Source organism: Triplophysa rosa, linkage group LG11, assembly GCF_024868665.1.
Source record: "Triplophysa rosa linkage group LG11, Trosa_1v2, whole genome shotgun sequence".
In the NCBI taxonomy this organism is placed as follows: domain Eukaryota; kingdom Metazoa; phylum Chordata; class Actinopteri; order Cypriniformes; family Nemacheilidae; genus Triplophysa; species Triplophysa rosa.
Genome location: NC_079900.1, coordinates 7958310 through 8102488, shown reverse-complemented (window position 1 = coordinate 8102488; position 144179 = coordinate 7958310). Strand labels below are relative to the sequence as shown.

The window sequence follows — 144179 nt, the reverse complement described above, 5'->3', positions numbered from 1 at the left end:
GACGTTGTTTTGTCATTTACTAGGCTATCATCTGCACCCCACAATCATACTGTTACATTTTTTGCCATTTTTTTTAGAAAACCAAAAGCGTTTATCTACAAAGTCAAATGGAATGCAATAGTTAGAATCTCGTCATCTTAAAACTGCTCAGAATCCAGACTGAACCTCAGATGCCGCAAAGTTAACAATTTTAAACGGGTTAAGTTTTGTATTGTTTTCTATTAAAATTACAAATACTTTTTACAGAAAACTATAATAATAACAATAAACAAATCAAAGATCAGGGTGAAAAGATGAGCGGACAAACAAGCAAAGCAGAGATGGGGGTGAGAAGATGAGTTATGGAGGATGATGGCAGCAGGTTAAGGTATAGAGAGTGTTGGGGGAGGCCGAGCACGTTTTATGAAGCCCTTAACATTTAGCTGCTCGTGTCTCAATTCTGTCCAGAATGTCCTCCTACACACAGATCATCCATCAAATAATAAAGAGGGGGACAGACAGATGAAGAAGAGAAGAGAAAGAAAGAAAAGGAAAGGATGAAAAAAGTTAAAACATACACGATAAGAGAGAATGAATCATGTAAAAATAAAATTGAAAATGAGGACGAATACAAGAATAACAGGGACGAGAATGTATTAGCTTGTGTTTTTTTAGATTGTCACCCAGATAAATGTTGAGCATGCTTGTAGACAGAATTTTTTTAATATAATTGCAGTCTGGTTGCACACAGATTTCAAGGAAATTAACGTCCAGAAAGCAGTCAACACACAGTAAAAAGAGAAATATGAAATATTGCTTCTTCCACCAAGACAGACAATAGCTGGTAAAATGAGGCTGAAATGTCAAGGACAGATATCAGCAATTAGCCTTTCTGAGGAGAAAGAAGCAAACGAGAGGAGAAACGACTGTGTAGAATACAAATAACAGAAATATTACTGTTAATTGCCAATGTGGGCTCTGTAATGACATACACACTAATGTTCACAGGTATAATAACACAATAACATTTAGGCAAAACATAAATCATTTATACCGTTTAAACTAAGCAAGCTCCCATTAAAGAACAGGACCATAAGCAAACATCCAATTAAGGCCAAGATAAAGCATCACACAGTGTTGGGTGTAACTAGTTACTAAGTAATTAGTTACTGTAATTGAATTACTTTTCCCTTGAAAAAGTAAAGTAAGGCATTACTCTTATTTTTTCTGCAATTTAATTACAGTTACTTCTGATGTAATTCAACTAAATACTTATATGTGTGCAATAGTGGAACTGACATCAAAATTCAAAGTCTAACTTTAAAATCAGTGCTTTAATGTATAATTCTCACATTTGTAATACTTTGGTCAGTTAATAAGAGTACTTTATGTAGTTTAATATTATTTATTTGAATGAATTAAAAGAGCCCTTTCATGCCTATCCGTGAATCACTTAACTAATCAAGGTGGATATAGGATACAGAAAGTAATTAGTAATAAGTAACTAAATACTTTTTGGTGAGAGTAATTTGTACAGTAATCTAATTACACTATTGAATATGTAATTAGTAATTAGTAATTAATTACCTTTTCAGAGTAACTTACCCAACACTGGCATCACATGACCAAGAAATGCTATTCATCCAGCTTCAAGGTGAAGAAAAACTATCACTTTTAATGCAACAAACCCAGTGTCTGTTGCTCTTGAAATCATTTTAAGAAATCTAGTTATAAAGAAGAGAAGTGACTCGATCTATGTCACGTTTACTGGGTTGTCGGGCCGATGACAACAGCATGAAGATGACGATGGGGAAAGACAGACTGAACATTACCAGTGAGACATGTTGGACATATATAATTATATAATACACATAAATAAATCAATTTTGTGAAAAAACCTGCCTAGAAAGAGGCATGATTAATTTGGCAAAAACCCAGCAAATGTTACCGTACATGTGTAATAACTTTTGCAAAGTAAGATGAAGAGTGCAACTTTATCAGTTCATTTTCTTGTTGAGTTTATCATTCTTGTACACACTTCTCTTGTTAATTGCTTTGTGAATGCTGTTATGTCGACAACCCCACAAATAAATCTATAATGAAATGCATTGAAAAAGAGTCAATGAGAGTGTGAGAGAGAGAGAGAGAGAGAGAGAGAGAGAGAGAGAGAGAGAGAGAGGGAATAAGTAACCTTGCGTTCTCTTCTGCAGCGACTCCCTCTGCTCCATCCCTCTACCCCCAGCAATTAATCATCTGATAGTGAGCTTACTCAAGTGTGCCTCTGCCCCCTGTTCTAATTATCCAGAGAGAGAGAGAGAGAGAGAGAGAGAGGACAGATGGACAGATCATCACTGAAACAGTCAGAAGGACCCAACCTGCACTCTGCGATTCAAAGGAGATATACAAGGAAAGATGCAAATGATTGAGAGAGAGAGAGAGAGAGAGAGAGAGAGAGAGAGAGAGAGAGAGAGAGAGAGAGATGAGATGACAGCAGCAGCAGTAGATGGAAAGATTCGGAGGGGCTTCCACCCTTCGCTGGTCTCACAGGAACAAGGCACCATGCTGCCACCAATGGCTAACTATCAAGCATACTAAACAGTGTCTTTGCTGATATGTTGGTGGTGTGTGTCATATTTGAGTACTTTTAAATCTTGAATGGCAGGAACACTTTATTATGTATAATATCATTCACGTAGATATATTCAAGATTAAGGACAAAAAAAAACTATGCAGCATTTATCCTTTTAAAGAGTTTCAGCCTGTTAATGAGGCCTTTTTCTTTATTCCAATTTCTGGATAATTACACCACATAGACATGTTTATGCCCAATAAAAAGTAACAAAATAAAATGTCTTCCAAAAAATGCTAAACTTGGTCATTACAGAAGGGAATTAATCAAGCTAATTATTTGCTGTATGAATCAGAACTTCTGGCCAGAGTCAGTCCACATATGTGTGCATCTATCCACAGTCTGCCCTCAGACTTTAAAAAGCTCTTCTTTGATCCCAAACAAAGGTGGATTGATATCGTCTCCTCTCTCTCTTGCAGGACTATGGCCACCTACCAGCCAATTAGGCAGCAACAGCTGTACCGAGGCAGATGGATAGCACACACACACACACACACACACACACACACAGGCAAACACACGCACACACACATACACACACACGCACACACAGTAGACTGCCAGGACTGCATTGGCCACACACCATTACAGTTAATCCACCTGGACAAAAGTGTAAATATAGGCAGATAGTGTATAAGCACACACATACGGGTGGAGCAGGTAAACAATCAAAGGATAACATTTTCAGTCCCAAGATGCTGCAGGGGTGAACCAGTAACAAGACAATTACACAGACCTCCTCAAGTAACTTTTTAGTAGAACTTTGTCAACTAAATCCTAAAATTCTACGAATAGATTCTTCACAGCGATTCCATAGAAGAACCATTTTTGTTTTCCCAAAGAACCATTCAGTCAAATGTTCTTAAAAGAACCATTAAATGTAGGCCATTCACATTATGGACGATAAGTATAGAAATGAAGCTTTAACAATCTTAATCTTAATTTCAGAGAATAGCTGGATTCACATCAGAACTATTACGATAAAGATACAATGATATTGTTGGGATCACATTCAGAGAGATTTTTTCCCATTGATGAACGATAAAGCATACTGTTAAACAGTCTCTGACGGATCTCTAATGTTTGGCTATCGATGATCGCAAGGTGGGTTTAATGTCTGAATTTAATATAGTTAGAATATTAATATTTGCAAATATAGTTTACAGTTAATGTTATAATATGAACACCCGTTAAAAAACCTTTTTCCAATACAAACAACCTTTTAAGAAACCGACAAGCAAAGGACCGATGTTTATTTGATATGCAAAAAACCCTCAGCATTTCCTTCTTCACAATTTTGAAACACTGTTAAAATATCCAGATAAATCCAACTTAAATCTCACATTTTCAGTATGGTTTTACACTTTTGAACTGCACTGTACATCATCTGTACCTCTGGCCCTTGACCTTCCTGCACGCTGAACTGAAGTGTTTTAGGTCATTAAAACACAATTCTAGTTGTTCAAGGCAAAATATGCACAATTCCACTGAGCTGTGAATATATGACCCATACAACCCATTATTGCATACCATAGTTGCGTAAAATGTACGTAAAATCGACTCCAGGGTCACTACAGAACTCATATTAATGCAGCGCAATGCTACAACCTTCATCTATATGTTACCAACCCGACATTTTTGTCTGCTAGGCGTCAATGAAGAAATGAAAAGGACAGAAAGAAAAGAGTGATGGCTGTAAGGGTGCAAAACTGCCACATCGGCACCTCCTCCTTATAAAGCTCCATCTTCTGTGTCTCCTTCATTTATGAGAAGAGCGGTAATTTATGGCTTTATTTACAAGTAGGGGGTTGGGGGATGATGCTGGACAGATTTAATATTTTAATTCTGTTTCATTGCCTAAGCACGACAGGCAACCCTACGAAGTTTATCACCGCCCATCGCCACGGCGACACGCTGATAGACAGGCCAGGGTAAGACTGCCAAGAGTACGAATGAGGGCTGGAGTGAAGGATGAGAAAAAGCAGAGAGTACGTGTATGGAATCGTCCATTCCACCTCTAGACGACCTGCCAAAATATTCAACGCTTCATACTTTTCTTTCTCTCCCCGTCCTCTCTGTCATGTCCTATAATTCATGCCTCGGCTTGCTGGGAGAAGAAGGTTTTGGCCCTGAGGCGGGCAGCCGAACTCTTGCTCCAGGGAGATTCATGGTTCACACAATCGACTCCCCAACAAGCAGAGAGTTGATTCACGGCTTAAGACCATCGACTCAGGGCTAATATCAGGATCGATTCACGGCTCCCTACTGTTCAGGGTTGATACAAGAGTTGATTCATGGCTTTAGCCGATTGATTCAAAGTGATTTCCTGAAAGGAAATAGCACACATGGTTAAAATGGCTTGTAGACAGAGATGTAGTATCTGGAAGAGTTGTACACTGAAATTTAGCGTTGACAAATTTTTACTCACCCAGACTAACATTTATCAGTGTTTTAAGTTGTGCCAGGTCGAACAGATGAGTTTAAAACTGCTGACAGGTTGCTGACTCTCCTGTGTTCAGTGAAGACAACAAAGTTACAATGCATGAACATCACTTTATTTTAAATAAAACATCTACAGGTGAAAATGTCATTCGCAACCACAAATAATATATATAAGTTTCAGGCTGACATTAATCTTCATTTTCAGCTTCTTCTTTCTTTGTTTGAAAATATTGACAAATAACCTTTTTCAATCAGGTTTCCTGAATACTCGGCAGATGACTTTGGTCTAGAGAGTCCCGCCCAAAACTTACATCATCAGTCAAACCAATTTTGCTCTGTCAGGCATGTTGGGAGGTTTGACCAAAAAAAGCAATTTAGATACATTTATGTCCGCATTCATATTTACAGATTTTCCTTTCAAATACACTCTTAAAAATAAAGGAGCTTCACGATGCCATAGAATAACCTTTTTTTCTAAATGGTTTTATAAAGGACCTTTCACATCCGAAGAGGCTTTCTGTTTTTTTAATATTCAGATTATAAAAAGGTAAGAAAAAGATGGTTCTCCTCTTTTATAACTGCCCCTATTTTTGAACACTTTATTTGATATAAGTTCCGAACATAAATGTTGAGTGTTTTAGCTTTCAAATGATAGTTGATTGGATAATGATGTAAAACAAAGGTAGTAAAAATGCGGTAAAAACGCCTTTTCCATGGGCCATTGAATGAATCGTGAAACCAAAAATGGTTCGCTTTAAAGAACAAACAAAAAAATCACTTTAAAGAACCTTTTAAGCACCTTTCTTTTTAAGAGTGCTTCTTATTTATAGTTGTCTTTACATATTAGGTTTGGGTAAGACAAAGTATTTTAACACTGCAAAAAGGACATACTTCACCTTAAGATCTGGGCTGAATTATTGAAACAAGCCCATCACTCTCAGCTTTTCATACCTGAAAGCAACAAAACTCATCAGGTACAAAGGAAAAGACAGAAGTGCCAATAAGAGAAATTAAATAATTTTTCACCACGCAAAGGTTCCCTCGCTCTTGTATCAGACATCAAGGGATATTTGATTGCATTCTTAATGGAAATCAATAGAAGGTTTGCAGCATTCTGCAAGCGACTTTTCTTCCAATCTACAAAATGTCATTACTTTTTGAGGCCTACAATTTCAACAGGGCCAAAAAAAGATATCAAAAAAATGAACAATGATACGTGCTATCGTGAAGGCAGAGAAAGAAAGAAAGAAAGAATGAAAGCTGGAGAGAGAAGTAAATCAAGCCTACGTGAAAGAAAGCAGAGAGGTGCTGTGTGACCCCTGTAAAAGGACAGAAGTAAGATCAGGCACTCCTTTGACAGTCCCCATAGTGGCCCGACAAACACTCCTCTCCTCCTCGCACTGTTCAGTCGTACCACAGGGGATATATGCTGGCTTATCGATTAGTTTGCAGGCCCAACAGGGGGTTTTGTTCAATCCATGAGTTTCCAACAGCCACTCTCCCCTCCCAAGGGATTATGGGTAATGTTGAGAATGGCAGTTCTGTAAGAGATCCAGGTCCCCCACAGATCTGATAACCCCTACCCGCTCCTTCCGACGCATCCGCACAGACCAAACAATCCACCCAAACACTGATCTGAAAACGGCAACACCCCCCGGTGACGGTCGCGGACTGGTTATCATCACAGCTATACGCTGTGCGCCAAAGGGGGGTTCTTTCCAAAAAAAATCCCAGACATAGTCTGAGACACAAAAAGTTAGGGGGTCTAAACTTAACTTAGACATAGGGATGGTAAAATGTATTACTCTATAACAAGGACAAATACAATGTGCACAGAATTCAACAGAAAGCTCTGCAGAAATGAAATGTCTGTCATTCATAAAGCTCTTCACATCCCGACCTCTAAATGTAGTACCTTCAGCTCCATATAACACATTGTACCGTGCAAAATCAGTGCAGATGCCACAGGAGGCCCTTTATACCTTACTTCAATATTTTTCCATTATCCAGTATACTGTACTGTACATATACAGAGAGAGAGAACAAAGAGAGCGTGAGAAATAAAAATGGATGATGTCATCTAAGCTTGCCAAACCTTGACTTTTTGTAAACGGATGCCACAGACAAAGTCCAAGAAACTTCAAACAATCGAATGCAGAAAAATCAGCATAGAAGAACAGAAACATCAGAAAAAGGTGCTCTCTCTCTCTCTCTCTCTCTCGCTCTCTCTCGAATAATTAACCAACAATTAATTAAACCTGTTTTCGAAAATAGGACAGCGACAACAAGATGGAGTACGAGAGAGAATGAAAAAGAGACCACAAGTTATCACAAACAGAGGAACAGGGAACCGCAAGGGACACACTCATTTAAACTGACCTTTACTTCTGCCGTCCACACTCCGCCAGCGTGTGTGAGATTTACTTTGTTGGACTCTCTGATTAAGAAAAACTCTCTGTTTAAAAGTTAAAGAGGACATAATATCTGTAGAATTGCGGCAGAATTCAATAAGGGTAAAGAGTAACAAAAAGACACTGAATGTTTTGGGCTTGTTATAAAATGAGTCAGCAGAATCTGAACAACATTTACCACTGTTTCTGCTCTAAATGAAGCCTTTGGCCTTCGGGAAACACACATAAGCCTGTAGGGACTGCAGAGAAATGTAAACGCAATGGCTTTCATTGAAGCTATCTGTCACAAAACTGGGCAATATCACAGCAGGGTGCAAGAAAGGGTCAAGCTGGCCAAATTAACGATCTTTTAAAGCTTACATTTTCACCTCATGTGCAAGAATACTCTGGAAAACTCATACACCATGCTGTGAGCTCACATGCATTCATCAGAATTACATACAAGTAAATCTAAAACGGTTGTTTATTTAATTTATTTTTAATTGGCATTTGACGATAACACGAATGCAAAAGCTGCCATATTAAAATAAACACTAACTGCACTAACTGCTAATCTTTTTTCCCCTCTCTCTCTCTCTCTGTATGTTTTGTTCTATTAATGTAAATAATAGTTTTTTAATTTTATGGTGCAATGTGGAAGATTTAGTATCTCTTGACAGAAATGCACTATAATAAACATAACCATGTCTTCAGAGTTGTAGAAAGACCTTACATAATGAAGTGTTACGTTTTTATGTATCATACGTACTTTTGTGTAGCAAAACTTAGTACGGTAAAAGACATTTTGAACGAAATAAAGGTGAATGGTAGTATGGGACCAATTCTCACTATTAACTAGTTGCTTATTAGCATGCATATTATTAGCATATTGTCTGTTTATTAGTACTTATAAAGCACATATTCTGCATGATCATATTCTACATGCCTAATCCTACCCAATACCTAAACCTAACAAACCTACCTTACTAACTATTAATGAGCACCAGATTAGGGAGCCCAGTCTCATGAATTGCGTATAAATAACACGCGGGTTGCATTATCGTGAAATACGTACGCCAAAGTTCGATTTTGCGTGCATAAATACGCCTATTTTTGCGTGCATATGATACGGCAATTTAGCGCGTGTGCATATTAACCGGCAATTTGTCTTATTAACCTGTCCCCTAACCCAAACCCTAAACCTACTGTTAGCGTGCGTGCATATTATAACCTCTACCCTAACCCAAACCCCAAACCTAACAGTATTGTTTTAATTATTTCAGTGTTTCCTCTTCATGTACGTTTCAAAATGGCTGCTCTCCAGCGAGGTACACGCAAACATTGGCGTATCATATGCACGCAAAATCGAACTTTGGCGTACGTATTTCACGATAATGCAACAGCGTGTTATTTATACGCAATTCATGAGACCGGGTTGGATTAGGAGTTGAGGCAAAAGTCGTAGCTAATGGTTTGTTAATAGCGAGAATTAGACCTTAAAATAAAGTGTGACCAGGTGGATAAATTGTGGTATAAACAAACTTTCCATTTGGTATTAGTTACAGTTTATTTACTGAAATAGAAGTAGCTAATGATGCTGAAATAAAACCATTCACTAGTTATACCAGAGTTGGACGCCCACGTTTGACGTGCATTTGTCTGAAAAAGTTTTACTTAATTAATATTGCATATAGGAATTTATTTTCTGTTATATTTGACCTGTGCTTCTCTCTCCTTTATCCTAAATGTGTGCTCTCACTGAGCGTGTGTGTGTGTGTGTGTGTGTGTGTGTGTGTGTGTGTGTGTGTGTGTGTGTGTGTGTGTGTGTGTGCATACTTGTCTGTGTACGTACATGTGTGTGTGTGCGTGCGCATCCGTGTGTGTGTGTGTGTCTCTATGTGTATGTGTGTTAGTACATGTGCATATTGTGTGCGTGGAGTGTTTTGTATGTGGGTATGTCTGTCTTCTGTGTTTTCAACCTTTTCTTGTTTTGCAGGTACAACTTTAATTATTTTGCTTATAGTCAATATGTCTCATGTACAGCTGCTTTGTAACAATGAAAATTGTAAAAGCGCTATATAAATAAAGTTGAGTTGAGTTGAGTTGAGTTGAAAGTCCTATTAACCATGTGATGTCGCATTAGTGTGGCGTGCAGGGCTGCGAGCTGCCATTGGTTCACTAAACACGTGTGCCAACTCTTAAAAGCTTATAAGGAGGAAATTAATTCATTGGCACATCTGCAATAGCAGGATATTAATCTCTCACTTTCTCTAATCTCCCCTCAACAGCACAGAGATAGACTCTAATCAAGCCAATCACCACGCACACATACAGCCATTAAATGACTCGTACTAATGAAATGATATCCCTCTAATACTCTCTCTGTTTCTCTCCAAAACAGACATGTCTGTCTTTCATTTCATCTAGCTTCCTGTTCTGTCCATCAATATTTAAAATAAATAATTTTATCAGCCTTTTTGTTCTCCACTTATCTAGCCACCCGCGCCCCTCACTCGCTATCTTTTCCTTCATGTAGAGAATGTGAGAATTTGCATATGTTAAACCCCACCTGTCATCAAAAATACAATTAAAAACTTGACCTCTGACCTCAGCTCTACAGACACCAGAGATCTCGTGCATCACTCTGAAAAAGTGCGTTTTATCCACTGGCATTTTAAAAATGACATTTGTGATACTCATCTGTTTTGATTTTATGCAACCTTTTGTCTGCGGCAAATGACTGACTAAAGGAGAAGCCGAGCCTGTGGTTCAAAACACAAATTATGAAGTTTATGGTCTGACAGACTGGTGAACAACTGCTGTGATTGTCTCACTTGGCTGAACCTGCTCATTGTCTTGCTCGCAGACGGTTTCTGTGGGCTGAATGGAAGCTCAGACTCATTCATATAACAGCTGTGATATCTCCCTTTAAAAACTCAAAGCTCGGCTGTGTCTCTTTGAAACAGAGGTCGCCAATTAGCAGGCCGCGATCCAGATCGGTCTCATCCGGACAGTAAAGCACTTCTCATGGATTAAGATCATCATAAACATAACACCAAACACAGAACAGTTAAATGAACAGTTCAGCTAACACAGCAAATCCTTTCATGATTTACTCACCTTATGTAATAAAAAAAACTTGTATGAACACTTAATTTAAACCATAAAGCAGATGCTTTTATCAAATGCCACTTACAAGACAAAAGCCTTTTAAACATCATGTACGTGTCATTTAAGATGCAGTTTGGTCACTTAGTTTAGTTTTTAAACAACACACTGAAACTAGAATTTAATTGAATCTTTGTGTCAAGTATTTGCACACTTTTGTCAAGTAAATTTACTTTTAAAAATGTTGTGGCAAGCTTTTGCACACATGCAGTTTTAGCAAATTTACTTAAAATTTAGAAAAAAGTAAATCTATAGTTGTTTTTTCAGTGTAGCTTTGGGCAGGGATGGATTACTGCCCTTGAACACCATGAGCCCGAGGGGGCCCTGGGCTTTAAGGTTGCGCCATCCAGTTTGGTACAGAGAACCCAACAACAATGAAAGCATTTATGTTTATCTATGTTTAATATATGGGTCCCATAGCCTATAAGGCCTCTGCGGATACACTGTAAAAAAATGAAGTGATCAACAAATTATGGCAACATTTATTTTTATGTTACTTTAACTTATTACATTTAATGTAACTTATTAAAAATTTAATTATTTATTAAATTACAGCACATTTAAATTTAATTTTCTGAATCTTTTGCTTGTTTACAGACATGTGTCACAGGGGCATTTTATGGTGAGAAATCATTTGTTATTTATGTGATGCATTACATGCGTGTATATTTGACAGTTAATTAAAGACGTGTGTTTCATACGCCTTAATTTGGTCCATTGTTGATTTTTCGCTGTGTAGCTAGACTTCTATAAACCTTGTACAGATTATTTTTAGCGTAGCACAGGCATTTGACGCAGAGCGAGAAATATTCATTTTCATCTTAACTTTCACTTTCTATAACTGTGAATGCGCAGCTAAGGGAAAGAACGGAAAATTGTGGGAGGGAGTCTTTGGAGGTAACTGGCCCCGGGGGCCTTTGAAGTCATAATCCGTCTTTGGCTTCGGGTAAGATGTTTGAGTTGTTATACAAGTAAAGCATAAAGACATCAGCTACAGTATAGTTATTGCGTTGTCAATCTGTCAAATTGTGTAATGTTTGTACCTCCTTAAGAGCGTAATTTAAACTTCAAAACACATCTGATCTCCAGTAACTTCAAAATATTAATTAACAAAGTTAACTGAAAGAAAGCTGTTTTGTTCCAATCTTATTTTGACAAATATTCTTACAAACAACCACATTTTAGGAAGTGACATTACTATCATTAAATGACCCTATTGGAGCTCCGTTTTTAAAGTTTTAATAAACATTCAAAGATTGCACATTGTAGTTTTAAACACACATTTACAAAATTAACAACATATCTGCGTTTACAGAAACCGACAAAATATAACTACATTTGACCAACACCAAAACAAATCACAAGATTTATTGTTTTAAATTATTTGTTAAATTATCTGTAATTGCGTGTTTTCATAACAAAACCAGGTTAAGTAGCCCTTGCACTGTAATGGTTCAGTAATGGTTCACTGTAATGGTTCAGACCTTTGCTGGCAAAGAAAATTCAGAGCCTGGACCTCCTGGAACTTCATTTGAATAAATCCTGCTTTAAAACGCGATGGGCTGACGGATCGTGAGCTGAGGGAGTATATCTTCCCATAAACCCATCCACGCGCATTCTAGCTTATACAAACACAGTGCCCACATGCATTTCCCAAACTGAATTAAAACATGTTTAAGATTGCGGTCATCTATCATCACGCCCTCGTATCGCACAAAGACTCAAAAAAATTCCCAATCAAACCCAATTAACCCGGAATTAGTGTAGTGTTGGGAGCAGTGGTAACGAGCACGAGCTGCTAATTGGCTGTGATTGCAGCAGACTGGAGTGATTGCTGTCCCATTAAAAAGTCATAAAGTTCTACGAGCAGAGACATCCCCTTGGTACAGCTGACCTTCGTAGCACTGCACAGATCATCAGAGACCGATGGAGACACAGTGAGACGGATAAAGAACAGAAAATGAAAGGAACAAGTGTGACAAAAGCAAAACAACGAGAGGAACGCAATAGAAAATCGAAGGACTGACATAAGTGTCCATGAGCGTGCAAATGCTCTACGTCTGTATCGTTCAGAAGAGATGCATTTGATTAAGCTGTGTACAACCGAGTTAAAGGGATAATTCAGCCCAAAATAAAAATTCACAATTTACAATCAAGGTTAATGTCATTCCAAACCCAATATGTTTAGCTTAGCTAAGCTGTTTTATTTTACATACAATGATAGTGGATGGGGACCAGTGACCGCTGTGATCTCCATTCATTTTCATTGTGTTAAAAAATACATCTTGGTCATTCTGACTCCTTTTTGTTCCGTGTAAGACAGAAGGCAACATGATTTTATAAGGCTAAGTAAATGATGGCAGAGTTTTTGGGTGAGCTATCTCTTTAAATACCATTCAGGACAATGTGAAGCTATGGTGGATCAGAGTGTCATCGGATCTCAGAAGACATGGATTAGAGATGGACGAATCGTTTTTGATGTGTCCAAGGATCAAGATCTCTCTCAGAAAGGAAACGTGCAAGACGTATGCGGTGCAAATTTAAAAAAGGAGCTGCATGTGGTTGAAGGAAGTGTGTGCATGTATAGATATCATGTTCTTGGGCTGTGTGTGGCGGATGTAGCAGCGGCTGGTGTAAAGCTGTTTACAGAAGGTCGCAGATGAGAGCAAGGCAATTTGAGGCTGGAAATGAGCGATGTCCTTTATCATTTAGACAGCACAGCAACCAAAGCGTCTCCCTAGCCGGCCCTTCTTACACATCCCACGGGCGATTCAATGATTTGGAGATGAAATTTTAAGCAGCCGAATCAAGAACATATAACATTTAGGGACATGCACAGTAGTTACGTTTGGAATAGTGTATCATCATACAACTACAGCATGTATACTCCATACTACGTTTAATTTTTGGATGCACACAATACTACACAGGGAGTAGTAAACAATTGAGCTAAACACATGGAATACTGTACTCAATAATGCAGTGCGCTTGACTTTACCTTGGCATTGTTGTTTGGTCAATCTGACACGCCATGTTATAATGCAGAATACATCCAAAAAGGACTATTAACATTTTATAACCTTTTAAAAATATATATTCTCAATTATTCATTCCCATGGAGAGGATATAGTAGAATAAAAGATTATGGCTCTGTTATTTGTTGTAAATGTGCTGCTGGGTTTCTGTTTTTACTGTGGCTGGCAAACACATTAACACAGTGAGAAAGGTGCGAGTTTATTTACCCCAAGGTGCAGAAGAGAGAACAGGATAAAAGACCCGTGAAAGCAGCCTTGAATCTTATTAGCAATTAATTTACATTCCAGTGCGATATATATTAAAGGACGTATCATAGTTATAAATAGAGATAATAACTGAATATAAAATATAATTAGATGCATGCACAGAAAGACATTCTAAAAGAAAAAAAACTATTTTAGTTAATACAGTATTCATTTGAAAAGAAGATTTTTACAAAGTTTGTTTATGCAAAACTGACCATCACTATCCTCAGGTAATGAGTGGTTGTCAGGGCGTTTCTATGCTGTTGCTAAGGTGTTCAGAATGGTTGTTAGTGCCTTGCTATGTGGTTGCTACAGACGTCAGGGTGGTTGTTAGGGCATTGCTACTGTAAATGGATGCTATTTGGGCTTAAAGGGACAGTTCACCCCAAAAAATCTGTCATCATTTACCTACCCTTTGTTCCAAATCTGTATACATTTCTTTGTTCTGATGAATACAGAGAAAGATATTTGGAAGAATGCTTGTAACCATACAGGTGTCCAAAAGCGCCCCAGAACATCTTCAAACTATCTTCTTTTGTGTTCAACAGAACAAAAAAATACAAATATTTTTTTCTTACTATAGTAGTCAATGGTTTGGTTACAACAAGCATTCTTGCAAATATCTTTCTCTGTGTTCATCAGAACAAAGATATTTACACAGATTTGAAACAACTTGAGGGTGAGTAAATGAAAAAAAAATCATTTTGGGGTGAACTGTTCCTTTAAATCAAATGTGTCATCGGCAAAATCTTCTCTTTTAATGCAAGTCTACACAATTTTACCCCCTTAATCATCAGCCACACAGAACACTTATATTCTTAGGAAAAGTAATAGCACACCTCTTCTCAAGTCACACAATTTGAGGTCATCTTTCATTTAACATAGTACAGATGGTGCAGGATGAGTGACATGCCAAATTTTAATGCTCATCTGAAATCAATAGTAATAATGATTCTCGCTTTAGCCACTTAAAATCAAAGTAAGACATGATGATAGATTATTAACAAGCTCTCATGCCACCATTAACAAGAACAGCCTGCAGTCTTGCAATGACGCTCAAAAAGAAAGTGTGCGCGCGTGTGTGTTTGATGGTGTGTGAATGGCATGGCACCCATTTTGTCATCAAAAGCATCTACACACTCTCCTCTGTTTCTACGCCTCTTAACCACCTGCACAATGTGTGTGGAGAGAGAGAGAGAGAGAGAGAGAGAGAGAGAGAGAGAGAATAGCAGCCAGTTGGTGTGATATCTACGGTTAGAGTCCAGAACCGATGATCAATCCAACTTCATCATTCAGCAACAAAGCCCACCTGTCTCTCAATATGACACACACACGCCGCACCTGAACACATTGTTTCCAACCTCTGAGTCATTCTAATATTCCAGTACACACAAAACCATCTCAAGACATCCACCCCTGCCACTTGGACTCGCAAAGATATACACACTCCCTCCCTCGCATGCTTTATATTAGCTGTGCGCTCTCTCTAATCTCATCCTCTCTCTAATCTCATCGTCTCGTTGTGTAAAGACGGGCTTGATTCCTGTGGCCTCATTTGAAATGCTCTTTTTATTAAACACACACACACACACACACATACAAACACTGCCTCATACAGTATGTCTTATGCAAACACAATCTGGCTCCCTTTTATTTATTCCTTTATTTAAACCGACCAGTTGCAACAGGGATTTTGGAGAGTGTTGATAAAGATTCAGAGACAGACAGAAAGATAGATAGATAAGGGAGTTCATAAGTTTTGGTTTCTATGAGTGCTGAGTGTATGTGTGAAAGTGTGATCTTGTCTCCTGCTGCTAGTGTCTCATGAAGAGTGACTCATAAATGTCTTTAAACAGTCATTAAGGGCAAAGCAGTGATCAAATCAGCCCAAAGGGACACACACACACACACACACACACACACACACACAAGTGTGTGCTGCTGAACTTTTCAAGGAAAACTTTGACAACGCGACTGTTAAATAAACAAAAAAGTCAACTAAAGGATTTCCAAAGATCATATTTTGATTAGTTTTAATTGCACGTTAAAAGAATACATCGTCACAAAATATAAAGCTTAATAAGACAGAATCAAGCAGGACTAATAAAAAAATGAAGGCTGAGATTGTAATCCATTAAATCCATGGCTTTTAATACATTTAGGAAACACTGGATCATAAAACTGGTGCCCTAAACCAGAATGGCGCATGTTGGAGGGGAGGGGTTAAAAAACGATGGGGCTTGATGATGTCATCCAAAAAGTAAAGTCGTTTCAGAGATGGAGCAAGGTGTTATATTTTCACAAAACGCTACAAAAGCAAACATTTTTCGTTTCTGCTTTTTAGGGTCAACAGGGTCAATTCTGGGAAATCTGTAAAATGTCAGTCTTTTAAATAAAAAATCCCACAAAAACAACTTGCAACTTAAAGGGACAGTTCATCCATAAACAAGAATTCTGTCATCATTTACTCACCCTCGAGTTAATATGTATAAATTTCTCGGTTCTGATGAACACAGAGAAGATATTTGGAAGAATGCTTGTAACCAAACAGTTCTTGGCCAACACTAACTACCAGTTTAGGAAAAATTACAATGGTCCTCAAAGGTGCATCAAAACTGTGTGCTTTCCTACATTCTTCAAAATATCTTCTTTCTCATTTACATTTATGCATTTGGCAGACTCTTTTATCCAAAGCGACCTACATGCATTTAGACTATACATAAATCATCTTCTTTTGTGTTCAACATAGTCGATGGTGGCCAAGAACTGTTTGGTTACCAGCGTTCTTCCAAATATCTTTCTCTGTGTTCATCACAACAAAGAAATTTATACAGATTTGAAAAAACTTGAGCGTGAGTAAATGATGACAGAATTTTTATTTTTGGGTGAACTGTCCCTTTAATGTGCAATTCACAATTTCATTTGTTCATATTTAAAATTGTCAGATCAAAATCTCACCAAGACAATGGCAAATATTTGTGGCACGCTTTGTTATACGAGCTTAACCAAGTGTGTATCGACACACACATAAACACACAAATATTTTATTTAGGGCTCATAATAAGAAAACGATACCCGCCCGTGTAAGAGTAAACATTCATAATTACGGTATCCAATCGAGAAAATAAAACGGGGGAGGAGATGTCAAGAGAAATAAGCTTTGAGCAAACAAAGCAAAGATGAAAAAGAGCGAGAGAGAGATGAGATTTGAAAAACGAAGGAAAAACATATTTCTCATATATTGGGAACACGTGTGGACAGTCAAATCTCCCATTATCACTTTTAGCTTGAGAATGGTTGTCTCGGCAGGGGGGAGCGAGAGCAGGTGGGGGGCTGAACAGCCCAGCAGAGCTAACATCCTACACACAAACCCATTTTGTCTCAGCTGGTGGTCTCACACACACATCTTTACATTTATACACACATTCACGTCCATCTCGGAGTAAAACTCACGCACAAGCGTGTGCGCACACACACACACATACACACACACACGCGCACACACGTCTACCCCTTTAATATCATTTAGCGCTCTAATAGTTCTTATTAGAACACAGCAAGAGAGGAGAAATGAGGTAAGACATCCCACTAGGCCTGTGAATTAAAACTCTCCATCTCTGTTTCACCCTTCATCCATTGTTGCCTCCATCTGTCTATATCTTTCTCACTCATTTCGGTCCTCTCAAACGGGGCTGATATTCATTTTTGGAAAATTAAACAAAGTGAATTTGACATGCACCTTTAACACTCACAGAAAAAAGATAGAAAAAATCCACACAGGTGCGCAAAGAACAAAAGATGTCGGTACTGGTGGTTTGTGAGAGTGGATGGAGTTTTTGTGTTACTGTGACGGGCAAAGGAACATTGTGTGCGTTTGTGTACAAATACAGTAAGAATGAGGTTAAAACTTCCACAAAGCGAATGTCATTACAAGGCAAAAAAAATAGCAAGAGTCAGGGATTAAGTATAGAGAAAAAGAAAATTTTAAGGATTTTACTATAAAAAGTGCTAAATTGATCTGATAAATAGCTTTTGAAACTTCATCTGTGATACCGTTTATGACAATATAACCAGGAATTTGCTGTGCATTTAATGCTTCTAATACACTGTAATGGGCAATGGCGTATTCTGCAGGAAATAACATATTTCTTTATTCTATCCCTTGGGATTTTATTGGATCTTAAAAGGCAATTAAATTATTACAGAGTAAAATCGACCAGTGTAAAAAAGGTCAAATTAACACTCACAGTATACATATAATCCACAGGATTATACAGGTATGTACACTGTGAGTGTTAATTTGACTTTTTTTAACACTGGCGATTTTACAGTGTAGTTAATTCGCCATGTATTCTTCCTAAAACTACTTTCACTGCCATATTTTGTGATTTCTTCGCCATAAATCATTATTATTAGTCACCTTTTATATTTGTCACTGGGTTTTGCAAATATCTAACCAATAAAAAGTGTTTAAAAGTGCTATTCAACTTTGACAACACAGTATGTAATCATTCATAAAGTACAGGGATGTTCTCATTTCCTGAAAAACGGGGAATTTGGACATTCAAGGTTTTGCAAGGACAGCGACGATATGACACCTTGCTTTGCATTTTATCATTAAATATAAGTCTGAACATGACAAAGATCATGCATGTACTGTACTGTATATAGCCAACATATAAGACTTGGGGTGTTAATAAAACTTCCTGTTTAACATAATTACAAAGTAACCTTGAAAAAACAATTGAGAAATTCCTTAATGTCCACTGAAAAAAAAAGTATTTAAGGATTAAGCCTATTACTGACCTTTCAATTCACTGCCTTTGTGTGTGGATAAAATATTACATTACAATAAAAGAACATCATAGCAAACATTCATTGATTCAGATTTACATGCACTGGGAAATAAGAAATGAATTACACAAGTAAATAAGGGAATATTATTAATAAGTGAATCTTCATCTCATATTGCCTTACAACTTTATTTCACATTCTGTTAAATTATTCACAGATACATACACACAACTTACTGCTGGCTTCATACGTGCAAAATATTGAATGATGCCAAACAAATTACATCAGCCTAAAAAGCCTCATACTAGCAGTGATTAAAATAGAAACACACACACTGTGTGCTATGGTCCAGCTCCACTGGGCTGTAATGGTCTATGATCTCTGGACCCAATCCCGGGCTAGAGGACGTCTCCCCCTGATCCATTCCACCATCTGCTTCTGGCCAGACAGAGCACACCATCAGGAGAAAGAGTGATAGGGGAGAGATGGGAGAGAGTGAGAGAGGTCAAAAGGGTGGAGTCAGGGCGAGCAGGAGGGAGGACAGCGCAGGCCTGGGCAGGGCATGTGTGATCAGTGGGGACATGGGGTCGTCTGTTACCTGTCTACCTCCAACCTCATGCCATCTGCTCCTGGGAGCGTGGGAGCAAAGAACGAGGGAAGAAATAGGAAGAGAGGAAGGCTGAAGGGATGGATAAAAAGAAGTGAGTGATTGGAGAAAAGGCAGTGTGATCTCATTTGTTTTCAGGTGTTTGTGTATATAACATGCTGGAATAAAGATGATCAACACATGGACGGCATCAGAAACTTCTTTTGCATTACTGTATGCATAATTTTATCTTAATGCATCAAGTGCAGAATGTGTAAAGTGCTTTTGCAGAGTACCCAACCAGGTGTTACACATTGTGTGAGTGTATGCCATGATCACAAACATATTTTAGAAATCAAAGAGAATAGAATGAAACCATATTGTTATAGCATTAATATTAAAATGATTATAAATACTCATGATCAACAAAGTATATAAACAATATATATTTTTCTTTTTTCATATAAAAAAACAGTTATCAAGAAACGCACTTCCATACACACTAGTAAGAAATGCAAACAGGCAAAAAGCAAATATGTGGTGATGTGGGATATGCTCGTGTAATTGGAGAGGGTGCAATAGATTCAATGAAGTCTGCACAAATGCTGACGTGTGGAGTTTGGAAACAAGAGGGAAATAAGAAATGGAGTGATGTAGAGATAAATAGAGGAAAAAAGGGATATAGACGTTAACGCAGGAGGAAAAACCAAGCAACCACCTCACTGCAATATTATCTTTTTGTGTCTGCAAATCCATTCACAAATGAAAATCAGCAAAAGAGCCTTTGCAAGTCAATTCTCCATCACTGTCCTCAAACCCATCTCCTTAATCTCTCTCTCTCTCTCTCTCTCTCTCTCTCTGATACTGTAGAAGACGCAAAACAATAACAAATAACAACAGGCAAACATTTCACATCAACACAATCAAAAATAAATCTCATTACACAAGTGAAAAAAATATTTCAAGTGAAATGTTAAGATTTTTTCTTAATTATTCATTTTTAACCCTGACCTCAAACACTAAGCGTGTTCAGTTCAAGAACAGAGAGAAAATCTAATTTAGGATAGAAGGCATTTATTGACAGACAAAGAGATAAGAAAATAGATCAACAAAAGGCACAATTCATTTGTCAGAATATGAGAAGATAAATGAAGGAGCAGTGAAGTCACAATCCATACATCTCAGAAACAGCCCTGAGAGGAACTCACTGCAGCACCTGAACATATGCATCTATAAAATCAGTGTATATCTATTGTACACCATAATAAACCATTCATTTTCAAGAACCAAATTATTATTTAGGAAGAAAGTTTCACATATTGTTTTAAATGAAAACCAAAAACTAAATATATTGTGCAGCCAAATTATCTGAAAAGTTATTTATAATGCATATTAAAAGTAACTACTGGCTTCAAGAAAACTTTTAAAGAGTCAAAGAGACCAAGACGGATTAGAGGAAATCATGTACACTCATAAACGCTAAAATTACTCACACCAGATCTTTTAATATTCAAAATTACCCTAACAACCAATATGCACATGTTAAATCAGCGAATCTGTCTCTCACACCAGTATACCAGAAACCCCTGCCTCCCCCCTGCTGCTATTATATTGCAAGTTATTAACTACATGAGGAAAAAGTGTGTGTGGGTGTTGAATCATGAAGTGATGTTAATAAATCATGTTTTCATCTCTAGTCCTTTTTCTCCCCTCAATAACCCTTTTCCCCTTCCAAAAACAACCAGCTATGCCTAAACTGTTGGCAAGCAAAAACAATTAAATAAATAAATAAACACAAAACAGATGACAGCCAAACAGCCTAGAGCAGTCTGTGATTCAGCAACAGCCTTTCTTGTTTGCATTATATAATCGTCAAATAATATAAAGCGATTAAAGTGATTAAAATGTTGGCATTTGTGTAATATCAAAATCCATGTTTCTGTAATGTACTGTACTGTGGGATCCAAAAGTCTAAACCACCAGACAAATATAAATATTTCATATAAATTATTTTTATTGGTAAACGGAATTTCTTAATATTGGGATTTCTCCTCCTTTAGCTTTAATGACAACATGCACATCCACTCCACCTGATATATGTTATCCCGGTATGATCCCAATGTCCCACATGTCCCCTTGTCCTTCACTAACAGCAATGAAATCTAATGACGTTGAAAATTAAATACATTGTTTATTTCACATAATTAATTTTCAACTAATTCAATTCAACAAGTTCAACATCTTGAAAAAATCCATAATTTCCAATTTGGTCTTGGACTTGTGAACTCCACATATATCCGTGGTTCTCAACAGGGGGGCCACAAGGGGGTCCCAGGTGACTTAAGGGGGGCCTCAAGATGACCAATAATTTGAAATAGACTAAATGATCCCTGAAATACATTAAAAAAAACTACAAACCATTACATGTCTTATTATTTGGCCATTTTCATTATGAATAAACATTTTTTCCAGTTAATGTCAAGCTCCAAAATAGTTTATTTGGTAGAAATGTTGAGTTTGTGAGTGGGAGGGGGCCAACGGGACAGTATACTGCAGTAAAATTGTTATCATTTGACTACGTCTCCCACCAGTAAGTCAAAACTTTAACCATAGTCTGTGTTCCTCCCACTCATCTGTTATAAATGTTACTGCTTCCAAATGCATAGAGACCGTATCTGTCCCCCAAATAATGCTACAAAATAATGATTTAGGCAAAACCCAGAGAAAAAATCTGATCGTGATTAAACCTGAAGACAATGTAATAAACGACCAAAATCAACTCATAAAGTTCGGCCTACTTAATATTAGATCACTAAATTCAAAAGCAGTTATTGTAAATGAAATGATCACAGACAACAGATTTGATATACTTTGCCTTACCGAAACCTGGCTTAAACCAAATGATTATTACGGTCTAAATGAGTGTACCCCACCAACCTACTGTTATATGCATGAGCTACGTCCGGTTGGTCGAGGTGGTGGTGTCGCAACAATCTTTAGAGACTTTCTTACTATAACTCAGAGAACAGAGCATAAATTTAAATCATTTGAAGTGCTTGCGTTGAACATAATTGTTCCAAACGAAAGTAAAAAACCATTGCTTTCTTTTACGTTGGCTACTGTGTATAGACCCCCTGGTCCCTACACTGATTTTCTGAAAGAGTTCGCAGACTTCTTATCGGACCTATTGGTTAACGTTGATAAAGTGCTAATTGTCGGAGATTTTAATATCCACGTAGATAGTGCTAACGATGCATTAGCAGTGGCGTTTACAGAGCTACTACACTCTTTTGGAGTAACACAACACATCAATAGACCCACTCATCGATTTAATCATACACTAGACTTGATTATATCTCACGGAGCCGATCTAACCAATATAAATATTATACCTCAAAGCGACGATGTCACCGATCACTATCTTATAACATAGTACACTGCGCACTGCAGAAATCAGCCGTTTAACTCGTTATCGACAGGGTAGAACAATTACCTCGACTACTAAAAATAGTTTCGCAAAGAGTTTGCCAGATCTGACTCCTTTAATAACCATACCAATAAATACAGAATCGCTCGATGACATGACCAGCAAATTGTGCACTATTTTTTCTAATACATTAGAAGCTGTCACACCTATGAAGTCAAAAAAGATTAATGAGAAAAACGAAGCACCATGATACAATAGCACCACTCGCGCCCTTAAAAGAGAAACACGTAAACTGGAGCGCAAATGGAAACAAACCCAATTAGAGGTCTTTAAAATTGCGTGGAAAGAGAGTGCAAACTGTTATAAAAAGGCACTAAAAGCAGCAAAGGCTGCGCACCTCCGTAACCTCATAGAAACTAACAAAAACAATCCAAGGTTTTTATTTAGTACAGTTGCTAAACACCTGACCTGGTTATTCCGCCGCACCTTGGTAGCAATGAATTCATGAATTTTTTTACAGAGAAAATTGAAAACATACGAGACAAAATAGTAAAAACTCAACCTTCAAATCTGTCCTATGAATTAGTACCAACCATCGCCCCAAAACAAAGGCTACAGTATTTTTCACCTATAAAACAGGAAGATTTAATTAAACTTATTGCAACATCTAAACCTACAACTTGCTAATTAGACCCCATACCAACTAAATTATTAAAAGAGTTATTACCTGTTGCAATTGAGCTCATTTATAACATTATCAACTCGTCAAATAATCTAGGCCATGTCCCAGGACCCTTTAAGATGGCCGTCATTAAGCCTCTTATCAAGAAACTAAACTTAGACCCCAATGAACTAGGAAACTATAGACCGATTTCAAATCTCCCTTACCTGTCTAAAATACTAGAAAAAGTAATGTCCACTCAGTTGTGCTTTTTCTTACAAAATAATGACATACACGAAAAATTTCAGTCAGGCTTTAGACCACATCATAGTACTGAAACTGCGCTCATTAAAATTACAAACGACCTGCTTATAGCATCAGATAAAGGTAACATCTCACTCCTAGTCCTGCTCGACCTTAGTGCTGCGTTCGATACTGTAGACCATAAAATACTTCTAGATCGCTTACACAATTATACCGGTATTCAGGGACAGGCACTACAATGGTTCAGATATTACTTATCAGACAGACATCAATTTGTCCATTTCAATGGGGAATCATCAAATCTAACGCAAGTAAATTATGGATTGCCTCAGGGATCGGTTTTAGGACCCTTGCTATTCTCCATATACATGCTGCCCCTTGGAAACATTATTAGAAAACATGGCTTCCACTGTTATGCAGATGATACTCAGCTATATATCTCATCAAGACCAGATGATTCCTTCCAGCTATCCAAATTGGCAGAGTGCATCGAAGATATAAAACATTGGATGACTTGTAATTTCCTTCTTTTAAATTCTAATAAAACAGAAATATTACTTATCGGACCAAAGACACGTGAGCAGAATATTTCGGATTATGACCTGCAAATTGAAGGCTGCACTGTTACTCCAACAAATACAGTTAAAGACCTTGGCGTTATATTAGACAGCAACCTGTCATTTAAAAATCACATCTCAAATGTCACAAAAACAGCCTTCTTCCACCTTAGAAATGTTGCCAAATTGCGAAATATTTTATGTGTGGCTGATGCAGAGAAGCTTATTCATGCATTTGTGACCTCAAGACTTGACTACTGTAATGCACTGCTTAGTGGTTGTCCTGCAGCATCAATAAACAAACTACAGTTAGTTCAGAATGCAGCTGCCAGAGTTCTAACCAGGTCCAGAAAATACGATCACATAACCCCAATGTTATCAACCCTTCACTGGTTACCCATTAAGTATCGTATTGACTTTAAAGTTCTTTTAATTACTTATAAAGCCTTAAACGGTTTAGCCCCTACCTACATAACAGAGCTTCTACCACACTACAACCCATCACGCTCTCTAAGATCTCAAAACTCCAGACTTTTGATAACACCTAGAATAACTAAATCCACCAAAGGGGGTAGAGCTTTCTCATACGTAGCACCTAAACTCTGGAATAGCCTCCCCGATACTATTCGAGGGTCAGACACACTCTCCCAATTTAAATCTAGATTAAAGACACATCTTTTCAGCCAAGCATTCACTTAATGCAAAATATGCTAAATAAACCACCGGGAGACTGCATTTATTAGATATTATTTACTAGAATAATCTTGACTGTTCTATAAACACCATGCACTGTGCTGTGTTTTACCTTTTTTGTGTTTTTCAGTTTTTCTTATTTTCTCCTGTAAAGCTGCTTTGGAACAATGCACATTGTGAAAAGCGCTATATAAATAAAATTGAATTGAATTGAATCATGCATTCTTTTGCTCACAATAATCGTGGAGTGAAAATCGGATATTGTTACAGCCATATTGCGTACACTTTCTGTCTGACAATTGTCAAATTTGGTAACCACATGCCGTCAATTCATATTACTTACTACTCACGTATATACACAGTAACATGAATAATTTGAATATGAAGCATGACATCATACTCTCTACATGCATTACGGGAATTAAAGCAATAGGCTATTCAACGCTGGCGTGTCTGTGTTAGCCTAACTAAGAGATATTATATGGTTAGCGTTAGGTGATGTGTTATTAGTCTTTTCGTAAAGGCATTTTCCCTGATAAGCCAACAGCACAAGGTTAAGCAGTCGTGAGGGCACTGCTGTAATTCCCCGCTCGGCAGGAGAGATTGACAGCCCGTTTCACTCCGTGTCCTCGGCAGTGTTTTTGGGCTGAGCGTAGAGGCAGTCATACGTGGTGATTTATGTTCCCACTCATACGGCTAGTCCTGTTTACAACCACTGACTCCAGCTCGCTAAATAGCATTGCTATGTGCATGTGTGTTTAGCGGTGAAAGGAGGACATTAATTTGCTTTATCATCTCACCCCGCCTCGGTCTCCACTCTCAGCCTGCCCTCGCTTCTTAATAAACGGCTTGTGTTGAAGAATTGCATTTAAACCAGGGCCGTCCAGCAGATCTCGAAGAGGAGGAGAGGGAGGGAGGGAGAGAGAGGGAGGGAGGGAGGGAGAAAGAAAGACACATCAATAAAGTCGACAGCATTTAAGAGGCAGACAACCTTTACAAAAGAGCGCGCCCGCTTAACGGCCTGACATTGGCGCTCGTAAAACAGCGTGGCAACCGAGCACAGCCACGAAGCAACGGCCCATGAGACGCCGCCGTTTAAAGTCCTAACACACACCAGAAGCTGAAACGGGATGGCGGCACACAATTGGAGAGGTGTCGCATGACTGCTAAGCGTGTCTTAATACAAAAATCACCTGCTAGTGCTTCAATGTCACATGACCCAAGTGGAACATACTGAAATGCCAAACCTTTATTTCATTTGGATTTAGTTCGGGGCTGTGTCGAAAGTAGCCTCATATACCCTAATATATCCAATCTTATGATGCACTGCAGTGACTACAATCAATGTACGTTCACAGCTACCATAGGTACTAACCAACCTCTGTGAAGGTTGAGCCGAATGATGTCTCACATCTTGGCTGAAGATGGCGCACTTAGTGTCTGAATTTGCTCACACTCACATGCACTCCATTAAGTGGACTATTTTAGTAATGTTGGGAATGTCTTTAAGCATTATGGCGATCAGATATGCCCAAATGTAGTCTCTTCTTTCTCTCCTTACAAAATGGACTAGAACTATTGATCGTCTTGCACTACAAATAAAAGGTCTCTAAGGAGAACGTCCCTTGACTAAAGCTAACCAACACCTGCCCGACGTTTCAATAGGATGTCAATACAAAAAATGCTCTCTGCAAGCTATTTTGCTTTAAAGATAAAGCAAAAGGAAATGGAGAGGAGACCATCAGCAACACTCCTGCACAACCATCGGAAGCCCAGTTTATCTGCGAGCTCCCACAGACAGCAGATGGCAAATTAGAGAAAGTGTCTGTATTTACCTCTCAGCTTTGCTTTTATTTACACGCATTTGAACGCACAATTACATGTGTATCTACTCAGGAGGGGCTCCACACAGAACTCCCCCAGTGCTCTCTCTCTCTCACACACACCAGCTCTCATTCTTAAAAGGGACTAAATAAAGAGGGAATCCAATAGGAATCGTCTTGCGCATCTCCGCTCATTCCGCATGCAGATTTATGCAAATCCATGCGCAAACAGACACTGACCTCAGATCGCCAGACGCGAGTGCTGTAAATATCAGTTTTTTCCTCTCTCATTTCAAAAATCAGTCTTGTGCCTCAGCACCTGCCGAAGTTGAAAAGTGGATGGCAAAAAAAACATTCGCTAGATTTTCTCATTAATATGCAAATGCAAGCAATCAGATTCACGGGTTGGATTGAATTAATCTCTGCCACCTCCTTCGCTTGTGCTGTAATCACAAATTACAGACAGGCATCTGACAGACAGCTAAATCCTCGGATGCCGCCCGACGGGCCTTTTACCTTAAAGGGAATAGACGAATCAAATCGAACGGTCAACTGGAAAAAGCGCGGCTACACTCACACGATCCGTTCCGCCGGGACGCCTCCTCGCCTCACGGTGCCGCTTTTTTATTTTCGACTTCAATCTTATTCACCGCAGTCTAATCATGAAGTACCTGCAGTCAGACGGCAGCGTTTTAATACACTTAACAGCGCAAGAGACAGACGAAACCACAAACGTCACAGTAAATTGGATTAAAAAGTTAGCAGACAAACACGGCGAGTCCTTCAAACAAGGTCTTCATTTATTTTAAAAATGCGTTTCGCTTTTAACAAAGTGTAATATACTTACTTTTTACTTACCTGGAGTGTGTTACATGCTCCGTAACCATGTTGTCAGAGAGACAGAAACAGAGATAGCAGCGTTATGATTGCACATTCATACTAGTGATGCATGATATTGGATTTTTGCCGATATCCGATATGCCGATAAATTCCACCTCAATTAAGCCGATAGCCGATGCCGATACCGATATATGCTGTCTATCCACCGGATGTTTTTACGCAGCTAAAGGCGCCAGGCACTGGACAGCGTTTTTTCAACCAAGGTGCTTTGAGCGCAATTATAAGCTGCATGGGAAAAAAATAAGCGCCAGCACTGAGCCTGTGGAAAAAAACAAGGGGGCATAGCCCGGTCACTTCAGTGACTGTGCCTTTTCACATTTTAAAATTATGATAAACGAAATAATTTTAAAACATTTGGAAAATGAATTTGGTAAATATTAATTAAAGAAGCAACAAGAGCATAGGTGTCTTTGAAATGGAGACTACAAAACGGCAGTGTGCAGAGACGAATATCACAGGGCGGCGCGTTGCATATTATGCACGCTTGAGCTCAAGTTCAAAGTCTACTCCCGATGGACGATGGGCAGGATTCAACTGTATTTTTACTCTGTGTTTTAGTTAAAAACGTTAATCAATAAATAGACAGTGCGCGGCTGACAGGCGCAGAGATGGATTTCTTTGCGCACTCAGTTAATGTAAGAATGTGCTGCTTTTACAAGCATGATTTAATTACTATGTTGCATATAGATATTTTTTTCTTACTGTACACCTGTGAAACAGGTGCTCTTACTGACTTACTGTAAAATATTCCCACACCGCCGACATGCTCGCTGTAGCACTCACAAACACGCAAATTGATGCATGCACATATTAATCAACACCGCTTCCTATCGGCGAGGCATATCGGCGTTATTTTCTTTATCAGGCCGATGCCGATAATTAATTTATAAGCCATTATCTGCCGATAATATCGTGCATCCCTAGTTCATATGATCACAAACTTATGTCTTCATAAACAGAGAAAGCAAAGGTTCGTCTCATAACATTACTTTAAGAAGTTACATTACTTTAATATTTGTGTACAAATTGACAAAACGCAAGAATTCCCATGCAAAAAAAGTAACTAAAGAGAACAATGTGACTCAATATTATTTTATACTCTTCATATATTTCCCACCAAGTTTTGAAGGAGAACACGACACACGGTTCCAGCACAAAAAAGAGAAGTTTTTTCACAAAAAAAGCGGACGACCCCGCACACGCTGAGTCTAAAGAAAGATACGGGACCCGCAGCGAGTCGCAAGTCTTCAGTCACTGCCGGTGCGCACACCTGTCGAGCCAGCGTGAGCGGCGCATCGGCCCATCGGCCTGTGCTTCGTTAGGGTGACAGAGAGAGGCGGCATGCAGCCGTAATAGCATCATTTTCAACAAAACAACACGCGACACACAGCACTCTCATTTAATGAGGAACACTTCAGAACTCTCCACTCGGCCGCCGCAAGGTCATCTTACCTGAAACAAAGCATGCTGGGATGGGACACGAGCTAATACATAAAATGGGGAAATGAGGAAAATGAGAACCTGAGAGAGCAAACAAGAAAACCTGTTAACCCTCGGATGCCTGGTGTGACGACAGACGGACAGTTGAAAGACATCTGTAACTTTTGAGTTAAATGAATTCAATTCACATTTATAGTGCTTTTCACGAAACCGTTTCCTTAATTTACCCTTATTCGCAAACTTATAATAATAATAATATTTTATGACGCTACAAAATGTTGAGTTGTTTCAACCTATGGTTGGATCACATGGTCAAACTCAGCCATTGCTTTAAATTATAGTACTATGGTTGTGTTTAAACAATAAACCAATAGATTCCAACCATGGGTTGAAACAACCTAGCTATTTTTTCTGTGTATGGTGAACTGTTGGGTCTGACTTTGCAGAAAATGTTGGTTTGCCATCATTTGACTTAAACTCACATACTGTAAATATTAGCATGTAACTTAACCTGCAATTTTGTGTTTCAAACAGACTGACAATAGAGAGGAGAAAGTTACAGATTGCAACTATTTAAAGTAAAATAGTTGCTACTTTTATATGGATATATTTATGTGACATTATACATAAGTATAACGCTCAATGTAAACCTCGATGGCTATATTTTGTAGAGACAGGTCAGTACAAATGAACAATACTGTACATTGTACACATAATATGGATAGACACTACCACAATATTTTCTACACTTATGATTCTATTGACAAAATATAAATGTGATAGAGGGTTAAAAAAATATAAAAACGTTACAAGACCAGTTATGTTATCAGTTTCTGACTAGAGCAGCTAATTCCGTTTGCTTTGAATTCATAGAGTGCTATTTGTTATTTACCACTGTACCCAGCCAGACTGAATTAAACCGAGTCAGAAGTCTAAGAGCAGGAGAAATTGTTGTGGAGAAAAGGTCATCCATAAGTTCACGCTGGAGGTTTTATACATTATTTATTATATAAAACCCATGTTTGTGTGAAAGAGTAATTAATTGTTTGTGATCAAATGTCATATTTCCAGAAAGCATTAGTGTGCGCTACGTGACATTTCATTATGTAATGTATCTTACACACAGTAGTTATATTGGCCTTGCATAACATCTTTGTGATTGACATTGTGCAGAAAGCAATGGTGTTCTGCAATGGAGCATTATATTTAAAAGCAGATTAGCTGTGGAGATATTTGGTCAATGCAAGAAACATATATTATTATGCACCAACCCTGATGTCATTCAAACCCCTTATTATGCATCACATCCTTAAATGTGTCCAATGAAATGACCCTCAGAATGTCAGCTTGATGCAATAAAAAAATCGATTGTATGATTTCAAAAGGCTAAGGAATGTAATACATCAGCCATATTGACAATTAATGATACTACGTAGGCCTAGTGCTATACAGCTACACTGACTAAACAAAATCACTATTTAAACCAATATTTGTCTTTCAATCAAGAAAAATACTACAGTTTAAATAACATGATCGTGGGTAAAAAAAAATCAAAACGTTTTTTGGGGTTTCTTCAGTACCTTTCATGAACTCGGTCAATATGTTTGTATCAAACCCAGTGCCTTACCATTTGACCTACAGGAATAAAAACAATGTCAACATTTCTAGTGAAATTTCTAAAGAACCTGAACAACATACAGTAATATATTAAAACAATCACATTATTGACCTTTTTCATTGCACAAAATGTTCACCTCATGTCCATTTTTCTTTTCCTTATTCTTTTCTCAGTATCTCCTTTTTAAATGGTAGCAGCTCCGAGGCCCCTGATAAGTCATCGGCCGTTTGCTCTTGATATTATATCATAATTAGCAGGGGTCCAGGCTGGCACGCTGCTCACTACCAGATGGCACACTAATTCTATTAGCGTGCACAGGCCTGGCCGAGCAGCTTTTAGCCCTGGACTCTATAGCATCGACCTTCAACCACAGGGAACCACGGCGACAGGCCAGGACTGTCGCCATGGGCAACACAGTCTGAAAAACCCAGCAGTGATGCGTGTTTTTTTCACTCTTTCTTTCTTTATCTATCACACTAGTCTATCTGTATTTTCACTGTGCCAAACTTAAGTTTAATAGCCCTGCAGGATATCTTGCATTCATGCATAAGTGTTGTTTATCCGAATCTGGATACACAACGAAGTTTACACTTACGTGTTTGTTCCCCAGCCCAAGCATCACTTATCATGCCGAGCGATTTCACCCCTGTGGTATATTAGCACTCTCTCTTCAGGAGGTCGGCAAGTGGCGAGGAGTCGCCGCCACAATGATAAATACCTTATCACTTTTATTAATAGAAACAGTACAGAGAAGTGATTAAATGAATGGGGTCGGGAAATGTTGCGAGCCAGGTTTGAACTCAATGCATTGGAAGATTAGTGCTACAGTAAATGCTATGCAATGACTAAATGCTGATCGGTTAATGGCGTCATCAATTCGATTCACATAAATTTGTCAGTGTAGACGGTTTCATCGGACGCACGCGTCTGTTTTTTGATCAGTCTGGCTAATGGCTAATACTATAACAATTTATATTTAATTTAATTTATATTAATAATATTCATTTATATCATTATTTTATTGTATAATAGTTGTATTAAATAAACAATTAGTAGAATTTTATTGCATTCATTTTATGAAATAAACAATTTGTTGAATAGGTCATGTAACTTTGTCGCATTTAAGTTTAGCCAAGTAACGGTACTATTACTGGCAACCCAAACTAATACTGTCCTGACATACTTTTAACTTGCATGGCAAATGTAATTTACTTGTTATTTCTTTTGCTTGTTTTCAGAAATAATCTGCAGGGACTCCTCAGGCCAAAAAAACGTGCATGTGTGGACGTCTATAACAACATTTGTTTATGCTGTTGCTTTCAAACCGTCTATAACAACAGTATTAATATTCTTTAGCATTTTGCATAAATGCACATTCGTGTTATGGAAAAATTTCAATGGTACAAAGATCAAAACGAATTCACAGCATAATGGAATACTGTGAGTGAGTAAATCAAACTCTACTGCGTACAAATCTGGAGTGCAAGTACAATGTATAAAAACATATCATTTAACTTGAACAGTCAGGCACTATAAACTTTAGTTTAGAACATAAAAATAGCCCAATCATGCCAAAGGCTGACAGCAATGTTGTTATGTTGTACAAGGCAACATTACCTTAAAAAACAAGATAATCAGCTCCACACAGGCCTTGAGGACAAGGTCATAAACGAACTCTAGACATCACTAACAAAAAGGTGCTAAAAAGGAAAATGAAATCCAGCACCATGAGAAACCAAAGACGACCAGACCAAACAACAGCACCAGAGAGAATCATTCATTATAAGAGTAGGAATCGGATTTGAACTCTCCAGTTCTATGGCACTTTTGACTACCATTGTAATTTGTAATTAGGTACTTAAGAAAAAAGTAAGACTAAATTCAAGTTTATTTTTCTCACCCCATTAGCAGATTTTTTTGCATGTTTTAGAACATAAATGTCTCTAATTCTTATATTAAGAATTAAGACTAAATATCTTAGGTCACTTTTCTTGTTGAGAAAATGTATCTTGATTTAAGAAGTTTTAGATCTTTTTACTAGAAAACAAGACAAAAATGCTTAGTAAGAATATCATTTTTTGCAGTGAAGATGAATTTTATTTTTGGGTTAACTGTCTTTTTAAGCACAAGTTGCATATATAACAAGGATATACTTATAAGCCTTCATTTCTACTCTATATGCTTAAATGAAAATTTGCTAGACTGTTCTTTATGTATGTACCAGATCATTTCTGCTGGATTTACCTGACCGTAAAAAACAGACTGAACGGGGGTTTCTGACTCTTAATCAATATGTTAATCCTTATGGGCCACAAGCCATTACTCTGCAGGTGTCTGTGCACATTTCATGTACATTAGCTGTAACAAAAACACTAACAAAGATATCTGAAATCTTTCTTCTCTTAGGCAATCACATTTCAATATAAGGTACATGTAGACTCGACGTGCAGAAAGGAAGGCTGTAATAAAGAGAGTAAAATTACATTAATGAAAAAGAAATAGGTTTGAGTCTAGTGAAATATAATTGTGCCCTCTCAGTGGACTAGCTGAAGGTAAAGCTTGAACTTGATCTGGCAAACAGAAGGGAAATAAGTCACTGAAATGTAGCTAACAACATCCACAGCAAATGGCTTAACGTAGCCCAGAGCTGAACAAGCTGTACTCGCTGCTCAGTCCAGACAAGACAAATGACATGGTAAGTGTTGATAGTTTTACTGGAAATCGCATTTCTGTCATTGCTTAACCACAGTTCAGTTACTTCTGCTTCCATTCTGCTAAAGTGATACAGTGTAGAAATGCAACGAAGGGCAGACGGTAAGGGCCTGAGAGCCTCAGTCACCATTGCAAACTATTTCCAAACAATGAAAGTGAAGGGTGACGGCTGTGAGTACAAAATATTATGTCTATTGTAAGCAAGTTACATGAGATCATTTATTTTCACCTTCACCAGATCAAGATTCTCTCTATTCTCTGAACTTCATTTGTGATTGGGTCTCAATCCCTCAACCGTCTATCTGTCTATCACTATCTCTCTCTCTTTCCCATTTTCTCATTGAATAATTGTCCTATGTTCCACTGTGTTGACATAGTGGGGTGAACCCGCTAGCATGCGACAGAGGCTCTTACAAAACCCTCGCCTCTAATACCCTCTTTCTTTCCATTTTTACACCCGTCTCTTGCAGTCGGTAGCACAGAGCAAACACAGCCTGTTATTATAGCACGCTGGGTGGGCAAATATCATCTGCCCACTGCCATGCCTATTTTTACCCATCAATATTAACACCGGCCACAGAGAGTAGCAAAGCACTCTGGGAAAATTAGACCCCCAGCAGAGGCCTAGCCATGGGGGGAGTTGTAATTGTGGATACACGCATATAAAAATGAACAGACACATGGCTAACACCCATGTGGAAATATTTACCACACTTGAAGCGCATCACTATGCCAATCAGTGTGACAGCACTATATTTAGTGAAGCATTAGGCGTGTGGCTTTTATAAAAAATATGTGCAATTTCAGCACTTCTGACGCTTGTTATGCACAATGTTTTTGCCCTGGTTAGATACAGTATTTGTCCTAATGTGAAATCCTCACGTATTGCTACCAACTGGGCAGGGAAGTACAGGAGGACACCAGCTCGCCCATTGCTCACCCCGCCGTAAATAAGACCCAGCTGGCTTCATTTGTGGAGGTCTATGTAAATTTTTATGATCTTCTTTTAAGGAGTGATTCATTCCTACGTATCTGCCACCCGTAACACCCGTAAATCACAATAAACACACCCAAGCCGAACGGAACCAGAGGACACCGGCGAAACGAGAATAAATAACGTGGAAAAAGTTCACGGCACACCTGGAACTCTGCTGAGTTAGCGATCCGCATCTCTCAACGGCATTAAACCCCGGACCATTACAAGCTACTTTCCTTTCACATCGAAAACTCTTTCAGCCAGAACACATTGGCGGGATGCTTGGAATGTGAAAGAGCTACGTTATTACAGAGAGGCTAAACCTCAGCGCTGAAAAGCTCCACTGTATGTCATCCCCTATAGAGCCATTCGCTGTGATGCCTCAGGGTAAGAGTTGTTAAAGGATAACGGTTACCTGAAAATGAAAATTCAGTCATTATTTATTCACCCTCATGTCATTTCAATCTCATCTAACGTCTTTGGTCTGTGAACGTCTTCAGATTTTTTTAACAGACCAAAGTTGTTAAACTTTAGAAACAGATCAACCCTGTTTACTTAAAGGTCCAGTGTGTAATTCTTTGGAGGATCTATTGACAGAAATGCAATAAAATATACATGACTATGTCTTCATTGTATAGACTGATATCACTCCGCTGCCATGTTGAAATCGAAAGCGAGGCAGAGGTGGGAAGAAAACAGGAAGGACAGATAGACAATGGTTTGGACTACCATCGGGTATCTGTGACATGAATAAACAAATGATGCGTTAAAAACAATGTTAGATTGGCTGTGTGTGCGCGAATGAATCCAGTTTATGGCAGTTTAAACAGTCACTAATTTGTGATGGTACGGCTAAAGTGGTCTAGTAAAACAGCTTGTGTGACATGCATCCTATGCTTATATTGTCACATTTAAGATCATAAATCGTTTTAATAACTTCAGGTTGGTTGTCCAAACCATTGCAGTCTATCTGTCTCTCCGGTTTTCTTTCCACCTCTGCCTCGCTTTCGATTTCAACATGAAATCAGCGTGAAATCAGTCTATAAAGACCTGTCAGCCACCGTAGTGCTTCGAAAGGGAGGGGGAGGGGTGGAGTGATCCGTTGGATGCAATTCGCAAACTCACCGCTAGATGCCGCTAAAATTTACACAATGGTCATTTTTTCCAAAAAAGCCAATGACGCTTTTAAAACAGAATATTTGATCTATAACATAATATAGTATATACTTCCACTGCTGTACGACAAATATGGACAACTGACACAAATGCTAAAAAGGATTGTGTCCAAGGGAAGAGGTTTACATTTGTAACAGTAGATCACATGCACTAATATACACACAAACACACATGCTCATGTTCCACTGCCACTTGAACCCCTGTGGGCAAAGAGAACAGTAAATGAAGGACATTTTATAAACCTCACACCCTTTCTGCGTGTAAACTGTGTTCAGCATCCCAAAACGTAATGTCCCTTTTAAACCACACACAACCTGGTTCTTAAAGCAACCAAGAATCACAAATGTGTGTACAATACCACCATACAGTAAACACACAGAATCACATGTCAAAGGTCACAGAATAAAGTGAAAAGAGATGCCCCGCGTCCAAAATCGCCTTCTTCAAAATCGAGTACATGCAAAAACAGTAAGCGAGAAATAGTGTGCACTGGATGGACACTATACTATCCCATAATGCCACGGGTGCAGAACAACAGTCAAATTCGAGTTAATTAAACAAAAATAGAGGAAAACTTTAAGGCGGATGTCAGATTTTCGAACGTAAGTACTCATAAAAGAATTTCCCGGCCGGAACTAAATTATGTTTTTACCAACGTCTACTGTATGTACAGGTTGTTGTTAATACATCATAGGTCAAAGAGCATACGGGTCACATGACAATAAAACATGGTCTGAAATATATTCATACTACTCCCATTCATACTATAGATCTATTGTTTTATCGGAGATACTTATTTAAATTCAGTAACTATTCGCAGTAGCCCAAGTGATTTTGGCCGCAGCTTATAGTTTCTAGATGATAATATTGGAAGCGTATTAGGACAGATGTACAAAACAGCACTGAGCGATCAGTTTACTGCAGCACTTCATCTGCACTGACAAAGATCAGAGAGCACATTAGATCCATGTTTAGACCAATGTAACAATCCAATGGATTAACATACACATTCTCACAGTATTTACACTTAAACAATGACACCAGACGAGTAGTGTTATCTGTTATCTAACGCCTACTATATTAGTATTTTATCCCAGGATTAGGCTATCTACTGTTGTGTTTATTATGTGTTTACTGCATCCGCATGCATTACAGCGAACTGTAATTTTCTTGTGTTAATTTGATGCAAGTTAAGTGTTGTGTAGCTTTAATCAAGTGCTTTGATTAACATTGAGGGGAAATTAACTAAGAATGAGTTTTGCAGACTTTCACAGATTGAAAAGCAACACACAACCACTGTGATCCAGACATGTGAATGGGCTCGACTGCATGACATGTCTGGAAATGTGCCTGGTTCTAATGCCTTTCTCATTTGATGAATTACAGCTGTCAGGATCAATAAAAATGTACACAAACATCTCGTTTTAATACAATTATGTTTACCACTTTCCATGGCTGGTAACAGCACAATGTTAATGTTCCAAGCATAGAGTCACAAGTTTTTTTTTATTAAAGCACCATCTATAAAAATATACGTAAAACGATGTTGTGGTTGCGCTGAAAAGAATGACAGTGGCATTCGTAGTGCATTTAGATTGTGGGATGGTTAGTGAATTAGATGTGTATGTGAAGCACTTAACATCTTCAAAAGCTTGAAATAGCGAGTACAAAATCTTTGACATTAAAATGTGACCAATAAAAGGAACTTCAGGCACATATTGGCCGGTCAAGGAACAGTTTACCCCAAAAAATACAAATTATGTCATTAACTACTCACCCTCTAAAATCTGTATGAATGTCTTTGTTCTGATGAACACAGAGAAAGATATTTGAAAGAATGCTTCTTCTTGGCCACCACTGATTGCCTTCGTATGAAAAATGACAATGACCAAAGTGCCTCAGAACTGTTTGCTTTCCTACATTCTTCAAAATATCTTCTTTTGTGTTCAACTGAACAAAGATATTTCTAAAGCAAATTTTCAAACAATGGTGGCCAAGAACTGTTTGGTAACAAGCATTCTTCCAAATATCTTTCTCTGGGTTCATCAGAACAAAGAAATGTATACAGATTTGGAACAAGTCGAGGGTGAGTAAACGATGACAGATTTTTCATTTTTGGGTGAACTGTCCCTTTAATAAAAACAAAAGGTTATTTCTGACACTAGACCACACACATCTGCACGAAATGCCTACGCTACATACAGACGATTACGCCGTTCTAAACCTATTTCATTAAATCTGCTTTATTTTTGTGCAACATCAGGAGCGATTAAAGACGGCTGCGTCTCTGCAGCATGTTAAACAACGCTGGCTCTGCAGAACACGGCTCAAAATCAAAGCCAATCAACTCAACTGCTCTGCAGGGACGGCCAGCCTTTTCCACTTCCTGCAGTTCAGCAAACCCATGCAGAAACATCAGAACCCCCGTAGACTCCCCTGGTATCAGACTCGCACTTGATCTGGGCTGCACTAAATCAAAGCTAAATTAAAGCCGACTGTCCTCTGATACCACAGACTTTGTTCTAAAAAGAAAACCACTTTTAAAATAACCACACACACACACACACACACACACACACGCACGCACACACACACACACACGTTCGTGTGCTCTAGTAATGTGATTCTATTAGTACTGTCTAGCTATTCGTAAGTATAGTGTTATTCTAGCAAACCTTTATAATTGTATATAAAGTATATAATTGAGATCATGTATGATTAAAGGGACAGTTCACCCCAAACTTCACTTTTACTCACTCTCTAGCTGTTCCAAATCTGTAGAAATGTCTTTGTTCGGATGAACACAGAGGAAGATATTTGGAAGAATGAGAACCATAGTAGGAAGAATTACAATGGTAGCCAAAAGTGCTCCAGAACTGTTTGCTGTCCTACATTCTTTAAAATATCTTCTTCAGTGTTCAACAGAACAAAATACATTTATAAAGAAATTTTCCTACTATGGTAGTCAATGGTGGCCAAGAACTGTTTGGTTACAAGCATTCTTCCAAATATCTTCCTCTGTGTTCATCAGAACAAAGACATTTATACGGATTACAAATATATATAAAAAATATATTACAAACTAAAGACAACGTGTATAGTGCAATATGCAAATATTGTGATGACATCATTGCTGTCAGTAACTTTTTGAATGTTGAACATTCTAATAATCCTATTCACTTAGGATTCATTTAGGCCAAAAGGAAATTTTCAAACCGTGACTTTAAATCTCTTAAAAGCTTTTAAGTTAACCAAAAGAAAAAAGACTAAAAATTACTTACAGACCGAAGTTGGAATGGAGTCTTAAGGTCTCGCAGGAAATCAGCAACAGCAGGTCAAATTTTGTGTTTCCTGAAATTGGTCTTCAGTCCCCCAGTGGGTAAAACTGAAACTACAGCTGAACAGCATTAAGGCCAACAGTCAAAGGGGCAGTTTCCCGGACAGGGCTTAAGCCTGGTCTCAGACTGACCTAAATGTTAGATGCCTTGATCGAAAACAACTTGCACTGACATATCTTAAAATATATCACTGCGATTGTTTTGTCTCAAGATGCACACAGTGGGGTTTTTTTTGTAAAGCATGTTTTTAAAACAACTTAATTATCCTAATTTAACTAGACCTAGTCCTGGTTTAAACTAATCCTTGTCTGGGAAACCGCCCCTAAATGTGGTTTACAAACACAGCTGCTGTCTATTAAGCCAAACTATCAAAAAGGTTGTTTACATTTGTTTTGTTACACAAGGTAACGCTTAAAGGTATTTTATAAATGCTATTGTTTTAATTCAATTCCTAATTATTTATAGGTATAGAAAATGCATAAATAAATCAAGTATGTTGTTCAATCACAATTCATTTTTACTGCGTCTTTTTTAAATTGGCATTATACTGTATGGCCCAGACTAAAAAAATCTAAAAACTTACACAGTGTACTTCTAGGAACCAAGAGAAACAAAAAAGTGTGAACCAGGAGCAGAATGGGTTAAAAGAGAAAGATGTAATGCAGGGATAATAACTCAAGCGTAACAACAAACACATTCATTTCTTGGCCGTGACCTTTCAGATGAATGTGCAAGAGTGTGTGTGTGTGCGTGTGTGTGTGTGTGTGTGTGCGTGCGTGCGTGCGTGCGTGCGTGCGTGTGTGTGTAAGCCGGACCTCATGTATCTGGACTGTGTCTCGTCTCTGGTAAAAGCAATAGATGATCCCTGCACATCCAGCTTCTTGTTATCTCCCATTTATAACCTATTTTTCTCTCTTTCCCCATTTTTTCTCTATTCTTCCCCTTTCATCCATTTCTTTTTCCTTTCTTCCCTGACCATCTGAAGACACGTTGCCGTGAGCGATCGCAAGTTGCCATGACGGTGGCCGTCTGGAGATTCCTCGACTTGTGTGGGTTTCATCTGTCAATCAGTGACTAAACACACAAGAACTCACATACACACACCCAAACACGCTCATGCTGTGATATAATAAACAGATCATATTTGAAAACAGTAAACAAACACAGGAAAGCATCATTTAGATTTCTGCCATGTGTTAGGAGAATGTGCAAAGCAACATAATGAAGAACTATTATATATGTTATATATAATATAGACTATGTAGAGTAAATAAATTACTTATATATATATATATATATGAATAGTTTAAAATGAGATAACTCCATTTTTTAAAAAATTCAAAACTCATGTGTCAAAATCACTTTGATTGGTATTAATTGGTACGCACAATAAAAAAACATGATTTTTGAAAATGTTTAATAACGGAGTTATCTTGTTTTGGAACCAAACTCTTCATAATGTATTTATATATAATATTACTGTTATATATTGTTCCTTTACAATTGGCCTCTGTGGGTATCGATGAGTATTTATACTCCTGAATACTCATGAGAGGAATTACAAAACACTGTATAACAGAAATATGATGTTACCACAGCTTCTGTTTTAAAATCATTCAGCTATCAGCAGGTTATCGCATTGCTCAAGAGCAAATTACCCTCCTCCATCCCCAACTCCACCGGCAATTTACAATCAGGACTCGACTTTCTGATATTCCTCTTTATAAGTCTCAATTACACTGAATTGTGTTACACTTAAATGTCATCAAGAACTAATAACATCTGTTTGTTCTAAATTGTATGCAATAGCGAATCATTTTTAAACGATAGCGACTCCTGACAGAAATACCTTTAAATAATCTGCTACTGTATTTCTTACAGTAGATTGGTCTAAAACCTACTGAAATGTGACGTGGCTGCTGAACTATAGTTTCCTCAACACTGAAATACACAGAGCGTAGTTTGACTGCATGACATACAAACACACGCACACACCCCCCTTGTAGAGTTTGTTAGGAGTGTGCATTAAAATACACAGACTTTGTGCAGTTTGTTAGAGCAGAATGTGAGACAGGCGGGCACACACACACACACACACACACATGCACACAAACAAGCAGGCAAGTGAAATCCCTGACTGCCTCCAGCCTTCACTTTGCATTTTGAGTGAAACTAAAGATTAAAGCCCTTCTCAATACAAAACCCCAAAAGCAGCACAGCCAATTACACCTCCTAGACCCACCAGAGACAGAGAGAGAGAGAGGGGGAGAGAGCAGAGAACTGGACTGAGGTGAGGTGAGGAAAAAAGGTAGTACTAGGCAGACATGCAGAAAACAGTAGCAAAAGGGGGAGTATATGAGAGAGAGATTAAACAAGTGCACACTCTCTGTCTTTTAAGCTGCAGTTCAGATACAGGCTCATTATAGAAGGGAAGAAAGAGGTGAGGAAAAGCTTGTAAGTTAGAAACAGAGTAAGTACATTTCTGAAACGGTTGTGAGGTGTATATTAGCCTTAATAGAGCATTAAAAACTCATGAATGTGTCTCAAAATCTACCAAGAAGCCTACCTAGAGATTTGAGCATCACGGGTGCATCCGAATGATTTCAAACATTTGAAGTTGAATGCATCTCGAAACTAAGCTACTAGTGTGTGCTTATACACAGCCAAAATGGAACCTTGCAGTCCCTTTTCGAAGAAATTGTGAGACACTGGGGGGGCACATTTTATTCACTAAGCCCCTGTATCATTATTAACCACTAACCAGTCTCACACATACGGACAGCTGCAATCAAAGACACCAGGCACCATCTACCACATCCAGTGAGACTTTAACATAGTCCTACTAACAAGCACCCGGACCCCCCTTTACCCCAAAGCACATTCTAACATATGACTAAACCAAACGCATAAGCTTGTATTCGTTCCTTCCATTCATCAGTCCCTTTTCTCACCTCCTTCTGCCACCTCTGTCACTCTCCATCATTCTCATTTTTCTCCTTCCAAGATGATTAGAAATTTGGAGCTTGGCTTATTATGTTAGGAGAGGAGAGAGAAAACAGCGACTACATGATTTCTACAAAATTTCTGTAACACTGGTGGAACCAACGAAATGAAAATAATGTTTTAAAAACTGGTTTCACCAGTCCCCATTATTTATTGGTCAAACAGAAAGCAACTAATACCTTGACCTTTAATATGTAATAAGTGACTACATTTAGGAGAACAATGGCTATTTTTTTTCGTAAAGCTGTAGTTTTGATCTAACATGCAAGTTTGTTGTTTGTCGTATTGCATTCAATATTTGCGAATCTTAACATATATTCCTGTACTGTTATCATAGTGTATGAAGGGCTGGTTGAATGAATGTTTTGACAGCGCCACAGCTGAAGCGTGTTGACACTTTTCAGGCGAATGAAACTAGTGTACCAACTGCATATTAAACTGAAACTGGAGACCGACAGAGCACAACCTTGACAAGAATCACTAACAATACATGGCAAACAACTACAAAAACATGGATATACAAAAACAATGTCTGAAAGTTTACCTTTTTCGTTTTCACCACATACTGAAAGGTGGAGCTCAACCTTTAGAAAATGTTGATAAATCTCTGAGGAGGTTGAACATTTTTATTCTATTTGTTTTGTTATCCTGTATAGCGTCGAAAATTATTTTAGTTTTTAAGCAATAAACATGATAAATTATGATATAAATTAATAAATAAAAATTCTATAGTTAGAATAGATTTAGATCATGACCCACCTCTTCCCACCAAACTGTAAAAATGACTTTTGGGTGTCAATTTTATGGAAATATAAATGCTTTGCCATTGGGGAACAATGTTGTAACCATTTGCAATTATACAGCAGATTTAAGATGATATATTTTCACTAAATTATTTTTTTAAAGAAAGCCATGTATAGTCTATCATATTCACAGAATGGTGTAACCAGAATAAATCTGCCATAAACGTTCCTTGTGTCTTCTCCGAAGACACTATGGGATTCCTTTTGTGCCAATAAAAATGAACGCAAACTTTTAAAAACAGAACAAAAATATACAATGAGAAAGAAAAAAAACACTTTGATAATGAAAACAATAAACTCAATTGCAAGAATGTGACATGATTTTCAAATAAACTGCTATTTTTCTTAACAATTTTCTAAGTTTCGTTTTTGCAAATAATAGTTTTGAATTCGCTGCTAGATTTTTCATTTGCGCTTTCCGAGTTTTCGTTTACGCTTCTCAATTTTTCGTTCGCCTTTCTGGCACAAATCTCACGTGTGGGCGGGATTTATGGCCACTTTACACTCATTGGTTAGTGAGATTTGGATTGACAGCTCCCTGACCAGGAAGTCGATACTGAAGACAGTGCAGCAGATTAGAGAGCAATCTGTTTGCGGTTTTCTGTATTGTATTGTTTTAGTGTTTGTACTTAAATTACTTTCTTATTTTGTTAGTATATTAGCAGGGTTGCCAACTTTCACGCACTTAAAAGTAGGACACGCTTCCAGGCTCTATCACGCCGTAACAACAAGCCAACGTCGAGTAAAGACAGGATAGATAACCTTAGCCATATTCACATGCAACTTTACGTGGGTTTAGAGGCCGTCAAAACGAAAAGCGTAAACGAAAACTCGGAAAGCGCAAATGAAAAATCTAGCAGCGAATTCAAAACTATTATTTGCAAAAACGAAACTTAGAAAATTGTTAAGAAAAATAGCAGTTTATTTGACAATCATGTCACTTTCTTGCAATTGAGTTTATTGTTTTCATTATCAAAGTGAAAAATTATTTTCTTTCTCATTGTATATTTTTGTTCGGTTTTTAAAAGTTTGAGTTCATTCTTATTGGCACAAAAGGAATCCCATAAGACACCGCCTTCCTTTCTCCAATCTCTCCGTCCACATCAGCATTGTGTGTTTTGCTTCATTAGACTTCTCCTGACTGCATGCAGTGCAAAACAGTGGGCTTCCACTGGGAAAATACACATAAGGTTCAATGACAAGAGTTAATACACTTATCTGCATGTACAACCACACCAGCAGCCACACCATTCTCTTGAAGACAGCTATAATGCACCCCCTGCTTTAACAGTATATATACACACAAACAGTTTCAGCATACTGTTTATATAAACACTTCTGTGTGTGTGCGTGTGTGGGGGAAGGGTAAACCCTACGGTATGGGGACAAAATGTCCCCACAAAGATGGCAATATCCAAAACCCTTGTCCTTGTGGGGACATTTTTTTGTCCCCATGAGGAAACAAGCTTATAAATCATACAGAATTAACTTTTTTGAAAATCTAAAAGAGCAGACAGTTTTGTGTGATTGTAAGGGTTAGGGGGTGGGTTAGGGGTAGGGAATATGATATACAGTTTGTACAGTATAAAAACCATTGCGTCTATGGAATGTCCCCATAAAACATGGAAACCCAACATGTGTGTGTGTTCATGTTTGTATATCCCGGTGGGGACCTAAACCTGAAAGCACACCAACACATGGGGACTCGTGTCACCGTGGGGACCAAAATTGAGGTCCCCAGGGGCAAAAAAGCTAATAAATTGTACAGAACAATATTTAAAAAAAATCTAAAAATGCTAAAAGTGTTCTATGATCTTTAGGTTTAGGGATAGGGGATAGAATATACAGTTTGTACAGTATAAAAAACATTACGCCTATGGACTGTCCCCACGGGGATAGTAAACCAGACATGCGTGTGTGTGTGTGTGTGTGTGGGATGAAGTAAGGAAGTACTGTAAAGGTTAAACAAATTAATTTAAACGCTCATGTGTGAAAAGGTATGAAAATAAATAGTAACGTGTAAAGCGTGTGCGTGACAACAAAAGAATTAGGGAGAGTGTGGAAGAAACAGGCACGAGGCCCTTGAGACCAAGAACACGTCTGTTTTCATTACTTCTCAGAGCCTTTTACTTTAATTGTATTCTTATGCTGCGTCTCTGGTGAACGGAAGGTTTGCTGAAGGATAAAAGTCTGTTTGCTCTCCATCTCCCCACTGAGAGCAGCGTGGAAACCATTTTTTAAACCAAAACTAAGATAAGATGTTACAAAAACATAAATTGCACCTAAAATATCAACATCGTATTTATAAGCTAAACATAAAACGCTAACCAAAAAAGAAAAATTAATACATAGATTCTTTACAGAGCACAACAGAGACTGCTCGCTTTTTGCAATGCATCATGGGAGTGGACATCACCCCTTTTCCCACTTCCACAGTAACACGACTTCAGGATTTCGGGTAGAGCCGATCTTTACCTGAAATTCATCTTAAAAATGACATTATATACACTATAGTACATCATTTCCTCCATCTACTCCCAGTACGTCTGTCTAAAGGTTTAAAACATTATCGCTAAACATCAGTCTCTCTCTCTCTAGAGAAAAAAAATAGTTTTTTATCAAAAAAAGTGCACTACATGCATAATAAATAGAGTATCAACAAGTAGCATTAAAGTACCTACCTAGCATTTAAATGGAAGCACTAATAAAATGCAAACACAAAACTAACACTCTAAACGAGCTAACACTGAATATAAAGATTATATTGTGTTTTAGTGCGCTTGAAAAAGAACCCCGCTTCCCAAGGATGACATGGCAAGATTTTAGCAAAACCATTACCCACTTTCTATCAGCCATCTCGCTGCAGACAAAAGCTGTGAAGAGGTCAAAATCTTCTCACACATCTAGACTTTGACAATAGTCATTCACGGCTGACAGACAGCCCAGAAGCCACTAACAGCGCCAGTAGATATGATCCACTGTCGCATTTATTCAGCGCCATTGACCGCCCCGCTGCAGTCTATACGTCCGCTTAAGTAACATGCACACCGAGCGAGATAAACAACCGCTGCTCTCTCCACATCCCTCTCCATACATCTCTGTCTCTTCCTCTTTCCAGAGCTGTCTCATCTACCGCCTTCTCTCTCTTGCTTTGCGTCACTTTCTATCAGTTTATCGCTTCCCCTTTCCCTTAAATATCCATCCATCTCTTTTTCTATCAGAAGGCTGCGGTGTCCTCCATTCATCATAGAAACGGGACTGTCTGAAAGCATCTATCTGCAGCCTGTGGCAGGACAAGTGACAAATCAAATGGTCATGTATGATATTTTGGCAAAAAAAAATGCATTTACGAGACAGGAAATGCGTGTGGGCCGGTACGATGGGGAAATAAATGAAGAGTTTGGTTCCAAAACGCGTAAACGCCATTAAAAAAAATGTTTCCGCCAAAATCAGTATTGTAACAGGTCGGTATTGAAAAGTCACTTTTTAATTTTACGCAAAATGCGATATCCGCCGTGTTATTCTGTCATATTTTCTCCCTTTTTTTCCAAACCGCGATATACGCCAGTCTCACTTCTCTGCAGAATGCGATACATCCGCTCAACTAATCACAGCACACCATTCCACGCATTGTGAACAGTCATGGCGGCGCTCTGAATACGGCAGGTGTGGTGTTGTGCCGAGAAATGCACCCCTGCCAGATTATGCACCCCCCACACACAATGGTTAGGGTGGGGGTTAGGTTTAGGTGTGGGGAGGGGTTAGAATTAGGTGTGGGGAGGGGTTAGAATTAGCCAATCGGACAGCGTGTTATTGAAGGAGGCGCCTAATCGGCTCTCACCAAATCCTTGGTGTTTCGTCTGACGTCATCACGCAACAGTGTTTTTTTTTGGCGATTTTAACAATCATAGGTAATTTAGATGGTTAGAGTAAGGTTAGGGTTAGGGTAAAGGTTTCGTAAGACTTGAAACACCAAGGATTTAGTTAAAACCAACAAGCCACGCCCACGGATCTGACTCGAAACACCAAGGATTTAGTGATAGACTAATCTGGCAGGGGTGCATTTCTCGGCACAACACTCCCTGATCTACTTTGTACTTTGTGTTCAACAAACAAACACAACAAAGAATAATTTTGACGGCATTGATGAACCTGTGCTTGTTTCCGCGGTGGGTAAGAAACGTAAGCCATCGAAATCTAATCATTTACACGAGGAAATTAAGAAGATGAGGCACTAATTTATAGCATTAAAAAGATGACCTGTTGAATTCATTTTAGAAGCGATGACTGATTGAATGTATTTTTATCCAGTGCCTGTATGTAAGATAATGTATTGAGTTCAGAGGCTGTCATATGTGGATCAACTCACTTCGTTGTGTATTTTCAACAGTTTCAATATGAAAAATAACTTTTATATTGATTCAATGGATTTATTGCGTTTTGAAAAAAAATTGTTATGGATTTATTGCATTTTGGGGAAAAATGATCAGTTTTTATAATAAATCTTTTAAAATCAAAATCTGGATTTGAATTTTGTATGTTACTAGAACCAAAAGATGCTATGTGAAACTTTGAAACAGAAAATAGTGGTTTTCATCTTGCCACTTTCTTTGTAAAGAAAACACATTTTTACTCAAATTAATCAAAATGGATTTATAGCGGTTTGGAACCAAACTCTTCAAATATAGATACATACACAAACAAGTAATTTGTTCAGTCATTAACATGGCATGTGCTTAATTAACAGACTTATTACTAAATCCACTTATCCTGCATTTATTTCCATGCATTTATAACCAATACTCTGCTTGACAGGTATTATAGCTGATTCGTTTATGAGAATAAGCATTTCTTAAAAAGAACATTTGATGTGGCACATTGATTACATTTTGTTATAAAATAAATTACAACAGATGCACTTATATTGAATTCTGCAGAAGACAGTTTACTTCAAGAGGCTTTTTGCCCCAGGTCAGGGATCATCTTAACCCAACAGTGGGACAAGGCGACCCCTTGGCATGATTTTTAATTTGGTGCTGAAACGGCTCGATTAAAATGTTTCCGTTCATTTTGCCTGCTAAGAAATTGGTTGTTGCATCATGCTGTACATGGTAAACTCATAAGTAGGCCTAAGTTACATTTATCTGTAAATGCACAGAAGAGTTATTCTAAACGTTTTATTTTGAATTTGCTTTTAATTTTCACTTTAATGCTAGTTTTCGTTTAACATCAAAATTAATTAAACAAATTTTAATTTTTACCTATTTTGTTGCTTCTGTCATTTTATTACTATGATTTTTTGTTGCTATATAAGTTTAACTTATTTTTTATTTCGTTTTAGTTTGGTTATTTATTTTCAGTTAAATATTTTATTGACTTTTTCGGGCTGTCAAACGATTAATCGCGATTAATCGCAAACAGAACAAAAGTTAGTTTTTACATAATATGTCTGTGTATTGTGTACATTCATTTTTGTATTTAACATATCTATGTATCCATATTTAGGAAATATGTACATGTATTCATTTATATTCATAACATTCATAACATTACATATTTACATATACATTTTCTTAAATATATTTATGTACATCTGTTATAATAAATACCCAATTAATATGCCCAGTTCACAGACATATAAACAAACTTTTATTCTGGACGCGATTAATCGTTTGACAGCCCTACACTTTTCACAACAAAAATTGGAAATAAAAGTTAATAAACGGTTTTCAAACAGGCCCAATTTTAGAACGAGAAATTATATTTAATTTCAATTAACAGAAATATTTTAAAAGTTTTAGTTAACTATAATAACCTTGATGGGGAGCAGTCATAGGGACGCTTCACCCCATCTTTCCCCTATATTTATATGGCCCATTCAGCAGAAACAGAGCTAATGATGTACTTTCATTTGTCCTGCATCCTTCAACCTATTTAGTCTCTGCCCGTCTCTACAGCAAGTGCACAACAAAATCCATCCATCTCCTGCAGAACAAGAGGCACAGAGAGCCGCACATCCCGCTCGCAGCGTTGACCTGCTGCACCCCTCCATTCAATAAAAGAGACAGCGTGATTGAGGGAGAGACAGAAAGCTGGTGATTGGCCATTTGTGCTCCCGTATCTATTGATCTCACGGTGCAGCCGCATGAATCGCACGTTGGATTGTAAATTGGACACGTGCAGATACAGGTAAATAATGCGAGTATGGAGCCACAAGCCTGTGGAAAGAAAGAAAGGACCCTGTGGCATCTCTGCAAAGCGCTTTGTCGCCAAATGGGTTCAGAAACCTTGAACAAGATCCTCATAATACCAGAATTGAACCGTCAATACACAAACAAATGCTTCATTCCACGTGCTCAAGGACGGCATGCGCAGTCACTAGCGTGCAGATTTGATGAGCTTACCTGCGCACATGACGGCACATACATCTTTATGAGCTCGCTCATTCATTGCAATACAAACAGAAAAATAGTTAAGTAAAAACAATTGCAAAAAATAAAAAACACCTCGCGCGCACACTCCATGGGGCATGCGTATCTAATATTCGTAAGTGCTTTTTTCCCGATTCCTGTTAAACAGAGCAGAGAGAGTATTAGAATTTCAAAAGGCTTTGAGAAGAAAAAACTCAATTAGAAGCATCTCAGGATGTACTCGGGAGGAACGAGAAACAAAAAGATTTAACATAATAAAACCAGTTAGTACCTTCTTTTCACACCTAATCCACTGGTTTGCTCATCAGGCCTGTTATAAAACAGGCTACAGGCAAATCATAGAAAACTCAGGAGTAAAGAGCTAGAAGTGTAAATCATGACACCCATCATCAAAATGAATAATGGGAGCAAAAAAGGTCAAGCGTACCATTTAATGTTTTAAGGTAATTTGGGTGTAATTTTCCAAAACAGGGTTAACAGAATGAAGTACTAATAGAGTGCAAGTCACGAAACTAAATTGTGATGCTGGTGATATGAAATGTAGCGCTTAAATGGAAATTCTCTGAAAACTGAAAAATATGCTGCGGTTATTTTTAACAAGATTATTGTTGTATTTTATCTCTTGCATTAAACATGTTGAATATACTTACAATCACTGTTTGGCCCTCTGATGGCAAGATAATGCCTGCTATAAATATCAAGAAATGAATAAACAAATCATTCAAGAGCTGAAAAATATTGAATCCTAGTTTTTCAGTTATATATTGTGCCCTGTAATATGTATAACCTGCTATTAGCTTGTTTAAATTTCTCTCCACACCTATCCATCAAACATCTTGTTGTCTCTGACAGTCCTCAGTCCTTTCAGTTCCTCATCTGGTATTGTGTGCGATTTGCTACATTCTACATAACACAAAACTAAATTAACTCCAAGGATGGTGCAAAATCCTTCAATTAGATTTTACGAGAACAAAGAGTCTCCTCTATGTTATCTGATAGACAGGCTTTTATTTAAAAAAAGAAAAACCTTTATTCTCTGTTTTAGCAAGAGCTGCTGATTTGCGTAATCCATGACTGAGACCAAATATAAAGAAATTGAATCAGCAGAAAGCTGGAAATCCACTGAGAGATGACCGTAAGTAAACATTATGTTGCGTGCGTCTGTTAAAGAACAAAAAAATAAACACAGCCAAGTTAGTTTTTTTTTTGCATTTTTTTCATACAGAAAGCCTGGATTCAAATACACAAGTGCTACAAGGAGGAGAAAATCTCAAATAAACATCACAAGGAAAAATCAAAATAAAAAAGATCCATGAGCATTTCCACATTTTTATACTCCTCGCTGGATTTGTGTCCACTTTTTTGACCTGTAAAAGCCAACTAAACTTCATGTCCACTCATAAGCCAGGATAGCTCCAGAGTCATGGGTCAAAGTTCATTATGGTGGCAAGCTCACCATTCAGTTTTCTAAAGAATTCAGAGGATAGTTCAGGAAAAAACTGTTGTCACGCGGGATTCGTAAAGTCACACAGGAATCTACTAAATGCTGATGTCATTGAGGACACATGCTACCCATTAAAAAGTTCATTTGTAACGGAGTTCGTCCTCTATTCCCGTCACCAGTCTGTAAAAATCTCTCCTTCTGTGCATGTTAAGAGGAACGTCTATCGGCTGATAACCTTTGAAGAACGGATAAAGCAGGTATGAAGAGCCAGTTCACACAGTGAAGGAGGACAGCACACGTGAGTGGACTTAAAATTTCACTTTTCACTATCCAGCTCATATGTCCAAACCAAAGGCTTCGGTCCCGTTTCTCAACCTCGATTCGGCCACCCATTCTCATGACATCGGGTCCTTACTACACCCAAAGAAACAAAACAGACAGCTGGGTTGGCGCCGAGGTTTTGGAAAGGGTTCACCCAGCTACACCATCCACACTTCCCCAAGCCATCAGTGGGCCGGCAATTAGGGGGTCTCTGGTGCTCTAGAGGGGGTCTGTCTAGATTACATGAAGGGAGGGGCAGATCAACAGCTGGTTTAGGCATCTAAAGGGTTGGAGCTTGGGGGGTGTAAATCTAAAATAGCGCCCCCTTGTAGACAGTTGTGTGAGTGCGTGTGTGTGTAGGGTACGGGCAGGGGGCGGCACTATGACTGTTTGAGACGTTTGCGAGGGGGGCCCAGGAAAGGGCACTGGGCGGAGGCCAGCGAGCGGTATGCCTCGGCGACCAGGTGAGGATGAGACGCCACCATGGATTTCCATCCTGAAGTCTCCATCACGTCTGAGGCATGGCTGAACAGAAGGAGAGAGAGAGACATTGAGACATGTTTCAGTGCTTTATTTGGAGCAACAAATTGTTGCTTTATGGCAAACAAATAAATAATTTCATAATTTTATTCAACTGTCAGCTTGTGAATAAAATATAATGAGACAGAAAGAGTGGACAGACAGAACGTAAAAATAATAACAAAAATTGAGGTACATTGAGGAAGTCTGAGCCAAAAGCACCTGCGATCTCCGAAGATCCCGCCCCTTTTTGCTGAGATCAGCACCCCGAGGACGCCCTCGCTGCACTATCACGCACACCCAAAACTGGCCTTTAACGACATTTACCCGGAGTGTGTTTGTGTGTGAGAGACACTGACCTCTCTCTAACCCCTCTATGCTGTTGCCCCCAAACACTTGGCATTAATTGCAGCAATTGTCCCCTACGTCTACAGGAGCCTTGCAGGCAAAAGCCCGTACCACTTTCCCCAATGCTAAAGGTCACTGTACGGTCACAATGTACCCAGAACACAACAGGTTACAAACAAAAGACTTAAAGAGATTAAAAATGAGATTTTAAGTAAACAAAGCAAGAATAAAAACATTGTAATCTAGAACTACATGTGACCCGACACAAAACATGCCAATGTGCAAAAAGGTAATGAAACCCTACATCAAACAAATATTTAGTGTCGTTTAAAAAATGGCAACAGGTCTGAACGTTAACCGCTAGTCCACACCTCTGACCTCAATAGACTAACATTGTCTTTCAAACCCAGTCACAAACTGCAACTTAAAACGGCACATTTTTTTCTAAACGGTTGGGGTTCTCCTGCTGTCGGTTTCCTGTGTCCTGATGACTGGACACGGCCTGGCTCGGTGGGAAAACTGCTCTGCTCTGACACTAAACTTCTATGTGTGGCAATAAACCATTTGAGAGGAGAAGGATGGGCTCATAAACCAATAACATAAGCAGCGACAATGAATGCAGGAAAAGAAGGGCACAGAGGACGAAGGGTTTTGAGGGAGGCTGTGTGTTGTTGTGTGTGTTTATTTCTTTCTGTGTTGCCCTTGTTATTGATCCCCCTCTGTCTCTGCTGTTGTTGTGGTGGTGGGTGTTTTGTTTAGAGTTGCAGCGAGAGAGCGAGAGAGCGAGAGAGAGAGAGAGAGAGCGAGAGAGCGAAGAGAGCGAAGAGGAGAAGCAAGAGCCGACAGAGAGAGCGACGAGAGCCGAGAGAGCTTCTCCGATTGCGAGAAGCTAGATTGGCGAGAGGCTCGAGGAGACTAGAGAGATCGGAGAGCGACATCTCGCCTACGTTTGTCTCTACTCTTCTCGCGTTCTCCTCAGCTCTCTCTCTATACTCTCTCTCTCTCTCTTGACTCCTCCTCTCCTTCTCTCTTCTTCTCTTCTCTCGCTTCTCCCGCCCGACGCCTGCCCGATCGGACATGGACGAGAGAGAAAGCGAAGAGAGAGAGAGAGATGAAATGAGATGGCCACAGTCCAGTTTCACGTCAGCCAAGTTACTGCCATCCACGAAATGAACTCAAAATTACACCGTCCAATAAAGCCGATACGAAACTGAGACTGAACAAGCTGGTAAAAATCAACAAAAGAAAGAGTGAAAGATGAGAAAGTTCATGAAGATAAAATAGTACGGTGCAAAACCTCAAAAAGAATTTACTAGCTATAATAAGAATTCAGAAAGGAGTTACTAAACTAGCACAGCATCACAATCCTAAAGACCCATCGCAGCCATTGTAAATCAAGTGGGAGGGGCCTAAGCGATGGAGAGCAGTGATTGGCAGGGCTCAATCATAAGGAGAATGGGGTCTCAAAAAGGGGCGTTTCTCAAATTATTGGGCAGGATAGGTGTTTTTCAATCTCTTTAATTTATTGCCAAAAATCAAGTGGCCGATTCCCAATTCCCTTCTCTCATTGGTTGAAAACCACCCATACAGTTATTGAAAAATGGACTCGCAGCGTTTTTCATTGACCATCCCGGTAATCCCGGTTTGGAAACAACTATATTTGAGAAATTCCCCTTCCGTGTTCTGCAAAGACCTGTACTTCATCATAAGAAGGCTGAGCCAGTGTTGCGCTGTCACTACATCCCATACAATGCTTGATTTTACATCTTGCAAACATTTGTTTTTCTGTAATACACTGAATCCCATTTTTCTGCAATTTAGCATCATCTAGCCGTTGAACAGATGAGCTTCTGTCAAAACTGTTCAAATTGAGCTTACAACAGTGATCAACAAATCAGTTATGTTTGCACCATATGCCACTGCTTTCAAGCTAAAAAATTTGATTTGTAGATGCATTATATCCAGTTTCTTTAAATGAATTTCCTTTTATGACAAACTCGACGTTTAACGTAAATTATACTTATAAAACAATTCACAAAATATTGGTTTGGCCAGAGATCTACTATCATCAACACCCATCCAGGAAAAAACTGATTGGTCTAATGGCTTTAATCCTTCAGAGGAAGGTTAAACAGAACATCACTCACTAATTGATAAAGTCGACGGCCTGCGTCTTAAGCTGGTCAGCGCTGTGTAGGTCGGCCAAGATTAGAATCTCTGCTGCGTTTTCCACTGACAAACTGGTGCACAGAGCGTCCTCACACATCACCTTCAGCCGCTCCAGAGCATACTAGAAAAAGAGAGATATACACTTACAAATGTTGTCAAATGTCAATGTTGTCTTAACGCTTGAAGGCTATATTTCCTAGCTACTAAAGAAAACACGTTTTACACATTTACACTTTCTGGTATTTGCTGGTGTCTGCCAAGAAAATAAATCTGAACTCATGTTCTTCAAAACCCTGAGATCTGTTGTCATCGTGAGATTCAATTAACATATTTTAATAGCTTTCCAGACCTTCTGAGGAGGATGAAATGCTTTTAAGCATGAATTTAGATCAAAATGGTGTTTGCTCGCAACCGTTTAAAAGTTTAGGGTCAATTTCTCACATAGTAACAGTTTTTTCCACAAAACTAAATTGAAAGGTCCAGTGTATGAAATTCAGCAGCATCTAGTGGTAAAGTTGCGAATCGCAACCAACGGATCTCTCCACCCCTCTTCTTTTGAAGCACAACGGTAGCTTACACAGAACTAAGATGTCGTCACGTTTTCGCGATAACATATTTACGAAATGCGTTCTGTACAGCAGTTTCCATGCAAGGGACCCGCGGTGTATGTAGATAGATAGATCATTCTAGGTAATAAAAACGTAACGCTTCATTATGTAAGGTCTTTTAACACCTCTGAAGACATAGTTATGTATTTAATATTGCATTTCTGTCAATAGATCCTCCGAAAAATTACACATTGGACATTCAAGTAAAATGTTAGTTTTGTAATAAAAATACTACTATGCTTGCGCGATTATATTTTTGTCTGCAAAAAGAATTTCAGCTATTCAAACACAAGCCTTCAAAAGAAACATTTCACTCAAGTCACCCTAAACTTTTGAGTAGTATGTGTGTAAGACTCACTTTGTCGGCAGCAGCGAGCAGGTCGTCGGCCATCTTGTCCAGGTTGGGCGCTTTGCCTGTGTAGATGAAGAACATCATCTCTTTGAAGACCTCAGCTTCCACATCATTTATCTCCACTCGGTTCTACGCCAGAAATGACAGCAAAACTGGGTAAATATCACATGTCTCTAAAAACATCAGATCAGAAACATCTCCAGCTTTTACAGAACATTCTCAAACGTGCTGATCAACAACAAACTGCCTCAAACACTGTCCGAAGTATGGGCTGATTTTGTATCTCAGAGCTCCTGTCTGCTTACGCTTGTAGTATTATATCAAGGTTGTCTCCAAACAATAATTTGTTCAAAGTGTCTACATTAGACGCAAGTAGTGTGGCAAAACTAAACCACAGCGCTGTCTACAGAGCGAGCACACATCATGATTAGCCATTAGTTGACAGCGAGCCCGTTTCTACTTTTGATACACTACACAGCTACTTCAGTCACTGTTTTCCACATTTCACTGAAACAAAATTATTTTATTTACACACTTTTTATTACATTTTCCTTTGGCTCTTTACTTCTAGCTACTGAAATACAGCCTACAAGCTACCCTTTGAGTTTTAAGCGCTAATGTAATTGTCCTGCTGCAGTTCGACGCCGATAAGTTTAGATCTTGTTCAAATAGGTTTTGAAATGATTGTATAGCACTTGTTCTGGAATCCGTCCTTTCCACTCTGAAGCCCCTACGGTCTCACCTGAGCACCCCACAGCCAACCCACGAGACCACTGACCTCCAAACGCACGAGTCAGGGCGCACACGCAAAGGGCAGAGTGATGCTAAAAACTAAATTAAAACGCAGCCCAGAAAGCCCCTTCTGTTACCGCCTGATCAACGTTCCGGAATGACTGTTGCAAATTCCCTTCTGCCTGAGGCTGCCAAAGCACCAGCTCTTTGTCGCGGTTGTAACAATGGCTTTTCTGTCCCAGTCCGTCCATCACGGCTAAACCAATTAATGCAGCAACAGCGATGAACTCCACCCCACCCACAGCCACAGACACACAAGGTCAAAGTAAGGGTCACTTAAAAACATACAACTATATATCAAAGCCTATTACAGAAAGTAAGTCTGCACCTTAAGGGCACGCCGACAATCACATACACATCCGAGGCTGCTTTCTCGCCTGGTTCAATTGCTTTGTTTAACGTAGGCAAGGGCGCTGGTGCCGGTGCCCACCCACAATTTGGACAGCGAATAAAGCCCAAAACCTGCTGGTTTTGAACCAGTAACGTCTAAAATCACAGACAAGAGAGAGTCATAATGATCTGATGTAAAATGTATGTATGAATAAATTGATTACAATGAATTTTATTGCATTTTGCCAGTTGCATCAAAAGCAGCTTGTAGTATCATAGATGTTGAATTTATTACTTTTGATGCTAGAAACTTTTCTAATAGTAGGGCTGTGACTGTGGCCGTGAAAACCGCACCACGAGATGGTAAAGTGCCATGGCGGTGGTGAACTGCCACCGGCGGTATAGTACACGTCACACACACTGACAAATATAAGTGTAATAAGGATTGATATTTATAGCCTTTAGTTGTGGATGGTTTCATGAATCTTTTTTACATTAACACAGAAATTATGAGCATGCGTTTCTGTTGGCGCATTCGTGGGTGGCCTGCTCTGCAAAACCCAGTTTATTCTGCGTGTTCTGCAATAGTTCTTGTGAAATTAACAGTTACATAAAATCAAAACTGGATATGACCCGCTTGCTTAGTGTCGGAGTGCGCACGAGTTGCAGAGGCTGCGGAGAAACATGTAATGTTATACATCTGCGCTTTGAGCACATCTTCTGAACGCGCATTTAGTGCGGCTGTACACATCTCCCTTCTGGACAATGTCAACGTGTTCGTTTTCCATCAAAGAATAGGAAAAATTAACGTTTTCATGGCAATTTAATGGGAAAGCCGAGGTAGGTTTAAACAGTTTGTTTCAAATGGAATTGTTTAGGTCTGTAAGGGTTATTATAAAACGGTCAGTTCTGGTCCTTGATTCTGATTGGCTGTGCCGAGTTCTAAGCCGTTATAAAATACCCCAATTTATAACGGCTGACTGCCTTACATAGCCTAAATATCACTTTATTTACTTTATTTTATGAAACCTTGCTACGCATATGGAATAACCGTTTTATAAAAGCAATAAGCCTCCGCTTCGCGTCGTGCCACAATGCCCTTAGCAGTTATAAAATGCACTGTAACCCACTGCTTCTTGGGGCTTATTGCTTTAATACGCAACTGACTAAAGTTGTCTCTACAACAAATGCTTTTTCATTTAATATTTAACTTTCTGATATTATTTAAGTTTTCATTATTGACTGATGTTTATTTAAATGTTTTATATGATGTACTGCACCATTAAACCGCATTAAACACGGACAGATGTTTCACCCTCATTTATTTCAGAAATCATATTTCAAAAATGATTTAAATAAGGTCTATATATATTTCTCTTCGACTCGTCATGTGGTTGCTACTCGCAAATATAATAATATAAATGCAATTTTTTAATGTTACTGTATGTATATATTATTTACATAATACTGTATATATTTCCCAACCACTGGTGCGGTGGAAAAAACTGCCAAAAACTGCCACCTATCTTGTAGGGCTGTCAAACGATTCATCGCAATTAATCGCATCCAGAATAAAAAGTTTGTGTTTACATAATATATGTCTGTGTACTGTAAATATGAATTGTGTGTTTATAAACACATACACATACATGCATATCATTTAAGAAAACTACAAAATATAAAAATAAATTTCCATTATCGGTCAATATAAATAAATACTAGATTCATAATCTAAATATGTCCTAAATGTATATACATGTATGTGTATGTTTTTGTGTTTATAAATGCAAAATTAATATACACAGTACACAGGCATATATTATGTCAACACAAACTTTTATTTTGGATGCGATTAATTGCGATTAATCGCTTGACAGCCCTATTTCCTATAGAGTCAAACTGTTAAATGTAGCATTTGTTACATTTCACACCATTTCAAAAGGTGTTTTCTGTTTTACAACCAAAATCCAACATGAAACTTGTTTTCTGTGCGTCATTGCTGCATTTTAAGAGGAATACGACCGACTAAACACCACCAAACTCTGACATCAGGTCAACACCACAAACTCAAGTCACTAAACACATTATGCCACTAAAGTATCCAGAAATGTTCCCCAGCAGGTTTTCCTTAAGATACATCAAAGAAGAGCAAATCGGTTTTTCTCCTCTCCACTATATTCCAATTAGATTTCCCGACTGAAACCTCAAAACATCAATATTCTATAGACACACAGCCAAGTCAGTGAGCCAAAGCCGGCATCTAAACCAGACAAACGCGTTTTAACACTGAACTGACACTCGTGCGGCCACATTCCCTCGCATGCGATCATTTGCAAACCGAAGCCCCAGACCCCATCATTCATCAATTAACCACACAACAGACACACACACAATCCTACTGTAACACTAAAGTCTGTCTCAACACATCTGCAAAGATCCTTACAGAGCCAATAAGCAGCAGCAGAGAAACGAACAACAGGAAATCTCCCTGCTCCACAAACCCCCAATGCAAGCACATCCTGTCCCAAAAAACAGTGCATGATGAAACTCTGGGAAAGACAGGAGAGAGGAATACTAGATCAGCAGAAGCTAAAATGCAGGAATGTCATAGATGGAGAGACGTGTGTCGGTGGAATATGCTAAATTAAAAAATGTAAAAAAATGAACAGTTAGTCTTAACACACTGTGTCACGTCTCGCTGTTTTATCCGTGTCTTGTACTAGTTTTCAGTGTTTTGACACGTTGCATTGGTCACGTTGCAGTGGATCAATGTCAGTTCTGAAACGACGGACTGATCAGATGAACCCGGGCGTATCTTGAGTGTTAGCACCGTTGCCTTCTGTTCAATTACGCCGCACTTCCACTAACTGTTATTAAATGTGGAAACTGATTTTTTTAGCTGTCATAAACTGTCATGGATGACAAGTGAGATTAAGACAGAATGAAATGGCGAAACTACTCAATTCCAATGACATCAGTTTGATGCTCAAAAAATAATTCTAAGGTACATATTTAAAAAACGAATTGTTAAGGATGTGAAATTTGAATCCTAGATCAGCCACGTTAAAAACCATAGTAAAATCATTGCACATCTCTGCAATGATTAGTATTTCAAGCTGAACTAGAAGGGCACATCGCTAGCAACACCAAGTTTATGAGTTCAATGCCCAGTAAACACATGTACAATACTGTTACTATGGATAAAGAAAACTTTCCCTATACTTTCTACAGTTAATCTTTAATTATTTATCGTTTTATCACTAGCCTGTCTCAACAATGTTTCACTTGAAGGTGATATTTCACAGTATTGATGCTAATTCAATTCAAGGATACAAAGCCTGCAAATGACTTTTGTTAAACATTCCATTCAGGTTTGATGCAAAAAAAGTCTTTTCTACATCATTAGCTGATAATGTAAATACATAGTATGTGCGCAATGATTTTCACAGAGGATCTTTAACGCCTCTATGAACTTCCCTACTCAATTCTATGTCAAGTTTAATATGACTATCATATTCGGAAGCCACATGAGACAAAAAACAGCAAATAGTCATTTAAAAATGGATATTGAAAAGGAGCAAAATGAGAAACACTGTAGAGCTGAGCCTTTCGAGAAATGTGGAGAAATTAAACCAAACACACACACATGGCTGGGATGAAAATTAGACCTCTGATAGGTGGAATGAATTTGCACCTTACCAAGGGATCACTAATAAACTCCAACACTGCAGAACTGAGATATTACGAGATGAAGTATAAGAAAGAATATCATGCAGTGCACAAAAACATACACAACGGGACACTGTGATTTGGAGTGTGAATGGATATGTTTTGTCACTGCTTTTGAAGTTCGATTAGAGAGAGAGAGAGAAATCTAACTCACCTTTTTACTCTCCTCCATTTCGTGTTCAAACATAGCACTGAAAACAGGGGAGCGTGCTGTAAAAGAGAGACACAAAAACAGTGACAGTTGACTTTTTTTAGTGGCCTTGGTTTCGAAAGTAATTTTTGCTTCCATTTTCTTTCTGAGCACGTCAAAAAAATCTAAGCTCTGACCAACACGAGCCCATCTAAAATGACGAGAGACATCACAAACTTAAAATTAAAGCAAAGAGGTTTGAACTGGCAAATAAAATAAAAGATTTATATAAAATATTGAATAAAACATTTCATTTATTAAAATTAACCACACACCCTATGAAACAGTGAGAATGACATGCATGAATAAAAAAACAACAGTATAATCTAAAAACATGTTTTAAATTTCTTGTTTACAAGTAGCTTAAAAAGGCAATAACACAGGATTGTAAAGAGGCAGTTACAATCCATTCTCATTGTAAACTGAAAACAAGCAAATCTCCATTTCGGTTCTGAAGATCAAAAAAGCAACTGGGGTTCAATGATCCTAAGTTTTCATTTTTGGTTGAACTATCCCTTTAAGTCTATAAGTTTATTCAAGACTGCTAACAGTCTATAGACGGTTTAATCGGACACACGCGCCTGGACCGAAGTTAACCTCCGGTCTGTTTGTTGATCGGTCTGGCTAGCGGCTAGTAATATAACATTTTATATTCTATTTAATTTCTATTCATATTTATTACATATTGATTGTATTAAATAAACATTTGGGTCATGTAACATTGTCACATTTAAGTTTAGCCAAGTAACGGTTCTTTTCAGTGGAGGGCTAGGACTTTTTGTCCAAGAGCAGCCAAACCTCGTGTTCCGGTTCCTCCCCAGTCTGTTCGTGATCATGTTTTGGGGGATGTCCCCCTCTGTCCATTCGCACTCTCACTGCTTCAGATGGCCAGCCTGCCCCTGGTTCTTCTAATGGTAATCCAAAATAATACTGACTATAATTTGAATTTGCTAGCTAATTTACTCATTTCTTCCTTCTTAGGACACATCCAGTTTAGGCCACAAAACCGTGCGTGCGCAGTAACATTTGTTTTTGTCGTTGTTGTTTGCAAAATAATATGCAATTGCTGGGACTTGAAAGGAATAGTGAATAATCTGAAAATTCAAGGGAAATTATCCAGTCATTTCTTTCAGTAATTCTTCTGCAACTGCACAAGGTTCCAGCTTGTTAACCCCGAGAACCGACCTTCATCTCTCAGATAAGACTGGATATGAGGCCAAATCTGTCTGCACAACTTTAATTTGTTCAAAAGACCATCTGAAGTCAGGAACATTTTCTCTCTCTCTCACACACACACACGCGCACGCACGCACGCACACACGCACGATCAGCTCCGTCTTCACTGCCATTAATGAGCACTACCAGGTACGGCCAGATAATGAGGAATCCCACCTCACCATGAGCGACAGGCTGTGAGAGAGAAAGGTTGCGTTCAATAGCAGGAGGCATTGGGCCACTTCAAAATCTAATGTTTACGTGACTGATTGTGTTCATTTTGGCGATTGGTTGAAGATGATGAAAGAAAAAATGCATCATCTGGTATTCGACCATTTTGAGATTGTTGACATCGACCAAAAACACTGTCCACCTAGCAGCTGGATAATAATTGTCAATGGTTAACAATTTTCTTCTATTATTATTTTAATATACTTACGTATATATATTTCATATATTGGTAATATATACACATTCTCTGAGAATTCATTTCAAGTGAAAATATAACATCCACAGCACTGTAATTGCCCATTTGCATTTTTTTTTTTATTATTAATGCATTATTTAACAATCAAGTGGCATCAGCAAAAATAAATCAGCTAGAGCTTTCCTCAGAACTAATTTCCCATTTCAGAGAAACTTTCGAAGACTTTTTATCAATCGATGCCTAGGTGATTTTAAGTGTATGTATAAGTAACCCAACAGTACAGTAGCGAACAATTCTTCATCACATTCACTACAGACCATAGACTGTATAAAATATGGAAGTAGTGTCCGTCACATCACCCGTAGGTTTCTGAGGAAATGTTTTGAAGCTTAAAGTGGACGGAGCCAGCCGTCGCCATCTTAGCAGTGCGTAGCTCCCGGATAATCGAAAATGGGCAAAGAGGCGGGACTTAATATAAGTTAAACGGGTGAGCTAAATTAGCTATATAGACCAAAATCATTTTTTATACCAGGCTGTAAACATGTTTTTTTCTGCTGTAAAGTTGCCCATTTTAACATGGGGCTTAATGAGATTCTGCTCTCTTTTGGAGCCAGTCTCTAGCGGTCAGTCGATGAATTGCAGTCACTTCCGTGTTGGCTTCACGAGAGAGAAGACAGAGCCTCCATTCAGTTTCATTAAATGAAAAGATCATTTTACACCCTAGTGTGTAATGTGCCTTTCCTGCACGTTACCTGCCAGTATGGCTTTGTGCGCCTGGAACTCCTGCCCAGCAACACACAGTGAGCAGTCGGTGAATCTGGAATGTTCCCACAATCCGCCCAGTTCATCTGCCAGCCGGCAGTCAGGAACCTTCACCATGTTCATGGTGTTCTGACCCGAGATATTCACAGAGTCCTGCACCACGCTCACCTAAGTACACAAAAACAGAGAGCAAAAATCAATCAGTGCTGCCAAACTATAAAAGTGTAAGTGCATAAAGTGCAAATATGTACTTGAAAGTATATATACACATATATTTCGGAGCGAATTTAAGTGCAAAGCAAGTTATCGATATAGCAGCTGTGCTGGATTTGTATGCAACATCACACCATAATGCAAAAGCATTGCAGAATAAATCTCTTATTTATACTGTGCATATTTAAACTGATAATTATGGGAGCATCCACGCGAGCGCAGAATCCTGAACAAATCTCTTGTTCGAGTCATATTCAGCGGATTTCTTCTGCGCTACACGGAGTAAGGCCTCTTTCTGCGTATTATGTGTTGTTCGACCACTATCAGTCAACCACCACTTCAATGACACCAGATGTATGATAATAAGTTTTTTCATATTTTCAAGTCACACATTTAAGGACATCCATATGTTAGCCAATATGGCACATCCCGATTACAGTGGCTCAGGGGGGACACTTAAACGACTGTTCAACAAGGGCAGCCGTCTAGTTATCTCTTAATTTACACAAATTGCCTCAATTTGTTACTGGTCTCTGTGTGTAAGACAGTGTGTGTGTGCGAGTGTGTGTGCATGTGCCGGGCCACCATGCTGACTTTGCCACCTGTTCCCACAGACATAAGCACGTTCATTTATCTCACTCCAGGAGTCTCACCAACACACACACAAATGCCACAGGTTCTCATATGAAGCTAATTGCAGTATAAGGATGCAGGATTTCTTTAATAAGCTCAACTCCCTACATAAAAGCTGAGACTGTGTTTTAAGACTTAGTAAGCTATTAACCTTAAAAGCATTTTTCCGGCATTAGATGCACACTGTCTGCAGTTTCCTCAAACATGAAAACAAGTTTTTTTCAGCATGGAGAGATTATAGCTTATCAATTAGCGCTAGCCCAGAATACTCCGGAAGAGATGTTTGAGGTAAAAACAGGAAACATAAAAGTGAGATGACACATGAGAAGAGTGAAACGGAGTGGGAATGAGATGAATGGATAGAGATGGAAGACTGAGCGAGTATGACACGAGGTAGAGGGTAAAAGAGCATCACAAACAGGAAATTAAATGTCAAGGGCCCTTGTATGTTCTTAATGGAGGTGCAGACTTTCCCCTGAAGGAAAACAGGGCAGCGACGACGAGACGAGAAAGAGACGTCAGAGCAAGATGACAGGCAGGCTGAACACCTAAACAATGCATTTATGGAGGAAATGAAAGAGTACAACAGTATTTCCGGTTCACACTTTCTGATGCACTACGAAGGTTGACACAGAACTAAGATGTCGATATGTTTTCGCTTCTTTGCCGAAGGAGACGACGTATTTACGAAACGCGCTCTGTAGAGCAGTTTGTCCGTTAGGGCTACCGTAGAAACAACATGGCGAATTCCATGCAAGGGGACCCTCCGGTGTATCACAACATAATGCTTCATTATGTAATGTTTTTATACACCACTGAAGACATAGTTATGTACATTACAGTGCATTTCTGTCACACATTGGACCTTTAAGTTGTTACATTAACATTTTGGGGGGAAATTTGTGTTCCAATTACACGCCACACCATTACATTGGTTAGGCCAATGTTGCTTATGGCCAGCCCACCCAGCAACTACACAAAGTCTCGCAAACATAAAAAAATCATTAAGACACGCCCCAAAATGCCTCACGAATCAGTTATAGGAAACTAAATCCAATTAAGTTATGATACCTTAGCACATAAAATCCTACAAAAACACATATTTTCCAGTCTCTACATCTTCGTTGAAGTCCGGAGACCTTAATGAGAGAAGTCACTATTACCATGGAAACAGGAATCGTGGAAATTGAGCGACTGCACACTTTTTCACTGACCCAGGTTCAGTAAAGTCAAATCTACATCAATCAACTATACAGGCCTGCAGAAAGCATTAGGATTTTTGCATAAATGTGAATACTTATAATTCTTGAAATAACAAATGCTTCTTATACTAAATACTTCATGTCATTGAATCTGCTGTGATTAGACCTTTCAAAATGATGTCTTGCATCTTTGCCCTGTTTTCTGCTTTGAATTAATGGTATAAATGTTCCTCGCACCGAATCATACGTCATGGGTCGTATAAAGCGCAGCACTCTCCACCATATGATTTTTCCAACGACTATAGGGAAAATGAAATAAATACTTCTGGAACCAAGACTGCTGACAAAGTAGTTGGTAATTAAAGTGCTGTGTCAAACCATATGTTTACAAACGCGAGACTTTGCCTTCAGCCTCGGAAACAGGATGGATCACTACTTTCAAGTCAAAGCACTTTAATGAGCAGTGCGAGACGACTACTGGAGCAGATCTGTGACGTCTAGACTCAAGTGAGTGAACTGTTTACTGCACGTGCAAATCTAAACACTGATACTAATGGGGGGGGGCAGTGTGAGAATCCGTATTCCTGACACCGTGTCTGCACTGGACATGACAGGCGCGATGCATCCAGTGTGGACAAAACGTAAAATTATAATGGGTTCCAATTAGGGTTGGGAATCGAAAATCAATTCCAATTTGGAATCGGAATCGAAAGGCTAGGAATCGGATCGGAATCGAAAGGAATAGGAATCGGATACTTGAGATTGAACTTTGAATTCCTCTTATCAATTCCTGTCTGCATATTTTCAGAAAAGTACATGCGTTGCATGATCTGCTGATATCTCAATAAAAGCCCTTATGAAAATTATCAATATTTTTTACTATAGTAAGCATAGTTTAGCTATAGAATTTGCATTAAAGCACAGGAATCACAAATTAACCATAGTTGCATTATAGTAACTGCAGTTTAACCATGATGTAGTTCAACTATGATAATACAAATTGTAATAAATCAGAAAAGGTGTGTTTCTATGTGTAAATATACACAAAACGGTGCTCATAAATATATAAATATATTTTGCAAACAAGTCAATAAGCAGGCTAAATGACCATACAGGTTGATATCTAAATGTTTTACTTCAACTGTGGAATCGAAACTGGGAATCGATAAGAATCGAAATCGATAAGCAGAATCAGAATTGGAATCGGAATCGATAAAATTGAAACGATTCCCAACCCTAGTTCCAATGCGTTTCTAATGTCTTTTGTTGTGTCGTGCCGCGTCGCGCTGGTCATGTCTGGTGTAGACACTGTGTGGATTTGATAAATGAACACACACTCATTACATGTATGTGGTAAGACTGAACCAGGTAAAAAGAATTCATTTCCGAGCAAATTACAGCATCTAAAAATATACACAAGAGGACAGCGGCGATCCGACTGCTGCCACGGCATCATACTCATGCTAATGAGCTCTGCCAGGTCATTATGATTTCATTGATTAATCAAAGCAAGCAGTGAGCAATTTACACACACTTTAATTAGAGAATAACCACATTACACCTTCTCACTTCAACTCTTAATAACAAACATGCCTCCACAACATAACACTGGAAAAGGATGATGTACTGATTATCATTATCATTGCAAAAGATGATTTGGCTGGGCTTTACGAACCATTAATCATATGCCATATATTCAGCTTTTCACATTTTTGCATTGTACAAAAGCAGCTTTACAGAAAATGCGTAAAAATATTAATGTATATAATAGATGTCAATTTTTCTTAAGGTGAAATAGCATTGTAATCTGAAAAGACATATTCGCAATGCTATTAAAGGGACAGTTCACCCAAAAATAATAACTCTCATCATTTATTAACCATCATATTGTTCAAAACCTGTATAGTATGACATTTCCTTCCGTTGAACACAAAAGTCATTGAGAAACTATGGATTTGCGTTACAATGAAAGACAAAAAGGGCCCATGTTGTTTGGTTACCAACATTCTTCCAAATATCTTTTGTGTTCCACAGAAGAAAGAACAGAATGAAATGAATCATACAGTATCAGCCATAAAAGCTATTGCATCATGTATACTTGCATGCCTTTGGTATGGCATAGAATAAAGCAAAGAAGCTGTAGAAAGAGATGAATTATTGCTTATTCTACAAAGATATTCTAAAATGGCCTGGACACATTTGTTGGTACCCCTTAGAAAAGATAATACAAAATTGATTTTTTTTATTAGTATCACACATGTATCCAATCTTGTAATCAGTCATTCAGCCTATTTAAACAGAGAAAAGTAGTCACTGTGCTGTTTGGTATCATTGTGTGCACCACACAGAACATGGACCAGAGAAAGCAAAGGAGAGAGTTGTCTGAGGAGCTCAGAAAGAAAATAATAGACAAGCATGGTAAAGGTAAAGGCGACAGGACCATCTCCAAGCAGCTCGGTGTTCCTGTGACAACAGTTGCAAATATTATTAAGAAGTTTAAGGTCCATGGAATTGTAGCCAACCTCCCTGGACGCGGCCGCAAGAGGAAAATCCACCCCAGATTGAACAGAAGGATAGTGCGGATGGTAGAAAAAGAACCAAGGAAAACTGCCAAAGAGATACAAGCTGAACTCCAAGGTGAAGGTACGTCAGTTTCTGATCGCACCATCCGTCACTTTTAGAGCAAAAGTGGGCACCATGGAAGAAGACCCAGGAGGACTCCACTTTTGAAAGAAAAACAAAAAATCCAGACTGGAATTTGCTAAAATTCATATTGACAAGCCACAATCATTCTGGGAAAATGTCCTTTGAACAGATGAGTCAAAACTGGAGCTTTTTGACAAGTCACATCAGCTCTATGTTCACAGACGAAAAACACAAGCTTTCATAGAAGTGAACACCATACCTACAGTGAAACATGGAGGAGGCTCGGTTATGTTTTGGAGCTGCTTTGCTGCATCTGGCACAGGGTGCCTTGAATCTGTGCAGGACACAATGAAATCTCAAGACTATCAAGGCATTCTGGAGCAAAACGTACTGCCCAGTGTCAGAAAGCTCTGTCTCAGTCGCAGGTCATGGGTCGTCCAACAGGATAATGACCCAAAACACACAGCTAAAGAACAAAACATCGGACTATTCTGAAGTGGCCTTCTATGAGTCCTGATCTGAATCCTATGGAACATCTATGGAAAGAGCTGAAACTGCAGTCTGGAGAAGGCACCCATCAAACCTGAGACCGCTGGAGCAGTTTGCTCAGGAAGAGTGGGCCAAACTACCTGTTAACAGGTGCAGAAGTCTCACTGAGAGCTACAGAAAACGTTTGCTTGCAGTGATCGCCTCTAAAGGTTGTGCAACAAAATATTAGGTTAGGGTTCCCATCATTTTTGTCCATGACATGTTCATTTGTTTTATTATTTACAATATTATTTTGAATAACAAATCTAAAGCAAAGTCTGATTTCTATTAAATATGGAATAAACAATGGTGGATGCCAATTCCTTTTGTCAGTTTCAAGTTATTTCAGAGAAAATTGTGCATTCTTCGTTTTTTGTGGAGGGGTACCAACAAATTTGAGCACGTCTGTATGTTTATAAATACAAACTTAATATGCACAGTACACAGACATATATTATGTAAACACAAACTTTTATTTTGGATGTGATTAATCGCGATTAATAGTTTGACAACTCTATAATTCATGCATTAAAGAGTTGCTGTCGAAAAACTTTTCTTGCTCTTTAAGCTCTCTTTACTTTATTTGTATCTTCTTTGGTATGTGATTGCGCTTTGTTCCATTGCTTGTAATTTGGTTTTGTTCTTGACAAATGAATAATTGAAATGCTTGAAGCAATGTATACTTCATTAACAAACACCTGGAGGCTCCGTGCCATTGTCTGATAATATGCACGTTAATATTTCACACTTTAAATAAAGGAGTGCATTAAATGGCATACTGATTTCTGCCGTGACACTAAAATCAGTACTGAGAATTATTACGTTTAACTGATATTGACTTCTTGTTAAGTGTGGTATCATGGCTGACAGATTAGAATTTTAATAACCATATCAACATGAAATAGTTGCCGTTTACCTCGATGCTTTTTTCACATGGTACCTCATTCATTGATCTAAAACGTAGTAAATAAGACACATAAAACTCTCCATTAATGACTATCAATCTAACATGCAAAAATACATTTTCTCATTCACCAATTTCTGTTGCTCTGGTAGCCCCACCCATAGTGAAAATGTGAAAATGTGGCTATTAAATGCAACTCAACTTGCTGTTCTAGCTAAAGCTACTTGTCTTTCCATTATGTGGCTTTCACTGATTAATGTATGCGTGTGTCGACCCAACGTGTTTGTTTGTTTACAGGGGCTCTGAGATGGAACAAGCATGAAATATTGAAAATAAATAAATTAACATATTAAATTGAATGAGCTCCTTAACTTGCACTGCATTTCACTATACGTTATACCACCTCATTTAGTTGAACCAACAGAACTGCAATAAATGACCAAACACACCCGCACCGGTGCAGGTGTGCACAGCTAATGCTGGCGTGCAGGCGCTGCTCAACCAAATGACTTCCACTGCAGCCTATTCAGGAAAACAAATACACGAAACCAAGAACTGTGCGTGCTAATGTCAGCATGTGCCCAATTACACTTGATGCATTCCCAAGAAAATGAGTTTCTGAGAGAGCCATACCGAGAAAACAAGAGAGAGACCCATGACAGATTTAACTGCAATAGGAAAACTTGCAAGAAAATAAAATACATGGAAGCACCTGTAAAAATGGCTGCAGGACAGAGTTTTTCTTTTTGTTCTTATTACATTTTGTTATTTTAAAGCAATTTATATAGAAATAACTAGGGGTGTAACGATACTTCGTATTACGAGAGAGATGGGGATATTTTACGATATGTTTAATTCTATTCGTTCAGCGGTCAAGACGCTACCTACTCTTGCGCCAGCTCGTCACGTGTGCTTATCTCACGTATGCGGTAGAGAGAGAAGCACAAGACACAATCTGTGTCTCCAAGTGGTTTATAAAGCGTCATATTTTCCTTCACAATCGCCGTTAAAACACAGTAAACTTGAAGCCTGACTGCAGGCGAGTCACCCTGAAACACATTAGAAAGGCAGCACAAACGTTTTTAAATGCCAATGTTAGTTTATCCGCTAACGCGAGCTGCTGCATAACGTAAGCCAAAAGAAACCAGCGCTGTTCCGATCAGAGAAGCGATGAAGTGAGTCGTACTGTATATTAAAAGATCGAATGACATGCTAAAAAACAAGTATGTGATCTGCATGATTGAAGAAATGTAATACAGTTTATGTAATATGTCTTTTTGAAAGATTTTTCTCATTCATTACTGCCTCAAGCAAAGACAGCGCAGCTTCAAAGAGACACGAGCCAATAGCGCTTGAGCGTGAGCTCTGTCAGAGCGTTTCATTGGTTGAATGTACTGAATGAACACGCCCTTCACTGAACGAACGAGTCAATTGAGTCAAAATGAGACTGAATGAACTGCTACATGTCGTTCATGGTCTAATGTTCTCTGTGTTACAACAATGCATATCCAGTAGTTACTCAACTTTTCTGAAAAATAAAGGTAATGACCTGGTTTCGTTTAATTCCAAGGTAAAGTAAATTATGTCGAAACAGTTCAATCTTTGTATGGAACATTTAATTACACCAATTAAATGAGTTAAACCAGATAGATTTTAGTAGACTAATATAATGTAGGTTTCGTCGACTAAAAATAGACTAAAACTATAATAAATTGGGATGACTAAAACTAAATTGCATTTTAGTCAAAAGACTATGACTAAAACTAAATCAAAATTTGCTGTCAAAATTGACACTGATCTTAATTCTAATTTCAGTTAAGCCTTAAAATATTAAAATTCTTTATTAAGTTGTATGTGCAACAAAATAAGTTACTGAAATTGTTAATATTTTGAAAATAAATGTTATTTGAATTTTTAATTTTGTTCAAAATATCGAGATGTGTATCGTATCGTGAACCCAGCATTGAGATATGTACCGCATCGTGAGCTGAGTGTATCGTTACACCCCTAGAAATAACCATACAATGCTTTGGCAATACTACAACTGTCATGCCAATAAGGCTGAATTTGAAATAAATGTAATCGAGAGAGAGAGAGAGAGAGAGAGAGAGAGAGAGAGAGAGAGAGAGAGAGACAGAGGCAGGCTGGTATTTGTGAGCAGCTGCATGTTTGTGTAGGTGTGTGTGTGTGTGTCTACAGTCAGACTACACATACGCTTTTACACGCATCATTTCCACTCAAGCTGTTCAAGTCTGGCTCTGGCCACAAACCTCCATCTCTCTCGCTTTTTCTCCTTCACCTGTTCTTATTCCTCCCTATCCCACTTTGGAGAGCACCGCCTGCCTCCCGTCTCGCCAAACTGTTTGCAATCATGTGTGTGCAGTGAAACAAAGACCAATCGCTCTGACACCAGCAGACTTTACACACCTACAAAAAGGGATTTTAACAATACAGACTTGATGTTCAGGTGAACCTTACTACGTGTTGGTACTGAACTGTGTTTCCCAGAAGGCCATAACACATCGCTTGTCACACCTGTGGTGTGAATGCATGCAAGGAAATAAGTAGAAGTACAATAGTTAAGGACCCAAGAACAAAGCTTCAAGAGAACAGTTGCATTGTGAAACAAGAAGTATGGGCATATTAAAAGGCTTAAGTGTCTTTTCTGAAAACTGCCAGTAGGCTTATGTGGTGGCAGGTGGTATGACATTCACATTCTTCAGTCATTTTCCTAAGAGACGGCAAATAAAACAAATTCAATTTGCTAAAATTAAGAACGAAACCAACACGCAGACAGTGTCAAAGATAATAAACCGACTAAAAGGCACAAAACTCCTAATGTGATTTCATTCGGTCTAAATCTTTCATTAGGGCATTGCACAACTTCAGCACACCTACCTCTCATTTCCTCTCCTTCCATCCCAGCATCATCTCCGCAGAGCCCTCCATGTTCTGAGGGTGAGGAGGAACAAAGCAGATGCTGCAGGTACCGAACTTTTCCCCCTCTTAACAAACTACCATCCAAACTTGTGTGTGTGAGTGTGAATCAGCAGCAGATGTTGCAGCCGGAGTGGATCTCGGAAATATCAGTGTGGCATATGGCTACACTGAGTGAAAGATGGCTGCTGTCAGGTGGAGGGAGAAAAAAGTGCAGAGCTCATTTATTTACTATGAGCAATCTACCTGCCGGAGGACGGAGGTGGAGTGAGAGAACGAATGAGAGCAAAAACGGGTGAAGAGGGGCCGGAGAGTGAGAGGTATGTACATACATATAGAGTGAAGTGGAGCTTAGAATGAAAGACATCTTAATAAATTGTTAGCTGATGATGATGGATTTTTTTATTCCATTATGTTCATCTTTAAAGTGGAAAAGAGACATCAAAATTAAATAAGAACCCCTTTTCCCTTCTCAATTTCTCAATTTCACTGGCCACAATGACACCAAGTACTCTAATGGGACACCTCTTCTCATTAAAAACAGAGAGAGAGCAAGAGAGAGCGAGCGAGAGAGAAAGCGAGAGAGAGAACAGACTCTAATGCTGGTTTCACACCAGACGTGAACAATCACGTTCCACGCCCTTTATTACGTGCGTCAATCTCGTCTTCGCGAAGGTTGAAAATATTTGTCAGATCACGTCACTCGCGCGCGTGTCTAGAGCCTCAGTCTCAACGAATCCAAGACCACAGCAATAAAGTCAAACTAATTTCTGAAAGAACGTGCAAACAAACAAACATATCTGGGAAGCCTTCTGCCATGTAGCCATTTGACCGATACAAATAAAATTCTGCGTTTGTGAGAGAGAGAACACTCTGGCCCAAATTTAAGGAGCAGCACCTAAAAAAGTAACCACATAACAGAAAAGACAGCAACACCTCAAATAAAAAACAGAGAGAATGGAATTGTGGGAGGAAAATGTGAGTTAAGAATGGTGCAAGAAGGAAGAAAGCAAGAGGCGATGCAAAAGCTCTCTTGCTATAATGAGATATAGGAAAAGAGAAGAGAGGCAGAGGGGAAGGAAGAGGACAGAGTCTTTCTGTTTTGATGTTAGACATGGAGCCAAAACTAACTCCTAGGAGGAACTCGGTGAAACAACCCAACAAAGTTTGGAGAAACAGCTAAACGACTCTCTAAGGCTAGTTCGCACTGACCCAAACAATGGCAATGAACAACATTAACAATAGTTTTGTTTAGGGCACTACCCTTCTTACTCCACCTCTATTTCTCTTTTTTACCACTTCTCTTACTCCTGTAATTCCTAAACTAAAAACTTGCAAGTTTGTGTGAAACATGGTTCGATAAATGCATTAAACATAAAAAACGGTAGTGTAAAGAAAATCCTGTAAAAAAACGGAAATTTTACAGCAGCTGGGGCGCCAGAAATAAACCGTAAACTAACAGTTTTTCCCTGTAAAATTACATGCTTTCCTATTTGTTTTCGTTGTCTGTAATTTGACATTTTCTGACGATATAAAAAAACTGGAAAATGCATTAAAAAACTGTACAATTCCGTTAAAATTCTGTAAAATTACGGGGGGGGTTTACAGTGTGACCAAGCAATTCGTAAAAAATTGTTAACGATAAAAATCCATCTCCAATATATATCCTATAGGAAGCACAATGTAAGATTGTTCATGCATCACTTACCTCACAAAACAGTGTCAATTTATCATCAGGTAACAGCCCATTGGCCTCATCTAGGAGGAAGTCCCGCCTTATGAACTTCTTGAAACCCCAGTCCTTTCCCTGTACAAAGCGGTACGCCCGCTGGCTCTCTGCACAACAAAAAAGAAAACCCAAGCATATCGGCATGTTTTCTCGACATTACAATACAAAAATCCATTAGGTGTATACAGAGTGCCCTTGTTCTGGGTCTCTGTAATGAGATGACCTGTCAACAAATTTCCATGGAAAAAGCTTCACGGCGACGGAGAACATCCGCTAATTTATTTTGAGTATTAGAGCGAGGCAGGAAAAATGATCTATGCAAGACATCTCGCACACATCTCAGAGACTAATCTAAATCCAAATACTCTTTAAGAGGCTTTTCTGCCTCTCTTGTGGGCTCTGTAATCTTGCTCGCCATTAATTTCTGCCTTACACTTTGATTATTCTGTGGTTTCCTTCTTTTTCTGTTTCTCTGAAAGCTCCTTGACCAATGTCGCACAAACAAACAAATAAACAAACAAACAAAAGCACTACGACGCACTACGGTGGCTGACACAGAACTAAGATGTTGTCACATTTTTCGCTTCTTTGCCAAAGGAGATAACATATTTACGAAAAGTGCTCTGTAGACAGTGTTGGGTAAGTTACTCTGAAAAAGTAATTAATTACTAGTTACTAATTACACATTCGATAATGTAATTAGATTACCGTACACGTTACTCTCTTCAAAAAGTATTTAATTACTAATTACTTTCTATATCCTACATCAACCTTGATTAGTTAAGTGATTCAAGGATAGACATGAAACGGCTTTTAATTCATTCAAATAAATAATATAAAACTACATAAAGTATTATTATTAATTACAAATGTGAGAATTATACATTAAAGCACGGATTTTAAAATTAGACTTTGAATTTAGATGTCAATTCCACTTCTGCACACACACATATTACACAAAGTATTTAGTTTAATTACATCAGAAGTAACTGTAATTAAATTACAGAAAAAATAAGAGTAATCCCTTACTTTACCTTTTCAAGGGAAAAGTAATTAAATTACTTAGTAACTAGTTACACCCAACACTGTCTGTAGAGCAGTTTGTCCGGTTAGGGCTACTGTAGAAACAGCATGGTGAATTCTATGCAGGGGGACCTACAGTGTATGTAGATAGAAATAACTCATGCTAAGGTAATAAAAACATAACGCTTCATTATGCAAGGTCTTTATAAACATCTGAAGACATAGTTATGTATCTTAAATTGCATTAAAACGCAGTTTCTGTACGACAACGGGCTAATGTAAACACCACCTAAGACATTTAAGTGATTTTAACACAGGTAAGGGGTACTCTACAAGCCTCTTAATGGTAGCAAAATCACTGTAATTCATGGCTTTAAGCAGCTTATTGCTTTCATAAAATAGCAGCTTTTAGGTTTCAAGACAGTCCGGCAGAAAAAAAACGCTTCATTTAAACTTAAACTTGCATTAAAAAAACAAATTTCCTAAATGTCCCATAAAAAAAGAAAGGGTTATTTTGGGAGATTTCCCGTCTAATTGGATGCTCCATGGTCAAAAGGATCTGCAACGTGGAACACACTGGAACAGAGAAAAAAGGTTCACTACGCAAGACTAGATCACAGCAGGGCCGACCTGACACATCAGAGCGGTTTTAAAATGTCCCCGCCTATGATCTAATTCAAAGAGTCTCTGGCTGTGTGCTCTAGTGGTGTCCAGCAGAGACTCTGCTACATGATCACATGAACATGATCAAGACCAGATAGTGAAGAACTGCAGGAGGACCGTCGTTCAGTTGACTTCATCCTGCTTGCACATCATTTCGATTTGTTTGTTATTTCAGCGATATATAATTGGTATATGTATCCATGAGCCTTTTTTTCATGAGTTTATTTTCTTATGATGGATGCCGAATCAAGACGAGTCAACATAATCTTCCTTGAGCATTTCTCCTTAGTCACTGCTCTCATACAGAGGCGGAGAAAGAAATGCAACGCAGGAAGTGGAAGAGAGAGAAAAAGGAGAGATGAATGGATTCTTTTGTGCTTTTGTTGCATTGTGGGTAAGTGTGACAAGCGCACTCAATCTAGTGCGACAGCCTCTCTTCCTAAACGTTACACTTGTTCGACTCGAGCATCTTTTCCTCTTTTCTTTCTGCCAGTTGCGCGCAGCTGGGGCTCAGACATTGCCGGTTAATATGCTGCTGTTTGTGTGCGTGTGTGTGCAGGTGTTTTAACGTGGTGTGAAATGGCTGTGTGTTCACAATTCAACTGCGAAAGCCACACAGATCCACACGGTGGGGAAGCAATGGAAGAGAGAGACCAGGAGAAAGAGCAGGGACAGGTTTGACACAGGAAGACCCGGGTGTGACGGTACAAATCGTCTCCCTATAAACCAGAATGTAGGGAGAGTAACTCACTTGATTTTCCTTTGTGGGGAAAAAAGCTTAAAACAAACAATTGTCACCGTTTAGCGCATTACACAAAAAATGGCTTCTCACCCTAAACTCAAATACATTATTAAAGATGTATTAACAATTTTGGATACGTCTTGTAAACTGAAGCACAACATTGAAAAAAATAAAATACACTAAACATGCGCAAAGCTTAATGAGTAATGACCCAGCAGAATGACCGCTGTAGTCAAACACAAAAGAAGATCAACAAAATCTTAAAAATGTATAAATTATTGTGAATTTAACTTTTTGTTTTTCCATGCATTTTTTGTGTATAAGAATACAACACCAATTCCTTCGTATGCTGTAGTTTGCCTTTTCGGCAATTTAGTCAAATATATAACCAAACCGAGTTGTGTTTTCTCCATTTTACCATACTCTGTAAAATACATCATTTTGTAACATATTTATTGGTTTTATTTAACCCAGGGAAGCATTACACGTAAATACTGTACACATACTACTACTGTAACTACTGTATCTATGTCTGGCCAAAAGTAATGTCCGGTGGCCATATCTGTATAATATTTGCTTTGAAAGTAATAGTTCAACCAAAAATGAAAATTCTGTCATCATTTACTTACCCTCTTGTCATTTCAAACCTGTAAGACTTTCTTCTACAGAACACAAAATAAGATATTTTGAAGAATGTTGTTAACTTGGTGTGTGCGGAACGTGCTGCCTCTCTTTACCGGTCTCACAGCACAGAAGACGCTATCCTGCGCTGGGTCATAGCCAGACCTCGCGTTCAAATGCGCTGGGGGTTTCGGTACCCAACCCTAAAAATGTCCCATTTCTTTACTTCATAGATAATATTTTTAGTGCCGCAGTGCGTGCCCGTCTGCTACGCCACTGCCCATATAACCAAAATGGCATGATCCCCATTGCATTTCACCTCTGCGAAGATTCGACAGTGAGAATGGTAGTCGAATCAGGCTCCTCCTATCGAAGCATCGAATCTTCGACTATTCGGGGTCACCCCTACTAAATATTGGCCAATTTATCAGTCTGGCCGATATGTCGGTCCTTTAACTAATAAGTTCTGCTGAAGGTTTGCTTCCAGGACTGACTGAGCGTGCTGCTCATGAGCTGTGATGTCTTGAATTGGACGGACAGGAGTGTTCACAGATGGCAAGTTTTCATTCAACTGCTTTAGGGAAGATGCTGACGCACCGGTGGGTAATTAGCCAGCCCAGAATCAAGTACTTCTCACTAAATCATGTTACTGCCCTATTAAAAGGTAGCAAGTGAATTTCAAAACATAATTTCTCATATCCAGCACCACTCTGACATGTATTAAAGCAGTCTTTTCGCAAATTTGCTGATCATTAATTGACAGAACAGCCCGACTTCTTCTGATATCAGTCAGCGTATTTAATAAGGAATAGTTCACCCCCAAAAAAATTCTGTCATCATTTACTCCCCCGGTTTTTGTTTTAAATTTATATAAATGATTTAAACCTGTTGTGCGGAACACAAAAAATATATTTTGGAGAATGTTTGTAACCAAACAGTTCTGGGGCACTATTGACTTCCATTGTAAGAAAAACTACTATGGTAGTCAATGTTGCCCCAGAATTGATTGGTTTCCAACATTCTCCAAAATGTCTTCTTTTGTGATCAACAGAAAAAAAATTGATATAGCTTTTGAACAAATTCAGGTCGAGTAAATGACCGAATTTTTAGTTTTGGGTGAACTGTCCCTTTAACAAACGTAACCACTGCAGACGCAGAACCCTTGTAAAGTAACAGCAAGAAAGACTGACAGTGGCAAAAGAGCCAGGAAGCGTGACAGAGACACTGATTGGTCTCTCGAGAAGGTATGGGGTCAGATCGGGGCATTGGCTAAATTTGTGCTCTCACTTGGGACGTCTAACAACTAACCAATTGCGGTAAGGCAGGGCAAGTTGGCATCCAACCAGGGTCAGACCTCTGTGGACACGGGTTAGAAACCAAAACTGAGAGAGGGAGGAATGCCTGACAGAATACAGTTCCAATAAAGAAGAGCTGAGAGATTGATTGAGAGTGATGGAGGCAAGAGAGGTAATACATATTCAGGTCCTAGCGCTGGGCTTTGGGGCACAGCACCTAATGTGCTGGCACACAGAAAAAGGAAGGTTGCTCGGTTCCAAAATGCACCAAGCGCACACAAAAAAGTCGTGTCAAAATGAGGTCAAATTGTCAAGTTCTGTTTGACCGTACATACAAAACAACAGTATGTCTGTAATAGAGTACAGAAGGCAAATACGTGTGAAAATTAATATATGAATACAGAAGAATTGCTTCCACCTGGTTGTTCTTTGGTTTTGCTGGCAGAGATATAAATGTTGATCGATGAGAGCATTCATAGCTATGGGCCACACGAGGCTGTGAGCAACAGTAGTAAAAGCTCTGCCGTGTAAATTTTCATCAAACGGTCAATAGCCAATAAAGCACGTTCAGAATCGATATCTGCCAGCATGCAGTCTCATCTGAATAACTAAACACAGCCCGCAGAGGAGAGCTCATCAACAGAGTATTTTATACACTGCCCAACACTCATCCATCTTGCATTCATGTTTTAGTCTCTTAGATTTCTCCATTAACCTAACGCCTCTGTCCAGCAGCATCTCAGCTTTTAAAGGCCTGTTCACATCAAGTACAAGTCATGTATATTATATTGCATTTCTGTCAATAGATCCTCTAAAAAAATGCACATTTGACCTTTAAAAGACTGCAACCCATAACTTTTGACTCTCTATCGCCATCTCGCCATAAAAATGCCTGTTGCTTTACGATATCTTTACATGACATGGGTTAAAACGTAAATATGACATTTCCTGCACAATAATTTTGACAAGTTGACATTTTTCAAATTAAAAATCATTATGAGTTTATAATTGAAAATCTGGATAATGTAACGATGCAGTATTGAACAATATTGAATAGCTTTAATGTTCTCATGAAAACTGGTTTTAAATGGCCGTCAAAACCATCCTATGTACCTCTGTTTATCGGCCCGCCCCATCTACCTGCCTGCCTCCATAAACACAAGTCATTTTGCAGAGTCCCAGTGCCTTCACACAGCCCTCTTAATTAAAGCACTTTACTTTGTTTTTATTTCTCTCTCTCTCTCTCTCTCTCTCTCTCTCTCTCTCTCTCTCTCTCTCTCTCTCTCTCCCTCCTTCTCTTCTCTCCTTCTCCTCTCCTCTCCTCTCTCTCTCGCTCTTCTCTCTCTCCTCGTCCTCTTCATCTAACTCTATCTCTCTCTCTCCCCCCCCCCCTCTGTGTCCCCCATCTTACTCTCCCCCTAGAGGAGGGCAGGATTAAATTGGATTCTAAATGATCCAGAACCAATAGAGCAATTTCTGCTGCCATATTTTTATCCTCCGACCAGCTTTAAAAACTCTCTCCCATCACTGTACGGGGGCTGTCAACGCTGCGCCGCTCCCCTGGGACACCCCCCTTTCCTGAAGACGAGAGATCGTTGAGCATAGGGAAGAAATGGAGGCGCGGGCCAAAACACAAGGAGCGCCTTCTCGCCCATTAAGGTGCAGAAAATGAGAAAATTGGAAAATGAGAGACGAGGTTGTTCAACCCCTCATCTCGCTTCCACAATCTGGCACCCTTTTCTCCCTCCCTCGTTCTCCTGCCCATATGCGAGATCCTTCAGGAAGATGATAGTGTGACTGCTCGTACCTCAGTTTCATCTACAGAACGCACAATGCTCCAACCCTTTGTGTAACGTCTCCTAATGCAGGCTCTAATAAAACAGCAAGCACCTGTGTGAGGACTATTCAGAAAGCCATTTACCATCTTAATATAACACCTAGGTTAAAATCAAACTAGCAGGTTGTACAGATGGACATGGAATCAATTTCAAGACGTCACACTAATAAAAAAAAACTTGCTTGACTTACTATTAAAAAGTGTTACTTTTAAAATAAGTCGATGTGCCTAAAGCGCACTTGGACCAGTAGTATAGGAACAGAACAACAGCCTCCTACAGCCAAGCAAACACACCTTCATATTAATCATTTTAGATATATCTTCTACTGTGTAGAAAAAATTAAGAGATTTTGTTTCGTTTTTCTGAATTTATAGTATTTACTAGTGTTTAAAGGTGCCGTTTTTGAAATTCAGCTGCATCTAGTGGTGAGGTTCCGAATTGCAACCAACAGATCACTCCACCGCTCACCACTCCCTTTCAATGGACTTCGGTGACTGACAACAGAACAGAGATATCATCGCGTTTTCGCCTTTTTGCCGAAGGAGATAACGTATTTACTAGGGCTGGGCGATGTGACGATGTTATCGTATAACGCCAATGTGTTGCAAATATCCCGATGTCGATTATAACAGACAGATACCAGACGATAATTGATAATAATGGAAAATACGCGTTATAACCAGTGTTGGGTGTAACTACAGTAGTTACCAAGTAATTAGTTACTGTAATTTAATTACTTTTCCCTTGAAAAAGTAAAGTAAGGGTTTACTCTTATTTTTTCTGTAATTTAATTACAGTTACTTTTGATGTAATTAAACTAAATACTGTGTGTAATATATGTGTGTGCAATAGCGGAATTGACATCAAAATTCAAAGTCTAACTTTAAAATCCGTGCTTTAATGTATAATTCTCACATTTGTAATACTTGATCAGTTAATACGAGTACTTTATGTAGTTTAATATTTTTTATTTGAATGAATTAAAAGAGCCCTTTCATGCCTATCCTTGAATCACTTAACTAATCAAGGTGGATATAGGATACAGAAAGTAATTAGTAATAAGTAACCAAATACTTTTTGGAGAGAGTAATTTGTACAGTAATCTAATTACACTATTGAATATGTAATTAGTAACTAGTAATTAATTACTTTTTTCAGAGTAACTTACCCAACACTGGTTATAACATTATCATGCGATGTAGGCTTTAGCGTGAATGTTAATGTTCATATGCCCAGGCAGTCAGTAACAGTGACAGAATTTTAGCAACGCTGTTTTGTTCGGTCAGTTGAAAGTGCTGCTGTTTTCTGCCGGTCGCATCACAGATAGACCAAGAGAAAGACAAGCTGAGTCAGCAAAGCAAAACCTCACGCTCGCGGGGTTGTGCCGGTGTTCGAATTGTCCTACACTGTCAGATTTTCCTACCGCAGGGCAAAACTTTATATAATCTAAACCACATCGACAAAATAAACAGGATGATTTCACAATGCAAAATACCCTGTCAGATAGTCCTACCATCTTAAAATAAACATAAAAAATGAATTTACAGCGCAAAAACCAATCAAATTCTACTATAGGTATTAAATAATATGTAGAATGATTTAACAACAAAAATACATTATCATATTCCCGTAGCAGAATAAAATAAACAGGTAGAATGATTTTATAGCGCAAAAAAATGACGTAACATTGATGTGCACATGCCTGGTAGGATAATCCGATGGGTAGGATGACATTTTAGGACTCCTGCAACATTTTTCTACTGCATAAAAGCTTTATGGTTATCTACGCGCTTTACCTGATGAAAGAAGTCACTGCAACACTGGTTTGTGCGCGTGGCGCGCCTGTGTGTGTGTGCGCACGCGTGCGTGTTTGTTTGGCACTTGGCGGGTCCGGAACGAATTCCCTCCTGGTGCATATCCGCAGATTGATAGTCTGCGCAACGTTGCATGAAGTGAAACACACCCGATATTATCGGGTATCGCGATGATTTTAAAGTCGATTATCAATAAAAAAAAATTTAACGCATCGCCCAGCCCTAGTATTTACAAAACGCGTTCTGTAGAGCATACATTAGGGCTGTGTATCGCCAACAACTTTACGATAAGATACGCATCCCGATACAAGGCTACGATGCGATACATATCCCGATACGGGTCAATTTTTCATTACATTTATCATACGACAGATTTACAGCAAAATATACTTGCAGAAAACTGCCATTCATAACTACTTATCAGTTAATCTGACAAATCAATGCATAAAGTAGCTTTGAGAATGAGTATAAAGTTGCAAAAGATCAAGTCCTAATATAGAGACCCTTGTTTTTAAAACAGGGTTTCTAGGCTACATCATATGTGTGCATGTGTTTTACAAATAGACTATATGTCTAACGAATAAATATGAATATATGCATTGACGTGCAGTCAGAGTAAATAGATTTAATTAAATAAGAAAGTGTTGAATTGAAATAGATGACGTAATTCTTTCTAGATGTCAGATTTCTAGATATAATATTATTAATGTATGGGTGCTGTAAGATTTAAGCAGGTCTTCGCTCTTCACTCTCTATTACATGCACATTTACTGTCGCTCTTCCACGTCTTACTTTTCATGTATGATGAGCGAGCGGCGCGTCACTGCATTCCTCCAGCGGCGGGCGTTTCATTGATTCTAAACGCGTGCAATATTTTTATAGTGGATGAGGCAGAAGCAGTGCTGCGTCATGTGTGTGTTGAATTAGCGCCTACACGACACTCACTTTACACTTTGCCTTAACACAACCAATTAAGTGAATGATAAGAGAATGCGCTTTCATGTTTAACTTACTGCGCTCACGGATGCAGAGAGAAGGTGAGAGAGCGCGCTCTTCATGATCACATGCGGGTCACGTGAATATAGAATCATGAGGGGCGATCTGTACAGATCACGGATAAACTCCGATCAGATCCTTATACCACTAATAATTGTTACACAATAATAATTGGCTAATTTCAAAAGTGCCGCAGAATCGATACGGAGGCAGATGTATCGATGCGCGCATCGTCAGGAGCTCATGATGATGTATCGCCATATCGATATTTTGAATACAGCCCTACAATACATGTAGCATGATAATTAAAGACAAAATTGGAGTGATGTCTTTACTTTTGTCCACAGCTGTATATAGATTCCAAAATAAATTGCAGTTTCTGAAAGGGACTACACTGACAATACAGTCGAGTTAGGTCAATGAGCACATATTTGTCATTTGTCCAACACATACTCATTTTTCATTCTTATCGTCTTAATGCAAATTCTGGTATTTACTGTATAAATATGAAGTAATTATTTACTCTCTTTATAGAGGCATTTTCTTCCTATGAGAAGAGTAAAACCTGTTAAAGACACTCTTGTAAGAGGCTATATAAGATACTTGGCTTCAGAAGAGGCACAAAAAAAGTGAAACCATGCATAAAGTTTCTACACCGAGAGCGAGTGTAATTCCTTCCTTTCTACTGAAGGCCAAAGCCCCTGTAACTCACTTACACCCATCAAACAGGACAGCCCGGAGGCTACATCACCCGCAAAAATTTCAATTAAAACACCGTCGCCTGCCTGAAATTTAATATTACGAGGGGGAAAAGTTCACATTGAGTGTTATTACTTTTACACATAATAAAGAGCGCACACACTCCGTAAGGCGCATGCGTTCGTGATTCACTTGGTTACACAGGTACGCACGTCTGTAGGATCTAAAGAAGGGTCTCTAAAGGAATCACAGACGACTGAATCTCCAGAAAAACTCTTTGATTATGTTAATGTTCCGTAAAAAGAACTGCGATGAGAAATTCGTTTCGAAATGATGATGACTTAAGGGAAGGTTCCCCTTCTCAACAAAATTACAAAATAAACCAACTGCTTGAAGGAAACCAAATTATACACTGGATTAGGGGTGGGCAGTATGACTGAAATCAATTTATAGTTATCCTTGCTGGAAATTCAAGAAAAATGGTTTTAAAATATTAAAACAAGCATGTGGTAATGCCTATTTTAGGAATGAAACCAATGGCACTTTGTGTAAATAACATTAGGCGTTACTGCCCACTGATAAACATGCAAAACATATAAATAAGAAATGTATATCATGGCACACAGTATAGTTAAAAATCTACTGGCTGACACATTTCTATTCTCATACCATTAAGTATTAAGAGTTTATTAGAGCTCTTACCCATGGCTTTGGTTTCCTCGCCCTTGGCATTAAGGATGGAGAACTTGAACTTGGCTCGAACCTCACTCTTAGGACAGCTGACCAGGAGCAGATAGAGTGACAGATAGTCTTTACTCTCCTCATCCAGACCTTTAGGATTCACTCGCAAACACCTGAATGAAAATAAGGAATCATTCAGAAAAAAAAAACCCTGCTCATTCTAAAAACCTGACAATGCACCAACACCATGTTTACACTACAGTCTGACACTGTCAGGTTTTTCTCCTGTTTTGGTGTCAAAATTGAAACAGCCATGAGGACACAAAATGTCCCTGTAATGCAGTAAAACAAAAACAAAACAAAAATAAGTGGGACAAAGGAAATCTATTAACTCATTATCTCATGATTATCATATTAAACACTACCTCTCCCATTCTTACCACTTGAGTTTGTCATTGGCCCCCGATGAGAAGGTGGAGCTTTTGATGACCTCGCCCATCTCCTCCCGACAGAAGCTGAAGTTGTTGATGGTCCACATATAGGAGAACTTAACCACTTTGATCTGCGCACACACACACACCCACAAGTACATAACATACACGACACGTCATTCTTCCATTTATCCATCTCCTTTTCCCTTCCCTCCATTAGTTCCACAAGTGTCGCTAAGACTTCAAAAAGGGACACATCAAAACTGCCTTTCATCTTAATGCGCTCGGACAACAAACGACAAGGGATAAAAGACCACGAACAAAAAACACTGGGGGAGAAAGATGGAGAGATAAATGAGAACACATTTCTCTAGTTGTGGGGAGTCGGACCACACTGGAGAGTCTTGTGAAGTCACACACACTCAAAAAACTGTGAATAATGGCCACTATGTATTTTTAGACCCACACGCAAATACATATGGTTACATGGTTTGTCGCACATAGAATGAGAATGCAGGATATCCCAATTTAACGGATTTGGAAAAACGTTTGGTGATCGACAGATTTTTCTCTTCAATCCCCACTAAAAAGGAGACAATTGATGCTAACGACTCAAAACTTTTTCTCATATTCGACGAGGCTCAATTTGTATGTGGGAAAGCTGTGGCTCTCAGACCCACCCTTGGAGATCTACCGTCCCAAACCGTTTAGTTACACTCTCGCTCCAACACACCTGCCTGTAATTTCCAAGTGAACCCAAAGACTTTGATTTGCTGGTTCAGGTGTGTTTGATTAAAGGTGGAACTAACTCTGAAGGCAGACCACCAGGATTGAGCACCCCTGTCAAGAGTATATCCAAGAACAGATGGACACAGAGCTACGCACGCACTCACCTGTGTGTAACACCAGCTTTCGGCCACAGGGCCGCTGGTCATTTCTGCAGGAGGGGGCGGACTCGGTACCCTGGACATCGCCAGTTTTGAGAATCGGGGTGGGGGAGGGACCCTCTGCCAGCCACCGTGAGTCGTACCAGACGAAAAGCTCTAGCGAGGTAACTCACTCGGGGACGAATGCGAATTTCACAGCCGCCGCCAGGATCCAGGCACACGCTCGTGTTGGGCGTAACCAAGAGAACATGTAAGTGATGTTGACAGAACGTTGAGGAGATGCTCAGCGTGTCATCCAGTTGGGAAGTATAACAACCTGCAGTAGAAAAGACAGACATCAAAAAAGACTAAGGATTTTTCGGCACTCTTTCAGCAACAGATCTGACTTTGATCTTTGAAATCATGCGGGGGTGTTTAAAAGTGTTGCTAATGACTGGTGATTTCAAAACCTTGTATGCACCCTTAAAGGGACAGTTTACCCCAAAATAAAATTCTTTCATCATTTCCTCACCCTCCAGGTTGCTCCAAATCTGTATAAATTTCTTTGTTCAAAAAAGATATCTGTCCAAAGATATTTGGAAGAATGCTTATAACCAAACAGTTCTTGGCCACCATTGACTACCATAGTAGGAAAAATTACAATGGCAGTCAAAAGAGCTCCAGAAGAATAGAATAGAACTTTATTGTCATTGTTTAGGGAACATCGGAACATTGTTTAGAAGAAAGAACCTTCCTATTTTCTTCAAAATATCGTCTTTTGTGTTCAACAGAACAAAGAAATTTATAAAGCGATTTTGCTACTATGGTAGTCAAGAGGCCAAGAACTGTTTGCTTACAAACATTCTTCCAAATATCTTTCTCGGTGTTCATCAGAACAAAGAAATGTATACAGATTTGGAACTACTTGAGGGCGAGTAAATGAAGACAGAATTTTCATTTTTGAGTGAACTGTTCCTTTCACTCAAGTGTTAAACTTTAGTGCATAACTTGTCCTACATAGTACACACTACAGACATGATTTTCATATGATTCCACTTAAAACAGAGGCAATACCTAAATTTTACATAGACTTGGGGGTCGGCTCTTTTAACTTGGACTAGTAGGCAACCACCGGGCATTTACCCAGAATGCTCTAGCATTCTTCGCAGACTTCGCAGTGTGTACTTGAGTCACAGGAAGTGGAGAGATCAGACTACTGATTCCCTCCAAAGAACCCTTTAAAGCTTCAAAAAGTGAGACAATCTCTGATGTACTGTACACTGATCTACAGAAACAAACAAACACATCCTGGTGAGTCGATTCTGCATGCTGGCAAGAAAGTTTTAACCATCTTTCTTTTTTGTGCTTATCCATGTACAATCCACAAAAACACCTGAAATCAAACAAAATGCCACATCTAAAGGCCTGTCGTTTGATCTCAGTTTTGTTGATATCAAGTTTGGTCCTATCAACATCTGCCACTGGAGTCTGCCATTCCTCTGGAAACATGGAAGCACCATCAGCAAGTACGGCACGTTTAAATCCGTCAAAGCTACATGTTTATACTGCTGGGGGAAAAACAATTTCTTCTTTTCCCCAGCCCTCCTTCTCCGGCTCTTTTCCAGAAGAAAAGCTCATTCATCATTCCATCGGTTCTCTTGTTCATTTTCTCCTCAAACCTTTGAACTTTAAACCTTTTCAATAGTTTTTTCTCAAGAAGACTAATCCTGATTTCGCTTTGACTGGCACTAATGAAGCCACTTTAATCATTAGCTGGATACACCCCAGACATTAATGAACTGACCAGCAAAACACCAAACTAGCCACTTGTCTAACAGAAAGTCATTAATAAGGCTAATTAATGAGTGTAAAAACAGTCCGACAGAGGTTCATAACCAATAACCAATTAAAGTAGAAAAGTACGTTTCTGCGCTCAGATCACGAGGCTGAACATTTACCAGACGGAGCGACGGGGGGACCTTCAATTTTAGCCAAACTTTAAAACACATCAAATAAAAGTATTTTTCTGTCTTTTCTCAAGTGAATCGACCTCCTCACCCTTTCGTTTCTTATTCCTCTCTCCGTTTCCTGGCACGCCACGCTCCTTTCTCGCTCAACCTGCACGTCCCTTCGTCTGCGAACGACTCAGACGGGGACGTCCCCTTCCCTTAATTAGCATCTGATTGAAAGGATAGATCACGGCCCGGCAGAACCTTCCAGAAACTGTGACGATTTGATAAAGAGTTAGAGAGGAAGAGTACATGGCGTGAAAAAAGGGATAAAGTGCAAAACAAAGTGTATTGTTGAGCTTGTGGAGGGAAGGAAAGAAAGAAAAGAATATTAGGAGAACAAAAAGGTCAATTTGAAACTTCAGAACTGCGGAGTAACTCAACCGTTTCTCCACCTACACAATAGGGCTGGACAATATCGCTAAAACAATTATCTCTTGAAATTGTTCGCCCTTTTGATGACATTTAACATAAATCTCTTTTCATAAATCTCTCTTTTGAAAGCATAATCATAAGGAGCATCTGACCAAATACTGAAGTCATCATATAGTTATTAAAAACACACTAATAAATACAATCTAGTGATGCACTGATACAAATTTTCTCTGATACTGATAGCAGATTATTCAGAGTGATATCTGCTGATACAGATTCTGAAAATTAAATTAATATTTCGTAACTTTCTTAATGTTATTAATTTATATAATGACTATAAGGGACAGTACACCCTGCACAATGTTGTTTTTGCATGTTTCAGCCTGACGCAGTTTTCATTTTCACATCCTGCGCCACGTAGTGCTGGGTGATATACCGGTTCATACCGAATACCGGTGTGTATTTTTGTTATGATATGAATTTTTTATATACCGCATTACCGGTGTATGTCGCTTAAACAACGTGCGGAACGCGGCAAAGCGCGACACTGTTTCAGTGGGGTCCCTTTTCACTGTTGCACTGTGACCGGCCATTCTCACAGAATGCGTCTTTTTATGCCACGGCATTACTTTATCATAATTTTTCTATATAAACATGCGCTAAACGGAGACGTTTGGATGTCTGCGTGCATCTCGCGCATGAGCGGTGACGTTACATATTTCTTTCCCGTCGCAATGGGAGCGAGCACCTCGCGGCTGAACAGCAGCACAAGTGTAGTAATTGCAAGTTCGCATTACGTTATATTAAATATACTCACGAACAAACATTTTCAAAAAACGCTCGTGTTCCCCTCATATCTGCTCAATATAAGCATATAATATGATGAGTTTTTAGTTTGAACTGTTTCACTATATGCTTTGATGAGAAATAAGGGTCAGTAAGGAGGATTGACAGCGTGATGCGATCGCTTTCCTCTCACATATCTAATTTAAGCCTTTGTTTTATTATTAAAAAATATGATTTCAGGAAATCATGAAGCCATTGTGACTATGTAAAACACAACAGACATCACATGCATGTTTTAATGGTAAATTGTTACTGTTTTGTTTTCAACTATACATTTTTGGGTGGATGCTCCTAACTCTTGAAGTTGGGAGCACCAGTGCTTCCAAGGAAAAAAGTTAATTTCGAGTCCAGTTCTCTATTTATTTGCTTAAATATTATTTATGCAAGTTACCTTGGCATGCTATTCAGTTGTTGAAGAAGTCTAAACTTTGCAGTTATTATAGGGGATACTGTCACTGTCACCATGACGGTATGAAAGGGCATTTTAAGTCAATCAACAGTACTATTTCCTCTCTCAATCAGTAGAAAATGTGGTTAAAAAAATACTGCTGTGTACCGGGAAACCGGTATAAATCTGGAAACACCGTTATATAAAATTTTGGTCATACCGCCCAGCACTAGCACCACGTTGTTTAAATAGCAAATGCATTTGCACCCATTTGTGCACCCATGGGCGTGCTGGTCTGTGTGTTCAGGCACATTGTTGGCACGTTGCTATTTTGAGGCAATAATATAATAAATATAATTAATATAACCAAGACATTTTTTACAATATTATAAAAAAATCACTCACATACTTGCAGGGAAGGTTCGCTAAAGAAAAGCCCCACACAAAACTATATTATCTGTAAGATAACATCACGATAATATGACACGACTTCACACACAATGCTCATTACCTTCCAATTGAATATTATCAGTTAAGTCGATCTTTCTCATTCTCTCACTTTTCTTCTCCTCCCTTTGTTCTGTTTGTTTCTGATGAAAAACACTTGTGGCATTTTTGCTCAGTAAAACAATAAATATTAATCATTCAAGTCTGGGAACAAGTTGGTGGCCATTTGCAATTCAAATTACCGCAGACTTCCTGGCAATTAATTTCCACGCGTGTGTCTCTCATCATGTGTCTCCACTTATCTGTTTTCTAAACTTCATTTCCAACGGTCTTTGTATTGCGTCTATCGGCGCTGTCAATGTAGGATCATCTGGTGGCAACATCATATAACACACGGATAATCTAACAACCCTTTTAGCACTGCAAACGCGAGGGACTAGGACACACACACCATATTACTAAAAACACATGTCAGACCTTTAACACTGTATCTGCTAATCGAACGTCGAAATAAAAAGCTTTGTTCAAAGCATCACACATAGTAACTTAAGCAAACATACACACAAATACACAAACAGTGACTGTGCCAGTGGCAAGAGTGAGTAATGGGTGATAATAATCAATAGGACAAAACACACACACCGCAGCTGTCGTCGAGAGGTACTGTAGGAGAGGAGAAAACTGAGCTTCCAGGCACACATCACATCAAAGAAACAGCATGTTGCTGCTGTTCATTAGTTTGCTAACAACTCAGTCTTTGACTTTAGTACCTTATTCAACCACATACAAATGCACAACAGAGCTAGAAACACCTGAGGTTTACATTAAAACACATTACAAGTAACAAATCTCCTGATATTTCCACAATTGTTACCCATACAGTAAAGCATGGGTCTTCAACCAGGGGTCCGCAGCACCTAGGGGGCCCACCGTGGAACTGCAAGGGGTCCGCTAATTACAGTTTACTCACAGGCAACTTTTTGTTAAAAATGTAAAGGGTACAGAAATATTACAACCAATGTTCTCATTAAGCTGTGCACGTGCGCGACCGCACAGACTCGTTGAAGCTCCCGCGAATTGCAATTTTAACCTGCGTGCGGACAAAAACATCCATTCAGGCAGCAGAAGCGATAGAAGAAACATTACATCTGCATCATAAAAAAACGGTAGGGCCTAAATCAAACAAGTACCTGTCTTTCTTTCAAGACTGTAAGTTTAGAATCAGTGCATTCTCTGTCTCCCTTCCGATAAATTCAGAATATGCATGAAAGGAGTTGCGTGCAAATAAAGTGCATTCTCCTATATTTCTGAACTTCTGTTCAAATTTGTTAAAGCTGTAAAGCGCTAATTTGGCAGGCAAATGACACCACACCGCTTCTGCATTGTAAACTCTGACAAAACTATCGTACGTGTTTAAAATCACGTCAAACAAGTTGCCCCAAAAATAACGCGGCCTCGTTGCACTCCTTAGTCTGCTATGATGCACTGCAAAACTGGAGAATTTTCCTGTAACAGCCGCAACAATGCTGATCCACGAGAAAGACAACGGAGCTCAGAATTATAAAATAGCGCTGTGTTCTGCAACACACAGAGAAGCGGGGAAGAAAATAATGACACTTAATAAAACAGCCTGCTTTTACAACAGAATGCATAACATCTGCACTGATTTCTTTCGTATCCAGACAACCCCTACCTCCACTAGAATAGTCTTTGTGACATTAACCAGTGTCAGTCATCTCATTGAAGCCTTAATAAAAACTAAGGTTCAGGACAAGTAAATGTTTAACTGCCCATCTCACAGTAAAATAAAAATGTATGATGCCGCAAATCCCTTAAAATAATCAAACAATCTATATTAACAATAAAAATAATACACAGAAAAGTATGTATGTACAAAAATAACATGCATAATAGTGCTAATGAAATGTCTTAACATAATATTGCTGTGACAATAAAGGTTGTTTCTATTTAAATAGCTCCATTTACACATTTAGTATAAGGGGGTCCCTGCTCCATGCATCTCTCATTTAAGGGGTCCTTGCCCCGAAAAATGTTGAGGACCCCTGCAGAAAAGCAAGCATACCCAACTGTACATCCCAAAGCACAATGTGACCTGCAGGGGTGTAGGGTGGACTCAATCTCTGGATCAAACAATTAAAGCACATGTGAAAACAGCCTAGGAAATAATAGACTGCGTGTTAAATCACGATTTGTTTTCAGCGTCAGAAAGCATCTTAGATTTGATCTGTTGGCACGCGCCGAGCGGGTGGGATGAGATGGGTGCCAGGCAAGGAGATTCAGCCCTCGAGGAATTCATTACCGCAACCGTTACCCTGCCAAAATAATTAATGAATTAATGAGGGGAGGGCGATGGGAGCAAAGGAGGAATGGAGAAAGAGAAAACATGCAGCATTTCTGCGATCAAATTCTCTTTTAGTTGCGACTTGAAAGAGAAACATCAAGTACAGCCCCGCCCAGCAGACTCTCCCAACAGGCCAGAACCTCCTGTGAGGAAATGAGCGCCAACACGTGACCTCGTCGTCTCATTAAGCTCCTCCCACAGGGTGCAATCACAGTGAAAAGGGATTAGATTTAGAAACGGGAGTGGCTGTAACTCTGTAGGGGAGGGGCTTAAATGGTTCGTGGAAGGGATTTTGGAAAGATGATTCAAATTTCTCTTTTCCTTTTTAGTTTAATTTTATGCAGTCTCTTTCTTCTCTCTCCACAGACACAGAAGGAAAGGGAGACGTTGTAAGGGAGCAAAATACTTTTTTATTTGACCTTATTTAAACCTCCATTGAAAACTAAAATGCATTCAAGGTCAATGTTGGGTCAACATCTTAAAGGAGTAGTTCGCCCAAAAATGGTCCCCATTGACTTGACAATAGTCATTTTTATTTCTACTATGGAAAGTCAATGAGGACCATTTTTTGGGTGAACTACTCCTTTTACAACATGAAGCAGCATTTACATTGTGACAGTAGTAGTAAGACAAATTGTGTGACCCCTTTGAATTAACCTGGATTTCTGCAAATTTAAAGTTTGATATTACCCTCGAATAAGTCCAACTGACTATAAATGAACAAAGTTCAACCCTGTTGCTGTTTCCTCAAGGAGGGAGCGTCCTGTAAATATGACTGCAAAAGCACAGCACAGAATCCTCTATGATACTAAGGAGAACCCTGGAGTGTTAATGCAAGACAGAAATCTCTGGTACATGGCATGCAAACGTCTATGTTGATGTGTCAACAAGTGTAAACATACATTACAGCAAAACAGTGTTTATAGCAGGACTCCACAATCACTGCTGTACATCAGGTGTACAAAGAAGCACCTGCACGTTCCACAGCTCCGCCTGCAAAACATTATGTGGGCAATGAATCCTGTTGTTGGGTTGTTTAGATAGAACACAATACATACGTAGAGAGAAGCACACCAACATCAACCCTCATCCGTAATCTGTAAAGAATGGTGGAGGAGGCATCAGGGTTTGCTGCTGCTATGCCGCCTCGGGGCTCTTACAGCTTGCCATCATTGACAGAAAAATAAATTCCCAAGTTTATTAGGACATTTTGCAGGAGGATGACCATCTGTTCGCAAATTGAAGCTCAACAGAAGTTGGATGATGCAACAGGACAACGACCCAAAGCGCAGAAGTAAATCAACAACAGAATGGCTACATCAGAAGAAAATGCGCCTGCTGGATCGTTCGAGTCTGTCCTGACCTGAAACTGATTGAAATGTATGTGCATGACCTCGGGAGAGAGATTCTCCGATTAATAAGATTTATGCTTTATTGGATTTATGCTTTGGTGCAAAATTCCTCCCGACAACTGCGCAGGTGGGATCGGCGATTACAGGAAAGATTTGATGCAAGTTCAATTTAAAACTTCGCTGTGTATATTTACACCATGAACCAGTTTGAACCATGTTCAAAAAGACACAAAAACACAGTTATCAGATGTGTTTGTCTAACTTTGTTGCAGATCAAATTTGATGACTAATATATGCAAGAATCCAATAATCCATTGTTCCCGAATCTGTATTTCTAAATGAAACAAACAAATAACCAAATAAAAAGGATGGAGGGCTGGATTTGATTTCATTCATCAAAAATTGACTAAACTTCAAAAACTCTCATGTTGGGAATATTAGACATGACCTTGGACCCTAAAACAATACAACATATTGAACGGAGCGTACATCCGTCCATCAGAGCTTTGTTTGCATTTGTTAATTAAATATGCTGTCTGAATAAATATGCGATTCCAGGTCAATAAGCTGATATTGCATAACTTAACGGCAAAAACGTGACAGAAGAGTGAAAAATGTATCAGCGTGACATGCAATCATTTCATGCATCAAGCGTTCACCTACTCACTTCGTGTACGGATAAATGAAGTTAATTATCAACTTGATTAAAATGGATGAGTAGACGCCAGGAAAGAGAGATGCTGCAGCAGAAAACTTTGAGGGTGAGATCGTGCCGGTCTTTCTCACGTAAACGCACAAACAGAAAAACACTTTATTGCAGTGATCAGAGTTCAGCTGGTGAGACCCTGAAGGGGTCCATATTAGCATGCGTGGGATTGGAAACATGTCCAAAAATGGCGTGCACAAATCTTCACCCAGCTCGCCTAAAAATAGTGCACATAATAGCAGCTTAATATAACTAAAGTTGCCCAGGAAAATGGATGTAATGAAAGAAAATCCCTAGAATATCCCTGTCTCACTCCGTCTCTTCCCTTTATTTCCTCTACTGACACAGAGAGATCGAGAGTCTCATTAAGAGACGGTGAGGGAGTTGGGGTGTGTCAGTTTGCTGTTGCACACTGCTGCAGTGTGATCAATTAGACAGCTGACACTCTCAACTTCACGCCATCCTAGGCAAAAATTATAGGCTGTAAGCACACACATACATATACATATACACATACACATACACATACACATACACATACACATACACATACACATACACACAAACACCCCTCCCAACAGGCTGCCTCATTAAGCAACATCTAAAAAAAAAATGGAAATGGAGCTTTATCTGTCTAGCCTAAAATGTTGCTGGGCACACAATGCTTGTATCATATTCAAGACAAACAATAACATTCAAATTATGTGTTACGAGTCAAAGACGAAAACCTTGGTTAAATCATACTACAGTACACTGCACTGCATAGCACTCATAATTGTATAAGTCACATTCAAGAACTAAACTGTTATAACTGCAATGAATTTTTTAACCTTTTTGTTAAAAAAACATTCAGATTCATTACTGGGTTTTGCAGTACCGTGGGAGAAAGAACCGGAAGCAAAGTGGGTGATCGAAGAGGGCCCCAACTTGGGCTTGACGTGCAACCACGTCACACATATGTCGAAGAACTGCCCACAAGGCCATCGGCTCCAACATAACCTGCAATTTTTTGTTTCAAACAGAGATGGTGATACCGAGGCAAACGTTACAGACTGCAGCGTTAAGCTGAGCTGAACATCATACACTAAAAATGGAATTGCGCAATCTAAGACGCTCCTTATTTCCGCTGTGTCAAAAACTGAAATGCATCAAAGCACGAATTTCACTCGAATCAACTGACTCAAGGCAGCCAATAAAAGAATAGTTATATTCTTATTCCCTTCCACTGCAGTAGCATGCATGTGTGTAACTCTGGAAAGGGCATGGACCCCACAGGGGGCCCACCCGCTGCCTGCCATCCATCAGAACAACACAGTTAGCAAAAACACGCCTGCAACCTGCCAAAACCCACAGCCGTAATCTGTACATATCCACCCTTTAAAGCGAGGTGTGTGAGGGGACACACGCAGGCTATTCCTCACTGTTCTAATGTCGCCCCCTTCAGTACATCTCCCTGTCGCCCTTTCTCTCTCGCGCTGAGAGTTTTAGGGTTCAATAAAACAATTTAAGTGTGTCGATATTATGATCTTTCTCAGGCCCCAAATCCAATTCTGCCCGTGATTGAAAACCTTTGCAGTACAAAAATGCCTTTTCCTTTTCTGCACTGTACATCATCAAGAGTCCTCAAAATATTCTCTCCTGAAAAAAAAAGGACAACTACCAATTGAAAAAAAAACATGAAAAACATTGAGAACAACAGATCTGATTCAAGAGATGAGTTTTAAATGAAATTTGGAAGAGAAAAAACAACTTTAGATGGATTTTTCCAATCAGCTTTGTGGGAGCAGTGCCCACTGAAATCGCTCCAAACAGCCAAGAGTTCCCCAAGGCCTGCCCTCAGGTCCTTTTCTAATTTGTCGTTTACGCTGAATTTCGTGTTTGAAGCACATCAGCTAAGTTGAAACAACATTTCTACATTAAGAACAAAGGATCGGTTCCCTCTTGGATCATCAGGTCCCATTTTGTTTTCAGTAATGACCTTCAACTTGACTTTGCCTGGTAACACTTTCCAGGCTCAATTATCCCTCTTCAATAGATTTCAAAGGTGTTTTTTTTAGAAGCATAAAGCTGGTAATTAGCGGGAGTCCTCGCTCACGAAAGCGTCTAAACAAAAAGCTGCTCGGCGGCGGTAAATTTTTCTGCTGTCATTACGGTTGTGTCTAATCTCTGTTGATCCTTCCCTCCACTTAAAGAGAAAAACACAGACGTTCTCACACATCTAACACTCCTCACCAGCTGAGCCCGAGCCATGTGTGAAAGCCCTTTCTGTCTCTGTCAAGAGCGGAAAGGAAAAACAACTTTCGCTCATAACCGTATTCTGAAACGTAACTGGTAGTTGGCAGAAAAATTCAAGTGAGGGGGTGCACATTTCCACATGATGAAAAGCCAAACGGATCTGGCAAGGAGCCCCAAATAACAGCAGTGCTGCACAAACAAGTAAACTTGGATGAGTATCCATAGTGCTAAGATGAAGGTCATTACATTAAGATACGACTATGAAGTTTCGATAGGATGTAACGATACACTCAGCTCACGAAGCGATTCACGTTACTGATCTCACGATACGATTTATTCACAACTTATTTTTACAAAATGAGTTGAGACAAAAAAGAAATTAACAACTGCCCTTTTATTATTTCTCTTTGTTTGTAAAATAAAAATATTGTTTATGTCAAATAACAAACCTAAACTGCAATTTTAAAACAAATTCCAAAAAAAAAAAATGAATACAAAACTCTCTTTAATATAAACAAACTAAGACTTTGTCTGTGCTTTTCTTAGATTTTTTACATTAAGAAATATCAGCATATACATGTTTACCAAGTTTGCTGTTAACACAGCTGCCCCTGCTGTTCAAAACGTGTATTGCGATTCATTAAACATCTCAACCGATTTGAATCGCAACAAATTATAATTGATTTTCAACCAGCTCACAGTGAATCGTTACATCTCTAAATTTCGATATTGGATATTTACTATGGATGAGTCACGATTTTCTAATATTCGATTAGTTGATTTAATTATAGAACATCGAATAGTGTGTGCGATTGTCGTCAAAAATTCAGTGTTGATGCGGTGGTGACGTGTTCAAGTAACCAGAGGGTGGCGCTGCTAATAACACACCTAAAAGCTGTCAACAGACAACTGAAGAAGTCTCACACAATATTATGTAGGCTACGCTACGCACACTCTAGACTTGCGTGGCATATAGGTTAACTTGGGACGATGTTAAATATGAGTTATGTGTGGGGTCCTTTATAAAATTAATGAAAATGAAGTGCAGTTAGGGCTGTCACGATTATGAAACTTGATTGACGATTAATTGTCTAATAAATCATTGCGATTATGGCGATTAATTGTCTGTTTTAGGGCTTTGGAGATTATGACGATTAATTGTCTGTTTTTGAGCTTTGACATTTAATTCTCATTCATTTTTGATTCTGCAATTGAAACGACCATATTGTTCTGAATACAAGACTATGTTTTTTTCTTGGAAATACATCGGAAAAAATTGGGTCATCATATATTTAAGGTTTAGGCTTTTACCTGTCAATAATACAACCACCAATACTTGTAAGTGAAGTAAATTGATCAGGTGTGAATTGAAGCCACCATTAAAATACTATCAGTCATAGAAAAGCTTCTAGTCTGTTTTTTTCTCACTTGCAAGACTACAGTAAAATTTTACTTGTGTGTTAATGAAATTTTGGTAGACTGGTTTTCACACTGAGATTTGCTTAAATAATATTAAATTGTACTGCAGGTAATTTGTATATGTTTTAGTTTTTTTTTTTTTTAAGTGATTGTGTTGTGGTGGTACATTTTACAAGTATTACCATGCTTTAGTAACAATATATACACTAAAATATGCAATATGCAGATGCACTACAGCTCCCCCTACTGTCTTCTATAGAGATGTGCGATAATTGCGATGATCCGAAATCATCGCGATGAGGTCAAAAAAGCCCTAAGTGCAGTGCAAACTCTGCCATGCAAAGATTACTTATCATAGGTCACCCACTAGGATGAGCATTCTTTTGAGGGCAAAGCATTCACAAGTCAGCAGCAATCGGCTAGTTTCATGATCAGATCAACCAAGTTGAATGCTAGACAGGCAGAGCAAACAACGGCCCTCATCACTAAGATTATCGCTAAATATATGCTTCCGATTAGCTGATACTGTAAGTGCCGTTCGTAATATGTTCCGTCATTTGGTTATGTTTATTATATTAATATATTTCAGCCGTTATCCTAAAATGACTATATGGCTTGAGTTAAGATAGCTTATTCCCTAATGAACTAAACAGTTTGTCGTCATACAGATGGAAAGCATGAATGCTCTCTCTCTCTCTCTCTCTCTCTCTCTCTCTCTCTCTCTCTCTCTCTCTCTCTCTCTAGTGTAAAATGTCCTTTTTGAACCTTTCTTTTTAATAGTGTAAATGCAGCACTAATGTAATATTACTACAACAAGACATTACAAAATTCAGCTTATTGTTATTCAAGCCACTTGATCTGTGCAGAAAATATTTTCTATTTATATGCTATTCCAAAGGTCCATGTGAATAAATACAAATGAACAATGAAATGACAACTAAATCATTAATCCCAATTATTTCTATGACAACTAAACCACCAACAACTACCAGAGCATCACCAGAGTAATATTTCACATCACAATCGGAGACCAGGGGTGCATTTCAACTACACCGCAACCATTCAGACAACCAATAATGAAGGCAGCGATACAGAGGGGAGACAGTGACTGCACAAAGAGATGTTTGATTATTATGGCCAGACACACACAGATAAAGACCATGTTTGAGATCTGTCGAGCTAAATCTCCCAGTGCCCCTCTCCCCTGTGACCTCATCACAAAGTTAACACATAACAGACGGGCCAACATCATCCTTCCAGCAGACCAACGACGTTCAAAGGCAAAGAATCAAACCAACCCCAAAAAGACTAAAGCCCACCATAGCGTCACAGATTCACAGACACTTTGTAAGTCAACATCAATGATCCGGCCCCTAAATGGGTGTTTGGGTGCTTGCTAGGACACAAATACAGAAAAGCGTCCTCGGCAGAGCCAATTAAGATTGAGTTTTGTGTGAACTGCTCACGCTGTCTAAGCTACAGCAAAAACTCAGTTGTCGAGGCAGGTGGGCTGCTGTGGCGATAACAGAGGGTTAACTGCTCTCTTTCCCCTCTCGATAGGACTGGTTTCAGTCTGGTACACTAGACTGTGTGCCTGTGTAAATGGTGACCAGAATCCAGACTAGACTGTTGTTTATGGTGATCAAGATCCAAACCTGACTGTCGTGAATGGTTACCAGAATTTAGACTAAACTGTCGTGAATGGTGACCAAGATCCAGACTAGATTGTTTAAAGGAGACATGAAAACCCCGGTCCCCGGAAAAATCAGGTCCCCGGTGCATCTAGCAACCCAGAAAACGTGAAAAATAAGAACCCAGTAAATTTGTTTTGGTGTGCCTTTCCCTGCAAGCATGTGATAAATCGAGCCGTTCAGATTTTGCTCCGTTTGTGACGTCCAAAGCAGATTTTATTATAATGTTACCGCGCCTTAATCTACAAAGTTCCACCCACCGCGCTCCGCCATTGTTGTTTTCACAAGCGACAGCGGTGTACATGGACAACATGCAATGTAGTCGCTGCACAGAGTCCAAACCTAGGAAGAGACAGGAGTGGATTTGTTTTATTTTTAAAAAACCATAAGTAAAAACCTGCTTGTTTGCACGAATCACTTCAAACCGGAGTGCTTTTTCAACCTGGGTCAGTACAAGCAGGATTAGCTTCAAAGTTGTTCCTCAAGAGGGATCGAGCCCGACTGAACGAGACAAAACTGCCGATGTAAATAATATTTATCAACAGTCTGAATTGACGTAAATGTACCGTATATATAGGAGGATAACGTTAGCGTATGATAGCGAAGGGAGCTAACGTTAAGTCAGTCACGGGCTAAATAGAACATTCAAAGCCAGTGTTAAACTTACTGTATACAAGTGCAGATGGACACTTGGAGTTTAGCTGTATGAATGTTAGTACATTATGTGCGTTAATATGTTGAGCTGCGGCAAGTTGTTTGTTTTGCTAATGAACTGGGGCGAACACTGGGGTTAGTTTCGTGTGTGTAACATAATAACTTGTCAATGACAAGCGCTAAAATCCATGTAATTCCGCTGAGATCTGCAGTAGATTCCGTGGATTTTAGGTAAGCATACACGCACGTAAGCGCATTAGCTGTTTGCTGTGACTGATTTTTTGTCTCCGGACGAATGATTTGAGACGTTTAAGACGAAAATAACCGCAGAGGAATTCAGGAAATATCATTTAGCTAAACCATTGCCACTGCACGTGTGTTGTGTTGACACGCCGGACAGAAGAAATTGAATTCATTTTTACATCACTTTGCAGCATTATTTCCTCTAACTATAAAGGAATTACTCTTGATAGTGAACCCCCACAATTCATACAAAATTAATATTTATATTTTCATAGGCACCATTAGACGAGAGGCACAACAGTTCAAACACATGCACCGAAATGTGGGTGGTGAACCATACGGTTCGTGTTTTTACGGAGTGACTGTGAAATGTCTGAGTGACTGTGTGTGGGGGGGAGATCGTAGCGTTGTGGAATCTGTATGCGGCTTTAAACTGAGCCCCAGTGACACTCCGTCACCCAATTACCTGTTGCAGACACACGCACACGCACATGCACATAGCACTGAATATTCTATGACTAGTGCCCATGTACACACTCCAGAAAGAGAATAAAATTCAAAGAATTAAATAAGCTGAACGTAATTTATTAAAAAGCAGAATTGTGAGACTTCCTCCTCTCAGCACAGCCTCGGTTACAGGCATGACTTAATTGGGGACAAATTTGCACTGCATGTGTTTACACCCCTTCAATAACATGAAGGAAGTCACCGTTTTAATTTGGAAGAACATAGTAACGTGCGACCCAGTTCTTAAGACAACACATTGTACTTTCCTGTGGCTCAGTGGTTGGAGCATGGCGCTAGCAATGCCAAGGTCATGGGTTTGATCCCAGGGGACTGCACATAGTCAGAAACAAATATATATTTCAATGCAATGTAAGTCGCTTTGGATAAAAGCATCTGCCAAATGCATGAATGTAAATGTATCATCTTTAAACCCTATAAAAGGTGTTTAACAGTGCAATCACTAAAAATAATTCTCTATCATGTTGTGCGGCTCCGCCCATCTCAACGTCTTACTGGTTAAAAAATATTCACACAGCCGTCTCTCAAACAATATGCTCTTGTATCTCGCTTTCTATGTGACACATTTTCTAATGGAGGGGTCATCCAACTCAGTTCTAATGGTGCCAGTCAACCTTAAGGTTTGTCTGACCCAACAACCCTAACCCGTATTGTATTAGTATTTTATTTGCTCATGGGTTCGATACCCAGCGATCCCACATTCTAATAAAAATGTATACTTTGAATGCACTGTATCTCGCTTTGTATTAATGCATTTGCAAAATGCATAAATGTAACTGCTTAATAATCCCAATAATCAAATAATTGCTCCCCATTCAGTTAACAGAGAAGATTTAAAAAGTAAAATTGTAGTTATTTTTTTTAGTTTAGATTAAATTATTTATAAAGCATAATAAAACAACGGTCGTTGACCATGCTGTGCAATACTTATAAAAATTAAAATAGAAACAAATAAAAACACAAATAACATAAAACAGAGACATACAAATACAAAGAAACAAACAAGCTCAGAAAACGACTCAAACATTATAAGCCTTTCCTAAAAGGTAGGTTTTTAGTTTTGCATTAAAAAGGAGATTCTATAGAAATGTCCCTAATAATGGGTAGGCTATTTCACAATTTGGGACCGGCTATGGCAAAAGCCCGGTCTCACTTTCTTTTCAACCTCGATCTACAAACCTTTAAAAGTTTCTGGCTAGAAGACCTTAAAAATCTTGCTGAACTGTTAACAGTCGCAAGTTCAGATAAATAGGAAGGAGCCAACTCATTTAAAACCTTAAGACAAAGAGTAGACTCTTAAACTCTATTCTAAAACATACAGGAAACCAACGCAGAGAGTAAGATGGGGATAATGTGCTCATGTTTACATGTGCCAGTAAGCATTCGGGCCGCTTTGTGTTAAACTTTATGACGTCAGAACTATAAACGCATTAAGTGGACGAACAACCCGTATTATCTTCTCTCGCTGTGTCACATGCAGTAACCTCAATGTCAATATCACTGTGCTTTCACTACCTCACTGCAGTTTCATGACATCACTGAGCAATCACAGAATAATAAAGAGGCAAATAAAATTACAGTTTACATGAATAATAAACTATTGAAGCTTTAAACAAACCGAAACGTTATTCAAACAAACAGACTTCTGTAGAAGCTTCTCAATTAGTTTAAGTTTCATCGTAACAACAGCACTGGTCATTGTTCAATCACAAAAAATTACAGCATTATATCATAAAAACTATTTTCCTGGTGATATTTTTCTTTTGGTTGCCTTATTTAGTATACATTCTGGTCCACCATTGACTACCATAGTACGAAAAACTTCAATGGTAATCAAAAGTGCCCCCGAACTGTTTGCTTTCCTGCATTCTTCAAAATATCTTCTTTTGTGCTCAACAGTACAAAGAAATTTAAAAAGCAATTTTCCTACTATGGTAGTCAATGGGGTCCAAGAACTGTTTGGTTACAAGCATTCTTCCAAATATCTTTCTGTGCCTTCATCAGAACAAAGACATTTATACAGATTTGGAACAACTTGAGCGTGAGTAAATGAAAACAGAATTGTCATTTTTTCGGTGAACTGTTCCTTTAATTTCGAACTCTTGTGCACTACGATACAGATTTGTATGACCTGGATTACGGCCATACATGCACAATACGACAAACCCAACCCGTCATCACTTACAGAGAGGGAGAGAGAGCGCACGCTGCTCTTAAGAGATAAAAGACACGGAGGTGATGCTGAAAGAGAATCAGAGTACAGAGACGTGGATAAAACAGACACCGGGTCAGGAGTGGCTAATTATGCTGTCAGCAGTAATGTGCTCACGGCTGTGATCACCGCAGGGTCATCCGTACTACACGCACCTGAGAATGAGGTGTGTGTGTGTTTTGAGATAGCAAACGAGTCTGTTTGCGTGCCAGGCATGAGTCCTTTACCTCTCGGATGTGCACGCGGGACCAGATAGAGAAATTCTGACACATCCGGCATGTCCAGCCACAAATTAAAATTCTGTTGTTGATGCCCCCTCGTGTCATTTTCTCTACAACAGAGTGCAGGAGGAAAAAATTTGGGTACAAAATAAGGGTACCTTACAATTTAAGATTTCTTCCTCTGTCTTTCTCTTTATCCAGCCCCCTTACTGTCTTCCTCATCCTCAATCTTTGCTCTACTGTTACCATCGTTTTAGCACCCAGCAGTCCATTATTAGCTGTAAAATTGCCACTTTCATTACAACATTGTTAGAGATGTTTAATGGAGCCATTCTTCTGCTGTTTTTGAAGCTTTGATTATGTTTTTTGGGTGTTTAACAATGGATGTTCATGTTTCTAGTTAAAAAAAAAACGCTTTATATTTCACATATTTCAAGTCTATTGTTCACCGCTGTCCCTCTTCTAACAAAACGACTGGATTTCTTCCGGTCTATATAAAATCCCTCCTTCCGAAATGCTCTGATTGGTAATGCTGACCATGTCTGTCGTGCTTGGTTCCCCCGCTTAGAGCATGGGAGCATCTGAAGATGTCCCACCCATACCACATCAGCGAGCTTACGCTTCTCAGGCTGTTGTGATTGGTCGGTCCCCCTCTCAGTGCATGTGTATTCATAAGCTTTGGCTTTTAGCAATAAACCGTAACAATGGCGTCAAATTCACTTCATCAGTTAAACACATGCGGATCGATCGAAGTGTAACGGAGGTCTGCTAGTGCATGTGCAAACGTCAATCTTTGTTAGAGATCGCGATTTTTCCCTACTATGGTGAGGGAAATGACACCGGACCGATTGGGTCAGACTGGTTATATTAATTAAAACTAATAACAGAAGCGTTAGTTTTGCCTTTTTATATTCGACCTAAGTTGGATAATAAAACAAGCAGATTGACTAGGAGACATTTGCAAGCAGGACTTCAAAGGACGTTTCATAGAAGTGTTTTAGAGGTATGCGCACACATACACACAATATCTTTATATTTGTATCTGAATTCTTATTACCAGCTGTAGGACTGGGATGAAAGTGAAAGTCATTAATTGCGCAGCTCAATCAAATGTTTACAATCTCTGATAACCAAACACTACTCCAGCCGCTCTTCCTCTTCTCTAAGGAAGGCCCCACCCCTTTTTTGGCGTATTCCTTTAGGCGGAGGTTTTTCAAAAACTCGGAATAGTGACATAATTTACTCGGGAAGTATAGAGCTGTAGTCCGATTCCAGCCGTTCACTGTATCATTTTGCAGATATTGTTTATGCTCTAACAGCAACATTACACACTAACTAAAGTTTGAAAATTGGCATCACGGGGAATGGCCGCTTTAAATCTGCATCCTTCGGCACCAAAACTTCACCTCTTCATTTCTGTTAAGCTTTTCTTTGTCTCCACTTCACATATCTGCTTGACCTCCCAGCATCCTTCTCAGCCCATTAAAGAGACTTTTTCATTGTCCTCTTTTAAAACACTTTATCAATGGCTCCTGTTTAGGAGCCTAGCTTGTAGTATGACAGACAGACAGTAACACCTCAGAGTTTCACAATAAAACTAAATTGTACCAAAAAGTTAAAAACAGCCACACAAAAGGCTTCCCATCTTCATTTTCTCATCCATATGCTTCAATGGTTTCCTAAAATGGCAAACTTACCTATTAGTGATTTGAAAGGGATGACTATCACATCACTGTCGCTTCTCTCTCTATCAGCCTCACTATGCTGAGAGGGATTTGATTTATAGTGAATTGCTGTTTCTGATGTGGATGGTGATCTGGAAAGAAGGCAAAAGAGAAGAGAATGAGCACAATGCTGTGAGGTCACTGGGACATTCCACAATAATCTGTGACATCACAGAATGAAAGTAAAGATAAAGGGAATTTCTACAAAACCAAAACCATCTGATTTAAACACTTGGTGAAACAAACTAAATACTAAAGTTAAGAGGGCTAGACAAAATGCCAGAAGGTGCAAGGCAATTATACATTTACCTGTAAATATGAATTGTTTTTGCTGACAATTCAAGCTAAAGAAAAAGAGAATACAAACAAAACAAACCCAGTAAGTTCCCGTAAATAGTCTACAAATAAAAAAGTTATTTGTAGACTATTTTCATCTAAGATTATTTTATCTTAATTTGGAATTTGGATGCAAAGCAAAATCTAAAATAACAAATATAAATAAATATACATTTGGCAGCGGTGCACAAACAGCCTTGTATTACGTTTAATGCTTCAACTAAAAAAAGCAATAAAACCCAAAATCTCACTGGATAAGCCATATTAAATAACCAATACACACACCTGTGAGCGTACATCAATCATGTAAATAACAAAACAGTCAAAACACACTACACAACTAGGCTATATCTGTCGCAGTATAAATGTACAGAAAATTTAACTGACATAATATTTATGGTACTGAGCAGTGATGCGCAATATTTTTAAAAACATTTGCAGAATATCCAGTATGCCGATATTTTTTGGGTCATTTTTGCCGATAGCCGATATAGATTTACTATACAAGTCTACAAGTCTTTTTTGAAGATGATCGAACAAAAGGTTCTCTTTTAAGTTTTTTTTCTATCACGGCATTTCCAAAAGTGGCCACTTACCCAAAATTGTTAGTCTGTAATGAAAAAGCAATTGTTGTTTATTTACGTGTCTCTGTTATATTTTACCTTATGTAAATATCTGCAAAACTTTTGTAAAAATTTAAAAATTTACATAATTATATTAAGTTTATAAAGGGAGTTTTGCAGTTTGACAGCAATAGAACAGCACTAGTAGTAATAATGTCTAATAAAACCTTTAAAGAAAAAACCCAACAACTATTTAACATGTAAATACCAAGTGTTCTCCATACAGACTTATTGAGGAACGTTGAGAAATGATCAAAGAAATCACTTGTTTTAATGGCCAATACAGGGCTCTAGACTCATTTTCCCCACTGGTCGCACCAACTTACAATTTGGTCGCACCTTTTTTATAGTAATCATAATGACCTTGCATAATGACCTCATTTTATGAATCGTTCTGTTAATTTGTCACTCTGTCTTTAAAAATAGTCGGCTATTGTCCCGCTTCATATTTGCGGTTTAACACTTGCGAGCCCAATAAATCCAAAATAAATGCAAAGAAACTTTGTTTTTGTTATTTTATACAGTTGTTATCATTTAGTTTTATATTCAAGTTATACATTGGCGATGAAATGATTTGACACATAACCCGTCACTCTTCACAATCCTCCTTTATTGCCCTCTTCGCAAAAAGCTGTGATTTTGCCACTGGCCTTCTTAATTTTACCACATAAAATTTAATTAAATTAGCTAGTTCAAAACTCAAAATTAACTCGGAACTAAATTATTATATACAGTATCTCACAGAAGTGAGTACACCCCTCACATTTTTGTAAATATTTTATTATATCTTTTCATGTGACAACACTGAACAGCATTTCCCATACAATGCATTTACTTGGGAGGTCCGCCCAGGAATGTTAATGGCCGCTCAAGTATATTTGGCATCACATTTTGTAATTTTTTATCCATCTGTGATAATGACTGTATCTGTGATCGATTAACTAGTGGACAAACAGCGCTTCCGCGTCTTCTGTCTTTCTTGACTTGTTTGGTGTGAGTGGTGCATGGCCGCGTGCGCATACTCTTCTTCCGTGTTCGCATGCACTCTCTTCCGATGAGCTCCATGTGTGTGCGAGCCCTCGGCCTCTCTTCCGTGTGTGTAGGTAGCTCCATGTAGTGTATTTAACTGTCACTTGTATTTAAAATCAAAGAAGCGTTCATAATACAGCAACACATTGTCGAGAAATGGCAAACAGCATATAGCCGCTCTATAATGTAGATGTACTGTATTGTGATTTTGTCCGATGATGTTCTGTTTATAAATCAGGATTTTTGCAGCAGTTAAAGTGACTGGCAACAAAAGTGAGCACACCCCTAAGTGAAAATGTCCAAATTGGGCCCAAAGTGTCAATATTTTGTGTGGCCACCATTATTTTAGAGCACTGCCTTAACTCTCTTGGGCATTGAGTTCACCAGAGCTTCACAGGTTGCCACTGGAGTCCTCTTCTACTCGACATCACAGAGCTGGTGGATGTTAGAGACCTTGCGCTCCTCCACCTTCCGTTTGAGGATGCCCCACAGATGCTCAATAGGGTTTAGGTCTGGAGACATGCTTGGCCAGTCCATCACCTTTACCCTCAGCTTCTTTTGGGGTCATTATCATGTTGGAATACTGCCCTGCGGCCCAGTCTCCGAAGGGAGGGGATCATGCTCTGCTTCAGTATGTCATAGTACATGTTGGCATTCATGGTTCCCTCAATGAACTGTAGCTCCCCAGTGCTGGCAGCACTCACGCAGCCCCAGACCATGACACTCCCACCACCATGCTTGAGAGGGGTGTACTCACTTCTGTGAGATACTGTATGTACTTTACTACACATTGTCATAAATAAACTTTAAATACTAAATCTTACTAACCACTCTTGTTAAATGGTCTAAGCACGCTTGTGTTCTGATGTGTTTTGAATGACTGAATTGATGGCTTCAGACAGTCTTTGTGAGTTCAGTGTTTGACATATGAGTTGTTTCAACAAAATGAATCGGTTCAAATGAGTCATTACGTTGCGAATAGGACATTAGCGGACACTGACGCGCTGTTTGATTTTCACAGCTGTTACGACATCGCAAAAGATAATTGGATAGGATTTTTCCCTTATGTCAGCTGCATGTGCGGAACACTTGTCAGGAAAGAGAAGGCAACATGTTTTTGAGCACATTAACACCCAGCTGCAATTAAGGTAAAAATATTCTCAAAATGCGCTACATGAAACATTGATTCTAACTTCCGAGCTTGCTTTTGATTAAAGTGTGAGGGAGAGAGACAGTTCAGAAACCGAGGTGTTCGACTTCATTACGCGCTGCGCAGAACGATCGGAAAATGACATCAATGTTCCGTGAGAGAGTTATAAAAGCATAAGGAGCGCTCTAGTGCTTTTATGCCGTTCGGTCTGCGCAACACCGAATGAAGTCAAACGTCAAACACACACTTTAGTTTGGAGACAGGGGGAGTGCACGAGCTCTCCGCTCGCTCTTTCCTGCAATTTTCACAAGCGCATCCAGTGTTTCCCCTAGGTTTACGGCTTTGGGGGGGGCTGCGATCTCTATATTTTTTTTGAGGCTGAGTGCGCGTGATGTGTACATCTCAGTTATGTACTCGCGCTGCTCAATTTAAACCACAGAAAAAGTCTGATTTTTTTAATGGTTCATTATGTCTTGCGGTCCGGATGGAACGAAGGATAAGCTGGGTGAAAACCTGTCATCCGGTGGTAACTGGACTGTTGCTTGTCAGGGGCAGGGCATGCGTACTTTCACCACCCTGGGAGCGTTTAATAACGCAATTTTTTATCTGCTTTTCAGGCGGTTGACGTAACATATTTTCCCACACGCACTCTATTCGCTGGTGAAAGTGTGCTTAACTGCGTATGTGCGCACACGTGTCTGTGTGTGTGTGCGCGCGCGCGCGCTTCGGCTCGGAACTCGATACAGAGAGCAGAGGAGAATTGTAAAGGTGCGACAACGTAGAAACAGAAATGACATTCCGCCATGTAAATAAGATCAATAACATAATGCTATTTAGTTTGTTTAGTACGAGAATAAGGTATAGACATGTTATATAGGAAAGGTACCTTAAATGACTTCTCTTGCGATCTAACGCTACATAAAATTTTTAATTAACTTGACCTTCAAGGGGGGAGGGAGGTGCCGTTGGAGGGGCGGGGCGCCACCCTAAGGTAATGGTAGGGGAAACGCTGGCATCATTCACCACTCATAAATCACATTAAATGTTAAAATAAATCTTTGGCGGGGTAAAGATTTGTTTTACGCACTCACACACCAATGCGACCCTGTGAAATTTTACCTCGCACGTTATAAAAAAAATGATCGCATTTGCGAGCATTCTGGTTGCAGTCTAGAGCCCAGGGCCCGGTTGCATAAAGCACCTTAAGTGTAATTTTCCCTTAAGTGTGTCCTTAAGTATACCTTAAGTTTTACTTAAGTTATTCTCCTATTGTCTTTGGTAAAGGAAAATCACCCCTTAAGTGTCATAATTAAGGGAAAAACTTAAGGTGCTTTATGCAACCGGGGCCTGGCCCAATAGCTTTAGCTGTAGCTTAGCATCAGTGTAAACGGCAACACGGAAAGCCTTCACAGTGTCACACAGAAATCTGCCATAAACAATGAGCTTTCATCCACATAATATACATTCATAAATACCTGCAGACTGTGTACTGAATGATTATGGCTGATAGAGCGAATGTGGATGGACACGACAGTAGTACAGTATATAGCAGTAGCCTATAGCTGACAAACTAACAACACAGCTGTGAAATAACAAACTTATCGTGTGCTTGTGAAATATGAATCGTGTGCGTGGGCTCACTATACTGATGGATCAGATTTTACGCAGTTTTACCAGAGGAACACCACGCTGTTTGCATACTTTGTTGGAAAACAATGATGACAGATGGTTCTTTCACAAGAAATCCAATGTACGCAATAGGAAATATATTCACAGTTCTCAGATTTATTACGTTTTTAGACTTAAAGTGCTGATGGATGTTATATTGTGAATTCTTGGCATGGAGGACTTTGTGTGAGCTCGTCTGGATTTCTAAGTGACGTGCAGTATCATAATAAAGGTATGTAGCTCCATTATGAATGTATGATCTGATTTGCACTCCTCGCACAAATGATCGTAATTACTGCTGTTAGAGCATATATTTTATAAAACTGTGTTCAGATATCAAGGCTAAACAGTATGTGATGTTTATTACAGACATTGAACCAAAATACTTAGTAAATTAAAAAGTTGAGAAACAAAAATACGTAGGGCACTAAAACTATGGTAGCACAAAATGTCAGAACACCGGCTTAACCTAAAACCTTGTTTGTTTTTAACACAGCCCTGTGTTTATATGACAGTTCAGATGCAATAAGACACAAAAATGAACTTTAGTACCCATGTCCTGTGACAGCTGGTGCATGCTCGTGTCAGAAAGCATATCGGCGTATTTTTTCATATCGGGCTGATATTTCATTTATAAGCCAATATCGGCCGATAATATCTGCGTGCCGATGATATCGTGCATCCCTAGTATTGACGTATGCTATGATATCAATATTAATCCAACCATAACAAGCTTTTTACCTTTTAGTACAAAATGTTTGCTTTGTTTTCCAATCGTGCTAACACTAAACGGCAATCTTCAATGTCTTAAATCCAAAGATGGTCTGCTATTTAAGGGGGGGAACAGAACTCAATTGGAGCTGATCAGTCTGAAGCCTTGAGCGACTTGAGGGCCAGTCCTGAATCCCATCATCCTCTAGACATGACATCAAACATAAGCTGAGCTCTAACTGCTCCACACTATCAGAAAAGCTCAAATCTCTACAGCTTACCACTATTATCATCAGAAACCTGCTCACGGCAATCCAGGGCTGGATTCTCTATCACTTCATCCCGTCTGTATGTGTGTGTGTCTTGCCTGGTACAGCAGGTGGAGGTGTAAAACTAAGAATGAGAGATTACTGGGTCACAAGATAAACCGCTGCTTCACAGATGACTGAATTATAGCCTTTTCACATTACTCCATCAATGCTAACCAAAGCATTGAACTTTACAGAGCCAGACATCACAGTTACATCAGGCATCACAATGCACCTGGTCAAGGGTTGTGATCCGGTGCTCAAACAACTTTATTTGTACGCTTCCTTCCTCTTTTTTTGGTTTTTGTTCTGACAAAACAAAACAAAAACATTTTGAGCCAGGTAATTTTGGATGCTGCCCGTCTTCAAAGCCACTTGCACCACAGTACTTAAAAGTTTCATGAACATACACTCAACAAGTCCTTTAATGTCTTTCTGCGATGTATCAAAACAACTGGCAGGACGTTTTTTCTTCCCTAAGCTCAAACACATTTTTTTACAGTTTATAGTGTTCATTTCCCACTTTCCTGCTACCTAGCAACCTCATAAAATCCTCTTTCCGTGATGCCGTGTGCAACAGTTTTTTTAAGTGTTGGTCAAAGCATGTCACTCACTCTGATGCAAATACGCACAAAACCTTCAAAACAAATGGGACCCGACAGGGATCAAACAATATGGTACACACTCAAAACAATGCATGGTGATTGGAATCACTTTTGCAATACATAATCACTGCAAGTGATTTTATTACGCTTGGCTGTATGACTTCACATATGATGTTCAGTTCACATCAATATTTTTCAAATTAAATAAACAGCCAACAGGATTTGGAAAGTACCATAAAAGCATCATAAAAGTGGCTGGACCTACATCAACTGTTCATTCATTCAAGTTGTGACGAAAAGCACTGTGGGAACTTCACAACCTTTTATGTTGCACAGAGGAAACACATTCATACCAAACAAGACACAGTAACAAGAAGACACTATCATTTTTTGGTCAACCAAACCTTTAACTGCACATGACTGTCACATCTGATCAACTCAAAATGACATGTTTATCAATGTCGTTCGGCCTTCCTGTACTGCTGTTGAAACCACAGCTGTCGTAAAGCAGACAAGTCATTTCAGATCTTGCAGCTGTGCTACACGTCAACAGAATTCTCACCTTTGCTCTTACATGGAAGAATAAAGCTAATAGGCTGTCTAATGAGCTTTAAAAAGCCAATTCCTTAACACTCACATTCCTAATAAAGTATTGATACTTCGCCTCAGTGTATCTATTCAAGTGCAAAAGAAACGATCACAATACTATTCAATTGATTTCTGTACCTTTACTGCAAGGACACAAGAATGGAAACATTTCCCTTTATTTCACAAAGAACACTGTGGGGTACAAAAGCCAAAAGTCCCATAATAAATAGGGATGCACCGAAACGAAAATTCTTGGCCGAAGCCGAACATGATGTGAAACACTTGGCCGAATAATACCGAACACAGAACATGTTTTTTTGCATTTCTTCTATTTATTAAGCTATTTTTTTCACTATTGCACAAACTGAATAGTCAAAATGTGTTTTTATAATTTGTCTTGCTTTTCAATAAAATACAATACAACTTAATATAAAATTGAGCAAAACAAAGTAAATTCAAACAAAAAATTGAGCCCAATCCCTTCACATAAAGTTCACAAAAAATGATGATCGTACCATTTGTCGTTATTTGTATTTATTTACCCTCATGTCACTTAAAACCTGCATATGACACTTTTTTCAGTGGAACACAAAATGTTATGTTACCAAAGTTTTTCCAAATATCTTCTTTTGTGTTCTTCATAAAAATAAAGTCAAACGGGTCTGGAATGACATGAGGGTGAGTAAAAAAATATACGGGGGATACCCAATAGTAAAAGCAGGGCTCTAGACTAACTTTTTGCACTGGCTGCACTTAGGTGCACCCAAATTTTCGACCGCATCGCATTTAACACGGCAGTTTTACCAGTTTTTTTTTTTTATCGCTGTCCATATAGGCAAAATTGACTTGTAAATGATTAACTAACAATCTGGTCAACATAAAGTTCTTTATTTGAAGCACAATTCTACAAGAAAGGTAACTTACTGAAAAAGTGTTGGTGCTTAAAGTGCTTCACTGAACTGAAATGTAAACTTAAAACATCTCAAGATAAATGGACCAGGGCTTGACATAACCTGGGAGGTTGATGGCTCCGTGTCAGAGCATTGCTTATGATGTTCGGACGGATCAGGCCTTAACTTAACATTATTCATGAAAAAGTTGTCAATCGTTCTTTTCATCTTCTCTCATCATCCGCGCTACATCCACTCTGTTTAACTGACGGGCCTATAGGCTCCTCACCTCTCTGTCTGACTGCAGCACACGCATTTTCAAACGTACACACCAGAGGTTGCGCTAGACTTTTTTATTGTCCGTCATTTTGACTGACAGGCTCGTCATAATCTATTATTACCCATCACTATGGTGCAAGGTGGCGTTAGGTGGTAATTAGTATGTTCGTGACGTCATCACACTGTACTTGCGTCTCGGAACTTGTTGTATTTTAATACAACTGAATGCCCAATAAAGCCGTTGTTGTTTATATTCATCTATATATTTAATGTTTTAATGTTTTAATGTTTATGTTCATATGTGATTCGATCTGGGAAAACCCAACACATGGTGCAAATTTATATATTACAGTTTTTGATACCATATTCAAGCCCTTTCCAAATCAGTTTTTATTTTGCTCATACCTTGTGTATGTAACAAAAGTTATGGCTGAGGCCGGCTGAAGCGCTATGATTTTCAGGAACGGAATTTGGTCGCTTTTTTTTAGTCGCACCATTGAGAAATAAGGTCACATGTGCGACCAAATTGGTCGCACTCTAGAGCCCTGAAAAGATTATAAAGTCAATTTCATTTATATTAAAGATTACTTATTACATGGGAACAGCACAACAGAAGCATTTTTTCACCAGTGGCCTTTTACTACTACACGCATTCTCGGGCCGAGTAAATGCATGCTGCTCTTCGGATTTTAAAAGACGGCAATAAAACACACACACAAATTCAGAGACAAAGAACGGTTTCCATCTGAAACAAAGCACATAAACTGATCTTCAGAAAGTTTCGAGCAAACACTTCCTCATCAAGAAAGCAAACATATACACAACTTCCCTGCATAGAACGACTGATCTGTATCAAAATGAAAGAGAGAGAGTTCGGTTAAAGCAAAGCAGATTCAAATGAAATAACCGAATCAGGTTTCCACGTTGCATGCAAATAAACCTAACAATTAAATAAAAATAACTTTGGCAAATAGGTGCATCAATACCTAAGATTGTGTGAATGTGTGAGAAAGAGAAGTGAGTGAGAGATGAAATGAGAGAGTGGAAGAGACAGAGCGAGACAGATGATCAACTCAGCATCACATCGCAATCTGCTATGAGAGTGAAAGAATGAGAAAAACAGAAAAGTATAGGAGATGATAAACAAGGAGAAAGAGTGAGATGAATGAAAATGGATATAGAGAAAAGTTGGGTGGTATCAAAAACAGGCCCATTTCATGCAATCTGCATCTGAAGTGCAAGTGGCACAACAGCGCTTGCAGAGCTTTTACAAAGGACATCAAGCTACGGCCTATACAGTGATTTTACAGTGTATGATGTACTTGCAACTACCAAATTTCATGTTTAAATGCAACCTAGGCTCTATTACTAAATTTCACAAAAATAAAAACAAAGCAGCGATAAAGAAGTGCCAACAATGACACGTTGCCTAATACATCCGGATACACCCACTATTGAACCACAAGGTGTGTGTTATTGCCCCCTTCAGGCAGGAAGATGTACAGGTGTGCGCTTCAGAGTACAGCAGCAGCGTGTTAAAACGCATAAGAGAGACTAAGTGTCAACTTGAAAAGTGTTGCTGTCGGCTGCAGGACAGATAGAAATGCTCACACAGGTACACTGAAGATAAACGCTTTCCGTCTGCACGTTCAACAGAAGACATCCAATGGCAACAAGACACGATGCTCTCTGCCAAGACTGCTTCGCTTTTCCTGGCATATTTATCCTTCCTCTCTCAATCCGAACACATTCACCAGCTTTTATCTGCACCCTTGATGTGTCTTTCATACACAAACCCTTATCCTAATAGTGAGCATGTTGATGTCAACAGACGAGACTGCATTTATGCAGCTATCATTTCTTTCTCAGGAGACGATCTTTAAAAGAACACATTTTCCAAGGTCGACAAAAGCGATAATGAAAGAGGAGCTGCGAAACAAAAGGAAGAACAAAGAAGCCACCAGAATGACGCAAGAAGACTTTCTTGGACATCTGAAGAGAGTTACGAGACACAGATTAAATGAGAGGGAGACGCACAACAGACGCACGGGTGAATGAGTGATAAGGAGTTTGACACTAACTTAATCACTGATAATTGATTCTGCTCCTCAGAAGAAGGTGATACAAAGAGCTATAAAAGGCATTGGCGTGTGTGTGGGGGGGGGCTGTCATGAGGTATTCTGTCTCTGCTAAGAGCAGGTCTATAAAGCATCTTGACATCATACCTAATGAGAATGACATCAGAGCCTTCCGAGACACACATGGCTTTGATCAAACGCGTAGCTTTTAAAACCATCAGACACTTTGAGGAAGCGAGATGTGAGGCCACCCGTGTGGATGGACAGCACAAGGATGGAAAGCAAGCATGTCTGCTTTGAACTGTCGCTTTTGTTGATAAACAGACTGTTATCATGTTTTTTCTTACATTAAGGATGGTATGATAATTCTGTCTTCAACAGCTTAAGACACCGCAAACTGGTTCTTTCCTGTGTTTATACATTTACTATTTCAGTGGGTCACGGTTGTGAAACACAGCTTGCAATTAATAAACAGAAGCAGGTTTTATCATGGGACACTTCCTCTGTTGAGAGCGTTTTTTAAACATCAGCGATAATGAGGCCAGTTTTGGTTTGTAACCCTGAAACAAAGAACTTTAAAAGGGAATATCAAATGTAAAAATGTTTGTAGTTATCATTGCAATCTGCACATTTTGGTTGAAAATAAAAATTAGTTTTGAACGTTTTAAAACGCGCTGTGATTCCTTACCTTAGTTGAAATAAATAGGCCTACCTTATTTATTGATGCAAATGCAATGCAAAGCTAAACGAGACCGAACGTGAATGACAAAGAAAACAATATTTATTAACTGGGCTGATCAGCAGGATCCTCATTCCTCATATGATGGTCACGTATAAGGGAAACGAGCACTACGGCTCCGTCTTTGTTGCGGGGTATTTTTTAAGATATTACAAGTCGGCATGGAGGTATCAAGCCCGTTTACTTTATTTATTATCAACATTATAAACAATAAAGCCAGATATTCTTGTCAGATCTGGGTTTTGTTACCGGGAGTTAGAAAAGAGCAGCGCGTTTTCTCCGCTGTCGTCTTGTTAACCGTCGGCTTGTTGAACAGACTTTCACCAGAGTAAAATAGACCTATATTCTTGTTTTTCTTATCAAGAACATGTAAACCAAAATAAACAAGATAACCATTTATCACAGACTGTCAATATACATTGCATTTTGTTCGTTTTGTTTTGTCGGTTTTCTTTTTGTATTATACCGTTCCGCGCAGGTTTAAATGCAGTTTTTATGTATTTTTCTATGTTTTCTGTTTTTCAACATTAAAAAACCTATATACAGGATATAATATTAATGCATTGTGAATATTTAAAGATAATTATAAGCTTGATGTGAAATTGTGTCTAAATAAAAACGTAACAAATTACGTCATTATTAACTTAATTTAAATAAATGAATATTTGAATATTAGTTTTTTATGAGCTCAAATATTCGAATATGAAATTATTGAAAAATGCCCATCCCTAGTTTTAAACAGAGACGGCCATAGAGAGGTAAAAGTAGCTGACTGGAGCTTGCTTTCCCCAACTTTCACTGTGACATTAGCATATGGTAAATACACTAGCATACACACAGAAAACAATTTCAATTTTATTTTTAATTAGCAGTAACAGTAAATAGCTCTGAGCAAGACTGCACACTTAATGACATGGATTCTTCTTTTGCTTGAGAAACTTAATTTGTGAAAATTTCAGCAATTTTGTGAACGTTATCATTTCATGATGTATAGATCAGCATCTCTAGACTATCATCAGCCATTATCAAAGCCATATTGGTCAGCCATTACAACAAAAACTTATCAGCAGGCTATGCAAGCAACAACAAGCTAATGCCACCTGGAATGTCAAGCTAGTGGTGCATTTCCAATCACTTTTCCACTGCTAATTTTCCACACCGCTTTACTGCTATTCCCAAACCTTGCTTTAGTTCAGTCAGAGGTTAATGATGCTGATGAGCTCTTTAAAAGATGCACCTCATGACTCCTAAAACGTCTGCATCAGCTTCAAAAAGGCACTCGCTCTTGAAGAGAATACTTTTATGAGCTTGGTATAAACATCTTACTCCAATTCAAGCAATATGTACTGCAAGATCCACAAATTATGATAATGAATACCAAACAAACTATTAAGTGCTTCATAAGATAGATCTTTGCATAAAGGAATTGTTCACCCGAACAGGAAAATTTTCTCATAATACGTTTTTTTTTATAGGTAAAAGTATCCATTACATTATATAAAACTAATACTATTTTGAGCATACTTAGCAAAACTGAAACCAAAACAACAGTCGAAAACTGCAAATCTCAACATTTCAAAAAACAGTTTTGCTGAATTTACTATTTATAGATATGTGTTTAGGTAAAATTATAATTTTTGTTTCATTCTGTGAACTAACAATATTTCGCGCAAATTTCAAATGACACGATTGTTTCTATTTGCAGAAAATGAAAAGTTGAAAAACGGGACAAAATAAAAGATGCTCTGTATATTTAAGACCTCAAATACCGCAAAGAAAACAAGTTCATATTCACTTTTAATCAATACAACAGTAATATTTGTATTTAGGAAACGTTCACAAATGAACCTCTATTTTTATCACAGTTTTCATGTCTTGTCATGCTGTCAGTCTTTCACATTGCTGTTGGATGACTTTGCGTCACTCCTGAGGTTTGATTTTCTTGAAATTCAACAGACACTGGACTGGAATGGCCACAAAACATCTAGAAATGCTGATTAAATGAACATTTGTAATGGTCTCTAAATTTTTTCCATGGCTGTATATCCTCAAAATATAGTTTCCTCACATCTTCAATGTTTTGGGACCTATACAGTCTTTTTATATAAAAAGACCTGTGTACAACTGAAGAGAGCAAGCCATATACACCTGGGATGGCACGAGGGTAAAGAAATTATAAAAGATTTTTCATTTTTTAACTAATCCTTTAAAACACCTGCTAAAACACCTGCTTTTTTCTAAAAAAATCTAAAAAAAAATCTAATCTAGAGCCTCCCTCGAGTATTCTGAAATATCCTGTACTAAACATCCTGCATCTCTCACACACACATCATGTGTAAAGAAGACACACACACACACACTCTCCTCTGTGTGGCTGCTGAGTGGCAAAGCTTTGAGATCAAAGGTTTTACAGATGGCTTAACGAGCAGTTAGAAACATAACAGCCGGAGACAGAAAGAGAGAGAGCGAGCGAGGGAAAGGAGAGAGACAGGTATTTAGACAGGTAAAGTCACACAGAGAAAGAGTGAGAGAAGTTGACATCTAGAGAAAAAAATAAGGAGAAATCGACAGACAGGTGGAGCAGAACAAAGCAGACGAAACTAAAAATGTGGAAAATGAGTTATTAAGCTGCACAACAATACACACACAGTCTCTCTCTCTCTCCCTCCCTCTCTTGACTGAACAGCTTTTGTTCTGCGTAAAAAAGCGTCAACATGAAGAGAATTTTCGGTTCGTATAATGCCGACCAAACAACAGAAAACAACAACAAAAGAGCAGAAAACATACAGAAGGACACAATGGCTCATCCAGTGCCAAAGTTCAGCAAAGGCAGAACTTTGATCCATTTTTACAACCAAGCACGACACAAATAGACCCACAAACGCATTTGAGCCTTTATCGCAAACAAATAAAAACACTCCAGAGCATCGGTTTCATCGAAATCCTGATCTACATGCTGCCAACAGCCCCGTCTCATGAATATTCATCAAACTCATTACCACACAAGTGAGGTAACAAAGCAGATTGAGAAGAGAGAGATACACACATACACTGCCCTCCAACAACATTTGTTGAATGCAAACATACTTGCTTAGTTTCGTTTCTCACCTTTTCGATACTAAACAAATTCAAACATCCAGTGGACAACTTTCACAGAAAAGATTCCAGCCACATTAAGATCATCATCCCATTCATCAATGCTAAACAAGCAAATAAGCATCCTGGTTTGCACCAACAACGGGTTGTGCTGGTACAAGGACACTGACCAAGTGAAACAAGGGTCATTCACAAAGAAGTAACAATATAAGTGGAAAAAAATCAAATGCTACAAAACTGTAACATAAAATACATTTACATTTACATTTTGTCATTTAGCAGACGCTTTTATCCAAAGTGACTTACAGAGAGTTCAGGGAGTAATAAGCGATATGTCATACAGGAGCAATAATACAATAGGTGCTAATACAAAGTTACTAGTTTCAACAAAAGCTAGACCAATACCTGTTGAGAGAAAGAGAGAGGGTTCGTTTTTTTGCACTTTAGCGCCTTTTTTCTCTGGTGAGAGATGGTGAAATATAGTTCAATCCCAGTGTTTCCCATTCATTGACGAGACTATGGCGGCCCGCCATAGACTATTTTGTTCCGCCACAGTCTTAAAACGAGCCGACTTGTTTTTCTTACAACAACATAACTATTTGTAACTTTGAATTCTGCACGGCTGTTTCGTTGTTGTGCCATTGTTCACGGCTAAAAATGCGGCCCCCTCTCTGTTGCTTCAGCTCAATGTGCGCAGCACACACACAGACACATACTGTACATACGAAGGCACGCTCGCTCCCTACTGTTTCAGCTTTTGCGGTTGAAACGCAGACACGTGAACTGGCCAGGATTTAAGACGTCGCCAAGCCATACTGAATACAACATCGTTTGAGGGAAGTAAAATCTAATGTTTCAGTATTCACTGCAGTTATCCACAGTACAGACATGATTTTATCAGTGTACGACAGAGCAAACAGATAGCATTACCTCATGGCGTTAACATCATTATGTTCAGCTTCATCAGCTTCAGCATCATATTATTTCCAGGTAAAATAGCAGTCTGCGTATAGGGACATTTGACATACACCATTTCTGTCGTTTAAAATGAGCAGCGCGTCTACACAACGGAGCTGTACGCAGCACGCGCACCCATGACATTTATAATGATTATCTTTCTGCGCTATATCTCTAATATCCGTAATTATTTAGCGCCAAAAGCACTTCGTTTAACCTTTTCCAAATCGCCAAAATAGTTCCGTTTTGTTTTTAATGGCAAATTATTCATGTTTCGTTTCATTTCGATATTAAGTTAATTTAGAAAAATGTTTGGAGTATTTTTTTGTTTGTGGCTCATGTGCAGAACGCATAGTTTGATATCCAAATGTGCTGGAGCACGAATTTGAATTAATGATGTGAATGACACTGTTTAAACCGTTAAAATAGTTTAGAATAAATAAACAGTTAAAAAGTTATATTTCGTTTCGTTTCTTTATTAGGTGTAGGGCTGCAACTAACGATTATTTTAATTGTTGACTAATCTAGCGATTATTTTTTCGATTGGTCGACTAATCTAACGATTATTGTTTTTTATTAATCTAATAAAGATTTTTTGGATTACTTTATTAATCCTTTGGCAAACTTTGCAAATAAACAATAAATTCTAGTATTTTCTTACATTATAAAGCAAATCATACTTTTTACTCTACTACATTTTATAAATAAATATTGTTTTTTTAACATTTTAATCCGTGTTTACATTAAAATCACCATCTTCTTTTAATTAAGTGTTTTAATTTTAAAAGTAAAAAAATACAGATTTTTTATGTACTTAAGTACTGTATTAAAGGTAAAAAAAAGGTTTTATTGCACTTATGCTTTTTGTTGTCCTTATGTTGTTCCAATTGCTTCCATTGTTTGCCTCATCTGTAGGTCGCTTAGGATAAAAGCATCTGCTAAATGACTAAATGTAAATGTAAAAACATTAAAAAAATGTGTATATGAAATACTAGAGCATGATATATGCTCTGTATTTTTTTCCTCCAAGTAATATCCGTATCCTATTTCAGTCTCATAATGTAATTGAGTAAAAGTAAAATACTACTATCTGTCTCTGTTTATTGTACAAAACTATCACCGTATAAAAGACTCTAATGCAGAGTGGCGTTAAAGCGAGCCCGCGCACCCGGAACTCAGAATGATGCGCTTAATGCATTCGCTTCGTTATTTACAGTTATGCGCATCCCTGACGCACAATGATGCGCTTTAAGCACCTACTCCTTCTGAAGTCCCGGGGATCATTTTGCTCCTCAAAGTAAATAATAGTTAGAACACAACGAGAAGAGATGATATGTTACATGTTTAACACATAGTGCGTTGCATCAATCCGACAGTATACAGTTAAATCAGAGGTTTAAAAAGATTTATTTCGTATGAAGACGCAACATATTCAGACCGCTTCCAGTGCTTCTAATAAGCTAAGCTATACTCAGCGAGTAACGTTAACTCACGGTCTCTAGCAAAATACATTTTAAACAAAACCATAGATTATCATCTTGTCATTATGAAGAATAATGAAAACATTGGAACATCTTGGAAAGAGTAGCGTCCTGACCGTCACCGTACACACGCATGCTGACAGTGGAGATTGACAGGCAGCACCAGCGGAGGTCAGAGTTTCTTAATTATGCTATATTGGTTTATTCCTCGCATAAAGCTATCGAATGACATAAAAAGTGCATTGGTGGTTTCATGATAGTCAGTCCTTTTTGAAGCTTAAAAGTAATTTAAGCAGGGTCACAATCTGCAAAGGTTCACATACACTAACTTACACTAGTACAATAGCGTTAATGTAAATCATTAATGTAAAGCGTAGTTTTACATTACAAAAGAGTAAATTACGAAAAAGTAATTTATTATGAAAGTCTACATCTACGTGCCCCTCTCCGTCCGTTTGTGATTGCGTGTCCATGCTGTGATGATCGCATTCCGGGGGTAACGTTAGGGGCAATTCCTCCATCCATTCACTAACTTACTGCGTCTGAGGCTCTCGATTGCTTTTTTTCGGGTGTATTATACTTTCTCTTGTTCTGCTGATTAACTTACACATGCCCGGGAACAGAAACTGCTATTACAGCAGATAAACGTAAATAATACGAAGCGTCGACGCATTTCACGCACGAAAACTTCATTTTCCAACAGGACTTGGCACCTGCACACAGTACCAAAGCTACCAGTACCTGGTTTAAGGACCATGGTATCCCTGTTCTTAATTGGCCAGCAAACTCGCCTGACCTTAACCCCATAGAAAATCTATGGGGTATTGTGAAGAGGAAGATGCGATATGCCAGACCCAACAATGCAGAAGAGCTGAAGGCCACTGTCAGAGAAACCTGGGCTCTCATAACACCTGAGCAGTGCCACAGACTGATCGACTCCATGCCACGCCGCATTGCTGCAGTAATTCAGGCAAAAGGAGCCCCAACTAAGTATCGAGTGCTGTACATGCTCATACTTTTCATGTTCATACTTTTCAGTTGGCCAAGATTTCTAAAAATCCTTTCTTTGTATTGGTCTTAAGTAATATTCTAATTTTCTGAGATACTGAATTTGGGATTTTCATTAGTTGTCAGTTATAATCATCAAATTAAAAGAAATAAACATTTGAAATATATCAGTATGTGTGTAATGAATGAATATAATATACAAGTTTCACTTTTTGAATGGAATTAGTGAAATAAATCAACTTTTTGATGATATTCTAATTATATGACCAGCACCTGTACATTGGTTGATTTATTCATTTTTTTATATTTTGGATTTTTAAAAACAAGTAGAAGTCGTGTTGAATGTCATTTTACCTAGGCGAAATTACCACAGTTTTAACTTAAGACAAGCAATCAAGTTGAATGGAATTTACGTTTGTTTTACACAGAGTGAACGACTTCAACATGAGTTTAGCATGTGTCAGAGTTTAGCATGATGCTAATAGCATCACTGTTAGCATACATACACCATGTAGACGGAGCAGCGAGAGATGAACTACAGTGCACCTTTTTGTCTGTACAGTACATGATGCGTGTGCAGTCAGCGGATATGAGAGATGCGCGTCAGTCAGCAGAGACTCGCGGTACGGTGGACCCACATGCGAGTATAAACGAGCCGTGAAAGACAGGCTGTGCACACGCACGTTTACTTGCGGCTTTGAGTGTACTGATGGCTGTGACGTTCTTGCCCGCATCACGGGCAACAGAAGATCGGCTTGGAATCGGCGAGACGTGAGACTGACCGGCCGGTCACCGGTCCGGCCGAACATATGAAAAACCAGCCGATTCCGGTCTCTGGCCGGTCAATCGGTGCACCTCTAGTATGAATGCTCTGGTCCGGATAGTAAAGTGATAGGCCTACTGCCATGCGGGGGGGTGGGACAATGGCACTGTGAAAAAGGCCTGATGCCCGGCCTTCGTTTTAATATATGGTAATATATAAATTAGTTCAACTGTTAAACACTTTTTTGCTTCATTTTTTGATGGCTCATGCTCTACATGTTTTTGACTTTTTTTGTTTGTGAACTCATTTTACCATGTGTTATCCCCATTTATATCTATGGTGCCAATGATTAAATTACTACTATAACTATTGTATTCTTATAGATTGAGTCACTTAATTTTGCTCTGAAAATGCACCAGATTGCAGCATTTACCTTTAAAATATGCAAAATTTTCTTACGGGGGACCATGCCCCCAGACCCCCCTAGAGGAAAATATGTTTAGCCCCCATAGTCTCACAAAATTCTGTGGGAAACACTTAATCTGTTTATGTTTTCAGTGTATTAGGTCTACATGAATACTAATGAGGGCAACAAGAATCTAGAAGACAAGAAGAGCGTGGGAGAAAATGTAAGAAACTGCTCTAAAGTGTCCTTATAGACCGTGTCTCTATGAGAAACATTCATTTCTGAGGTTACATGCTTAAAAGTTTATCTATATCTTTTCTATTTCCCTACGTTCGTTTTTAGCAGTGGCGCTTTAAAAATGGATATATTAAGAAACTCAGAAAGGAATTGAGCGTGCTGTGCTTTATAACATGCTGTTGGACTGTCAGCAGGACAAACTGCCTCAGAATTCATCCCCTTTAAAGCAATGCCACTAGAGTCATCTAAGCAGCGCTTAACAAATCCACTGCCTTTCTATAAAACACGTCTAAACAATTATTGTCAGACTTCAAAACTGCCTACGTGCCTCGAGCAATGTTGCCTGCATTATGGATATTCCTTATGTCTATGCTTTTGGTGTGTGCTACGGTTATAGTTCAGTTATATATCAGTTACACTGTAAAAAAAAAAGGAAATTATCTGGCAGCTGGGACGCCAGAAATATTCTGTAAAATAACAGTTTTTCCTGTAAAATTACTTGGTTTTCTTTGTTTTTCTGGTAAATTTGCAATCTTTTTCTGTAATTTGATGATTTTTGGCTGCATTTCAAAAATATACTACAAAAAAATCTGACATTTTCTGGCAACTGGGGCGTCAGAAATATACCGTAAAAATAACAGTTGGTTCTCTAAAATTACCTGTTTTCCTGTTTTTCATGTAAATTTCCTGTAATTTGACGATTTTTGACCCTATTTCAAAAATACGTTAAAAATCTGTTAATAAAACAGTAAAATTACAGTTTTTTGAAAATTGTGGGTTTTTTACAGTGAACCTTACGAAAGGACTATGTTTGTTTCTGTGCACACGCACAACATGTTTTTGCCTGTTGTCACTTTTTAAAGCTATCACAAGCTTTTAAAAACACTTCGAGACACCAGGCTTGCATTAAACCAAGCTTTACATTTCTAGTTGAGATAACTAGCCGAATAATTCCAATCAGACAGACACAAATCCAGTTCATACCTGTTGCTGGCTGCTTATATCTACAGTAAATATAATCAGACACGCATTCACCCTTCCTGACAGTAGGGCTGCAACTAACAATTATTTTGATAATCAATTAGTTGGACGGTTATTTTTCCGATTAATCGGATAAAAATGTAATTGCATCTTTTGCTTATAATAAAAAAATCAGATATGGGAAAAGTATACACAACTGAACTCATTAGCCTTCTCCCAAAATGTTGTGAATGTCTCCATAATTAACACACCTGGTGAGTTGATTCCGGTGTGTCATATTAGAAGCAGGCGACAATAGTCTCTCCCAAACGTGGGAGCGAGGGGAGGGTCGGCCAAGGAAATCATTTTTTTGTGCCATGAAAAGTGAGATATTTGTCATTCAAATGTAGTGAAGTACAGTAAAAAGTAAACAGAAAAAGTAATACTCATGTACAGATACTAGCCTATTATCTACTTTGCAAAGTGCAAACGCCACAAATTGGGTTTTATTAAAATAATCTTTAATTTTGTCATTTAAAACACCTCTCCCCTTTAAACTTTAAAACTGCGCAGCTTTAAGAGATGCATGCAAAACACATCTGACTTAAAAACTTCGCACCTCGCGCTGCACGGAGAGACGTACGCATACACGGAGAGACACGTCTGACTTTAAAACTGCGCAACTTGTGCCGCACAGAGAGACGCATCCACGGAGACACGTGTGACTTTAAAACTGCGTACCTCACGCTGCACGGAGAGACACGTGTGACTTTAAAACTGCGCATCTCGCACTGCACAAAGAGACGCATCCACGGAGAGACACGTCTGACTTTAAAACTGCGCAGCTCATGCTGCATGGAGAGACCCATCTATATGGTAATTTTAAAAGGGAAGAAGACACAGTTGATTTATAACTGCGCAGCTCGCAAGTGATGTCACAGACCAACTAATCGATAATGAAATTCATTGACAGCTAATTTTATTATCGATTATTGTCGATTATATCGATTAGTTGTTGCAGCTCTACCTGACAGCAAAGCCTGATCTGTGCGCAAAGACAAAGAAACGCTCAGACACCAAGCAGGAAAATACCACAGCCTTTATGTAGAAGCTCACACAGGTATTCGCTACCCCAATCCATATTTCAATTTCCAACCTTTCATGTAAACAAATTCAATCGCCGCTACGTTTCCTCCCTGCGACAGTCTGCATGAAAAATGAGCCTGTTCTCACTATACTCGCATATCTTTAACATATGCACATGGTCTTAAGCCAGATCCTCACTTCTTAACCCATTAATTTCGTATTTGACACACACCGCTTTTCTCTTGTTTTTGATCTGCTTTAAAATACAGAGAAAGAGACAGAGAGAGATTAAAACTGAACTACACTGGTACAATAAAGGGTGCAGGGCATGTTTTGTTACCCATAACTTCCATCCACTGTTAATGTAGTGTTCACAGTTCATCTGCCGGTTTGCTGAGCTGCCACTGATGTTTTACACCACTTCCTCTTTCCAAAGCCGAAATATGTGGTTGTTTAATGGGTAAATACACAGACACTTCATCAGCTCCCTTATTAAACAAACACAGATCTATGTTTATTGTGCCCGAGCAAGCCATTTACCGCTGTTAACATTACTCATTACTTAAAAACAGCAGCTTAAAAGAATATAACAATCTGGATATTTCAGAAAGCAATCTCTCTTATTCGCAGTCTGCCGCCTGGTTGAGGGTTACTTTGTACATAAATTAACACGGTTCATCATTCGAGGCAATTTGGTGCATAATATCTTGGCTTTGATGGAGTTGCTGACTAATTGATTGATTACATTATTTTCAAATAGCGGAAACTGCCAAGCCACAGTTGAGGTAGTAAATCTTTTCGCAATGAAAGAAACCATCACATTTCCACTGGACTTTAATCAGCACCTAATGCAAGAGTTTATTCAGAGTCTCTCCATCAGCGCTGTTTTACACAGCTGATAGTTACAGGAAAGAATCCATCATTCTAGACACCTGCTGTGAAAGCCCGTCAAGATACATCAGCCCTGGAGGAAAACACAAATGCAGTCTGATTCACAATCTAACTTCAGATGGAGTCTATAATCTGTCATTCACAATCTAACTTCAGACGGAGTCTATAATCTGTCATTCACAATCTGATTTCAGATGGAATCTATCTGTCGGATGCAGACTTAAGTGTGTTATTACTGTAAACTTATTTAAAATTTTCAGACTGAGATGTTTTAATAATAGCATAATGGTATTTACATATATTGGAATAAAATACTAGGAGTTTGTGGCTAAAATTAAACTTAAAACAGTTAAACCCATTGCACATCGAGTCCGAAATTTGCGTCTGAAATTTCCGCACGTTAAAAAATAAATACCACCTCACGTTGTGTCAATCACATTTACACACTGCCTCCGATATTTTCGTCCGTCATAAAAAAATTCGGACCGGGTTCGATTTTCTGCGTTTTCGCATCCATAGCAAGCATTTTGAGTGGCCTTTTATAACAATTCAGAGACACTGTGCAAACGAGAGCCAAATACGAAAAACCGCATACGAAAATGTCGGACTGTATGTGCAAAGACCATAAACAACCTAAAACTAAATATCTGCAAACTTATGTCATCCAAACTTGTATGAGTTGAAAGGTAATAAACAAAAAGCGAGAAAACGGATTTTTCATACAAGTTTTTTAAATAAAGTGGTCCACACAACCTATTCCACATCATCTGAATCCATAAGATTGTTGTATGTGCGGAACACACCAATGTACAGTCAATAATTCACTCAATACAATTCACACAAAACCCTTATATGGCTTCAGAAAACTTTAGAGATGCACCGATTGCAATTTTCTTTGCCGATTCCGATTTCCGATTTGTGAAACCTGCCAATTTCGATTTTTGCCGATTCCGATTTTCTATCCACAAACTATAATTGACAGTATACTGTATATAAAACCATATTAACTTTTCTTCAATACACATTTTATTTTCATTGAATAAATGATTGAACATTACAATTTCCCTAAATGCAGTTCTCCAAGCTGCATTAAATTACAGAATCTTCTCTTTCCCAAACAACTCTTAAATTGAATAACTCTGTGACTGAAAAGAAGTAAAAATAATAAAATATAACTAAACATGTCACTTAATTTACCTTTTTCATTTTTGTACTCATCTCACAAAAGTCTAAGATAACAATAAAATACTTCAATTTTATTCTCGTCTGTTTCCGTTTATGAAACTAACATTGCTTTATTTCATTTTTTCTGAAATGTAAAATAAATTGTCTTTACCTTGTGTCGGTAGGATTAAAAGAAGTGGGTTGATTTTTGCTGCAACTTCAATAAAAAAGTTAAAAATCTTATGAGTGAATTCTACTCTAAAGATGTATACGGTATGTATTTGCAGTTTTTTGTGTTAGTAAAGAACTCAATCAGATATATGTCACATATATTGGTTGATTTATTCATTTTTTTATATTTTGGATTTTTGGATTTTTAAAAACCGGTAGAAGTCGTGTTGAATGTCATTTTACCTAGGTGAAATTACCACAGTTTTAACACAAGACAAGGAATCAGGTTGAATGGAATTTACGTTTGTTTTACACAGAGTGAACGACTTCTACATGAGTTTAGCATGTGTCATAGTTTAGCATCACTGTTAGCATACATACCCCATGTAGACGGAGCAGCGAGAGATGAACTACAGTGCATCTTTTTGTCTGTACAGTACACGATGCGTGTGCACGCGCGTGCAGTCAGCGGATATGAGAGATGCGGAGTCAGTCAGCAGAGACTCGCGGTCCGGTGGACCCACATGCGAGTATAAACGAGCCGTTAAAGACAGGCTGTACGCGCGCACGTTTACATGTTTACTTGCGGCTTTGAGTGTACTGACGGCTGTGACGTTCTTGCCCGCATCACTGGAAACAGAAGATCGGCTTGGAATCGGTCTACAAAAATATTTTTAACAGCATCACTACTGAAAATAACAGATTGATTTGTAATATACATTTTTAACAGAGATACTGAAAGAATAACATATAAATATATAATGTTGATCATACAATAATACATAATGTAAATGTGCATCAGTCTCCTGCGGCGCTGTTCACAGCTTTAAACTGCACCTTGACAGTTGGCCTCACTCACCTCTTTCCATCGACTGCTCTAATCTGTCACTAATAACTTTGTTTCAGGACTTCATGAGATGATTTTATTCATTGGTGGACAGAAAACACAAAGCGCCTTATCAAACTTAAATGTTCAGCGCCGTGTTATGTGTGTGTGTGCATGCCGGCTGCGTCTGAGCGCGCATTTCCTTAACGCGATTGTATAATTAATTTTCTAAACAAGAACAAGTGAAATAAATAATATAAATATGATAACCATATGTAGAGTCGAGTGTTTATTTTCATTTTGTACGTTAAGGACAGCCTGCTTTATTAGCGGTTTTAGTTTCCCTTTGCGTGAAGTAAAATGTTCTCTCTCTCGCTCTCATACCTGCTCACCCGCAGTACCCGATGCGTTCTCAAGTACCGAAATTTGGTACCGATTGATTTAATGTGAATCGATACCGAGTCCGGTACCCAACCCTACCCCAGTTCCTATAAACTTTAACAACATGGAAAAAAAATCAGTCAGCAAACAGGATAATAATCAAAATGCGCATTTTCTTAACAATAGTAAGGTAGATGAAAGAAGTTTCAGCTTTGGGGGAACTTTTCATTAAAACCAGCACACCCACCAGTCATTTGTGAACAAGGCAAAACAGTAAAGAAGATTAATGCTGAGTTGACCTGTAAATGTACAGTGATTATGCCAACAAAAGGCATTTTACTTACACCTCACTAATAAATACAATGAGAGTTCAGAACTCATAAGAAGATCAAATCCAAGTTGCATTGTGTGATTTTTATAGATCATATAATGTAAAACTTGGAGACAGATTAAAGTACTAGCAAGAAGTGGGTTAGACTGGTTTCAGGGCGTATGCTAAAATGCCCAAATAAATATGGAAATAAAAAAGCGTGTGGAACAACGGATGGCATACATTTTGACACATCTGAAAAGAGAAGCAGACAGGAGTTTTAACAAATCAGACACTGGTGTGGTTTAAGATAGGGATGCACATATCCGATACTCTGGATCAGAAATGGGGCCGATATAGGTCTTTTTTGCTGGATCAGGAATCGGACTGACGGGTTCCATTCAAATCCGATCCGTTGCATTACCCGTGGATGTTACTCTTAAGCTTCAAAAAGGACTAACTATCAGGAAACCAACGCAAAAGTTTTCATGCACTGTATTCCACATCATGTATTTCGATAGCTTTATGCGAGGAATAAACCAATATAGAATAATTAAGAAACTCTGAGGTGGTGCCATCCTTATCTTGTTCACACACACGAAGGCCTACCGTACCTTTAAGTGGCTTAACCAAAGTGACTTTGACATTAAAAGTTCTAATAAAATTAGATGAAAATGACAATTATTAAGTTATATAAAACATTACTATTATTCAACCAAACAGAAATGTTTTTTTTAATCAAATAAAGCTTTTTTTAATCATTTTCAACTAACTTTTCGGCCCACAATAGCGAACTGAATTAACCAGTTTTACTTAATGAGCAAAGCTCATTCACATCTTGCATTCTCTGCGGTTCACTTTAAATGATTCAATGATCGATTATATTCGCTAGTGACTGAAAAGTCGATCCAACTCCACAGCTGAAGACATTACAATGATGTACGTCATGTTAATTTAAGAAATTTCAAGAAATTAAATGTACTTGATGCAAAACAAGTTGAGACATTACGCCACAGTGGAGGCGCTGTTTCGTTATCAGCACACTGAGGCGCTATAAAGAGTTGCAGAACAAGAGCTAGCTGTGTTTCACGGCTGTTTGTTTTGCATCCAAGTACATTTAATTTCTTGAAATTTATTAAATTAACATGACGTACATCATTGTAATGTCTTTAGCTGTGCAGTTGGATCGTTGAATCAGCGTATACTGAACACAGCGAGTTCACCAGTATGAACGCACATTGCGTTCAGAACAACTCGCACACGAATGACTCATTTGAACAGATTAATTTAAACTATTGAACTTTTCAGTCACTAGCGAATATAAGAGATCCTTGAATCATTTAAAGTGAACCACAGAGAATGCAAGATGTGAATGAGCTTTGCTCATTTAGAAAGACTGGTTAATTCAGTTGGCTATTGTGGGCTGAAAAGTTAGTTGAAAATGATTAAAAAAAGCTTTATTTGATAAAAAAACATTTCTGTTTGGTTGAATAAAAGTAATGTTTTATATAACTTAATAATTGTCATTTTTATCTCATTTTATTAGAACTTTTAATATGTCAAACTCTAAGTCACTTTGGTTTAACCACTAAAAGGTACGGTAGGCCTGCGTGTGTGTACAAGATCAGGATGGCACCACCTCCGCCTCATTTTGAGCCAGGAAAAACCCTGACTAGTATGGTATGATAAGGTGGTTTCAATGCATTTGCTATTATAAACGTAGTCTTACACTGGGTATTGTGGAATTGATATCTTAAAAGTGAGGATGTCAAAGAGCTAAAAAATACTTGACTTTTTCCATATTGAAGCCTCAAAACATGGTAGCCAATCCAAGCCAAGGTTGTGAAGACTACCATAAACATTTCAAAATTTGCCAATAGTGCCACATGGTTGTTGTTGTTAAATAATACAATGTTTATTAATATTTCAAACACAGTTTGCACACTTTCATCATGGCTAGGTTGTGATCGGGTAAACAAAATTACATAGCATGTATGTTTGTAATTAATAATCATGCAAACACTTCATTGCTCATGTATTGAAAGCAACAACACAGCAAAATGAAGCACTGTCATTCCTTGAGACAAGTCCTCAAAGGCTGTCATATCAGATCAGATGTGACACAAGTGGGGTGTCTTTAGATGTGACGTGTAAGCGTGTCCCTACAAAAAGCATAACAACATATTTCCAGCTGCAAACCCTCAGCCATTCCCACTGCCCAGCCATGAATGCCACAGTTAAGCTTCAAAGACCAACATGTCAGCTCTTCCTAATTCCTGCAATGCAGCAACATATTCAACACGTCTGCGTGAACGCGAACATGAAGGCGACTCACTTTCTGGCAAAGTGCGCCCCTGCAGCGCCGCACTGCGCATGCGCCCAACAACAACCCACTATTTGGCAGGATGCTAAAGGTGGTGGATGCGCATGCGTGGACAGACGGTTACATTTACAGCGAATGAAGAATCACTATTTAGCAAAGCTTATGTCAGTGATACCCAGGCCTCTGCACAAAAAAAAAATTAAAGTCATTTACAACAATAATCGCGCTTTGTAGTGAAGGTGTTTCGACAGAGCACCACAACTTTAAACACACCCCGCGGAGCTGTAACGTTAGCGGGCTTATGACCATGTCAGACGAAAACACAGTTAGTACATATTACACAGTCGTAAACTGCACAACACTTAAAACACGTGAAAGATTCTGTATGCTTATTTTACTATGCCAGTAGTCAAAAAAAAATACTAATTTGACTACAAACCCTCCACCGTTAATTCACTACAACGTCTGACAGCTAAAAGACAGAAGCTGCAGAAATAACGTTTTTTCGTATTATACAGAACTCATAAAGTGATAGGACTGATAAGCGCAACAAGAGGCTAAGCTAACGTTAGTTAGCGCTACAACAAGCTCAAATACAAACCACACGGCACCTGCAAAAGCGTTTTTCACCTTCACAACGCAAACTGAAGGCTACAATAGCGAAATATATAACTACACATAGAGTGTTGTGTTGTGTTTAGGTTTTTAAACGTACCTTTTTTGAAGGCAGGTTGTTTTATCGTATCGGATATTTTTCTATGGAGCGGCTTCACGTCCGGGTTAAATGAATGCCGGAAAGCGGGAGCGCGCACGCACTAGAATTCCAGCGTCGTGAGATTCAAACTGTACACGTGCTGTTGTGGTCCCTGTTATCTCATCTATGCATGATCATATGTAGTTCAGTTTGTATTTTATTGTATATTGAGTGAAAAAGACACAGCTGTGAACTTTATTCCAGGACATGTTTCTTGTGCTTTTATAGTTTTTGTTTTATACATTATAATTCATATAAGGCATTAAATCTGAGGTCTGAAACAGGTGAAGTGGGGGTAGTGTGTAAAAATAAAATTGTAAAATTATATTGAATGTTATGATCAAAATTATCAATATTAAAATGAATGTTATGTACATTGCGTACTTGAATTTCAATTTTAAAGCAGCAATACTGCTTTTAAAATGAAAACTAATTTTGTCCCATGCCGCAGACTGTATTCTAGCTGATGTTTGGTTGAACATCTGAATTCATTTTAATTAGCAAGAGTTTCTTCCTTCTGCTATCTGGCAGTGTTTATGAAAAGAAATATATTTTACTTGCGCTTCATTACATGTGATAATTATCATAAAATGAACAAACAAGCAATTCCTCTATCTCCCTCACTCTTTTCATTACCACCTCAGTTTATTATTTACTCCATCACACTCATTGTATCATTTTGTGTAGGGGAATATTGTGTGTGGATGGGTCTACAGGTTGTCTCCTCCATTTGAGGTTAAGAAGAGTTGTGTTTGCATAATGTCTAAAATGCATATAATAATAATGCATAAAAATCTAAACTAAGAGCCAGCAAGGAAAGAGAACAGTGATGTATAAAAGCAATACTTGAGTAAAAGTACAAATATCTTGCAGAAAATTACTTTGGTAGAAGTGAAAGTAGCCTTTTAGAATATGACTTGAGTAAAAGTCTTAAAGTCCCAGTGAAATTAAAAATGACAATTCTTATTTTTTCATAAAACATTGCAGTGTTTATAGTAAATAGCTTATCAATGTGGGTCATTTTCTTTTTAAAATTCATGTACCCTCATAATCTTGAGATTATGAAATGACTATCCAACTCAAATGACGTAAACTAGACGGCTTGGCCGGAGCATCCATTAACTCCTCCTCTTCAACTGTCAGTCTGCTGCCAGTTTCATTTCAAAATGCAACGGCTGTTTTTACACATCCAATCAATTCGCAGGGAAAAACGCAAGCCACATCCACAAAATGTATCCTTTGAAAGTCCTATTCACTTGGAAATGTCTCAGAATACGGAAGTAAAAATGATTTCAACTTCCTGTTCACAGGGACTTTAAAGTAACAGATAAAAATTGTACTTAAGGATCCAAGGTACTTTTTATATTAAATCTACTTAAGTATTTAAAGTTAAGTTGAAGAAAACGTTGTTAACAAAGGTGTTTTTTTAACATAAAGATCAAAAATGGTGCTAACATAGAAATTTACAACTTTGAAAATGCTCTGTCTCAAGCTCAGTAGTTTTATCTTAATATTAATGAATCTGTATATTTTCTTGGCAAAGTTTTTTAAGCTTCTGCATTAAATGAAACCCTCTCCCTACTTCGCATCTTACTCCATTCTGGTATTTAAAGCCTACTTTTCACAACTATTTATAGAAATAAAAACATGTTTTTCACTTGTTGGATATCCTTTTTCACTTTTCCCACCAGGTTACCTGTTTCCAGTGTGCAGATGCTTATCAGTACGTCTTCGATGTAGTGCAAATGTAATCAGACATAAATGCGGGAAACAGGAAGTCACAGCTCAATGGGGAAGTAAAGGGAAAAAACAAAGATACTGTAATTAAAGTAGTACCGTCACACACACACATTAATGAGGGAATGTGTAACTGTGTGCGCGGTTTAAATACGCCCACTGCTTGCTTACCAGCCCATGTTTCTGTGTATTGCTTTTCCATTCCCCCCTCAAAAATAATTAAGCGTCTTCAGAGAGGAATTGGGTTACCTGCATATTACAGAGAGATGTAAGGCAAGATCACCCCTAGGCCCCTAGGAAATGAACATTGGAAGAGATGAAGAGGGGAAGAGAGGAAGGAAGAGATGATGTTCATCAGTACCATCCAGTAACAAATGTCTGGTCAAACGTCTGGTTTGTTGTTTTGTTTATTTAAAGACTTCAGTCAGGGACACCATTTAGTGTGATGCAAATTGAATAAGGGTTAAAAGTACATTGTAAAGTGTTCATTGGGTTGCTCTGTCTTTTAAATAGACATTAAATTAATATTCTCTTTTTATGTCCATCTATATGCTTGCATGCTAAAACCAGACTATCTTTATGCAGATCAAAATAGTTTTTCACAGAAAATGGAACAAAAATATTGATGACTCATCTTGAACCCCTAGAACAGTTTATTTGGTCAATAAAATGCTCTCTAGAATGAAAATGCCCCTAACACCCGACACAGGCCCAAACTTTCTGTTTTTAAGAGATGATCCACCAACTCAAGAAGTAAAACAGCACTAATAAAGGCAAGAGGACGTATTTTAACATTGATAAAGTGCCACATGTCATCTTTAAAAAGAGCTCAGATTGCAAGAACACCAAGGGCTGCTCTCAAATCTAGTTTGGGTTTGTTGGCTATGGTCACGTACGCTATCTGTGATGTCTCTTTCTTCACCTGCCATCTGCATTCAAAACAAAGAAAACCATCCAGGCATGAAGAGGACATCATCCTTGAGAAAATACCCAGGGGTGGATCTTCCTTGTCTCTCTGGAGCGGAACCATCATCAAGAAATAATTTTCAGTTGTTTTTAATGCATCAGTATATAACACTGGTGAGTGAGCTTGTTAGATCTGTTCCGCACCTTTATGAGTGATTTCAAAACAACAGTTACTCTTAAAGTGAACAAGAGCAAGGGGGACCGTAAATAAAGGAAGTAGCTACAGTGCAGTGAAGTTTCATTGCAAATACCCTAATGGATTATGAACAAACTAACAAGTATAGCCGGCCATTTAGAGGGGATTTGCCTGCAAGCGTGTGATAACTGGCGCTTTAGTTTTCCCCCCTTTAGCCATTCAGTAACAAAATAAGAGCATGCTTTAAAAACGAGTACATCAGACGACGTGCGGCAAAGAGAAGGAAAATAAATAACAGAACCAAAGAGAAAAACTAATTTGATTGCTTGGCTGCACTTTTAAACACAATGGCAGAGAATATGAATAATTAATTGTAAGGTTCTTCTTAGGAGGCGCTTGCAGTTTAATTACCGAATGTGTTGTTTGCACAAGTGTGGCGTAGATTAGGGTATTTCAAAGAGAAGAGCTGAAGAGGGCGAGAGCCAAAGAAAGCAAGAGTAAAGGAGAGAGAGAGAGTTTAAAAGTGCGGAAAAGCGTGTTTGAAACTAAACTCAATTGGTTCCACTGTCAGGGTTTGAGGGAAGCTGAAACCAATCTGTCGCGCCTCTTGTTGGTGTATCTTTATCAGTCCTGTTCCAAATGTCAACATGAGTCCAAATGTCAAAAGATGGCAAGTTCGGTTGAGTGGAAAGCTGGAAAGTCTTTGTGTCTGCCGGACCGACAGCAGTGCGTGTTTATAATGTGCAAATGCCTCGTGTTCCACAGAGAGCCGGATGTTCAGAGAAAATCTGCATAATAATTAGTTAGGGAATAGACAACAGCCCCTTATCAGTTCTAAGAAAGAGAATTTAGAAATAAACGCACATACAGGGACATCTGTACATGCAAACGCATATAAAAACATACAGAAGGGAGTTGGTGAAGTATTTTGTTTCGTTCACCCACACAGTGTATATTAAGTGAAGACTGTGGGCACAGACAGCAAGAGGATTCTTCAGATGCTTGCCTATCCCCTCTCACTTGACTTTTGACTTCTTTGTCTATTTGTCTTTTCTCTCTTTGTGTTTTACTTGTTATGCTCTTGTCATCCTACTGGCTACTTGGACATGGTTCTTAATAAGAGTCATTGTCTTTAATGTGACTCTTCTACTCAATATTACAGTCAAGTGGAGTTTTTCACAGTCATTTTCCAATCAATTAAATGTTTTTTGTGCCGTGTCTTTTGAGAAACAGTGCTTTGCTGCAAGCTGTGGGTTTACTGTCAGCTACAATATAGTTTTTAACTGCCTCGTCCTTCAACAATAGCCTCCTTGGAAAGTCTTCATTACATTGTGTCAGATGAAGAAAACTGTTTGTGCTGAAATGTGTTTTTTTCTATTGGGGAGAGAGTTTTTTAATACTCCGAACTTATTTTATTTGTAAAGATCAAGGAAACCTGATGTCTCGGTATGACCCATGTCATTTTTCTCTCTCTTCATTTTTTATAGTTAACATTGGTGAGTGTGGTTTGTTGAATAGTCCATAGTCATGACTGCGGTCAAGGCCTGGAGCGAACAAATTACTGCTAAAAAAACAAATAAGAGAATGAGAATAACAAATGAACAGAAATATCCAGCGACCAACAAAAGTGACTGTCAAACACATAATCAGTCAGGCCATGTGTGTCAATATGAAATACATCTTTGTGATCCTCTTCACAAATCCTAAAATAAAAATTTATTTACACACCAAATTTCTTTGTTCTGAATGAACACAGAGAAAGATGTTTGGAAGAATGATTATAACCAAACAGTTCTTGGACCCCATTGACTACCAAAGTATAATTTATACTTGAACATAGAAGATATTTTGAAGAATGTAGGACAGTAAACAGTTCTGGGGCACTTTTGACTACCATTGTCATTTTTCCTACGATGGTAGTCAATGGGGATCAAGAACTGTTTGGTTATAAGCATTCTTCCAAATATCTTTCTCTGTGTTCAACCGAACAAAGAAATGTATACAGGTTTGGAACAACTAGAGAGTGAGTAATTCATGACAGAATTTTCATTTTTGAGTGAACTATCCCTTTATAAACAATAGAGCTTTTAGTAACAAGGCACAACATTGAGTGTTTAATAAAGCTGGTGAGTTAGATGCAGTTCCACAGAGGCAAACTGGAAATATAAAAGGTGTTTTAAAAGGTCTTCTCTAAATATTCTCTTCACCAGACATCCCTGACCCACACAAACACAAATGTATAAAAATACACTCACAGTTTCCTCCCAATTAGAGGCAAGGAGAGGGAAGAGAGTCTTATGATCTTCAAATGTTGTTTGAGTAACTCTTTCTATTTTACCCCATGGAGGGAAAATGCCGTGCGTGCGCACCGTCTCTTTCTAATGACAAGCTTAAATGAGCCTGAAATGTTCTTTCATATACACTTCACTGGAAAAAAAGTCTTTATTACGATCCCATAGGACAGAAAAATCACAAATGGGATCTCTTTAATATCTCCGTTGTTACTTTTGGAGAGCAATGCGATTAAATGGAGAGCGAAAGGATACTTAAGCTTAACTCTCTTGTCTTTTGAATGTGTCCTCTGAGAAAAGCCCCCAATAATCTTGCATGTTTATCCTTTACATTTTCAGAAGTGATCTCACGCTTGCATGTCTCACACTGGGCTCAGATTTGACAAGACAACATCTGCATACAAATGTAAGAGATTTTAATGCCAATTTAAACATTTTCATCAAATGGACCTGCGTGTGAAATCCAGGCTCATAAATTCAACATTGTTTCAAAGTTTGATTTCAACCATTAGTTTCACTATGATTTAAATCTTTGAAAGATATCAAGCTTTTCACAGAACGTTCTTTACATTATGTAAGATGCTTTTATGTAGAAACAACAACTTAAAAAATGTCTTTGGAGCTGGTTTTCTCAGGCAGAGCCACGGATTCATCCAAGACCAATGCAATCTACATACTGAACATCAGCTATTGCCTTATATCTCATTTGTTCTCAGAACAATAAAATGTTCCTCAGATATTCAATAATATCCCATAATAAGCCTTATCTAAACAGAAGCCAGCCCTGAATTCTGATTACGTTACAGCTCAGTCGGTTCCTGCAATTCTTACCAGATGAATGCCCTGTTTGCCATTTCACAGTTTCCAGTCTGTGTCAACTCTCAGAAATCTCAATTATTAATATCTTAATTAGCCAGCGAAACATGAAAAGTGAGTTTGAGGGATTTGATCAGAAAAATGCTGGAAGGATTCAGCCTGTTTCCACAGCGTCGCTCCTGGAATTCTAATCTTCCTGTGGAACACTGAATGGAATACTCTCCAAACAAAAGACGACAGATGTGCTCCTCTTTTCAGGAAAACATACAGAAATTAATTGTTATTTGTCATGATTCTGCCTCATGTCTTTCTTGGTCTTGTGGCAGAATCATGGCAGAGCCTCATGTTTTGTGTGGAGAGAAACATATTGTCGGTCACGACATAATATGCGTTCTCTCCAGTCTCGTCTTTGGCCCCGCCCCTCTCGTTTCCTCGTTTAGCTTCCCGCCTGTGTCTCATTACCCACACCTGCCTATTGTTTTCTTCTTTGTTAGTTCCCTTATTTAATGCCCTTGTGTCTGCTGTCCTGTGCTCGTTGGTTTTGTACGATTAGCTTGTCTTGCAATATGCCTCATGTGATGGTGCGTCTTGTTCCTGCCTGTGAGTTATTCAAGTCTAGTGTAAGTTTTGTCAAGTGTTGTTTCAGTCCAGTGTTAGTTAGTTTACGTTCCCGAGTTATGTGTATTATCCCCTTGTTATAGTTGTTTTAACACAACGAATTTGAAAGTCTTTGGAATCCAGTTATAATTGACTGCAGATATAAGGTTGTGGTCAATGAAGCATCCTCTGCCGTCCAGTTTGAAATGACAGACACGAGGGCGAGAAAATGATGACAGTATTTTTGTTCTTTTAATGTGGCTTTCTTAATAAGTAGTGAAAAGCTAGGTCAAGTCCTTTGGTATTCTCGTTAATTTCATACACGTACTAAACCCAGACACACGTTTTGGTGCATGCAAACACAGAAGACTGTCTATCCATTACCGTAGGCAAGTGAAGTATCACAAACATCTCAACACTAGACTCATTAAAGATGCCATCGACTGTTTAATTAAACCTCATTAGAGCACAATCACAGTGCGCACGAGACGCTACCCACATTACAATAGATAGATAGATAGATAGATAGATAGATAGATAGATAGATAGATAGATAGATAGATAGATAGATAGATAGATAGATAGATAGATAGATAGATAGATAGATAGATAGATAGATAGATAGATAGATAGATAGATAGATAGATAGATAGATAGATAGATAGATGATAGATCTTTTTCAGCATCTCACTCGTTCTGTCTGGCCTGTTCATAAGATTTCACACAAAGCCATGTCCTAATACTTCATCAACGAAAAGCCAACAGCCTGTTCCAGAACAATATCTATTCATCCATTACATTCACATCTGGCCAAATTCACATGGCAATGAACGGGGAGGGTGAGGGTTTGAGATGAAAATGGAATGTATCAAAAGAGCTGAGAGGGAGGAGGAGAGAGAGAGGTTTGCAACGCACGGCCTGGATTTGGTGGTCTTAGGTCATAGCCGTTTCTGTCTTCAGACACAAATGGGGTTTCAATCCCTCTCATTCCGTCTGTAGAGAAGGTCCGGCGAGAGCGCGGAAACACGCACACACGCTGTCGAGAGCAGGTCGTAGTGACCTCCAAACGTAAATCCGAACCCTAAATCTTCCGGAGCTCACACTGTATCTGCGCACAGGGGGCAAGCGGTACATTTCATAAATTGTGCTAAACAGACACACACACATACACAAAACAGACATATAAAGGGCAGCAGACGGCAGGTCTGAATTTTTAGAGTAATGGCTGAATAAAAATGTCCATTGTAATAGGTCACATTTGATTTGTCATGTTTAGCATTACAGATTTGAATAAATGTCAGTGCTGGGAGGTTGAAATAAATGGTTACAAATACAGCAAATATAAAATATTAAAAAGCAAAGCATGTTTTTTTTCTCGCACTTGAATATTTTTTGAGTCATAGTGTGCAGACCTTTATGAAGAGTTTTTGACCATTCGAATACGAAAGTAAAAACAATCGCTACTTCCGGGGGAACTTCCTGCGTACCATTCCGAAGTGATCATCCCTATGCCCTACTCCCTTCTGACAGTTAAGCTCTTGATGTGTAAATTCCAGAGGGAAAAACGCAATTGCATCTATACAGTATATATCCCGTTTGGAACGCACCGTTTAAATTATCATTAAAACATAATGCATATCATAATTGTATTTTTTACAATTAAATGTATATATCACATTTATCATAAATATAATTTATTATTATAATATTCAAGTTTCCTGTATTCAATTACAATAAAATTACAATCATAATTAAACATTTAACCTTAATATTAAAGGTTTAAATTATACCTCTAAAATAATGTAAATGTCAAGGTAAAAAAAGCATGATTTGCCTTTGCATTTACATTTTGCAGGTTTTTATTAATGTTTACACAGTCTATCAAATTTATTTCAAAAGATCAAGGTAAATTCCATGTCCTCCTTTAAATGCAAATTAACTGTAAAAAGTGTGTTTCTATCTTGATTCCTGTTGACACTATTTCAGGCTCTGGCCTCAATCTTCTATCAAACCCATGCACAAAAAGCAAAGGTCAAGCATGTAGACTGATTTCTGATCTTCACGGGCAGACAATAATCACCAGTCGCGCGGCTGAAATTAGCATTAGCTGCTAACAGACCGAGTAGAAACTGAGAACTCCAGGCTGATGAGTTTAGCCACTTATGCATGTTGCTGTGGTAACTCTATTATGGGGAAAGTAATAGAGAGCGACGTTTGTTTGCAAGCTTAGAATTTGTTTAATTATGAAACTGCGAGGAACGCTGGTTCACATTTGCATATGTAAATCTACGGCAGCATCACACGAAACAGTTTCGCTGCGAATAGGGGTATAGCTCACCTAAATAAAAAGAGAAAAGGACATCTGTTAGTTTTACAGTAGCATGTTGCAGTTAGTCAGAATGTAAGTGTGTAGTTTTGAATGGCAGTCGATAGAGAAACAATAATTGACCTGCATGTTGGTGTAGTTACATCTACCAGATTTATATCATGATTTATAATTATTAACACTGCATTCACAATTTTTTTTGGTTTGAGCACTCTCTCTCCCTCTCCATCTGTCTCTCCCTGTATGTGGTTTATATGGAGGATTCATCAACAGTAATTAGCCATCTTGAGAGGCTGACACTCAGCACTGCTCCTCACACTAGGTCGAAGGGCTTAAACATGTCACAGCACAGGTGTGCACACATTTCACTCATATGTGTTTTTGCATGTGTGTTTGTGGTAACTTGCATTAAAAGGGCTGCATGTCACTTAGTTACAAGGACAGGAGGAATGTAGAATCAGTAACTCCCCGAGGTCAAAGAGGAGAGTAAGTTTGCAGAAGTTGAGGTTGGAGGCGGAGCCTGGCTCATATGACCACTCATTAGAAACCAACATGTATGCACCTTGAAATTCATAGGTGAGAACTAAAATGTAGATAAATGTATCGTTTTTAAATATTGCCTTTATTTGATTAAAATTGCAACATTACATGTTCATCTGACGGTTCAAAAAGTTCAGTGGTCACACTGAATTTGAAAGCAGATGTCAAATTGCACCGACCGGCCCCTATTCCAATGACTGGGAATGCTCACGGATGGCTCTCCAGGTATTACACACTCCTTACTCCTTGCTTGCAGAACACACGCTTAACAAATCCATTAATAATCATATATGTCTGGTCCCAGGTCTTTTCTTCTTGCTTGTACATTTGTCCCTGTCTTTTTTTCTCTCTCGCCAACAGATGCCCAGATTCTTACAGTCACACCCGAGCGTGCGCTCTTTTGCCCACCCTTCCTCTCTCTCATGTCTGCACAGAACACCAGCACTGTGCTGAGACTGAAGCTACACATCACCAATTAATCTCCACAGAGGACGTGTTCAAGACCAGATGGCCATGTCTTTGGTTGAGTGTGAGTGTGCGCAAGTGCATGTACATGTTTTATTGCATTATTAACAGCTTTCCTATGACCTTGCTGCACGACGTTATTTTTTTCTCACCCCGCCTCCTCTTTCTGTCTGATAGTGACTGTGATGTCTGTAAATCCTCTTGTGGGTTGACCTGAAATCACCAGGGTCAAAAAGCCTCCTTTTTACGTTTTCTCCCTCTCTTGCTCTCTTGATCTTGTTCTTATTTTTGCTATAGCAGATGAAAGCCACACACCTCTTAATGTAGAGACAGAATCACAATTCAAGATGCAAACAAACAGAACAAACAAATCAGAATGCACATACAAATGACATCATTAGTGCATTTACACGGTTTAACATTCAGTGTCAATGCCACATTTTTAAGGTTATTTCCAATTTATTTAAACATAAAAAGCTAATAAAATTAAATTGCATACAAAAAGTTTTATTGGAGTGATAATATAATATAATATAAAAAGAGGATATACTGTAAGAGCATATAAAGACATAGAATGAGACTTTCTGAAAAAGCCTCTGGAAAAAGCCTCTGGAAAATCCTCTCTCTCTCGCTCCCAACTCCCTTCCTGACATGGCACATGCAGGGCTCCACAATTCCTAAAATCAATGACTCAATATGTTCCGTCACAGATAACAGATGAGCATAAAATAGGCATAATAGTCCCCACGCAATGCATGGATGTCCATTACCACAGCGTGAATATTAGACAGGAATCAGAGAGGAAGGTGAGCAGGGTGAGACGGAATCTTGTGGGAATGTCAATTGCCGTTAAATGAACGCCAAAACGGAAGACAAATGAATGCAATATCTGGAAACAGAATTAAACTTTGTATAAAACGTGGATGTGGGAGAACTTCAACATTTGTCACCTCTATTGCACCACATCTGCCAGAGTTCCTGATGTGGGATAGGTGCGTAGAATTCCAGGGAATGGCACGACCCGGATTAATTCCAGGGATTGCATCTGGAAGGTAACCGTTTAGTTCATCCTAACGTTTTTCTTTTCTTTTTTTACAATATTACGAGATTAACGTGACAAGCAAGATAAAATCCACTCAAGGTACATTATTCCCAGAATCTCTTGGCTACAAACCTTGTTAAAAAATCAGTAATGCAGGTCACCTTGTGTTTTGGATGCTGGCTTTTAAACACCAGGCTTTTAAACAAGCCAGACCGTGCTGGTAGACCAGAATTATTTGCTTATATACAATACATTATAGCCGTGCTGGACCAGAATCAAACCAGGATGACGCAACATGGAAATCACACAATTTATTGAACTATATGGTTTGCAAATAAGATCTTGTTTCAAAATGGAATCTCGTTTGTCCCCGCGCTTGGGAATGAATAATGAGGGATTCCTTTTAGCCACTAGAATAGCTTGAAATAGCTATTGATATTCAGACCACAATGTTTCAGTACAGTGAAAGTGGGAGTTTCCGTGGTAATCGCCTCGCTTAACTGGCTAGGTCCATGTCCAGTCTCTGATTGTGAGTTTAGTTCCTGTTCTCACAGGTATCTCCTGTTCTATTACAAGCTGTCGAGGTGTAAAATGAACATTTTCCCCAAAAAAACACGTTTTTCTCTCCTACGTTCTCACCTATACAGCAAAAAATCTCAAATAATACAACAGCTGGAACTGGTTTTACCTTCATTCCATTTCTGCGTAATAACAGGGTTGAGTACACTTATCTTCATGAGTTTATCTTAAAAAGTACTAAACACTATTTTTGTATAATAAGTACAAAATTTGCTCGTGAAAATAGTGTATTTTAGAGCACTTTTTTCACCTGGGTGATACCAAAATAATGACTAACATTGCAAGACACAAATTTATTTCAAATAAATAAGAAAATGTATATTGATGCAATACAAGTACATTTATTATGATTTTTAAATCGTCTGTAAGTCAATTTTGTCATTCGACGTTGTCAATAGACTAAAAGCCCAAAACTATATATTTGTAAAATATATATATAAATTTGTAGCATAGGCTCTTTTAAACACTCATCATTCATGCTATTTTCTCACTTTACAGAAGGAACACACGATTGTTTGTATTGCGGAGGAGGAGACAGACAAGCAAAAGGCACACGCTCAAACACTGCCTTCCCCTGGCACCTACCCCTCAAGCACCTGGACTCAGAGACCTGCCTTCTGTCTAGATAAATGTAATACACAAACACAGCAAATCTGTTATTCCAATAAAAAAAAGCATAATTGCCAAGACTCTCTCATA

General features: G+C 38.6%; 1 protein-coding gene across 2 annotated transcripts; it reads right to left on the bottom strand.

Moving 5' to 3' along the window:
• Positions 1–50064: 50064 nt before the first annotated feature.
• On the bottom strand, positions 50065–132033 carry spop (speckle type BTB/POZ protein). Of its 2 annotated transcripts, XM_057346819.1 has the most exons (12): positions 131947–132033; positions 104141–104259; positions 86817–86981; positions 84786–85095; positions 83902–84023; positions 83483–83634; positions 73069–73196; positions 62288–62465; positions 59858–59913; positions 54859–54981; positions 53871–54013; positions 50065–51381 (listed from the first exon to the last, which is right to left on the bottom strand). In XM_057346819.1, exons 4-12 carry the CDS (start codon positions 84861–84863, stop codon positions 51237–51239), a joined length of 1125 nt encoding a protein of 374 aa, XP_057202802.1. In that variant the 5' UTR covers positions 84864–85095; positions 86817–86981; positions 104141–104259; positions 131947–132033; the 3' UTR covers positions 50065–51236. The 2 variants fall into 2 exon arrangements, with proteins under 2 accessions (XP_057202802.1, XP_057202801.1); XM_057346818.1 differs by lacking the exon at positions 86817–86981.
• Positions 132034–144179: the final 12146 nt, after the last annotated feature.

Bases quoted from the DNA above. Each gene is read 5' to 3' on its own strand.
- spop (XM_057346819.1), bottom strand. From the start codon at position 84,863: ATGTCCAGGGTACCGAGTCCGCCCCCTCCTGCAGAAATGACCAGCGGC. The intron at 59,914-62,287 runs GTAACGTGCAGG...TCTCTTTTACAG, and splicing joins GCACAAAGCCATACTGGCAG to CACGCTCCCCTGTTTTCAGT. The intron at 54,982-59,857 runs GTGAGTTAGATT...TTTCTGGCGTAG, and splicing joins AAATGGAGGAGAGTAAAAAG to AACCGAGTGGAGATAAATGA.